General features: G+C 38.8%; 4 protein-coding genes and 1 non-coding gene across 7 annotated transcripts in view; 2 read left to right on the top strand and 3 right to left on the bottom strand.

Moving 5' to 3' along the window:
* Positions 1-7,077, bottom strand: part of COPB1 (COPI coat complex subunit beta 1) — a 19,338-nt gene extending 12,261 nt beyond the window's left edge. Inside the window, exons 1-8 of one of the 2 annotated variants that reach the window (XM_039552672.1) lie at positions 6,964-7,077; positions 4,716-4,852; positions 4,291-4,442; positions 3,388-3,617; positions 2,507-2,676; positions 2,193-2,307; positions 1,543-1,635; positions 216-353 (exon numbers count right to left, since the gene is read on the bottom strand). In XM_039552672.1, the coding sequence (XP_039408606.1) occupies positions 216-353; positions 1,543-1,635; positions 2,193-2,307; positions 2,507-2,676; positions 3,388-3,617; positions 4,291-4,381 (837 nt within the window). In that variant the 5' untranslated portion in view covers positions 4,382-4,442; positions 4,716-4,852; positions 6,964-7,077. The remainder of the gene's footprint in view (positions 1-215; positions 354-1,542; positions 1,636-2,192; positions 2,308-2,506; positions 2,677-3,387; positions 3,618-4,290; positions 4,443-4,715; positions 4,853-6,963) is intronic. The other variant, XM_039552671.1, reaches the window with a different exon arrangement.
* A 1,643-nt stretch (positions 7,078-8,720) lies between these two features.
* On the bottom strand, positions 8,721-17,395 carry PSMA1 (proteasome 20S subunit alpha 1). Its single transcript, XM_039553126.1, has 10 exons — positions 17,293-17,395; positions 16,271-16,315; positions 13,842-13,943; positions 13,279-13,382; positions 12,423-12,511; positions 12,109-12,179; positions 11,137-11,266; positions 10,394-10,473; positions 9,556-9,660; positions 8,721-9,065 (listed from the first exon to the last, which is right to left on the bottom strand). The coding sequence occupies exons 1-10, from the start codon at positions 17,293-17,295 to the stop codon at positions 9,009-9,011; spliced, it is 786 nt and encodes a 261-aa protein (XP_039409060.1). The 5' UTR covers positions 17,296-17,395; the 3' UTR covers positions 8,721-9,008.
* Positions 17,396-39,958: 22,563 nt separating this feature from the next.
* Positions 39,959-122,794, top strand: PDE3B (phosphodiesterase 3B). Its single transcript, XM_010397083.3, has 16 exons — positions 39,959-41,158; positions 104,239-104,289; positions 104,909-105,154; positions 107,599-107,744; positions 110,169-110,275; positions 110,443-110,653; positions 111,220-111,293; positions 111,811-111,914; positions 112,654-112,788; positions 114,920-115,031; positions 115,774-115,887; positions 117,536-117,735; positions 119,120-119,323; positions 119,559-119,720; positions 120,995-121,244; positions 121,585-122,794. The coding sequence occupies exons 1-16, from the start codon at positions 40,163-40,165 to the stop codon at positions 121,809-121,811; spliced, it is 3,339 nt and encodes a 1,112-aa protein (XP_010395385.2). The 5' UTR covers positions 39,959-40,162; the 3' UTR covers positions 121,812-122,794.
* LOC120410167 lies at positions 70,267-70,453 on the top strand. Its single transcript, XR_005602125.1, has one exon. It is a non-coding gene; the product is annotated as a U2 spliceosomal RNA (small nuclear RNA).
* A 10,016-nt stretch (positions 122,795-132,810) lies between the features above and the next one.
* Positions 132,811-139,417, bottom strand: LOC104683405 (vitamin D 25-hydroxylase). 2 transcript variants are annotated; one of them, XM_019284822.3, is made up of 5 exons: positions 139,326-139,417; positions 136,370-136,511; positions 135,449-136,081; positions 134,098-134,427; positions 132,811-133,490 (listed from the first exon to the last, which is right to left on the bottom strand). In XM_019284822.3, the coding sequence occupies exons 2-5, from the start codon at positions 136,374-136,376 to the stop codon at positions 133,315-133,317; spliced, it is 1,146 nt and encodes a 381-aa protein (XP_019140367.1). In that variant the 5' UTR covers positions 136,377-136,511; positions 139,326-139,417; the 3' UTR covers positions 132,811-133,314. The 2 variants fall into 2 exon arrangements, with proteins under 2 accessions (XP_019140367.1, XP_010388630.2); XM_010390328.4 differs by lacking the exon at positions 139,326-139,417 and having other exon boundaries at positions 136,370-137,274.
* Positions 139,418-144,179: the final 4,762 nt, after the last annotated feature.

The raw sequence follows: 144,179 nt of genomic DNA, 5'->3' as shown, positions 1-144,179 counted from the left end.
CCTACCAAAGCGACATGATGTCCACTAGCTCCAGGCCTGCACAGTCTTTTTCTGTGACCAGTTCTAAGAGATACTTTAAGATAGTGTTTCACATGAAAAGTGTTGCACAGCCTCTATTACTAAAGCCTTCACTCCTTCAAAGTACCAACATGCAGCACAGTGTTCATTTCAGTGCATTAGAAGCTACTGAAGAGCTGAAACCCACACTTGCATACCTTGATTGCTGTGGGTGCACTGGAGAGTGTGACCAGAGTACCTGCAGCCTCATACTTCACCGCAGGACTTGAGGACTGCAGCAGGTTGTAGATGCAGCGAATGAACCGAGCTCTCTCCGATGGATTTGCATGACAGACCTCGATAAAAGAATGATCCACAGTTGGCACATAAAGAAAAGAGCAATCCTACAGCTTACCTGCTCCACTATCTTACAGAGAGGAGAAATTAAGCAAAAGGTGACAACCTTTTCTGGTGTGTCTTGGGATGACTTTATGATGTGTATCCCATATTGCTGCCCTATGCCCAGGAACTAATTTTGTGCCTTTCCATGTCTTTCAACTGAGCCTGAGAGGGGGGAGGAAAACCTGAGCAAAACTTCTTCAAAGCAGGCTGCAGCTTGTTCAGGGTCACACAGAGATAGGGCCTTTTTTTCAGCTGCGGCAGGAGAGCGAGAGCGGAGGGAAGCACCTGGCTTGCTGCTTTCCAGACAGCTTTTGGCCAGCTTTTCAGCTTCTTTTTCTCCAGAGAGAGACTGAGAGTTGAACTTTTGTTTTTTCCTGGAATTCTGGATTTTTTCCCTTTTTCTGCTGGACTGCTTCAATATCAGAACACATCGGGAGGACTTTCCACCGGGCAGAGGGCCTGGCCCTGGGCCAAGCCCCAGCTCCGAGGAGACCAAAGGGAGGACTCCAACGCTTTCCCAGGTTTTTCTCCACAGCGAGGGATTTTATTATTTAGCATTATTGTCCTTTTCCCGTGTGTTTGTTAAATAAATAGTTGTTACCTCCTTCACTTTCCTTTGAGGAGAAAGTTTCTTTTTTCCCGAACCTGGTGGGGGAGGGGTGGTTTGTAACCTGCCCTCTCTCAGAGGATGTATTTCTAAATTTGGCCAAACCAGCACATGGTGACAGGAAGTATCATTCACAGCTGTAAAAATCTAATTACAACAGCTCTTCAAAAGCTGTTCTCAACAACTCTGCGCTATGCTGCAGCATCTTAAAATCTCCCATCAAAAGGAAAGGCAGAGCCTCTACCAGCTTCTGTAAGAGATACCCTGCTCATGCCCACAAAGTTCAGTCTAATAACGCAGTCCCCATCACAGCAAATCATGTGAGACATATTGCTCTATACTGTGCACACTTGAGCACTTTATCATTTCAAGAGACAAACCTTATTCAGCTGTATTAAGCAATGACATATTCCTGACATGGACTAAAAGGCAGCTATGATGCCTTTTCTGGCAACAGTCTATCCCTTTTAAGAAACAGTCTAATATAATCCAACATGTGCATTTATTTTAAATGTGCCACAATATTTCCCTTTTACCTTGTAAATTAGTTCAACAATAACCAACTGCAGGATGTCACCAAAGGTCTGCACTTGGTCAATACAGGTACTCAAATAATCCAAAGCTCGATCCTACACAAATAGAAGATAAATTATTTTATGTTATTCAGAGTCTGCTCACTCGGTTGAATTTTAAATCAAAACACATTCTAAAAATGAAAACGTGAAACAGCCTTTATGCAACACTTCAACAATTTAGGAAAACACTGTAGACCTGAAGAGCAAAATAATCCATCCCGTCTAGAGAGGACAAAAAGAGAGACAAACTAACGGTAATTAGGCACAAAAGACAATTGCCTGTAAAGCAAATAATCCAAAACACTAGACAGAAACTGCCATTTCTTTCTCATGCAACTATAAAAGCTTTAGAACAGTAGATAATGAGGCATTTCTCAATGTCGTTATGCTCACATTTTTCAGCACCTTCACCAAACATAGTTCTCCTTTAAAATAAAGGGAGCACTAAAAACCTACATTATGAGTACCAAATATCCCACAAAAGCACTAACACTATCATACATGGGTTTTTTATGAATACAAGCAGTTTATACTACCAACAAACTACTGGCTAGTTACCCAGCATATTTACAATTATTAAACCAAATGATTTTGAGGGCAGGTATCCTTACCTGATCTGCATGAATTAGCATCATAAATGCATTTCTTTTGCAGCTTGCATCTTTCTCATTCACCAAGAAATCATGGATCAGTTCAGGAGCATCAGGTATAAGATGTTCAAAGTTCCTTTACAAGAAAAAATCCTAATTAAAAGAGCTACTGGTAAGGAGTAGAACCCCAGGATGCCCACAGATAGAGGAGAAAAGGCAAACAAACATAAAAATTCTAAACACCACACCAAGGATTGATAAATATTTGAGTTCTCCAAAACTAAAGGTAGCCTTGGTCTTGTGCATGCAGGATTGTGAATTGTTTCTGCACTTGCCTGTAGATGGTGTAAATTGCCAGGACGGCATTCCTGCGCACGTAGCTGTGCCGGTGCTCCAGGCACGCGCGGATGGCCGGCATCAACGGCTCCAGCAGCTCTGCCTCCTTCAGCTTGCAGAGAAAACGGAGAGTGGAGCCTCGGATAAACTCATTTGGGTGCTGAAGATCCTAAAAGCAACAAGAAACATATTTGAAATTAGACTCTCCAGATGAATGCACTTGCAACCCTCTCCCATGCGCAGCTTTCCCATGGTACAAGTTCCCAACATCCATGAAGACACCTCATTGTCTTCTCAAGAAATGTTTTCCTAAAGAAAACATTTACACAATATTTAGAAACATGTTTCTGAGCAGTAAAACTTACAAAGCCTGTAGGATTTTTTTCTGGATTGTATTTGTTTTCTCCGATTACCACAGCTGTGAAAGCTCAGCCTGTGGGCATTCCTGCACACTGGATACTAACTTCTTGTATATATTAGCTCATCTGTTTCCAACCCATTCCCAAAGTTGAAGGTCTTTAATATCTTTATGAAAGAGTTTCCCAAATATACCACAATCGTGTCCTTTTATGATCCATGGCTTGTCCCAAGACACCCTGAAGATGATAATTAAGTTACCCCTCACCTTTAATGTTCACTGACATGGAAACAAGGAGCACTAAATTTTTGTTAAGTTGTAACAGTAAAAGAACACAAAACTCCTTGGTAGTAGGTCTGCTGCCTATCTGCAGTCATCCAGCTCTGAAGCACTGAAACACAACTGTTAGGAAGGAAATGCTGAGCATAAACCCTGTTTATATTTATTCAATAACACAAAATGATACCCCTTCTATAATGATTCAGCACAGGAACACAAGCAATGAAATAAACAAGAGGCTACCTTTCTGTATGCATCGCACACGAGGATCATTTCCTGCAGGAGCCTGCCATCTGGAGTGGTCTTTGGCACGATCTCCCAAAAGACAAGCAGCAGCTTTTTGATAGTATGGTCTTGGAGAGGCAGCACAAAACGTATGATGGTCATCAGGAGCCCAGGCAGTTTCTCACCATTCAGAATCATAATGATTACTTTCTTCAAGGCCTCCGTCTTCAACTTGACATCTCCTTTTTCTAGAGGAGGAGGAAATGAAGTGAGGAAGGCTGACATGTCACAGTTAGTTTAACAGGAATATTGATCTTCAGTGTCAGAAGACACAAACCCCTCTGAAGGAGCGAAATAGACCATATCAATAAAACTCATGACCTTATTCTATTAAAGAATAAAGAGGAAGAAAGAGATACTTAAAAATAAGCACGGAATTCCAACTTAGTCCGAGATCAATACATTGGAATTGAAAGAGCTCAAATTCCAAGGCTGTTTCAATGCTTAAATTTATACCAGGATACTACAATATGCTCTGATGTCACACATATACCAGATACTAACACTGCTGTTTTGGCCAGCACATTCCACAGTGCATTGAACAAATGACAATACAATTTGTTGCTTATTCCAAAAAATCTGCTCAAATCTGCCTCAGCCCAAACAGGTATTACTTAAAACTCTCAAAAAAAAAGATTTCAGATTTTGCACAGACTGAGGAGGGCACCAATGCACAGAAGATAATATCACAAAGTTTCTCAAAACACAGCGAAGAGAGGAACATAGAGCTTTCAGAAATCAACAGAAAATAAACATCAAACAGACTTGAGTTTATAGAACGTAAACAAAATTCTAGGAAAGGCACAATGAGAGAATAATTCAGGTAAGAAGGAGTATCCTTCAGTCACTGTCAATACTTGCCTAGATCATTTTTTAAGCTGATTTCAGAAGGTGGCTCTGAATCCATGGGAACGTTGATTAACGTGTAACACACGTTCTCTGCAGCAGTCATGGCTCTTGGTTACAGGAGTTCTCTCAAGGGAAGAATTATGTTCACACAAATGTCAGACAACCTAAAAACCAAGCAAACACAGCCATCCCAAAGTGAAAAGATTTTATTAATAAACACAAAAACATTATTATAACTGACTTAATGGCTTGAAGGCATTGCTGGGTTTCTTGAGAAGCCACATTCAAAAGCCTTCTCACTTTGCTGTTACCCTAAAATATTCCCGTTAGCACCACAACGATGAAGAGCATGACATTTTTCAGAGACAATCAAAAAAAGAATAAAATCTTTCAAACATTTTGGGCACAGTCAGGAATAACAGAAGTGTACAGGGCACCGGACTGAAAGTGAATGGATGCAGCAGCTTCTCCCTCACAGAATCATCCCCTGATCCTGGCTGTATAATCCTATTACCTTCCCAGCTCGTGTGCCTCACCAGGTGGACTGATCCAAATTGCAAAATCAGCTGAAAAACTTCACAGAAAAAAGAAAAAAAGAAAAGATAAAGTTCTTGACTTGATCAACAAGTTGAATCAGTCTGTGAAGGAAGCTTTGAAGATGAGCATGTGATCCAACAGAGCAGAGACCAAGGATGGGAGAAAAGACAATGTGATGGAGAGAGGAGCATTTAACCTGCCAGGGATCATCAGATCAGCTAAACTCTACTGTCTCCACTATGCACTAATGAGGAAACCAAGTCTTTTTATGGTGAAAAAGGACAAGAAGGCTACAGATCTATCAAAGCTGCTGTGTGCATGGTAGTCCAGGTAATAAAATTTGCTATTAAGTTCAATTCTCATCCTCATGTTTGTTTTTTCCTTATACAATAGGTATCTAGGATGAAATAAACCTTTTTGTTGCATCAATCCTCATTCTCATGTTTGTTTATTCTTTATATAATAGACATCTAGGATCAAATCAACCTTTTTACTCTATCTTTTAAGCAATGCAAAAAGCTCAAGCTTGAGCTTGCTTGGCTAATGCTATGATACTACACTGACCAGCACAGCAAAGAAAACTGCTACTGTTTATTACGTGAACAATTTTGTACTTTCTACAGAAATTGTGTCAAAATAAATTAGCTTTTATTGATATTAATTGTCTACAAGTCTTAGACTCCCTTTTCCCATCAAATGGGCACCCAGAGAACCTCACCCAGAACGGGGAGCAGGGAAGTTGTGTTAACCTGGGCTGCTGCCTCTTTCCACACAAGAAAACAACTCACCTCATTCAGCACCACAACTACCCCAAAAAATAACTGCAATACAAATTTTCAAGGAAACACTCCTCTTTCCATTATGAATTCTGTATTTTAAGGACTAGATCACTCAAGCTTGCTGTTTACAAATATCTACATAAACCACTCCTTCAAGAAATGACTGGATGTGGTACTTAGCGCCATGCCCTAGGTGACAAGGTGGTGATCAGTCAAAGGTTGGATTTGATCAACTCAGAGGTCTTTCCCAACTGTTTTCTTGCCTCAACAGCAGCTTTTTTGCTTATTTTTCCAATGTTGTTACCCAGAACTCCCACCTCAAAGCCCTGCAACCAGCACCTTCACCTACAAGAACAATTCACACAGACCATAAAGTATATCCTTGCAAAAGCAGGGCACATATCTTTACTCATACAAAGACCTCAGCTGCAGAAATTTCCAAAATCACAGTCAAACATGTCTCTGAAATGTGATAAATGAGTGCACTTTGGGCTCTGAAAAGCAGCAATGAAAAACAACCCTCCCAAAAGGCACAGCTGGGAGACTTGGCAGGGAGAACCATCACCAAGTTTTCCTCCTTGCAAGGCACCAAGACTTGAAATCAATTTGATCTTTCAGAATCCACACGGACACAGATGTAGGTGCTGTTTTAACTCTCCAGCAGTAGTATTTCTGTCACCTGCGGTGAGTCATAGAATGGTTTGGGTTGGAAGGGACCTTAAAGATGAATTAATTCCAACCTCGTGCCATGAGCAGGGACACCTTCCGCCAGACCAGGCTGCTCAGAGCCCCATCCAACACTTCCAGGGATCCAGAGGCATCCACAACTTCTCTTGGCAACCTGTGCCAGAGCCTCGGCACCCAAGGAAATCGAAAGTTACAGAGTTTGTAGAGCCAGGAAGACAAAAAGCCACGCCTGCTCGCCACCTACATCCCTGGGGAGCCTTAGGAACGGAGGCACCTTATGAACCAAAACCCTAAGAATACACCGTTTTACTGATGCACAACTATAATATAGAGTGTTAAAGACGTTTACTAAAAAATCCCGACAAATTTAGAGCCAGCTGAGGGGTATTTCTCCCTTAATGTCCGAGTTCCTACTCCTAGCCCAAACCCGGGCATTTAAAGCTACGAGGCAAAACTTGCCTCAATGAGCGCGTCCACTCCCCTGAGCAAACCCCGAGACCCCACAGCCCCTCAGCCCTCTCCGCGCCACAAACCCTCCCACAGCCGCCCCGCGACCCCGGGGCCCTGCCGGGGGCCACCGGGAAGATGCCAGCGGGGCCCTGAGGCCTCGGGCCTGTGGCACCCAGCGGAGGGGCGGCGCTCGCCCCTTCCCCCCGGCCCCGCGAGGTCGCCGCGGCCCGACCGTGCGGCTCCGTCCTGGGCGGTGGGGTCGGGCCGGTCCCGGTGCGGAGCTGAGCCCGCGGCGCTGCCGCTCCGGCGATGGCTGACGTGGAGCCGGGCCCGCCCCAGCCACATCGCGCGTACGGCGGCCGCAGCGGGACACGCCTCCCGCCAGCGCGAAAGGGGGAAGGGGCGGTGCCTCCCCGCGCGAGGAGGGGCCGCCCTGTGACGTCACGGGCCTGAGGGGGCAGCGGGGAGGGGGAGACCGGGGACCCTCGGGATGCAGGAAAACACCGGGAAAAGTGGCCGAAACTAAGCTTAAAAACCCCGCACAGACAGATAGATAGACAGATAGATAGACAGATAGATAATAAGTAACAACAACAACAAAAAAAAGGACAAAAAAGTGGAGTGGGAAATAACAAAGAGAAAAATAAATAAAAAATAAAGAACTGGGCGAAAAAAAAAAGTAATTGGGGAAAATTAGTATGGAACTGGAAATGAGATTACAGGAAATGAATAAAGAAGAGGGAACGTAAATACAGAAGGGAAAAATAAAGGGAGGGAAAATAAGGGGAGGGGAACAAGGGGAGGGAAAAAACCAATGGGAGATGGAAAAACAAGGAGCAGGAGAACAAGGGGAAGGAAAGGAGGGAAAAAAACAAGGGGAAAAATAAATAATTTAGGGGAAAACATAAATAATGGTGAAAAAGTAAGTAAGGGGGAAAATGAATAAAGGGAGGAAATAAATAGAAAAATAAAAGGGAAAAACTAGAATAAAATAAATTTAGGAAAAATAAAAGCAGCCCTGACATTACTGTTTTGCTATTTTCATGACTGAACTATTTGTATGGATTCAAGACAGTATTTAAAGCCTGTTCAAAACAGCACCATGATTTACTAGTTTTTATTAATTTATTAATATTTAGTAATTAAACAAGGTGCAAGTTTCAGGCCTATTTTTTTTTTTTTTTTAAGCATAGTGAGCAGGTTATCAGGTCCCTATGTGGGCCCACCCCATAAAGCTGTTTCTTATCATTTTCAGTACAATCTTAGGGAGAATTATTACATTAGAATGATCCAACATAAAAAATGGAAAAGACTGAACTCATTTTCCTTAAAATACAGCATTGCACCCAGGAAACCAATTCACTGGGCTTCCCGGGCAGAGGACCCTGAGGAAGTCACTGTTAGTCCCAAATTTTGTGGCATTTAGCTTAAATCCAAAGAGCACCAGGTGCAGAACAAGCTGAACGGACAAAGCCCTGGAGACCGTGTTCATTCAGCAGCAATGCAGAGACTCCACAGTTCATCTCAGGAGACCTGCAAGGGGGACGGACTTCAGGTGCTCTTTTGTTACTCTAATTCGGCCCTCAGTGAGCTAAATACCCAGTACTGCCCCAAGGCTAGCTGATGGCTCTGAAGAAACACTGACACAGTTCTAAAAGAGCTGGGGTTGACTAAATCCCCCCAAAAAACCAAACACAAGCTGGTTGTCAGCGTCACGCTTCTTCAGCCTCATGACCACAAACGCCTTTTCAGGTGGAGACAAGCTGACACAGGGAAATGCTGGACCCTGTTTGTTCCATGACTATTTTATGGTTTCATAAGCATTTTAAGGTCCTCCCAGTTCAACAGTTTCCAAGAGCACCACATTTCTCTACAGCAAGCAAACACTCACTCTGACAAACAGTCAAACAAACAATGGCACCTTGATATGACACAAGTAGTTGTGAATAGTTGTTTTTTCAGACTAAAAAAACCAAACTCACAGCAGAGTCCAAGAAAGTGATTTATTTCCACTTGTCCTGATGAGTTAAAGACAGTATCTTTTCTTTAAAAAACAGTATCATGTACTATTTAGAAAATGATTACACCTTTCTTGTCCAAGCAGTTACACCCAGTTATGACCTCCTGCCTTTTAAGGATAGGTGGATTGGTTTCTTTCTTTACGAGCAATCCTCACAATGTAGCGTCAGAAAACGAAAATAGGTGAGGATAAAGTTACCAGCAAATGGATAAATGTTCCTGGATAATTATACATTAACAGAGGAACTCATCCACCAACTAGTGCTCCATCGGCTCCTCTGCCTTTTCCACGGTTTCTTCAACAGGCGGAACCGCCTTAGAGAGAGGGAAAAGAAATATTTTAGGAGGGCAGAAGACAACATTTGACATATCAGCTTTATTGCCATTGGAGCACCACGAGTGGTAAATGCAGCTCATGTCAGCCAACAACTCACAAATTACTGTTATTGAAACTAAACATGAGCAGGACTCGGTAATTAGGAGACAACGGAGGCATCTTGCAAAGGGCATGAGAAACATATGCAGCCACTTCTGTTGCAAAACAGTGAAAACTTGTACTTGATCAGAGATGATGAAAGAAGACGACATTGAAACAGCCTGGCATAAATTCAGCATAAATTGATTTAATAAGCAGCTGAGTTACCAGTTAACATTATACAGAGTTCATATAGTAACTTCGTATTTTAAAACTTGCCTTTCTAAAACTCTACCACAGTAGTAGAGTTAAATTTATTTTAAACATAATAGATCATATCTAATTACTGTCTTTCAACTAAGCCTATTTATTCATATCTGAACCACTCACCTTTCTCTGTGGTCTCTCCTCAAGACCTTCTAGGAATGGTGCTACATCATCATCATCATAGATGGTAAACTCCATGTCTTTGCCCACGATTCCAATTGAAACATTCTGTCAAGCAAAGTGTTGAAAGCAATGAGAAGAATTTTCCTGCAATTAACTTTGGCTTCACAGCTTTCACTTAAAAAAGCTATCATGTTTCAAAATATTCTAAGTAAAGCCATTCGAGGGTTTCAATTTCTTTGTTTTCTTTTTAATAACACACACACAATTTCTCAAAATTGCCTATTTTAATCTCATTTTGATTTTCAATATTTTAAGACTTCTAAAAAACATGGTGAGCTAAGAATAAAAAAACATGGAAAATGGTTGATCAGCCACAGCCAGAACACCAACCAATGGATATCCTTAGAATTTTCTTCTTCAACAGTTCCTCAATTCCTTGTCAAAAGTTTGTGCAGCTTTGTGATGCTGGATACTCTCTAAACTGTTGGTGCATTACCTTCACTTACCGCCCAGGTGAATTACTGACTATGCTCACAATGCAAAGCTGTGATGCTACAGCTGCATGTAATGCATCTTAAGCACTCATCAAAGCTTAAAATAAGAGTAACACCACCGGGGAAACAATGTCTTATTTAGTGAAAGCATCACTTCTGTGAAGAGGCTTAAATCTGAGATGATCTGGGAACAGTAGATAAAGTAGTGACATGAAATAAAGATGGTATTATCCATCAGTATTCAGCTTGCAAGCTTCAGTGCCAGCCACACTTCACAAGAATTCTGTCACAGTACCTCCAAGAAACAATGGCAGTAAAGTTCCTTAGTGAAACCTCTTCCTTACCTTGGTGGTCAGATCCTGTTCAGCAGGAAGAGTCTCTCTCAGGGCTCGCAGTCCATGCTTAACTAGCTCATTTAGATTACCTTCAAATGGGATCAGAAAGACATTGACAAAACTAAATGGTATTACCTCCAGACACTCCTTCCCCTTCTTCCTATTCCTAGTTGACAACTATGAAATCAGCTTGGTGAGCTTGACTCCCAGAGCTCCTCTCCTTTCTGGTACTGAGCAGAGTTGGTTATAAAAGTTTTCCTTCAGATACCAGCCTCCCCCTGTATTTGAGGTCAACTGCATCTGGTTTTGACACCTGCCTTGCCTTCGGTGATATTCAAGTTTTTTTCCCCCAAGCAGGTATTCAATGGTTCCTCATCATTATTCCATACAAAAATAAATTCACCACTTTAAATGCAGCACTAAATACTCGCCCTGACATTCTACCCCTGCTCCGCTATGGAAACAATTACACTTCTCCTGGGTTAAAAAGGGCAGAGGCTTTTTAGGTTTTTCACAGCTTTTCTGAGCACAGCTTCTCTTTCCATTAGATGTAATAAACATCCACATGTTAAGACATGAAAATCTCAACCATATTCTCTACGATTTTGTCTTTGCGTTAGATTTACAGTTATGCCGAACCTGGCTCCCAAAATTTATCTTCATCTCCCTAAATGCAAAAGAATGGAGTGGCAGCAGGAAATAAATTGCAGAATTGATGAATACCAGTAGGTAAAGAGGGTTCCATTACTCACAGTCAGTGAACTCAGTCATGTGCCTCTCCAAGTAAGTTCGTGCTGACTGTGAACGAGCACCAATGGACATTGCTTTGCAGTCAAAATAGTTTGCAGAGGGACAAGTCTGGAAGATGTGAGGACCCATATCCTACAAAGAGGAAAAAAAAAACCCCACAGAATGTTAAACAAATGTATAAATTCATACCAAGTCTCCTGCTGGAACATGACATTTTCTAAAAGAATTTTGCTTTATGGTACATCCCACCTACATGTATGCACAGAAATACATTTTATATTGCTGATCCCATAACTCTTCTTATGCAATTCCTTCAAAACAAAAAACCCAGTAATAATAATTAAAAAAAAGGATAAACTCTTTCTTTACACTTTCTTCATTAAAATACAGTTTTTATGTGGACAGGATGGCTAGCACAAAAAAAAATGTTTCTCTGTTCTACTCCACTGTGCTTATGTATGCTCCCTATGTCATGGCTTGCAGCAGCTATTTTACACACATTCTGTCTTATCTACACAAAAGTAAAAACTTGCTGTAGACTAAACCATGCCATCCAAAATTTCAGGCAATACCATAATTTCCTCCTCATGTCAACAATCTTGAGGGCAGAGATTCTGTGTGTGTTGCATGAAGCAAATGTTGTTGCTAAACAAGTAAGAGAGAGGCCAGTGGCGATTTCCACATCCATTTTTTTATTGAAAGTATTTAAAACAATAGTTTGTAAGCATCCAAAATCAACAGCAAAATATTTACATAAACAAATCTCATTTTTGCGCCTTAAAATACTTAGTAAGTGTAGGTAGGATCAGCTATTAATTAGCACTTTAAGTAAGATAGAGAAAATTATTTCCTTATTCAGAGAATTTTGGTGACTCTGCCTCTTCTATCTTTCCCTCTCAACATCTATTTGTTGCATAAAGCTCCACTAAGCACATTTTCTTGCAGATCAGTAGCAGCCAGAGCAGCTTACTCACATCATAGCCTGCGATGAGCAGTCCTACTCCATAGGGCCTTCTGCCGTAGCGCTGAGTTGGAATCTGCGTTTCTTAAGAAAGCTAAGGAAACAATCTCAACATTACATGATAATTACCCAAGATATTTCCCAAACCAAGCAGAGATGCACCAAAATGCAATGTTCTCCAAAAGTATACACGAGCAGTGTGAACAAAAAGAATTGTGCAATACACTTTTTTAACTTAATATGACTTTTAAGCTGTGATAGATGAAATTCATTTTATGAAGGAGTAGAAAGCTATAGAAGTATAACAAGTGTATAAAAAAAGGATACTGCTTCCAATTAGTGACACTAGGCGAGAAACTGGAAGAGGTCTATCAAACACAAATCTAGAATCCAAACACTCTTGACGCATGAAATTGCTAGGAGCAAAAATACAAAAATTTTTTTAAAAAAATCAAATCAATGCATAGATCAAAGACATAATGAGGTTTTGTCTCAAGGCTTGTCTGTTAAGGTAGGCATTTTTGTTTCAGCTCTGCTCATTGAGAAAAAGGGTCAAAGGCTTTCCGTGATTTCATTTCAACATGACCTATCATTGTTATTGAGAAAGTTGACCACAGGTTTGATAAAGTATAAGGGTATTTCAGCCAAACAAATGCAAAGAAGGTAGAAGTTCATGCAGGCAACAGATGGATATTCTGGAAAAATGGTAATGGTTAAATGGTAACAGTGCTTTATAACACTGCAGCAATTAAAAGTAATTTCAGAAATCCTTCCTACCCCTTCTGATTAAACTTGCTAAAAGCAAGCCCCCCTGCAGCCCACACAAAGAGCACTGTATGTGTTTAATAACTTTCTCAAATGTGTGTACACAGAAGCAGCTGCCAGAGGGAAAGAAGTGATGGAGTGTCTCAGACTGCTTGGAAACCCTGTCACACCGAGGAAACCAGACAGGACTGTTTTACTTGTAACAAAACCAAAGAGCTATATTTTGGGCCAAACAATGAGATTCCTGCCAACTAGTTAAAAACCTGCCTGAAATTCATGCTGAGGTCTTTGGCATAATACAACAAAGCAGCAACTCAAGACTAATCCTTAGCCAAGCAGCAAATGTCATTTGCAATAGTCTGAATGAACTTTCCCTCGTTATTGCAGCACTGTGTATGTCAACAACCAGGATACTCACCACAAGAGTCTTGCATCGGCAGTAAGTCCAGCAATTGAGATACCAATATGGTTGTCAACGTACAGGATTTTTTTCTGATGAGCTGCCAGCTCAGACTGTGCTCTCTATGCGTAAAAGGAGAAAGCTATGTGGCAAACTGAACAGTCTGCCAAGCACTGTGGAGAAATCTGCTAACATTTATAGCAAGAACTGAATATGCTCGTGAAACAATAAAAAAAAAAAATTAAATTTATACACTTGCAACAGAAGACAAGAAAAACTTAATTCCCCTTCAGTTCTTTCAGAACAAAAGAAACAACAGACACTCACTCAAGTTTTGAGAAAAGAAAAAAAAGAGGAAGACATCTTCTAAAGGAAAAAAAAATCTTTCACTCATTTCCTTCACCATTTTGTGAAGATCTGCTTTGCATAGGTACTGGAAATATTTCAGCACTCAAGAAAAGGGAATCTGTAATTGCATTTACATTTCACATAGAACTACAGACCGTGCAAAACTAATTTGCCAAACCAAAACTTTTCTATGAACATTATTGTCCCCACTGAGAGCAGAGTTTAGAAGTCACCTTGAGAGCCACCAGGACAGCGTGTGTTTTCGACTTCAGCCCCACAGTAGCTGAGCCTTGTTTCACAGCTTCCATGGCATATTCTATTTGATGAATTCGGCCCTGTAAAACCAAGTCAAAGGTCATCAATCATTCTCTAGTTAATCCTCTGAATCAGTTTCCAATGGGTTTGCATTTTCAGACCTTTGATTCTCACCCCAACAGGGACACCTACTGCATAAGAGGTTAAACCAGTACATCTCCTCAGTTATCTTCTGTGATGCCTCAGCATTAACCCATAAAAATCTGGCCATCTCTGAACCACCCACTACTGCACACAAAGGAACAGGAAAACCAAAAAGGAAGGCTGAATCCTCTTGACACTACAAGAATCAGAAGACTTTTGTCACTGTCTTCAGAGGAATCAGTGTTTGACCCAATGTGATTCAAAGACAGAACTTCCAGCTGAAGTTGGACACTTAACTTTTAATCGAATTTGTTGAAGAAATGAGTCTTATGCAATTGTTGTGCCTCACCAGCCATTCCCCAATAACTTCTGAACGAGTTATTGGCCAACTGCAGTCAAGTCTGAAACAGGACTAGAGGTCTCAAAAAAAATGAAGTCCCTACAAGTTCTGCAGAGGTGGCCAGGAGCTTTAATGTCCATTCAACAGAACCACTTAAGGTTTTCCCACTTTCAGCACTCCAGCCCATGTCAGACACCTAACGTGGGCACTCCTATCCTGCAAGCATGGACACTATGGAGCTGCATCCCACCAGCTGGGATGGAGTGGAAGGCAGTAGCTGTTATGGTGAATGTGCAGGAGATGATCTACAGAAAATCACCTTCCCATAAGTTGTTGGGGTTTTTTGGGCATAGGGTTCTTTATTTAAGTCTACTAGAAGGACCCTAATGTCCTATTTCATCCATTGTTATACCTGGAATTTAATAACATAGGATATTTCCTGCCCAAGAGCAGCACTGAATCGCTGTGACCTGAATTTGTCAACTGTCAGGAATGACATGCAAGACTGTAAAAATGTGAAACCACTTTGAGTTTTTAAATCTCCTATTTCCTTTTCTTTACTATCATATTTGAAAACATCTCCTAATAAAGTATGATTTTCTCCTGTATTAGCAGTGCCAAGAATTATTATGGGATCACATCACTGCCTCACCTACAAGAATGGATGGAGTAGCAATTGCAGCACAGTAGCAATTTTAAATGTCTTTTTTTAGAAAAACTAACACTATTAATATTGTCAAGGCAATTTTAGAAAAACATAGAAACTTGTCCTGTTGATGATTTCGCAATATCTAGTAAAAGTCTCATGAGAATGTTATAGTTTTAAAAGTAATTTTCAAAGTAACAGGTAAGATAAAAAATTTAAAGTTTCTGATACAGAACCTGCCAGAGAAACACAATCATTAAGAAGGATGAAAACAGTTCAAAGGCACCCACATCTATCATGGTATTGACTGAAAAAACCCAGAAATATTCAAGGTTGTCTTCATAGAGAATGGGAAGGATAGAACACTCTCTGTTGCACTGTATGGAAATGTGTCTCACATACAATAGTACCAGATGATTAAGAACTTCAGTAGCAATACAAACCCACAAACTAATGATACATTAGCTTTACACCAATACAATTTGCTACTTGCATTTTAAATAAATCTCTAGTTTTGCTGAATATATAAATGAGTCTTTTTCCAAGGCTCTGGTTTTCTGTAAGTATTCTGTCCTAAGATATCCATAGTGAGAGAAGAGGCAATATTAAATACCTCAGCTGACACTGGCTTTTAAAATTCCAGCATATTTATTTTCAACACAACCTGTGTAAGTTTCACAACATACCACGTATGTTTTTAGCAACAATACACAGTGTGAAACGCATTCAGAGGTAATAAAATTTCCAATTCAAATGCAAATCTCACTTGAATCTCCCAATTATAAACTAAATAGCTCCTTTCCAATACTATCTAGTGGGCAGAAGAGAGAAAGACCTAGCAGTGGCCTAACATTGGGGAGACTGAAACTGTTTCATGCCTTTTGTACCTTACTTACCAACTTACTAGAGGTCTGTAAATGGACCACAGAATCATGGAATGGTTTGGGCTGGAAGGGACCTTTACAGACTGTCTAGTCCAACCTCCCAAAGATGACAGCATCTCTTTGTACCTCACAGGTACATTCAGCAAGCAACTCCCTTAAGCACTTGGAGGTGACAAGGCCCAGGTAAGCACCACTCATGTTCATGCACCAGCAGACAGGGATGTGCTGAGGGCTTTCTGGACACCTACAGCCTACAAAGGGAGAGGGGGGCAGCCTGCAGGGAGCTTCAGGCACCTGAGCACAACGTTTGTGACTGCAATACCACTGCTGTGAGGTGGAGAAAACCCAGAAAGCAAGTTGAAAACCCAGTGAGCAAGTGTATAAAGGTTTTACCTGAGGGCTCCAAACGGTGACATCATTGTCATACTGGTTGCGAAACTGGAATGAACAAAATAAAACTCATTAGTATCCCTAATAAGCTAACAGAAAGAGTGTTCCCAAAGGAACTCCTGGTTCTTTCCACAGAATCCCAGAATCAATAAGGCTGGAAAAGATCTCTGATACATCGAGTCCAGTCTATGACGGAACACCACCTTGTCAACCAGACCATGGCACTGAGTGCCACATCCAGTCATTCCCTAAACACCTTCAGGAATGGTTACTCCACCACCGCCCTGGGCAGCCCATTCCAATAATCATCCTTTCTGTGAATAAGTTCTTGCTTTGTTAAATTCCTTTTGTCAAGCTGTTAGTTGAAAGGGACCTCTGGAGATCATCCAGGCCAACCCCCCTTCCCCAAGGAAGGCGAGCTTGGACCAGGTGACACGGGAACAAATTCAGGTGGGTTTGAATGTCGCCAGACAAGGAAACTCCACGACCTCCCTGGGCAGCCTGTTCCAGTGCTCTGCCACCCTCAGTGCTAAGAAGTTTTTCCTCATGTGGAGGTGAAACTTCTTTTGTGTCAGTTTATGGACACTGTTCCTCAACCTGCCACTGGGCACCACTGAAAAGAGTCTGGCACCATCCTCTTAGCCCGCCTCTGAGATATTTGTATGTATTGACGAGATCCCCTCTGAGTCTTCTGCCCTCCAGCCTGAACAGGCCCAGCTCCCGCAGTCTCCTCGTAACAGAGATGCTCCAGACCCCTGGAGAGATATTTACACGGATCCTCACAGGACCTCGGAAGTATTTCTCCAGGACCCAAGCAGGGCCCGCTCCCCGCTCCCATTTATTTTCACGCCGGCAGCGAGGCCCAGTCCCGCCCGCGGCCCCGCGTGGCCCGGGAACTGCTTACTCACGGGCCCGCTGCCTCCCGCCCGCCCTCCCGGCTCCCCCGCGCCGGTTGCGTGGGCGGGACAGGGCGGCGGGGGCTGCCCGTCCCGGCCCGTGTCCCGGCCCACGCCGGGGCCCCTCACCATCCTCCTGCTTCCCCGGCGGCGGCGGCGGCGGCGGCTCCGGGCGGCGCGGGGCAGCGATCGCTCCGGGATGGGAGCGGGCAGGCAGCGCCAGGCGCGCCCCGAGTCATCGATGGGGCGCGCGTGCGCAGTGGCTCTGAGGGGGCGGCCGTCTCCTTAAGCACCGATTAAAATGACCTAATTTGGTTTGCTATTTTTAAACTTTCTGATGAACAAAAAAGTTTATTTGGTCGGAAACAACTTCCTTTCCTCACCATTTTTGTGTGGGGACAGGATATATAAACATTTTATTAAGCGAGCCGAACAGCTTTCCAAGTTTCGCAGGGCTTCGAGTAAATATTCCCGCAGCCTCTCCTGTTATGCCATTCCCAATAACTTCCTACGGCAATAAGGGACTCCCTAAAGCCCCGTTTACTCCGCCTACGGTAGCAGAACAACACACAGACATTTCCTCTCATTTTGGCAAAGCCGCTTTAGTTTTGATAGAGCGCTGAACCACGCCAAGGCTCCCCATTGTTCTGTATTTGTACAGCGAGTACCGTCAGCAGCCGCGACTTCAGCGACAAAAAGGCAGGGCTGTAAAACTTCATGGAGAAAGTTGGTAATAGCTGCATAAATGAAGAACTTTTGGAAGCTGTATGAACAGGCTTATGTGGGTTTATTAAATAATAACTGAAGTATGTCCCCGAGTAAATGTTTCCCCTTTATTAGACGGGTAGAACAAAATATAGTCAAACCCAAACTCACCAGATGTCCAGCTATTAAAAATTTATTCTAAAGCAAACGGATTCGGATCACATGGCAGCGGGAAGGGCGGCATGGGACGGAGTTCCAGCTGCTCCAGGGCTGTAGGCAGCGCAACTGTTCCTGTATTCCCAAGGCAGCCGTACGAGAGGATGCCGGAGGCAGGAATAATCTCGAGAACGGGGAAATGCTAACCGTGGAAGGAAGTCATTCACTTCCTTCTGGATGCTCCTTCTTGCCCTTTAGGCTCAGTACGAGACCTCTACAGGCAGGGCTAAAGCCAGAAGGTTGGAAATACATTTGTGATTTCATCTCAGTGTGCTGGTGTTAAAGAGCACTCAGCCTATTCCTCATCAAAGTATTTGAACTGAGGGTGTAATGGGTCAATTCAGAAGGTGACAAAAGCAAAATCAACAAGGCAAAATCAAATAGCTCTTTTTCAGATAACAAAGGTACCAAAATAGAAAGGAAGAATTTTGCATATATTACAAATTTAATTGTAGAGAAAAAAAGTTAATGACGAGCAGCAATCAACGTATTACATCAAGAAACTACAATATAAAAGAGTATAGGACTGGCAAGTTAAACTATCCTCACATTTAAATGAAGTACTTATTAAAAAATCTAAGTTAGGAGAAAGTAGTATTTGCTCACTTTTAGTTTCACAGTTGGCAACCTGATAACCGGGACCACTTCATACACCCTTGATAGCTCTATGAAAATAAGTTCAGTGCTCAGTAATGGCCAAATTAAGTGTAAGGAATGATTAGGAAGGAGAACAAACGATAAATCATTGCTATGCCACTGTATAAATCCATATTGCATCTGAAACCATCGAACACTGGCCATGATTCGTTTCCCACCTTGAAATGATGTGGCACTGGCAAAGTAGAAAGAAGGATTCAAATTACGGAATAGCTTCATACAGAGGATGCCAGTAAGGAGTAGAAGTCTTCAGTCTGAATAACAGATAAACGAGGAAAGGCTTTGAATGCTTGCCAAATCACAGCTGGCACAGAGATGCTGAATAGATCCAATGCTTCTCTCTATCCTGCAGCTCTGGCACAGGGGGTCATTAAAACCAGCAGGTTCGAGCCAAGGCAAGACAAGGAGGTACTTCTGAGTCATGTCATACCAGTGCTGTGGAAACCTCTGCTCCAGAACACATCATGGTCTTTTGGTCATATATTGAGAGAGCAACTGGACAAATTCACAGACTAAACAACTTTCCGAGCCACCAATGCTGCTGATACGATGTTTGAACTAAGTGCAGCAGTGAAAGCATAGCTAACCTAAAACATGCATATACAGTCTCAAGAGAAACTAATGAGGCTGTTTTATTCTATGCTCTGTTTCCAGCAGAGTTATAAACAGCATCTGACATCTGAGCGATGACAGGCATTGCTCTGCAGAGATTAATGTACAGCAACTGAAAGGCAAGGCCATTATGCCTCCGCTTCTGCTGATTCACGAGAGGAAACAACATTCCTGCAAGTCCCCTTTTGGGATACCACTCACCATCAGCCTACATTAACCCCTGCGTGCCATGCTCCTGTAGTTATATGGAGTTTTTTGGCAAAAGATTGGCTCCTCTGAGGTCAATGGTAACACTCTGGTAGCAGTCCCAGGGGCTGCACGTTGTGCTACTTAGGCACAGCAGACTGCCAAAGAAGGAGAAAGAAAACTTGTTGTGCCAGAATAAGAGATAGACTGAATGAAGGCAGCGCCTCCATCCCCTTGGAGAAGAGGAAGGATAGATCCCAGAGAGATCACAGAGCCACTCCTGTCAGATGGACAAGTGGTTGCCCACAAATAGCAGTGCTGTCATAATGCATTCAGGACTGAGCATTTTGACTAAGTTATTTTGAGAACTGTCTTACTGCCTTGACAATGTGAACAGTCCATATCTGGATTTAATACAGGTAAGAGATTGACTTCATTAATAGATCAAGACTACTTAATTATAAGCCTTGGTGTATGACATAGGTAAGATTTGATGACATTTTCATCAAGTATGTTAAGGCTAAAAATAAAAATTTGACAGCTGCTATAAATGTACATACTTGTCTTTAGAATCATTTAAAGAAAAACTCAGAAGTCCTTACAAAGAAAAAAGTCTATAATTTTGTATTAATACTGTAAATAGGAAAAATTAACCTCTCTATATAAATGATGCCAGATTTCTTTCCTATTCATTTGCTGGCACCTTAGTAGAGGTGCAGACATTTCAGTCTCTATGACAAATTTGCATTCATGTTGCCAAAAAGACTTTTTTACCATTTTTGAACTACTGACCGATTTAAATCACTGGAATATTTTGCCATGAAAGATGTTGACTACGTGCATTTTAAAGTCTACTCCTAACTTTTTTTAATCCATAGCTTTTGTGGACTGACGTCAGTCGACCTTTTCAGGACAGGCCTACAGGGCAACTAACCTTGCTTGATCATCAAAGCTGGCTAGGAAAGACCAGGCAATGCTGAAAGCAGGCTTAAATAATCCCTGTGGAAAGAGAACTGCAGGAAAGAGTCTGGCTCTCTCTGTCCAGTTCTGGAACAAACAAGGGCACAAGGTTCAACACAGCAAAACTGTTGTAGCATATCCTGGTCATGGAAATAGTTTTTATTTGTAGGTTCTTGTCTGAATAGAACAAAATTATATTTAGAGATAAATTTACATGGATATTATTGCTAGTTATTTCTTGGAACTGAAATTTATTTCTTCACTCTGAGTGAGGAGGGGTTTCTGTATTATATGCTTTTATTGTACAAGAAAAATTTATTTTGAGCCATAAATTGCTTGCTAGCCTAGAAGTTATGATTTAAGCAGCATACATAGAATTGTCTGAGTCATCAAAATACAACTGAAGAATTATTACCATAATTTTTGGAGAATTATGAAAGACATTATTGCAGTTATCAGGAAATCTGCTAAGCTTTTCATTTCAATGGAAAAGAATGGCAGTTATTAAGTTTCTGTGGATAAAAGATCCATTTCAGTGGGCATATAGCTGCGTAAGATCTTTCAAATATATTAACTCCTCTGTTGATTCATATTGTTGGAACTATTTTTGAGTATACCTGAATCAAAACCAAAGCATCATCAAACCTTCAGTAGTGGATATATAACATTTTGAGATAGATATCTATGAATGGGGAACAGATTCACCAATAAACACTATCTCAGTTATGTTCAAAATTTCTCCCTATGAAAGAAGTAAGTGTAATTGTCATCACAGATAGGAAATAACAGAGTGGCACAGAAATAAAGCCATGAGACCTCTAATGGATCCCATTTCCTTACCACTGATATTGTTGTCATATTAAATTAATGACTAGACAAAGTATTACCTTCTTACTTATGCATTTATATGCCATAAATATTTTACAATGAGTACTTATATGTAGATCACACAATAAAATGTTCACAATATTTTTGCCACATCTTCTTTTGCCAAAAATTTCTGCTTGAAAAATGGAAAGGCATTCACATACAGAAACAAATTTTCCAGAGGATATTAAACTAAAAAAAAAAAAAAAAAAGGAGGGGGGAGAAAAGGCCCTAGGAATGACGTACTACCCATGGCAAAACATTAAGGATTTATGGGACACTTCTCTTTGCAGGCATTTTCAAGTTCTGTGGGAGAGTTAAACATTGTAATAGTCAGTTACTGTTTAGGCAGTGGTTCTGGTATTTGTAGACCACATTTTTAAAAAAGTGACTCAGCCTATTCTTACTCTGGATTCAGTTTTTTTTTAGGAAAGACTACAATAGAGAGAATTAGTACGCAGGAAAAATAGACGTTTGAGTAGGCTTTAGTCTTAAAAATCCTGCTGTCATTTTTTTTAACTGTTTGCCAAGCTCCTAATTTTGCTACATGGATTTTAACAGCTTTGCTGTCATGCATATTCCAGTTTTCATAGAACAAATTTTGTTTGGCACTGTCATCCATATTGCATGTATTCCTAAACTAACAACAATGCAAGCAGAAATCTAAGGCTGTCCTGACAGATGTGAGAGAGCTTCTGGCACTGCTGTGTCCGTTGCCTGCGATAATTCTGATGGATCACGGAGCTCAGACACTGCATCATACAAGCTTAAATTATGAAAAAATTCCATTGATGTAAGGATAATTCTAAATCCAGAGTATTTGGCACAGTCTTTGGCTCCTATGCCTGGTCCATGGAAGGATTCAGTGATGGGCCAAAAGGGCTCTAAATAAATTCCAGACCACCTTGATATAACCCTGTCTTGAATGTAGTGAGTGAGTATCTAAAAACCTCTGCATTAGTTATTAACATATCACTATATAGAGTCACACTGTGGAGTCACACATCTGCACGTCTGGTTTTGGTTTTAAGAAGTATATATCAAATAAATTTGTGACTACAGATGTCTCATTCACAACAGATTCCATGGCACGAAAATATTTTTAAGCTGTGTTTATCACATCATTAAGTGAACAGGAATAATAATTATTCAGACAAAAGTTGTTGCCAAATGGAAGGTTTCATACTTAGAATAGGGAAACTAAAAAGAAAAAATAAGAAAAAATAATAGACTGTGAAATCAGAAGATTATTCCTGCATTTATATAGACCCTTTCAACTGTGTTATAATAATTAATAAGCACAAGAAGATGTTTTCCAGGTTGGAGATTGAATATGTGCCTTAGGATTTTGAAGGGACCAGTGACAGGGGCTCTCAATTTTTTATTAAGCAGTTTGAAATGCATTATGGCAATACAATTACCAGAAAGCCCTGGACACCTTCTTGCCTCACAGTGAGTAGCAAATATGAATGGATTTGTATTTCATTTTGTATTGCACAGAATCACATGGGTGAAACTTACAAAATAATCTCCTCTCAAACAGAATGCTCCTTTTATCAAATTCTGTATTCTCAATATTACCTTTACACAATTCTCAGTACATGTTATTTAGATCAGTTTCAGACAAAAATACTCTTCTTACCACTAAAGCAAAACATTAAGTTAATTTGTTTAGGATCTTATCCAGAAAATCACTTATACAATGGAATTTGAAGTATTCCCTGGTGCTGCTTCCCTATCAGTAATTACCAAGCTTCACCTGGGTATGCAGCTTGCCCTTTCATATTATAGCTTTCTCCTGAAGTGACATCAATATGTATTTCTAATGCAAATCAGACTCATTAAACATTTCTTCAGAACATATTCAACCTGAGTCTTAAAATGCAGTTTCTGAGTTTATGCTCTTTACAGCATTGCCAATGATTTTTTTGACCAACTTCAGTATAGCCACAGTTTAACTTGGGTCTCGAACATGTAGTTGGTACTGCCAAATTTAAATCAAATTAGGTTGATTTAAAAGTATATAAAAAATATTTTATTTCTGCTTTTATTGATAGGTGACAGTTTGAAGATTAAATCTCCAAATTCAGTGTCATATCCTCTGCCTAGTGAGTTTAAAGGATTAATGTAGATACTGAGTATCACCCTCCAGCAACATATTTGTCAATGGTCTTCTGGGTTTTGGCCTAAATCTGATTAGCCACAAAGAAGGAAAGAAATTTAAAAATATGTCAGGAATTGACACTATAACAACTTCATGATGCACATTTGTATTTTTAAAGTTTTTACTAATACAGCATTGTGCAAATGTAGTATACCAGTAAAATGACTGCAGTACTTCATTCTTAGGAGGGGTTTACCTCTCCTTTAGGAGACTTCTGAGCATTGGTTAAAAATTGACCAACTTTCTCTGGTTTCTAGGCAGGGATGGACTCATTATACACTCACTTCTGCAAAGTGAAGCGAATGTGAATTTCAGAGAATGTTTCTCAGCTCAGGAAATGCCATTTCTTAATCTGCACTGCTGCATAAGCATTATCACTGTTTTAAGGTCTTTCCTTGAAACAGTTGATAACTTTTTTAATGTATATCTGTCTTTGCATGTGTTCTTCCATAATTTTTCTGTTTTAATGCATACTCTTCCAAGATTAGGTTGGGTTATGAAGGATCTGTGATGAGCATTCACAAGTACTTCAAAGCTCAAGTGACATTTCTGACCACTCCAAAGTTGAGAGACAGAGGAAACAACTATGATATTCAGAACCTACTTGAAAACTAGCAGATAAAGGAGAAAAATATATTAACAAACCCTTCAAGATACAATTACTATTGTAGCAACAAAACCAAGGAAGGAACTAGCCTGGAAGTGCAGAGCTGTAGGAGCAGCCAAATAGAGTGAGCTGATAGAAGAATCCAGCACATCCAGGAAATAAAGCACAATTCCTGACAACGAGGACAAGGAAAAGAAAATAGTCTCTCCTGTGTGTCACATGGAAAATTAAGTCTACTTGGCCAAATACATTTGGATTTTACTTGTTCTTCTATTAATTACAGTATTTCTCTGAAAGGAGAAAAAAACCCTCTGGGCAGTAAAAAAAAAAAAAAAAGACACAAATGCATTTGTCTCCTTTAACAATTGATTACAAAAGAGTCTGGAAGCCACTCTGGAGTAAAAAGACTGGCATTTCCTATTCACATCCATGGGAAGAATAGGTCTTGGTTAATCACATTCCTGTAGAAAAGTCTCAAGAACATTGGCGTGGATTTCCTGCATGTCATATGGATGCTTGACTGATCTAATCTGTTTTCCAGCTCATTCAAGAACCCAGGCAGACTGCTAGCAAATGTGTCTGATACCTGATATATTTACTTCTGGAGAGAACAGCATACCTCCTTCCCATTGCAAGTGTCTCAGGCACAACTTCTAGCCAAGGAAGCAAGGGTCTTCTACAAAGACCAGGGAGAATGGGTAGTTAGAAGAGCATTCTAATAATAAAGGTCCTCAGACTCATCCATGGAAAAGTCTATACTTCAAAAAAAAAAAGACAAAACTTAACTAAACAACCAGTAGAAGAGTTAATTTCCTACCACTTCTGCTTATTTCTGGTATGATGTTCCAGAACATGAGCATCCTTTGGAAAGGATACTCAAGCATCTTTCTTTATAATGGTTTTATTCTCCCTTGAAACACAGAAGACAAGAAAATTGCCTAAGAAATAAGGGGGAGGTGAAAGCACAGACTGCTGTCCCTGCTGTGTCAAGTGAGGCTTGCAGGATTGTTCTAGATGATATATGACCCTCAATAATTGGAGTGTCAAACTTCTGGCAAAAATCTTTGGGCAGTAATCTGATAAAGGTCACCAGATGGTCAAAGATCACGTGGATATAGTTTGAGAAGCACACAAGGTAGTTCCAAATGTGGAACTAAAATGAAGCTGAAGAGTCCAGTCTTTTATGAAGCACAAATAACTCCTGAGTTTTTGGAGAAGTAGCCTTGGAAAGTACTTATGATGCACTGAGGGGAGCAGAAGATGTTGATCACAGGGAGGTCTTTTCCTTAAAAGTCCATGATAACATGGCAATAACCTGTGTTAGGGCTGTCTGGAAAACAGGTTGTGTGATGTTGCAGGTCTGACAAGCTTCTCCAATTACCACAATGGTCATGAAGCTGACATACTACTAAGGTCTCGTTCAGGAATCAGAGGGTCCCAGCTATGGGGTTTTGTCTTTGGAATACTGCTCTTTCCTGTTCTGATTGAAACAGAATGCTCAGAAGCAATTCTCTAGTTGTTTTAGTGGGATAATAAGGTATTTTGTTATTTGGTCCTGAAGAACCCAAAAACCTAATTAACAAATGCTCCTGACGCTAGTGCTAATGATCTCAGTGGGTATAAAGAGAAAACTGCCAAGGAATATTGGCTATCAGGGAATGATTATCTGAGATTAGGAAACAATTGCCAAGATCAATACACCTCTCAAGACCCCAGAGCAGAACCCAAACAAAGTAGACTTAAGTTTCCAGGTGGGGAGCCAACATTCCACAATGTATGAAATGAGGAATCATTTTGATTCAGTGGACATTTAAGAGCAATTTGTGGGAATAGGTTTGTGCTTATTGTCCCATTGTCATTATGCAGGGGGCTGCTGCTTGTGTCCTCTCCTGCTGCCATCACTACGATAATCTGGCCGGGAGCACTGGTACAGATAAGGCCCTCAGGGTGAACAGAAACAGATCAGCTGATAAAAAGTATATGGAATCTTTGCCTTATTCAAACAAAGTATCTTTAGCTTACTCTTAATCATCAAGAAAGCTTTTTAAGAAGTGAGCTCTTAGAGTCCTATAGCCTGTCTGTGTGGAAAAATGAGGTGAAAAGCAGGGGGAAAAAGGTGGGGAAGGAGGAAAAACAGATGGCAGATATCTTATCGGAAGCAAGAGCTTTTGACTCTTGGAACATATTGTTTGCATTCCATATCTAAAAATTTTACATTTGCATTTGTGTATTCCTGGTGATTAAGCAATCAACAATACATGGGAAGTACCCCATTCTACTGGTTAAGGTTCACATGAGTTAAACTTCTGCAGATCATTTTGTCACTTAATACAAACTTTTCAAGTAACTTGAAAAGCTTGGCCTGACTTCACAAACATCTTCTAAACCATCATGTCCATTTATAAAAATAGTTTATCCATGTTTCAGGTTAATATAAACCAAAACCAAATGCGCTTGTGGATACTGCTGTGGCAACTGGAACCTTGTTACCTTACACATAGCAATCTATTATATACTCATTTCACTTATGTCCCAAGTCAATATGTTCCTGTATCTACTATAAAAACGAAGGCTTTTAGCTAGACGTCTCAGAAGCATGTTTATAGATAATTATTGTCTGAAGCCTGAGTATAAAAAATACATAATTAAGCAGTAATCCTGCCTATCCTCTCTAAGGCCTTTTTACTTTGCTAGGCAGTAAGGAATCAGGCCTCTTTACTCAAAAGCCAAAAATTACCTAGTTATTTTAATTTAGATGCCAGACTAATATGTTTTACAGCAATTCAACGTTTTTCTGTTCAGAAATATGATAATTTCACCTTTAGATTTGGTACAGACCTATTTGTGTAGGAGACCTGACTGGGGAGGTAACTAAATAGGATACATCTCAGGATTTCAATTAACACCATAACTGTCTCGTGTACCTTTTAACAACTTGTAAACCATTGAGTCTGGAAAATTGTTACCTTTTTTCATTTAATATATCAGAAAGCATTGGAAATTTAACGAAACTTTTACTTGAAACCAGAATGCTGTTTTCCTTCTTCCCTCCACTCCTTTCAGAACTCACATAAAAAATGCATCAATCATGTAAAGGGGACATGGTAATAAATAAAAGCAAAACTAAATTTATGTGTAGCTGATGTATTCCTCACTTTCAGAATTAAAGAAAGCAAATATGCCAAGTATGTAATATTTTAATGATCAGAACTACTTAAACAACTTCACAGTAAGAATCCAAGACCAAAACTGAAGATCAATAAAATCTTGTTTAGACCCAAACTTTAACAGTACCACCTGACATGTGATGTTCACTTTTTAACATAACAGTGCCTCAGAATTAACAGCTGCAATTTGAATATATGATGTAAGCAACTTCAACTAAAGTGTGTCACTCAGCTTCTTTGGTATCTGGGTAATCTCCCGGTACATAGCTTTTTGGTAATTTTCAGACATCAAATAATGAAAGTGTTGTGTAGTATTTAAAATCCCAAAGATTGTATACATCTAGGACACCTCCATTTAGAAAGGTGCTACATTTCAATAAGCCCTACAATGATTAAGTACTAAATACCAAAGTGGCCAGGAATCACAAATTTTCAAACTGTTACCAAGCACATATTGGTACTAAGCAGTTATTACTACAAATTTTGGCATCTTTGTATTTAACAGCAGTGACAGAGAAACAGATTACAAACCAAGAGCTTTTACAAATCAGTAAGTAAATAATAATAAAGGGTAATACAGGTACGTGTTCACTTCATTTACTAATTGTATTGTTTGTTCACTCCGCTTTTCTCTCTAGCAATATATTGGCAAAATACAATATTAGTGTTTAATAAGCATTCTAATTGTAGTAAATATGACATTTTTAATGTAGTAGTAAAAATAATCGAATAAACATAGCTGCAGTTTGTTGGAGGTCAGTGCTAGTGAATACTGTGTCAGTGAAATTTACTATGAGGTATCTATTGCTCTGGAAAAAAGACTTGAATGTTGACTAAATAAAAACGTCTGTAACTCATTTCATGGCCAGTGTTACACTAGTAGTAGTTATAAGAAAATAAGACATATGTGTTTCATGTAACTTGCAATTGATATAGTATTTTTTCCAAATGTAAATAAAATTCCATCAAGTTTGAAGTAGACAGATTTTCAGGTTACAAAAAACCCTTGAGACAGTTTTTTCCACGCTTTCATAAAATCTTACGTAATCACAGAATCATTTAGATTGGAAAGGACCTCTGAGACCTTGAAGTCCAGCCTTTGACTGATCACCACTGTGTCAACTAGACTGTGGCACTAAGTGCCGCATCCAGTCATTTCTTGGACACCTCCAGGGATGGTGACTCCACCACCTCCCTGGACAGCCTGTTGCAATGTTTAACAGCCCTTTCAGTGAAGAAATTCTTCCTGATGTCCAACCTGACCCTCCTCTGGTACAGTTTAAGACTGTGTCCTCTCACCCTGTCACCGGTTGCCTGGGAGAAGAGGCTGACCCCCACCTGGCTACAACCTCCTTTCAGGGAGTTGCAGAGAGCGATTAGGTCACTCCTAATTTAACAACAGGAAACATTATGGAATGGCATAAATGATACTGCAAGCACATGACAAATAGGAACTCAGTTAATGATGTAAACTGAAACACAGTTCTTGGCTCATACAGTGTTTGAGTTTCTTATATTAAGCATCAGTCATTGCTAGCTCGTTACTACTAATTGAGCATAAGTGCAAAGATATCATAATGTCAACTTCTGGGTTTCCCTAATCAGCTCTGGTAAAAACCTATTGCTGTGTCTAGTTTGCTTCCTTTCAAGGTCCTTTCCTCAAAGGTTGTTGTAAATTCAAACACAAAAGCTCCAAAGCAACGGAAGAACCCTTCTAAATGTGTTGCTTTTGCTATTGCAGGTCAATTGTTTTTTAATTGCAAGAAAGATCCAACAGGTGCACATGGCTGATTGCTTCTACATCATTACGTTGTGCACCAGCATGCTGGGCTCATTTTAGCTATAAATAAGCACATAAAATTTAATCAACAGAATTACAATTACCTAGATTTGGAATTGTAAAATTTTCATAGCATACCCTCATTTTTACTTATGTAGTCAGTTCAGACATGTTGTTAACAATTTTCTAAAGGATCCTACTTATTAAAAATATCGACTGACAAAAATATACATCTTGGAAATATTTAAACACATTGGACTTGGATTTCCACATCCAAGTCTTCCTCCTCCTCTTACTGTAACATCATGCATTGGGGTGATAAGCACTAGTTTTGAGCACAAAAATAGCTGAGTTAAATGATCCACTCACTTACCTGTTACTTTGTCTTGTGACACTGCTTTACCTCCATTTGTTTGCCTTTGACAACTAAATACACTGGGATTATATACAAACATTGAGGGTTGTATCATTGTGCTGTACAGAGGTGACAAAAGCAGCAACCCCATCAGAATGACTAAAATATTTCACTTCACTTGGTGTGCAGCTTCTCATGTGGTAAATTCTGAGTTGTCTTAATGGGTACTGCTTTCAGTAAACTGTGGTTCACAGAATTGGAAGGGATCAATGTCCACAAGGATCAATGTCCAGCTCCTGGCCCTGCAGAGGACACCCCAAGAGTCACACCATGGGCCTGAGAGCACTGTCCAAATGCTTCTTGAACTCCACCAGGCTTGGTGCTGTGACCACTGCCCTGGGGGACCTGTTCCAGTGCCCAAGCACCCTCTGGGTGAAGAGCCTTTTCCAGATATCCAACCTAAACCTGCCCTGGCACAGCTTCATGCATGAATGGCCAACAGAGCTTTAGCTAAGATGCTCAGAGCAGGCTGACAAATTACTGCAATTGTACACAGTATTGATTACCAATGCTAAGAAATCCTATTGCATTTTATGAGGAACAAAAGTGACTTTTAGCTACAATAGTAGACTCAAATAGGAAAGATTATTGAGCCAAGTTGTTTGAAACTAGAGCACTTTCACTGCGTGTGATGGCTTCCTGAACAACACAGAAGGCTCAGGTTATGTGTGATGAACAACTTGGTCTCAGCAAGTAATAAAAATAAAATTAACCTAAGAAATGCAGGTGCCGTGCTTAGGTTTTAGAGAACAGACATAAACCACATAAATTTATCATTTTAAAACCAGACAATTTCTGTCTCCTACCACAATTTATTCCTGTCTGCTTTTTTACTCAGATGAATTCCTTCTGTGATTGGAATGACAAAATACTTCCACATTAATTAACTAATTAGCTTAATTGCATAATTTTGCTGTTTTTTTAATCTCATGTGGAATCTCTAGCAGATATAATTACTAAGTCACAATTACAGGATTCTGTTACATTTCTCCTTCTTTGGAACATGTTTTGTTCTGGAGATTTGCTTACATAGACTGTCTTGTTAGACCTTTGTTGCTTTGAATGCTGAAGAAAAAATTAATCTCCAAACAATAGAGAAGACCAGAAGGTTTAAGAGTCCAGATTTTATTATTCAAGAGGTAAGATACTGTACATATTTCCACTATTATTCAGACATCTGCAGCCTGATACTTCAAGTTGAAGGTTCCAGTTTTATTGAACTATGAACAAAACAATTAGTGACTACATTTATGCTATTTTCTTCAAGGTCCAAGCTTTTCCAGTACTTATCATAAGAAAGCATTAAAGTCTGATGAATTTCTAAATAAATTAAGGCCTGTAAGATTTTCATGCACAAAACTGAATGGAATAATACAGCCAAGCAAAACAGTTGAGACTATACTCAAGCATGTGCTGAAACAGGCCAGACCCTGAAGAGGTATAATTCAGCAAATTTCTTTACTGGGTTATTTTATGCCTGCTGACAGTATAATGTAATTTTAGCAATTTAACAGAATATAAACGGATGTTAATTAACAAGGACCTGTCTTAATGATTTAAAGTCAATAAAATGGGTATCTGAAAGACCTGGAAATGAGGGAAGCTCACTGAAAGACTCAGGTCATTTTTTTTCTCCCCTGTCCCTCCCAATAAATGACCTGATTCACACTGATTTTGATATTTTTCAGAATATATTTATGCATCTGATGCTCATGCGTTAAGTCAGGCTTATCTGAAAAATCAAACCAGCTCCCTAGTTAGATTTAATCTGTAGCTCTATGAATAAGCAGAGTCCATAAAATGCCTCTATTTCAATTCAAGACAGAAATTTCAATTAGCAAGTTAAGGACTGAATTGACATTGAAATATTAGTATGTGTTCTTAAGTTTAATGCTATCTCACTAAAGGTGCAGATTTTATAACAAAACATGATTCAGCATAAAATAAACTTTTTATAGAAATGCTACATATGAAGAAAGTCACTTACCTTCTGTTTTATTATTAACCTCCAATTTCACTTATAATATAGGATGACAAATTGTACTTGAATAATCAGGTGAAAATTAAAATCTGGTAATATTTGATGAATTCCTACATTTTATTGGTAAACTCCCCCTCAAACAATACCACTATGCTTTAAATAGGCTCATGTAGAAAAATTAGTATCATATCTAATTACACAATTCTCAAGTATCTTGAAGCCAGAACTTTGACAGATATCTGTTGAACGTGGTAGCCCATTATCTTTATTTTTTGCTAGGATATAAACATCCAAATTCATGATGCCTTGGAAAAAGAAACGGCCAAAGAGATCAGAATTTATTTAAATGTGGCCTTTTCAATACTTTTTTAAAATTTATACATTGTATATTGCATAAAAATGATGTTTTAAAAAGTTACACAATTCCATGAAAACTTTCCAGAAAGTCAATATGAAGTGTTAGACTATTAATTTTATATGAAGGAACATGCAGATTATATGCGGTTTAACTGCTAAAATCACATCAGCATCGATAGATTCTGTCTGTAAAACATTAAAAAATAATTGTTGACACTTTCACCTTCAAAGTGAGAGCCTGGGTATGATCAAAACACATTTCAGCTGTAGAGGTGCACATCATCATGTGCTTATCTGGAGTTGCACATATTGGTCCATTTCCAAAGAGTCACAGTTTGTTCAGATGAGGAAGATGATCCCTTAGATTTAAAAAATAAAATAGTGGAAGCATTTGGATATAGTACCAAAAATCAACATACTGCTGCTTCTTTTCATAAAAATAAAAATATGGGCACAGGAAAGATCTTTGCCCTTCTAATTTCTTAAGAGAGTTAGTGTTTAATTAACTTGATACAATATTTCTGCTATTCACTGATAGTTTGTCAAAGATCATGGCATGCATATTTTCCTTCACTAGAAATGGGAAATCTCATCTAACAATGGCCTTCCACAGCAACTCCATCTTTCCAGTGCTATTGCCCATGCTTTTTAAACTGATGAGAACTACATCCATTAAAGACACCTTTTCATGCAAGAAACAACTTACTTTTCGTTAGTCCTTTCCAGTTTTCTTTCCCATGGTCCTGGTTTTTGACAAATTCAACCAGAAGATGTAATTTGTAGGAACTTGGTCATTACTAGCACGATGAAGATCAAAACGTTGTATTACTTTGAAAGCAACTGCTCTGCTTAATGTGGAGTGCAGCTGAATCTCTCTTTGCCACTCTTAGACATGACAAACAGATTAACGCCACCTAATTGCAAGAGTACTGACACCATGCATAGTGAATACACTTGCACAAGAAGCCTCTTTCACCAGTCTATTTTTAATTCCCCCAGTAACGGCATTTTGCCGTCTACTTCAGGAGCTTGTTTCCATTATATCCGGTTGTCTACAAACCACCACAGCTCCCTCTCAGTCTTCAGCACTGCAGACACACAAACACCTTAGATTCTGTGACATCACAGCCCCTTGGGCTAGTGTGGTGGCTGCGAACTGTCCCCAGCCCGTTACCGTGCCCAGAGCATGAGCAGAAGTCGTCACGGAGAGACGGCTGGAGCGTGTGCTGAGCTGGCAGCTCGACCCACAGCAGCACCATGGCTGGCCACGGATCCTCATGGCTTCTGCAAGTCTATGTGCTCCTGATGCTGGCCCATCCCCTCAGCCCTTCCAGCCGTCCTGAGCGGGACATGGGCACCACAGGCGAGATTCCTGAGGACGTGGAGCACCAGGACATGGGCCCTGCGACACTCCCCTTGTGGGTCATGGTGGCGGTTTCGTTGGCTGGCTTACTCCTGGAGCTGCTGCTGACGGGAATTGTGCTCAGATGGTGCCTTGGCAGAAGGCTCTGGAAACGCTGTGGAGAGCTGAGGGAGGAGTGTCAGGCAGGTGGGATGGGGGCAGGGGTGTTGCGGTGAACCATGGCCAAAGCCAGGGTCAGCTGGATCAAGCGGACCCAAAGGTCCATGGGTTTGATGCTGCCCCAGCCCAAAAGCCCTGAGCATTCACAAGGCTGTGAAAAATACATAAATCTGTGCCTTACCATTGGCCGCAGCGCTCCCCTCCCTTATTTCTCATATTTGGTTGTATTTCCAGAAAGTTCTATGTTCTTCGGTAGTTAATTGGCCCTCGTTACTTCTTCCATTTGCTGTAATTCTTTCTCCCTGCCTCGGTAACACCCCCTAGCTGATGTTCCATTGGTCACTGTCTGTTTCCCACGCCCACATTGTGGAAGTACAAGACCCCCTACAAGCCGCGTGGCTTCGGCTTTCTCCGTGGATTTTTCTCCCTTTTAAGTCGTCCACCCCCACAAAGAAGTCCCTCCGCTTTTTTTCCTACCTCCTTCTTGCACATTTGCCACCGGTGGGCAAGGCAAACCCAACCCAAACCTTCGCCTGCCCTCCTGTGCCGCGATTTCGCTTCCGTCCGGCCCTTCGGAGCAGGCAGAGGGTGCCCGGGACAGCCTGCTAGCCGGGCGGCACCGCGGCCCGGGGGCTGGGAGGAAGCAAGGCCTTGGGGCTTGCCTATGTCAGGCAAGGCATGAGAGCCCTTGCAGGGGAGAAAAGCTGGGCAGATTCCAAAGGGTCCTGGGACTCTTTGCCAGCTCTTCGCCCAAGGCCCCAAGGCAGAGGTGGGATCAGAGCCTGGATGGGAATTGAGCCCTGGTCACACCAGACTGAGCTGGCTGGAAGCCCTCTTCCTGCAGCCTCTGCCTGGGGCAGCCCAACCAGGCCAGAGTCTCTCCCGGGTTGTCCAAAGGCATCCCAAGAGGGCTCAGCCCTATCCTCTCCCTGTGCTGTGTCTTGCAGAAGCACCAGGGTCCCTCGGTCTCTGCAGGGCCGTGCTGCAGCCGGGGACGTGGCTGCTGCGAGGAGCTGCTGCCGGGGAAGTGGCTGCTGCAAGGAGCTGCTGCCGGGGACGTGGCTGCTGCAAGGAGCTGCTGCAGCTGCTGAGGCACAACCGTGCCCTGATGCTGCTGTGCCTGTGCTACAGCTCCGTGCAGAGGCGCAGGCAGAAGACGCCAGCAAAATGGGGCATTTGGAAGAGGAGGAGATTGCACTTCTCCCCTCAGCTCTGAAGTGCCCAGCTCCAGCTCGCCGAGCAGCTGTCAGAGCAGTGCAAGCGGACGTGTGACCGCTGCTCAGCCTGGGCTCTGCGACATCCCCCACCATAGGTTTTAGTGAAGGTCCCATTTGATAGCCATAGCTTCCCATAGTTCAGCCATAGGTTCCCAGAAAACTTTTTCCCAAGAAGATAAAGTTTTTCATGCCATTCAAGTTCCAGAAAGTTTACAGTTCTTAGGCATAAGATTCTCCCCCTGTAGTCTTCTCACCCCCTAGTTTTGGATTTTTTGAGTAGTCCAGTTGAATAAAGTTCACATTTTCTACACATTGCTGTGCTATTTTTTTTATATTCCAAGGGGGGACACAGCGATTGATGGGTTCTCACAGGAGCTCCAGCCCAGGTGGAATGGAGAGCCTGAGTGTAACAGCAAGGTTTGAGAGAGTATTGAGGGCAGCTGGAAAGAAGATGGTGGTCAATATTCTCCTGCCTCCGTCTTCCAAGGAAGCTTTGCTTGGATCCCTCTCTGCACTGTGCCAAGGAGCCCCCAAAGGCACAGGGAGATGTATGGGTGGCCACAGAAGTTGCTTGCAGGACCCTTGGGCACCAGGAAAAGGGCAGGAGCATCCCTGGGATGCTGTGGGAATCACACATTGGGCCCATCCCTGGGGCCCAGGCAAGGACTGCAGTCAGGCAGCCAAATGCATCCAGGGGCTTCTCCACCTCTGCCAGGGAGCAGGGCAGCGAGGACCCGTTCTTTTTCATATATTTGTATTTTCTTTGTATTTATTTCTTTCTGTTTATCATGTTGACCTTCAGAATGGCATTAGAAATAATTTTCCTTCAAAAAAACCCCTGACTTACTGTGATTGTAGGAATTAACCATGTGTACTCGCTGATTAAATGACTTCCCTCTGATTCATTCTGCATCTTGCTCCTTTACACTACCATCAAGCACCTCTGTGAAAATAAAGGTCCTTCATTGGAAGCAGGAATATCTTGCTGTTTTCTGTGGAATGCTAAATTTGATGGCTTACCCATCCTTACAAATCAAATAGGAATAAAGACTACAGATCAGCTTTACAAATTCAAAGGCTACTCCCTCAACTCTTACACCTCAATTTCATTGTTGGTAAGGTTCTGAAGGGATACCAAACCAGCACAGAAAACAAATGGAAGAAGATAATCAGTAGTTGAGACCACCGGCTAAACTACGTTTTAAATCTAGTTTTAAGGTCTCTAGGAGCAAGTTTGAGTGTGTAAATGGGGACATTCACACAGAAGCACTACCAGTTGGTAGTTTTGGCATTGCCTCTGAGTTTCCTTTTTATTTTTCATCTTTCACCAAATTAAGAAAAAACCAAACAAAAGTGACTTATTAGGTGGAGAAAACACGTGGTTGGTTTTTAAGAAACATTTTATTCTGTGTGTGTAAGAGCCTATTGGGAAAAATGTGAGCTTTTAGCAAAATGTCACTGTGCTGTTGCAGTTGTCCTACCACTGTGATGAATAACAGGCAAGTCTGTAAGACTTCTGTAGTTCGTCCTATGTGAGGGTCATTGACCACTTATCACTGTAAGGATCACTGGGAATAACGATGGTGGAAAATGTGGAGGTAGCTGGATAAATAAATACTTGCCATTCCCTCAGTCAGAAAAAAACCCCCTGAAAACAAAGCTATAAAAATAGTTATCCTCTGAATTAGGAGAACTTAACTGTTTTATGACTGCATTTGGTTCATATTCTTACGTTAAATATAATTTCTATCTGAAATATTCATCATCATTATGTTTTTCAGAAGTGAATTACGAAGTCATATACACCCATCTTCTCAAAATCTGATTTCAAGTGTTTTCAAGTTTCATCACTTAGGAAGCAAAAGGAACCCCCATGTGTCTCAGGATCAATAGAAACTAACCAACAAAACTTGACAAAATATATTAAATTGTCAATAAAGTTAATAAATATTTTCCACTGTAGAGATAGATATCACCAGCTTATGAATTTTGCTAGTATAGATTTAGTGAAGAAAAAAATGTCTTTATTGCCAAATCAGTTACGAGTTGTTCTACTTTACTGTCAGTATGCTCTGGATATAAACACCATGTTCTTCATAGTCTCATCCACGAAGAATTCCACTTTAAAATTAGGTCTGGTTTTGAGTTTGACAAAACAAATGAAAATTCTCTATTAAAACACAGTGATTGGCAGCAGGGTCAGTCTTTGCAATGAAAAACTAAGAACTAACAGTAGATTCTTGATCAGATCTCCCAGGTTGAGTATACATTGTTATTGTGGTGGCCTGGCCCTTGCTGGCAGCCAAACTTCCACCCAGGCATTGGCTCATTCCCTCCTCTCAGAAGCACAGGGGAGAAAATAAAAAAAGCAGGAACAAGAAAGCTGCCTCAGCATAAAGACAGGGAGGTCACTGATGAAACAGACTTAACCTGGAAAATCTTAATTATCACTATTTAAAATGAATATTTAATTATATTAGTATTTATTATTGTTACGTAGTCAGACAGCCAATCTGATTCCAATCACTAAGCTACCCACCTTGTTTTGGTAGTGAAACTGGAGTATGAAAAAAAAAAATAAATTCACCTGAAATAAATTTATTCACTCCAATTTTAATGAAACAGTATGTTTTTCTGTATTTGTTTAAGAAATAGCCAGTGAAAAGTTATTTCTTTATTCTAAAAAGTATTCTGTTGCAAGGAGCAATTTAGTTAATGCTCTTGTAGTTTACAAGGGACACTAAAGTACTCAACCAAGTTTTCTTTATACTGAAATTCTTCATTATTAGATTGGAAACTCCTCAAGACAGGGTCCTGTAATGTAGTAGGAAGAGTGTTGTTAGGCAACAGAGACATTACTAAAGACCAACTATACTCCCGTTGCATTTTGGAATGTATACATTTCTTCAGCACACATATCACTGAAATTAAAGCTAATTAATTAATGATAAATAATCTGAAAAATGATAGGAAGGTGGTAAAGTACACTGTTAGTACAAAGTTATGAGGGTAGTAAAGATAGAACTGACTGAGGGAATGTGCTTACAGCTTCACATCCTGAGTTCATAGGCAGGTGAAATTTACTGTAGATAACTGAAATGTAAACACAGAAAAAAATCCTAATCTTACCTATAAAACTATCGACTGGATGTAGATGTTAACAATCAGAAGGTAGAGCCTGGGATCTATATACTTAACGCTGTGAAAACAGTGTTCAACAGAACAACTTTCAACAATGCTTAGTTTATCTGTCTTTGCTAGGGAAGTCTCACTTCCCTAGCAAAGCAAAACAAATGAGAGAAGGAAAGAAACCATTATTTGGACTGTGCTCGTGTCTTGAATACTGGGTGTAACTCCTGGTCTCCTCTGCTCCAAAAGCATATAGTGGTGCTCAAAAAAAGAAAAAAATCCCCAGTAACATGAAAAGAATCTGAAAAAAATATGCCCAAACTCTCCAGCTTAGAAAATAAATACAAGACTGAGGAAAGACATAAAATCATGGGTTGAAGAGAGGAGAAGAATATCCATTAAGACAGATGGGAAACTTTAAAAAAACAACCATATTTCACAAAGTGCATAGTCAAGTTGCATTGAGTAAGGACCTTTTCTTGTACTACTCTGCAGATGCTAAAAACCCTATGTGGACTTAAAAAAAAAAAAAGACTGAGCAAATTTGTGGATTAAAAACCTACTAAGAACTGTCAAGAATAAGACACCACTTCTGATTCAGAAAGTGCTGAAGCCACAGATGGTTGCATTCATGGTATTTAGGGATCATATGACGTCCTATCTCCGTAGTCTTCCTTAGGCACTTTGTAGTCTCCACTGCTACAGATGAATATACTCAAACGTGTTTTATTGACAACTACACCAGCTAATTATTTCTGGAATGCATTTATTTATAGCTGAATAATAAAGAATATGCATAATAGCAAGGTGTATCTCAGCCTTGAAAGCATTTACAAGTACGCTTGATTGTGGTCCAGTTGATATCACTAACATATGAATACAAATAAATGTAAGAATATGATCCCAAAGGAACTTAACATTTTCCCTTTCCAAAAAACTTTTTAGAACCAATGTGTTGGCACAGACTCTTTGTTAAGTGTACCAAGTCAGGACAGAATTTTTTTCCTTTTTTTGGGAAAAGAGTGTAGGGGTATTTCTAACAGAGGAAGCTATACCATGGTATTAAAATCCACCAGATTGATCTGCCTTTTAAAAAATAAATCATTACTTATTTCCCTCCTGTGTACAGGAGTTATTCTATTTGCATACTGCATTTTCTGTCAGGAATCATGCTTGATGGTTTCTGTTCATGGCCAGCTTTCAGGCCCGTGTCTTGAAGCAGCACTTCCTGCCACCCCACAGCTTCCCCAAACCAGCTGCTGCTCGGGGGCTGCTCAAAGGGAGGGAATCACAAGCCATGGCACCAACTAATTTCAAGAGTTCCTTGTTTCAATAAAAAAGCAAAAAGTGCAACCACGGACGTACCCGAACTTATTTCTGAACCAGTGTAAGTAAAGCAGTACAATATTATGTGGAAACGTGGCTCAAAGGACCTTTGTTCTAAGTAACAAGGTAAACATGCACAATTATAATAAATTTCAGAAGTGCTTAGCAGTTACTTTTCCAGAAGCAAACAAACAGAATGAATGAGCAAAGGCATTACTCAATATGCCATTAGCTGCCTATTTTCCCTTACAGCAGTCTAAACACTCCAACGGTCCGTTCCAAAATTATTATTTTGATCCATTCCAAAGGGATTAGTTGTGCAAATAAACCTGGTCGTGCAATGCGGTCTAGTCTGCAACTTAACGAGGGTTGGAAAAAAAAAAAAAAAAGGTAGAAAATTTCTCTAATCCATACTTACTTCTCGGGTGCTAAAAAAAAAAAGAAAACCAAAAACGGAAAAAGTGATGCTCCTCGGAGGGAAAACACTTCGATACTCTGCGTGTGCTTTACAGCCCGTACGAGCAACTTTTCCGCGGCATCTCGAAGCTAATTGACAAGATAAAGCACAAAGTCGCGCCAGCTCAGCGTTCCTGTCCCTCCATCGCTTCCCCACGCGTCCCTTGCCGCGCCTGCAGCGCCTGGCGGGGGCCGGCCCGCTCCCCGCACGCTGCCCCGGGGGGCGGCTGGGCAGATACAGACACACAGATTTATATTTTAAAAAAGATCGCGGGAAGTGCGGATCCCAGGGCCCGGGGGAGGCAGGGAAGGCGGGCGAGAAGGCGGGAGGCAGGGAGGGGAGAGCAGGGGGCGGGCGGCGGGGGCAGTTCCCCGCCTCACTCCCACCCCCGCCGGCTCCGCCGCGGCCGCTGCCGCCGCTGGGCGCTGGGAGGCGGCAGCGAGTGCCCGCCGGCGGAGCCGTTTGGGGAACGCGAGCGGGCGAGCCAGACTTTTACCTTTTCTCTCTTTTTCCCGTCCTCACCCACCATGCCGCGGACGCCGCTGCCCGCGGAGGACGAGCGGCGGCTCAGCCCGGCGCCCTTGTCCTGAGGGGATGCGGGAGGCGCGGCCGGGACACAGCTAGCGCGACCCGCGCCTCTCCGCCGTCCTCCCCCTCCCGCGTCCCCGACCACCATGAGGGAAGAGCGAGAAGCTACGGCGGCGGCCGCCTCCCCCCCCGGGGCCGGCAGAGCCCCGCAGCACTGCCCGCAGCCGGACGGCGGCGGGGCGGCCGCCCCCGCGGCGCTGCCCGGCAGCGCGGAGAGCCTGCGGAACGGATACGTGAAGAGCTGCGCGACCCCGCTGCGGCAGGATCCCCCGAAGAGCTTCCTCTCCTTGCTGCTCTTTCCTACCGCCTCCTCCTCCCCGGCTCGGCTGGCCCTGGGCGTCCTGGCCGCCGCTGTCCTCTCCCTCCTGGCCTTTCCCGGCCGGGGCAGCGCCCGGGGCCAGCAGGACGGGAGCAGCTGGCGGAGCCCGCGGCCACTGCACGCCTTGCTGTGCCTGTCCCGCTGCCTCAGCCCCCTCTTCAGCATCGCCTGTGCCTTCTTCTTCCTCACCTGCTACCTGGCCGGCGGCCGGCGTGGGGAGCACGGCGGCGGCACGACCCGCTGGTGGCTGCTGGCGCTGCCCCTGTGCTGCTACTCGGGGGACTTCGTGGCGCTGCAATGGCTGCTGCCCGCGGAGGGGCACGAAGAGGAGCCGCAGATGTTCCTAGGAAGGCTCCTGACGGTGATGGTCTCGGTGGCAGCGCTGACCCTGCTGCAGAGCTCCCTGAAGTTGCGCCGGAGCCTCCTCGTCTTGGTGTTCTGCAGCCTGGTGTGGCTGGTGTCACCCAGCAGCCTCCAGGCGCTGCCCCCAGCGCTCGGCCCGCTGCTGGCCGGCACGGTCGGGGTGGCAGGCTGCCTTCTGGCACTCTGTGGCGGGGAGCACGGCATCTTCTCGGCGCAGAGCCGAGGAGCGCACCACCAGCATCACCGCCACCCACGGCTCCCCAGTGTGGAGGAAAAAGTGCCTGTGATCAGACCCAGGAGGAGATCTAGCTGCGTGTCCTTAGGGGAAACGTCGGCCAGCTACTACGGCAGCTGCAAAATGTTTAGGAGACCCTCGTTGCCTTGCATTTCCAGAGAGCAGGTAGGTTTCTCCGAAACTTGAAGGAGAAACTTTTGGAGGAATGAGCGCCGCTCCATAGCTTTTCCTGACTGCTGTGTCTGTCTGTGCTGGATGTCTGCTCACTAACAAACTCCTGCTAGAGGAATGGAGGAGAATGTTAGTCCCTTAGCGGGTTTCTCAGCTCGGTTCTGCAGAATCGATATAACCCTTTATTTCTGATGGGTGCTAAATCATAATAATGTATTTGCCGTAGAACAGAAGGCTCGCTCGCTTTTTAAGCAGTCTCAATTATTAAACAGCAGTTCTTATTGATTCGAGCGAAACCTCAAACCAGACAGCTTCAGCTATCAGTTACCTTGTTATTTTGTTTCTTTCGCGAAGCCCCCCACCTCCTCCGCGTCTGGCAGCCTTTCCGAGAGAAAGAAACCACAGCTTTCTAAGCTGCTCGGCACTTCTGGTTCTTCCCGCTTTCTATCGACAAAACCATTGCCAAGTGCTTAAGAAATACCAGGTTTTGAGGGATATTATTTATCGAATGCTGGCGTTGTTTGAGTGGCAGCTGTCCTTCTGCCCTGCAGATGACTGTCGTTTGCTCCTCTCTCTCCCTCTCTCTCACCCCCTGCTCCTCGCTCCACCTAAGTTAACGTTAGTTTTGGGTTGATGGGTTTTAAGAAACTTCTTTTTACTGAAGAGAGAGCTGTTCAGTAGGGGCTGGAGGGATGCCCGAAACGCTCAGTTTTCTTGAATGGAACTCTGTTGGTTTCTACCTCCCGGAAAACTTTTCAATGAGTCTTGTTTTTTGTAGCGTAAACCCCCGTGCGTGTGGGGGAGTTTGTTTTTATTTGGGCACTTGCACGTCAACTGTAGGAACATCGAGTTGTGTTGGAACTGGCCCGAGACTGCTGCAAGTGGATTATCAGCCCGTGGTAGGGGGGAGAGTGAGGGGAGTGTATTTAATAAACCTGCAAGTGAGCAGTTTCTGCGAAGTGATTGTTGCTTCAGAATCCCCCGTCTGTTACTGTCGTGGCTGAAACTCATCGGTGCCAAATGAAATTTTCTATTTTTTCTTTGACATTTATTCTATAATGCAGGTCTTGTGATTGACTGTGAGTTAGGTCTGAGGAGGTACGAGGTGAATCTGAAGCGGTGGAGTAGTTTTTGAGCATTTTCCTCCCTCAGTTTGCACAAGAGAATTAATACAGTAATTGTTTACAGTGATTAATACAGTTATTGTTTCTGCATAAAATGTTAAAATGCAAGTGTGCTGTGACAGTCTTCAGAAATAACTCATTCAGTAAGTTGCTGATTATCTAATGCATACAATGAAAGAAACATTAAAATATTGTACTAGTAGTTAAGATATGTAGGGACTATCATATAATAATTTACTTTCTCTGTTCCCTTCTGGATAGTAAATATTCTCTTTTTCTGTCACATTTGTCTGTAGCACAGAAACCTCAGAAAATGCGATTTCATTAACCTTCCTAATGATAGAAGATATTTGTTCATATGCAAGTTACTAAAAGCTTTCTTTGACGTTCAGCTCACTTCTTAAAGGCACGTGCATATTTCAGGTTAGGGCATTCATTATTCTTCAAGTAACATCATAAATGTCAACTATAACTAAACACGTAGAATTTATTGGCAGTGCTTAAATCATACATGTTCATAATAAAATGTAACTTTTTGGTAGACTTCCAGAATTTGATATCTTTGTTATCACTAGATGTGAACAACAAAGAGATATGAAGTTCTTAATTTTCCTAATAATCTATTATGCTTTACAATAAGTATTTGTGCTTTGCTAAGCACAGTTTAAGAGAGATTCATAGATACATGTTCTCTGATGTCTTTTATATGCAGTTTTACAAGGATAACACAGGTTAAATCCTCTGATCTCCTGTCTGACTTGAAGAGAGATCAGACATTGCAGAGCTGATAAAACATCAATTGTTTGGGCAGGGCTAGGGAAAAGTAAGCCCATAATGTGTGACTTTATTTGAATAAACAGTACAAGGTTTTTATATTGCTTCCTTGAAACTGAAGGAATGTATGTGCTTTATGCTTTTCAGAGAGCATCTATTATGTGACTTTTCTTTAAGGGATGATTACACATTTTGCAAATCTTTATGAAGCAGTACAGTGGTTTTTTCCAATATTAATATTTCAAGGAGTTTAATGAACAGTGTTAGGAAGATCAGTACAAGGAAGGTGCTGCTAGTCCACCATGACAAAATACTTTGATGAATGAGAGATATTACTGTGATTCTATTAGATGTATGTTGTGTGACTATCACAGATCTCTTATATGTGGAAGAAATTTATGTCAAATATAGAATAGCAGGTCAGAAGGGTATCCCAAGGATCATCTGGTCCTACCTTTCTTGGCAAAACCACTGTCTAGACAAGCTGGCCCAGCACACTATCCATCTAAACCTTAAACTTGTTCAATGTTGGGGAATCCACCACTTCTCTGGGGAGATTATTCCAGTGGCTGATTGTTCTCATTGTAAAAAAACCTCCTTTTGTGTAGATTTTTGTTATTATTTGATGAAAATAGAAAATGTTAGTGTTGAACTTAAATTTTCAGTAACGTGTTGATTTGAAGTTATATGTGTTCTCTGTGTACTTAGGTAAGTACTTAAGGAAATAATTACATTTATTTGATTGTTTGGGTTTTTTTTTCAGCCAACAATTCTAAGGGGTCTGTGTGAATGGATAGAGGGGGAGCAGGATGGAATACTAACACACGGGGGAATGTGCAACCAGCAGCACATACACACAGAAATTGGATGGAACTATCATTGCTTTCTGGGGTACACGTGGAAAGAGGCCCTCTAAGCATGATTCTGTAGCAGCTTGCAAATTTGAGCAATCCTCATGACAAATATTTAGATATTGCTTTCTGTACTTCAACAGGTGCAGCAATTACGAGGCTGGAAGGTTGATAAAATTAGATTATTCTTACTTTTTATACGAATACCTATATTTACGTTAGCCATCAAAATATCTAAATTCATGCTGTGTGTGTCTCCTCTGCAGTACATGTTTAGCAACATAGTTTGAGGTAGGAGGAAAGAAATTTCAACAGATTATATCTTTATGTTTTTATCTAAGTATACTTAAATGCCAATATCAAAATATGTAAATACACATAGAGGAAAACAGTATGACTAAAATTACAGGTAAAAATTTTGCAAAGGTAATGCCTTTTCTGAACTCTACTATATTAACACTTCTGCCAACAGAAATGGATATGATTTTAGCAGTAAACAGGCTGTTTGTATTCTTACTTCAATATTCATCTTGCACCTAGAGAGGAGTTGCAGTAAGACTGCAGTATTGACTGGTTTGTCAAATTTTGTGTAGGTCATATTTTGACTGCATGTATTAATTAGTTGCTAATCTGTTAGCTCTACCTATTGCTACTAATATCAAAGGGTTTATCTTTATTGACTGTTGCACGTTTAGCACTTAATTTATAATTTCTTTTTTGTCTGAAAGCCGAATCAGGGAATCTAAAAGGTGTTTATCAGTATTGCAGATCTTGTAAACACTATGTCCTGAAACATACGGTTGTAAGACTTGTTTATTCTTTAACTTAATAGTGGACACGTATATGAGAGCAAACAGCTCTGTGTAGGAAATCATACATAGGAGCTTCTCAGAGCCCAGAAAGAATATTCATATTTTTCCTTGAGTAAAGAATAGGCCTTCCTAATTAAATACACATGATACATGTCCAAAAAAGTCTGCAAACAGACTTTTTTTGGTTATCTGACTAAGTTCAAACATGTAGGAAAGCTGGGTTATTTCATGGACAAAGACTGCTTTCATGTTGCACTCTGTTAATTACAGGAAGAATTGTCTTGTGGTTAGGGTTGGATTGACCACCACCTCTCCCCAGTTGCTGTTCCAAGATATCTCATACCTTTGATGTATTACCTTAGGAAGATCAGGACTTGATTTCAAGAGTCTAAAATATTTGTGTAACTTGAAATTAATGCAGTTCCTTATTTACTCATGAAATTGACATCTGTGTCTGTTACCTATTTGTGAAACAAATTACACTTTGTCCTTAAGTTTTCAGGGTATAAACTTCCTAGTGCAGAAGCTGTCTGTTAATGTGTATTTTAGAGTGTCTTAAAATTGGTATGCTCAGACACTGTTTGCAGCCCAGAAATATGTGAACATTTACCTCTTGAGTGCAGCCAGTAACAAAATATAATTCTCCTTGCTGTGTATTTGACAAACCAGCTCTTTGCTATTTGAAGTTTCCCCCTCACGATTCCAGTGACTGTTACCACAGCTGTACCTGCATGGCAAGATGTGTTTCTGTTGTTCACAGAGTCTTCCTGTCTCTGGGGTTTGTCCTATGGGGAAAAAAAATCAAGGTAGCAGTGTGTGTTGAGCTGTGAATGGAATCAATTCGAATGGGATGCAGCTGAATATGAGGAATGTGCAAAGGGAAGGATTACGTGGTGAAAGCAACAGACTTAGAAAACTGTTTCTGCAACCATATTTTGGATGGGTAGGATTCTCTTGTTTCTGGCTGGTTCTCTCTGACAAAATATTTTGAGCTAGTTGAAATTTGAAATGAGAAGGCTCTTGGTCTTTCTCTCTTTCACTCTCTCGCTCTTTCTCTCTTGTAGTGTTATGCCACAAGGAAAGGATGATTGAAGCATGGTTTGCCCATAGAGGGGTCAGAGTTTAAGATGGTGTCCTCTGGCAAAGTTACTCCTAGGACCATCATCGAGAATGACAAAGAAGGGTTTTAGGGAGACTGAGTGCTCTCAAGAGCTCTGTTAGCTAAGTTTACCTTAAGCTGGCTTTTAGATACCCAAGGCTTGGTGGCAGTTTATATTCTGCATAAGTAAAAGCAGGCAAGTCTCTGAGTTGTCTGTGTAGCAAAGGAGGTTGACTGTTGCTTCAGGTGTGTTTTCCTGGAAAGAAAATATAAATGGAGAAAGGAAGGAGATCAAAGACCTCTGCTGTGGAAATGTTGGAGAAATTTGTTGGAAGGTGAGGGCAGCATGTCACAGAGCACCAGTAGGAAAGAAAAGAAAGAAACTGTGAGAGATGGTTCCAACAAGTGCATAATTGACTGTATTGAAGAAAAATAGCAGAATAAATAGCATGAAGTACTAATATTCAGTTTGGACCAGGAAGATGTTTTAAATTTATGAAAGAAACTTGCAGCGATGAGAAACAAAAGGTGCCCAGGAGAGTCTCTAGAATGAAAAAGAGGGGGCAGCCTCCATGCTGGGGTTTGTGAACAGTGTATTCTGGGAGGTTAAATATGAAAGGAAAGAGAATTGCAAGAAATTTGGTATATTTTCCTGAGAAAAGGTCTCATCTTTTCACACAATGTATATCTGTGCAGGTATATGTCTGATAGTACTCTTCTAATAGTTGAACTTGAGCAATGGAACCGGTTGTAGTATATTGGCCTTAGAAGATGAAATCGCAGCAAATTTTACGAAAAGAACATGAATGGGAAGTGAAGAAAGCCTGTGGAATATGCCTTGACACAGGGCAAGTCTGCGGTGTGAGCTGAACTCTCAGAATCCCCATGACAGTGTCTCACGTCACAAGTGAATGCCAGAATGATGCATGCAGGTGGGGCGAGGAGTCTGTTACAGCCTGGGCCCTGTGTGACATTTGATTGGAAAGTTATATTTCTAAAAAAGCTTTTTTATTCCTGTTTTGCTTTTCTGATACTTTAAAATGAAAACTTCATGCAGCCTTACCACCGTCAGAATAAATCACTGAACAAAGCCAAATACAACTATTAGATGATACCAGTTGCTGAAGATGGGAAAGAGTAAGTACTGTACTTCTGTGAAAAGATTAGGGATTACAGGCAGAGAAATCAGGGGATGTAGTCCGTTCTGTTGTTGGTGTAAAAAATTCTGGAGGAAAAGAGATGAGAAACTTTTGTCTGCCAAGTGACAAGAGCGGGCAGACCACAGGAGGCTACAGACATAGAATATTTTGCTGGAATCTCACTGATTTTTCCAGGATAAAACTATGTGGAGAGCAAGCTGAAAGAATAGTTGAAAATGAGAATAAAAGAGAGTGAAAAGAAATGTTGAATTTCAACATTTCTTTTCCAGCGGCTTAAAACAATGCTTAACAAGATGCAACGACACAACAGAATAAACTGTAATGGTGAGAAGAAAGAAAAGGGGACTTTCCTGCAACTCAATAGCAGAAACGAAAATTTAAGGTTAAAGCTAGGGCTTGGATTGGTCAGGGCAGACTGTGCAATGTCTGAGTGATTGTTACTGAAGCATGAAAAGGATCAATAACTTTAAGGATCCAGTGGCAGTAAAATTGTACCAGAGCCTTCAAAACAGACAGGAGCCATGGATGTTAATAAATGAGAGTTCACAGGGTAACAAGTAAACTGGCAGATGATGATATGTGGGGAAGGGAAGTGTGAGAGAAATAGGTCAGGGAACTCTGTGCTTACGGAAGACCAGTTAAGTGAATGGCCTTATTGATGAGTGTGGCAAAACAAACTGTTCTAGGAACTAGAAGGGCCATAACAAGGCATGACTGCTGAAACAAAATGTCAGCTTCCAGAGCAGTTTTATGTTTGAAAATGGATCATACAGCTGGGAGGAAGGGCATCATTCATATAAATACAGGCAGCTGGTGACCAGGAGTAAGTTTTGATGGGCTTAGTTTTTCACACAGAGCTTTTGTATGTAGCATGTTCCTTTGAAACAAGTGCAAATTTATTGGGAGAGGGACAGACCAGGGCACAGATACCCAAGTAGCTTTTTTATATCCCTCTATTTGTTTGATAGTTCAATATTTATGAAAAGCAGTGCTGTTATGCAGAACATTTGTGACCACCAGTGTTCACTTCACTTTGTACAGGAGGCAGTGAAAAAACCTGGCATATTTTCAATTCAGTGACTGATGAAATGATAATGTTGACAAGTTTTGTTACCCAGTATTGAATTGCCAACCCTAGTGTCCCTTTATGAAAACCCAAATACCTTCACTAAGTTAAAGGTACGTTTGCCGTCTGTTCCCTGGGTGAAAGAAGGACCAAACCATGAACTGAAGAACACCAGGTGGCAAAGGGTTTGACATTGCAGCAAATGTTTAGTTTGTTGTTCATCTGATTGATAAAAGGTTTTTTTATGGGATATGAAAATGGTATTTTCCTTAAATAATTTACTATTTTTAAGTTATTCAAGATACCATAGAAAATGTACCATATGAGACTGTATTTGAGTGCTTTGGATTTGATTTTGAGAGATCTTCCCTCTTTTTATGAGGAACATCCCAGGTTTTTTGGTGTGAATTAGAGTTACAGGTATGTTGGTTTAGCTATATCCATGCTGATGATGGTAAGTGGGAAATATGAATGGGGTTTAATTTGGGGAGAGTTCATTCATTATGCCCAAAGCATATGCTGCTCCCCTACCCCAAAGGAACTGTACCTCTGAGGGGTGGTGATACAGAAAGCCTGTGTCACACCTGCCTGTTAATGGCTATTGTCAAGACAGTTATGTCAGCAAAGCACTTAATACAGAATGAACTTTTCTAAGAGTGTGTGAAAGTTGAAGTTACCAGAGGGAAATTTTATCAGTTTTATTGAAATAACAACTTAGTTATGACCCCCTGCATAGTCACTATGGTATAGGGGTGTCTCTTTAACCTTCATTACTGGTCACACTTCATTTGTTTTTGATTAATTAACCCCCTTTAACAAGATAGGATCTAAATCAAAGGGTAAAAAAGACATTCTTATACTAGATTTAATGTCTGCATGACTTTTTTTCTGCTGTGACCTAAAACTAAAGGCCAGTGTTTTCACTTAGGGTCTTTTTATTTTTCTTAGAGCCAGCTGATATTACATGTTCAATCACAACATATTTTTAGGGGGGTTGACTTTATTTATTTTTTCCTCCTAAGTATTGTTGTGTGATACCTGTTTGCCACTCCAGGAATATAATTTTGTTCTTTCTGCCTAGTAGAGTTTCTTAAAAGAATTCTGAATTTCTAAGTACTCTAAAGTTACTAATTTAAGAAGTACAGGATTCATAAAGGACAAGTATCAGTGAGGTTTTCTAGTACTTTCTGGCTGTCCCGAATAGTTTCCATCCTTTCACAGAAGTTGCTGATACACCTCCTGTTTTTCAACACTTGATGACTGCTAAACAGTGACCCTCAGACACCTCATTATCTACTGTGTGAGGGCTGTGTGGTGGCCAAGGAGCCTCACATCGTGTGTGCTCTACAGGCATGGGTGGCCTCCTAGCTGGGCTTGTACCTCCGAAAGTGAGCTGACTTTTTGTGAGCCTTCTCCGAGGCAGGGATAGGTCTCTGTATTCATAGGACATCGTTAGTAGTTAAGAAAAGCCAGTGTCATGTGTGGTTTAATGATGCTAACTTAAAAAAATAAAAAGGAATGTGTTTTGAGAGAACCCTAAGTGATTCTTGTGTTGATTAGTGTTTACAGTGGCCTTCATTTCATTTGATTTGCCACCTGGACAGTGTAATGTGTAAATACACTCATAGGCTCTTCCATACCTGCTCCTGCAATTCTGTAGTTTCCTGCACATTCTCCCTCCCTTGGAATTAGCCTCATTACATAGTATGAAATTAAATTTCAATTAATTTAAACTGCATTTCTGTAGATAAAAGCTGTTACGTTCAGATGTGTGAGTAGACAGGGAGGGAAATTTGTGTTGAAACCTGAAGGTGTGATTAGCAGGCTGAAAAAGTTTAGATCCTGCTGTGCCTGTGAAACACCATCTGCTCTGGCAGCGACTGCCCTGAAGGAATTGGCTCAGGTTGGAAGGAGTAAAGGCACGCTAGCACAGTTTTCCTCTTGGCCAGTTGGATCTGCAAGAAGCAGACTTTATTTTGCTCAGGGAAAGATCAATATTGGTCCAGGTTTTCCTGTTTCCATTGAGATTGTCCATACAAAAGGGCACTGAGACACAGATGTAAATCAATTGTTAACGATGATATGATTATTCCTAACATGTTAGTATAGGATAGAGCATTAGATCGCATATTTTAACTAAAATACACAGGCTTGTCTTGTCCACCTTGCATGCATCCTCCTTCTGTCCTTGTTTCAGCTAACTGCATTTTTGGCGCAGCAGAGTATCCTTCTGGGGATGACTGGAGCACACTTACAAAGCAAATTTCAAACAAACGTTGCAATGAGAGAATTTCCATAGATTATTCACACAGATGTTTAGGCATCTTCTAGTTTTTCTTTTTTTTTTTTTTTTTTTTTTTTTTGTTTAGATAGTAAAAAAGCTGTGACTTGTTACTTAGGATCTTTCCAATGATTAAAGAAATGTAGTAGGTCTGTCTGAAGTTAAAATTAGTTATTACTGTGATTTGAAGAACAGCTTTTTGCTGTTACAGCAAAGCACACTTGAAAGTATTTTGATTATAAGTATCTGTTAACTTATTTTTAGGCAGTTGTAGAAAGCATTAATTAGAATTTATATCAGCTTTTCTTGCTAGTTTTTATTCAGCAAAGCAGAATATTTCCATAGCCTGATACTATTGAAAGGCTAATTTTTCCTTCTATTTGGAGTCTCTGCTTGAACAAGTTTGATTAAGAAAGAAGAGTTTGGAACAGCTTTTGTGTTAATGACCAGTCTTTTTTTGTCACTGCTGTTAATTAATTTATTTTTCATTACTGGCAGCCTGTTCATTAGATGTCAAAGAATTTCCAAAAAGTTTGAAAATAATAAGTTTGCAATTGATTGTCTGTGATGTCAAGATGAAAATAAGAAAATGGGAGTAGATGAGAAGAGGCAGATGCAATGCTGGCTATAGCTTTAAGTGTGGTCTGTGTTTTCAAATCCTCTGAGACAATGACTGTCATGTCAGACACATCTGCAGAATGGTCTGATGAAAAAACCAGTACTTTATTCCATGTGTGATGGGTGAGAATTTTTTATGAAGAGTAAAAATCAAAACTAGATAAGAGACCCTAAGCTTCAAACTGTGTTGTTAAAACTGAGTAAAACTCAGTGCTTCCATGTAAGATTTTCACAACTCATTATTCAGCACAAAATTTCAGGACAAATTAATTTAGAATCTGATATTACACCTCTAAACATGAAATTGATGTCTTGTTTAGGTAAGTGTCTTACAACTTCAGAAAATATTTAAACTGTGTTTCGTGTAATAAAGAGATGCCATTTCATGTATCTGCACAAGTCAGTACAGTTTCAATAATGGACCTCTAAAGGTATATTTAGTCTCATGTAATTTGTCTTTTATGAGACTGTTAAAATCTCCTTGCTAAAGATTTGTAAGTCTTCCATGCTTGCCTTAACACTTGTTCTAGTAGGAAGCTCCCTAGAGTCAGCAGAGCACTTAAGCTTTCAAGTGGAAAAGAACATGTGTTTTGCAGTGTTTAAGGATTGAGATTATAGTCCTTACTTGTTTAAAAATTCACAGACCTTAATGTAATTTATAACTTTAGCAAGTGTTAACAGTCTTGAATGCATTCCTAGAGCTATGTTTCTTTCACCTGTCTGGTGATGGATATGTTTGGTGTGCCTTTAGAAGCCACATCTTTATTTTTAATTATTTGGGCCTTGAAAGTACAAGAAAAATAATTTTCCAGGAAATTAATGTTCAAAAGTAAATTGCTTATTTTATGGTCTTTTTTTTGAAATATAATTTTTCTTTCTTTTTCTTTGTCTTTACCTTTTCTTTATTTACAATAATTTTAGTACTTCTTTCTACCAGAGTGATCTTTCTCTTTCTTTGTTACAAGATCAGTACCATAATTTGGTCCAAAATTACAATTGTCTGCTTCAGCAGAGATATGAAAATGTTCTGACTCAAAATACTTTATCTTTTTAGAAACATAGCAATCAAATTATTGTTCAAAAAATTACAGAACATTTGCTAACGTACAACTTGTATCACAGAAGAGTTAAATTTTTTTTCCACTTACAGCATTAAAATGTTTCTAGAATATGTTACTTGTAACTGTCCATTGTTGAAAAGTTATACAGAATTCAGCTACATTCAAGATGGTGCATACACTTATTTTTTACAGTCACACAGACCTTCTTTTAACTTGATACTACATTATATGGTAAAGTTCTTTGTTCATTTTGCTTTTTTAGCTCTGCAGGTTAGATGCAAGGTGCTCACTGATCTGCTTCATTCTCCTTAAGCGCAGCTGCAAATTTGTTTGTGAGATCTGAGATCTTAAGATGTGGGCTTTGGTAGCTAGGAGCTTATTCTTTGCTGCCCAAAGAGAATCTGCATGTCTTCAGGAGTTTCAAAACTCAAAAAAATCCCCTGTTTGTTTATTTCCTGGATGGAGGGGACAGAGGTTTTCTAGATTGGTTTGGGGTTTGGTGTTTTTGTGTGTGTGTGTTTTTTTAAGAATACTAAACCTTTAGATATCTTGTTTGTTTTGCCTTGCTCTCTTCTATTGTAAGCAAGTGAGGAGGGAGAAATAGGAGTAGTATTGACTCAAGGACTGCAGTTGCAGCAAGAGGAGCTGGCTCACTAATGATAATATGGAATGAGCTGTGCCTCAGAAAATAAATACTGAACATCTTCCTCCCTTCACTTCAGCGTTAAAAATGGAGGGAAAGAATCAGAGGATTTGTATTTGTCATTGTACCTTCCTGCAATGTTTGAGAGCTACAGGAAAGCTTTGCCTGATCTTTATAATACTGATGTTGAATGTAATCGAGGTACTTCATTCTGAGTACAGCTTGGCTTGTAACAGGATCATTAGGAGCAGAGGAATATTTTGTCCTTATACCTTGAGCTTTATTTACCTCCATATGGCAAGCACATTTAACTGGACTTCTGCAGAACTTTTTTTTTCTTTTTAAGGAAATGTTGAATTTATTTCTATATCTGAGTTAATGCTTTGGTTCAGCATATCTGTTAGATTCCCTGCTGTGTCCCAGGTCTGTCCTGTTCTTCCCAGCTCTGATTCACTCTCTGAGATGTTCTGCAGTGGTACCCCTGCAGATTTCAGTAAGAAAGGTAAGCCAAGAAAAGCCAGAGTTAAAAAGAATGGTGAGTTCCCTGCCTCTCTCTTGTCATGAGCATCTTTTGGGATGTCACCTAGCTTGGTGGCCAGAGCTGTATTTTTCTTCTTGTGTCCCAGAGCGTAGCTGGAGACAGAGCTGGAGAAAACTATATTATGATGGTAGATTCCATAATCACTGGATTGTTACAAGGCAGACAACAATTCTGAGTATTGTAAAAGTACTAAGTCAGTAGTATGTGGATAGATTTCTAAGCCTTGTGGAGGCTTTTGTTCATATTTATATATAAATATCTTTTGGTGTCCTCTGACGGAACTTGTTTGTGGATGTTCTTCCACCTGCTTCTAATCCAGTCACCTAAAATCTCATTTTATCAAAGATGTCCTTGGCAACCATTTTATGTTTTAGTTTTGGAGAACTTGTCTGAACCTTGAATCCCATAAGCTAAAGCCATCATGTGGCTCGTGACTTTTCTCAGGGCTCCCTAATCCACTGCTGAATAGAGTTAGGGTGGGAATCTTTTGTATCTTGCTAGCCTGTGCTGGTTTGCTTCTCTTCCCTACAGGGGTATTGGGGTTCCTCGACATGCCTGTGCTATCCCAGGTTTTTTCCCTATTATGGTCTCCTCATCCCTGAAAATTCTTGATCTCATTCTGGAATTTCCATAATCACATACCAGACTTCCTTTATTTTTTTCCTGGGCTGGCTTTCCATTCAGCTGGGGAAAATTGTCTATGGGTGAAGAAAATATTTATTTCTGTTTTTCTTCTGCCTTCCTACAAACTATGTGGGTACCGTAACATAGGGGAATAACATAAGAGGAATGCAGGTGGATGGGAAGAAGCTAAGAAGTGATGCAGAGAAAAATCTATATTAATAGAGTAGAAAAGCCTGCTGATGGAAACATCTGTATTTTGAGAAAAATGCCACGGAGATGCTAGCAAATAGTTAATTGCTGACTAAGCCAGAGCATTGATCATGCTGTGTTAACTTTTTGGTTTCTTATTTTCTACAGAAGTACAGGTGACAGTGCATACCTGCATACTGTTCTCAGGAGTTTTATTTCAGGCTGCTCCTTTCTCTGTACCCCTGGGCTTTTTAGCCTGAGACTTGGTATTTTATATTTTGGAATGTCATTACATTATGATAGTAGATTTGAGCAGGAGGGCTTCTCAAGAAAGTGGAGAAACGCAGTGTATTAGAAAGAATGAGAGTGCCAGTTAGTGGAAAATCAGGATGTTTTCGATCTCCTTGCAGAGCAGCTCTGGCGTGATGTGGACTGGCCCCGGAGTGATTAAGCTTTGGGGAAGGGGATTCTGAAAAGTCCCTGCCATTGCCTCCTGCCTGCACCTTCACATTTTCGATACCCAGTTCTCTTTGGTGGTCAGGAAGCTGCTGTGACAGGTTGTTCTGGCTGGCCATTGTCTATTTCTGAGTGCTTGAGGGGGATTTCCCATTTGAAAGTGCACTGAGGGGATCAATCTGTAAAGGTGGGAGGCTTTTTCACCAGTAAACTTCTCGTGCATTTTCCCTTGGTGAAGAATTGCCCAGAATTTTTAACAACAACAACACGAAGTTAGTTTTATCTCACCTTTTTGCTTTCTTTGTGGCCCACAACTATTCCCATAGTACAGAAAAACAGTTGTGTGTTACACCGGATAAGCACTGATGTCAGCACAGAAAAGCTCTGTGCTGAAAATAGTTTGTTTCATGTTTATTCATGTCCTGAAATGACCAAATTCACATTTAAGAAGTAAACTGTAAAATAATCTATTTTTCATGTGTTCAGTATATCGTCAGAAAGATCAGCATTTGTTCTTCTTTGTAATTTTTTTTCTCTGGAATCTGCAATTTCCCTGCTCGCTGATGAGATCCATGCTCTCTACATTTTTTTAGATCAAAATGTGTTTTTTTTTATTTTTAATTTTTATTCCTTGGTGTCTTCACCATTTTCTGATAAATTTTTAAAATATGTTTGCAGCTTATAAATGAGTCTACAGCTACTTATAAATGAGTCTGCATCTGTTTGAATTGAATGAGAAACTGTTTGATAGATGATATTTGTATTTAATTTACTTTAAGAATAGTATAAAATCAGGAAAATTCTGTAGCTATAAAGTTAAGATCAGAAATACATTTAAATCATTGTTTTATGTAAAGTTTGCAGGCAACCAATCTTTTAAAATTTAATTTGTGGCCGAAATGGTATTTACAGTAGTGCAAATACAAATTAAAAGATACAGATATTTTTTAAATTTTTAATTTAAAAATAGTTTTCTTTCTCATCCTTTCCTTCTCAATTAAAAATAGAAAAGGCAGTGTAGACAGCTGCTGCCGAGGTGTGAGAAAATGCAAACGCCTGCACAAAGCCTGGCTGTAAAAAGTTAAGTTTGAGCTAAGCTGGGCTAACTGGAAAGATGTAACTCAAGGGTTAAGCCGAGCGTTTCGCTGGCTGCTGAGTGAAACAGGATGCAGTGACTACATTGTCAGACTGCTGGTGTGAGTGCAAACAGATGAGGAAATGCTGGATCAGGCACTTCAGCAACTTGGGCTGTTACCTAGGAAACCGCTTGCGTCATACTTGCCAGCAATTAGCTTACAGTTCTTTTATTTTTGATAGTGTTGCAAGCTGAACTCGCCAGCTACAAAGGGAAAGACTGGCTCCATCTCAAGCCCTTCGCTTGCGACTGCGGCCACGGCGCTCAAGAGAATTTGCGAAGCGCTGCTTGGGATAATTTTTCAATTTATTTAAACTTTCCACGCTGCTTCTGTGAAGAACATTGTAGCTGTGCTTGGTTCTCAAAAATGTACAATCACATTTTTGTGATCTGTATGAAAATGACGTTCCCTAGTTGCCAAAATTAACTGCTCTGCAAGTTTCACCAACAGTTTGGGTATCACCACCCTTTCCAGCAATTAATCTGAAGTATTTTCGTATGTTACATATTAAAACATAGTTTTCAAAATTAATGTTACCTGAGGCTTAACCTCTAAAGCAAGGGATTTTTTTCCTAAATCCTTTTTTTCTGTGTTCATTAAAATTCAGTTACTTCCAGTGGTTACCTAGCTGCTAATATAAACCAGTTAGTGTTGAAAGCAGTGTGTGTCTTATCTCAGAAAATCATCATATCTTCTGGATTTCGCTTAAAAACTGTAAGCGAATTTACACTAACTGGCTTAATATTGATGTGTGTTGTTAGTATGGGTATTGCCTCATGGCTAGCTATGGCTGGGTTTTCTTTAGGGAAAAATCACACTGTGACCAACAGGTTAAACCAGAAATGTTTGTGTTTTTATTTTTCCGTGGGTTTGTTACATAGGCAAACACATGAATAAACTTAGATTTTAACAAACTAGAATTATAGTACATAGCTGAAGGCCAGACTTGTTAAAATGTCAAGGTTAATACAGAATACATGTTCCTCAGTTTGTGTGAAGCTTAAAAAGTCAATATAATTTAAATGTTTGAATACTAGGATTTTTAAATTATTTTAGAAGAATTTAATTCATTTTAAAAGCATAAAGGAGAAAAGACAACCAAACAAATCGCCGAATCTTCCCAATTTTGAACGCTACTTTCCCCTCCTCTTCACCCCCAAACCCTTGAATACAAGGCTTAGAAAGATTGACTATCTTCATTTCTGCACACTTATGATAAATTGGCTTGGCTGTAAGAGTCTGGCAGCCCATATTCTTAGGGCATTTTTTGGACTGTAGGCCAGTGTCATTTATGGTTAGCTGGTCACCGGGGTTGCATTCCAAATGGTGATCACTGTCTGTGTGGCCTGGGATCTTTGTACAGTTTTCTCTTCCATTGTATTTTACTTAAATTAAAAAAAAAGAAAAAATTGTGTGGAGGCGGCCAAAACACCAGGGGTTTATTGGCCATTAAAAAGGAAGAGCAGCAGGTTTTTCTGATATTTCAGAGTAGTTTGGCTGCCTTGCCCAGCCTCACTAAGACGTTGCCTGTGGCCTCTGCTTGGTAAGGGCTGTATTTGGTGTGTGTTTGTATTGGCTCAGCTGCAAGATAGGAAGTTTTACTGTTGAAGTCAATGGCTATTGGGACTTAAATCTGTGGGATCAATAAACAGCTAGTGTAGATGTTAACAAAGCAAGATGTGGAAATCACACTTCTGAATTTAGTCCTTCATTTTCTTTGCCGCTTCAATTCTGGACAATAAAATGGAGGCTGTGGTGTCATCAGGTCACTGTTGCGCTCCATTATCTCCTGTAACTCTGCCAATTTTTTAGGGCAATTCCTGCAAGTTATGCAGGAGTTATACATCAGGCACATTGAATATTTTGTTTTATCCTTGTTTAGTATTTTAGCCCTGTAAGCCTTGTCAGTTTTCCTTCAATGAAGGAAATGGGAGTTACCTGATTGCATACTTATATTTCTGCATAACTTTTAGTATTATTTAATTGTCCAAATTTGATCTTCATTCTGGCACTTGTTAACTATTTTTAAAGTGCTTGTATGAGCTGACAATACTCAGTTGTTGTTTTCTGGATTCTCAGCCAGACTGTTTGGTATACATGCATGTTTCAAAAGATAAGTCGGTAATAACAGATGGAACTGGATGCTACTTGGCTATTTCATCTTTTAGGCGTTACAGTAAGGGACTGCATGTTTTTCAGCAAAATCAGTGATGTTTTGTCCAATTCGTGGGGAAACATTTGGTTTATATCTGTCAATGTCATGACAAGTCAACTTGTCTCATACTGTTTTTTCTGTAACAGAACCAGTCAAATAGGTAGGTGCTATGAAAGAAAAAGGATTAAGGTCTCTTCCATCTCCTTCTGATTGTGATTTTTACAAATTACCAAAATATTTTTGCAACTCTTATGGAATATTTTGTAGAAAATTCCACTGAAAACATAAAGAAAGTGTCTCACAATCTTTTTTTTTTTAAATGTGTGTAGCTAAAATGGCCAGCAGTCAGATCACCTTGCATGGAAAGTTTTGTGCATCAGGAATGTTTCCATGCTTTTCTGAGCAGCACAAAGGGGTGTTTTCTTTGTTTTGTGTCCTCATCACATTCCTAAATGATCATTAGAATCCCCAAAATAGGCAGCATTTTAAAAATTATTGCTATTATTCCTATTGTCTAATTTGAATAACTTTCTTCCAGGTCTTTTTATTTTCAAACTATCTTTGCCAGGAATGTTTTTTGATTTCCATGTAACCATTAAGATCAACAGAGGAAATTATGCAGGCTTACTTCTGTTCACCAGCCTCTTTCTTCTGATATTAAAATCTTCCTCTTTCTTATGAATAGGAAGTTTCTTTACATCTCCACCCTAGAACATCACAACTTCGGCCTGTGCTAAACCTGTCATTGGGCTTCTTTGTTTGTTTTGGATTTTCAGAGGATAAAAGCTAGGGGGAATAGCAGAGAGGCATGCCCTAGTCATCTCTAAATTTTCCTGGCATGTCACAAGTTTTCCTTTACTATTTTGTGATTTTCACAGTTTATTTATTTGCTGTGTCCAAGTAACTAACTGGTTCCCAGTTTCTTCAGTGTCAGGCTTCCTCTCAATGTGTTTGGTGTCCACACAGAATTTGAGTTCTTAACTAATCAATAGAATGTAACAGTTTGCTAAAATCCTGTGGAACAGAGAGCTCGTTTTTCCTTCTCATTGCTCTAGATTACAGTTGCAGATGATTTTTCTCAGTCTTCATATCCCACTACGGTTTCCTTCTGGGATAGTAATTTTATAAGCATTTTTGACTTAAAATGTATATTGTACCTATTTAGAGGAAATGTTTTTGTTAAAATGCATGCTGGAGGCCAGGACATCAATGACTTTTAAAATCAAGTAATTTAGTGCTATCAGTAACTTTTCTATCCCTCCTTCCTTTTTTTCCACCCTCTATCTATTTACTTCTTAAAAACCTCTTGTATTTGTCTTTGCTAGATTCTATCTCCTCCCCACCCCCCAGTCTTCCTCACTGTTCCTTCACATATTGGGATTTTTCTTTAGGGCTTTTTTTTTTTGCCTCTTTTTTTGCCCATAAAACCAGCAGCAGAACCAAGTAAAATGTGTGGTGCAACAGCAGGTTTTGCTGGCTGGGAGGTAAAATTGCAGTGCAAGTCTTGATTAAAATTATGAGTTCTGAGGTCAGAGCATAATTTTTTGATGCTAAGAACTATGTCCAATTTAGACTAGTTTTTATGTAGTCACAGAAAGTGAATTTTTTTTTATTTTGACCTTTGGACATATGGTTTCTAATCTGAACACCTCTACTCAAATATTCCAATTCCCTGAATGCTTTATGGCACTAACACTGAGAGGAGTGGTCCTTCCCAGCCCTGTCTGCTCATTCCTGCCCTGGCACCATCCCCCATTGTGCTGACACAAGTATTCATGAGACTACACAGTGAACTAAATTGGGGAACTAATCCATGTTAAAAGTAATCAGTTCTTTTTTGTAGCTCCTTGCCACGTGTCTGTGTAAAGGCTTTTGCTGCAAAAGGGAGGGAGTCACCCAGGGATGGGAAGGAGCAGCAGAGGGAGGGGAGGGTTGCAGCTTTATTGTGGCCATGCCAAGTTGTGCTGATTTAAGAGAACTAATGGCATTGCCATGTAGAGAATGGATGTGTTTAGAACTTCCTAATAAATCAGTCAAAAGAGCATCCCCTCATGCCCAAAAGCCTCTATATCTTTTTCCATGTCTTGACTGAACCATATATTCTGAATTGTCTGTTTGAAGTAAAGGAACAAAATGCTTCAGCATTGATGGCTGAAGTATGGCAAACAGGTAGTTAAAATGAAGCAGTTGCAGGCAGATGTGGTACCTTGCTTGCAACATTGAATGTTTTACATAAGGTTTTCACAAAGACTTTAAATGGAAAGGTGCAATTTAGATATTTAAGTGAGAGTTGTACATAAAGGGAACAGAGAGTTTGTTTGAAGAACAATTTAAGATCATGTGGTCACAAACAGAATCATACTGCATTCATACATCACAACAGAATGAACTAGTAAAGGGCACATGTGAATTAGGCTCTTCCACATACCAGAGTATTTGGCACTCTCTTTAAAAAGTGCTTTAATACTGTTCTGTTTATGCAAAAATTCTTCACAATTCTTGGATTGGAATAAAACAGAAACTTTATAAAACTGTAACAACACTTCTGTGTGAGTCACCTTCTAAGTCTTGGACTCTCCTCAATTCTTCATGCTTCCATCTACAGGACTAAATGTGTAACATGGTAGTGAAGAAATGTTATTACCTGGGAATGCAGAAGTGGAGATCCTCTCATACTGAGGCAGCTCTGTCCCTCTGATGCTTCTATGTGATGATTTTTCTGACTTTTGTGGGTACCTGAAGTTCCAGATAAGTAAATTGCTACAGTCAGGAAGCTTCTATCCAGCTCTTTGTAGTAATCCTCCTTGGCTCTTAATTTTCGTGCTGCCAAAAATTCACATATGTGACAGCAAGAAATAGGAAAATATGATGAAAATGTCAGTTTCTCATTAGTATTTCAAGCCCAGGCTGAACTTCATGGGACAAATAGGTCCTATAACTTTGTTCCTGCCAGTTCCTTTACTCCATCCAGTTTGCAATTTTCTGTAATGTGGAACTGGGCAATCCAATCATGTATCACTCACTGCTTTTACAATAACTCCTAGTCTGTGGTATGTTCATTTTGTAGAGTTATCTGCTTATCTATTCTCTCTGTCACCCCTTCAGTAGAATCAACAGTGTAAGAGGCATTAAGTCACCAAGATAATTTTTTGCAGAAGGGATTGAGAGTGGAGATAGAAGCAGGAGCACCATGTGTCTCATTTCAGCTTTTGAACAAGTTCACCTGCTGAGGAGTAGACACAAATGACTTTTGGTATCTGTTCCTTTTGTGAACTTTTTGTGTTTTCTTCTACTGTGTGCTCAAGGTTTGTGATCAAAGAGAAAATCGTGTGAAAACATCTGTGGCCCTGCTGTTTGGAGTTGTTAGCTCTATTCCTTTATGAAATCTGAGATATTAAATCTTGCATTGTGCAACTAATGATGCATTCCTAACACAAGGACTGTTACTTATCACCTAATTATTGTTATTATTATCTTTTAAAATAATGTTCAGGAAGATAAGGAGGAAATTTGCTCTTGATTAAATTCACATTTTTTAAACCAAAACATTAACAAAAATCTTGATTACATAGATGAAGACTAAGATCAAATTCAAACCTGGGAGAACTGAGAGGGAAGTGAAAAATAAACTGGAGAGAGAGATTTAATCACATAAAGAGGAAACTTTAGAAGCCTGAAGTTTGTAAGTAAAGCCTAATGCCAAGCTGAATTCACTTGATCATATTTGATCTTCCATATCAATTATTCCTAGCCAGAAGATGGAGTTAGAACACTTAAATTTTATAATGTCAAATGAGCAATTTTTAGGGCTTTATCTATTTGGTAGTGATTGTACACGATAATGTGTTCCAGACAGCGTGGTGTGAAGTAGGAAGGATGTGCAGGGTCCTTTGTCACTGGAATTCCCAGAATATCATAGAATCCTGGAATGGCTGGATTGGAAGATCAGCTTGTTCTATCCCTGCCCTGCCACCTCCCACTAGACCAGGGTGCTCAGAGCCCCATCCAACCTGGCCTTGAACACTGCCAGGGAGGTGTTCTTTAAGGTCTTTAGTAAGTATGGCTTGTTGGCAGAAATACACTGAGGAGCTGAAACAGAACAGATACTTTGCAACTGAAAACACGGTCAGAAATATTTTGTAAGAAATAGTTGAGGAGAATTATTCATTGACCGAGGCAGTTTGGTAAGCACTTTGAAGAGTGTGGCTCTTAGCAGTCATCCACTCTAATGACTGTAAAGAGGTATAAATGATCCTATAATATCTCAAGGAAAGGGCCACAGTGACTCCTCTTTGTGGTGGCCCTAAACCAGCCGTAGGTAATGTTGCCAATGGTACAGTGTACTGTGAAACCTACTCAGGAAATTGGGTGAGCATGGGTGGATATTTTGTGCTGAATTCTGTTCTGCCATTAATTTTTTTAAAAAATTAAATATTTGGAAAAGTAGCCCACAAGATTTTAAATATTTTGCCAAAACTCCTTGTTGTGTCTGACGAACTGTCAGAAGTTGAATGCTCTGTGAATTTAGCCAAAGTTTCCTGTAAATGGTCAGTGCCATCAGGGATATAACCCCAGGCCAGACCAGGCAATTCTAATCTGACTTCCCTGCTTTATTTTTTAAACCTCACTGTCTGGGGGTCTCCAGTGAAAAAGCTGTCTTTCTTATATATTACAGGCTTGGTTCCCAGTGCAAATGTTCTCTGTGCAGATTTTAATTAATTAATTAGCTTGTTACAGCCCTGTGTGAGTCGAGGAAAAGTAAAGGTCACCCTTTTATCTATTGGTCAGAAACAAGCATCAAACAGAAGTGATTTCAGAATCTCTTAAGTGTTTGCTTTGGTATTTGGTATTAATATAACTTTTGGTATTAATATATAGCTTGATTCACAATAAGGTTACAGATTTTTGTTGCTTTGTTAAAATGTTAAAAAACGCTATCACAGATTTGTGTTTTTTAGGTTTCATTATGTAAAAGAGAGTTTTAGTCTCTCTTTTCTTGGAATACTTGTAAAGGATTCTTATTTGGACAAAATGCTTGAAGACAGTACTTTTAGGAGACAATATTTTGTCAGAAAATTTCAACTAAGTATTCAAAATGTTTCAAATTTTCAATATGAAAATTAGGAATACTGAGATGATAATACCATTCATTCCACAGCTTCTTGGAAGTGCTTTGTGTAGCTTTATTGGTTTTATTTGACTGAAGAATTGCTGCATTCTGCTGTGCTAGTTACTGGATAATGATTGTTACGACATTTACTTCGAAGCTTAAATTAAAAAAAAATCCTTATGCCCCAAAATTCTAAAATTTTATAAAAAGAAAAAAAGAAAATTAGAACGTCCAACATTCACAGAAGATACCTGTTTTCCCCACCCTATTTTCAGATCTGTTTATTTAATGACTGAACCATTTTGATGTCTAAATATTGTAAAGTTCCCTGTATTTCACACTGAAGTCTCGTAACTTCAAGGCAGCTACACAACTTTTTATATTAGTAAAATTGCCAGTGTCAAAAATATAATCAAAAATAAATGAAGTTAAATAAGAGCTTTTGCATTTTGACATTTAAATCATATTGGTTAATATTCTGACTCGTTTGATAACTGATGTGAACTGTACAGAATGTCTTTGTTTAAGCAGTTGTAATAATTTTTAATAACCATTTATACACACTGAAAGACTGCATTTTCTAGTTGGAAAAGCAGTAGCTCACTTTCTGTGGCCTGAGGCAATTAATTAAAACTTTTTCAGTGCGAAAGTGGGAGTCAACATTGTTTAAACATGGTAATGTGACTCAGTCTTATGGTGTTAGTAAGTTTGAAGTTTCTACATCAGTGTTTTCAAGCACCAATATAGATTTTTTTTCACTGATGAGAAATTAATTGAACTGTTTGATTCAGCATTTCTTTTATAAGTAGCTTTTTCTAGTCTTAACCAACTAATTTTTGTGAACTCTCAAGTTGAGTTTCCTCTGAACGTCTTTCATGATTGAAGCTTTAGTCCTGAACTTGCACTGATTCTTGAAATCATAGACCTCTCAAGAAGCTAAAGCATAAATATATCCCTAAAGTTTATGATACAAGACAAAAAGTCTTGAATAAATAATTTCCTGTTTCCTATTTTATTTTCCTGTTAAATTCTAATAAAAGACATTGTCCTGTCAGGTCACAACAACCCTCTGCAGCACTACAGGCTGGGGAAAGAGTGGCTGGAAAAGTGTCTGTCAGAAAAGGACCTGGAAGTGCTGGTTGACAGGTGCTGAACATGAGCCAGCAGTGCCCAGGTGGCCAAGAAGTCCAATGGCATCCTGGCCTGGATCAGCAATAGTGTGGCCAGCAGGACCAGGGCAGGGATGGTGGCCCCGGTACTCAGCACTGGCGAGGCCACACCTCGAGTGCTGTGTCCAGTTCTGGGCCTCTCTGTTCAGGAAGGACACTGTGGGGCTGGAGTGTGTCCAGAGAACAGAGCTTGGGAAGGGTGTGGTGAACAAGTCCTGTGAGGAGCAGCTGAGGGAGCTGGAGGTGTTCAGCCTGGAGAAAAGGAGGCTCAGGAGAGACCTGACTGCTCTCTACAACAGCCTGTAAGGAGGTGGTAGCTGGGTCAGGGTCCACCTGTTCTTCCAGGCAGCCAGCAATAGGGTGAGAGGAGATGGTCTCAAGATACCCCTGGAGAGGTTTAGATTGGATATTAGGAAAAATATTTTCATGGAGAGGGTTGTAAAGCATCGGAACAGGCTGCCCAGGGAAGCAGTGTAGTCATCATCCCTGGAAGTGTTCAAAAAACATTTGGTTAGGGTACCTGAGGACATGGTTTAATGGTGGATGTGGTGGTAGTGCTAAACTTTGTTGGACTTGATGATCTTAAAATTCTTTCCCAGCCTTAAAAATTCTATGATTCTATAATTGTATCTGGACTTGGTGAAGAATTTTTGTTCCCTTACCACAGATGTCTGTTTTCCAGGTTGTCTCTGAAGTCTCTGGCCTTTTTGGATGTACTTCTCTAGGGTAATTTATTTGGGATATAACCTTCTATTGAATTATGACCTCAGTGTAAATGTAGACAAATTTATATATGTACAAGTAGTGTATGTGTGCACACATTGTAGTTTACTTCAAATTCCTTTCTGTCATGCAATCATTCATAAAGTCATAGAATGGTTTGGGTTGGAAGGAATCTTAATGTTCTAGTTCCACCCCCCCTGCCATGGGCAGGAACAACTTCCACTAGATCAGGTTGTTCAGGGCCTCATCCACTGTGGCCTTGAACGCTTCCAGCTTTTCTGGGCAACCTGTTCCAGTGCCTCACCACCCTACAGTAAAGAATTTCTTCCAAATATCTATTCTAAACCTGCTCTCTCTCAGTTTGAAGCCATTTTCCCCTGTCCTGTCACTACAGCTCCTGATGGAATCCCTCCCTGGCTTTTCTGTAGGCCCCTTTCAGATACTGGAAGGGTGCTGGGAGATCTCCATGCAACCTTCTCTTCTCCAGGCTGAACAGCCTCAACTTTGTCAGCCTGAAGTATTCATCCTTTGTATCTTTGAAATAGCTTGAAATAGCTTATTTCAGTGAAATTTGGCAGAGGATAAACATCCAACTCAAAGTTGCCAGGTAATCCAGTCATAAGACAAAACTTCCAAGGATTTCATCATTTGTGCTCCTCACAGAGGTACTTACCTCTTTTACTGAAAAGTGTGTTTATTGTCCTGATACTCCTTGTTGAGGTGTTTTTTTTCAAATTTTGGGAAGGTGATCTCTATGTGGTGAGACATGACATTGTATTTCCTGTGATGTCATAGGACTGAATTTGTTGCTCTTCAGTCTTTACCAGTTAAGGAAACGAGCTGTCTAGCAATGACAGCTCCAAGATAAATGAAATGCTGACTTATTTATTGGCTAATTTTTTTAAGCTCTGTGCCTTTCTTGCAGAGACTACAACTTCTTTTTCAGTGCAGTAGGCTACTGAATAGAAATGGCAATGGCCATTCTTTGTAGGACGAGCTTGAACAAATTCTGACCTGGCATGAGGCCTGATTTACTGCTGCTTCTGGGATGTGAAAGAAAGTTGTTTCACTGGTATTTTATTTTGTGTTGTATCTATTCAGAAATAAAAGGATAGGTCACAGTCTATTCTTGTGGAGCCCTGAGTAGTAAAATGGACAGCAGATAAAAGGATGAAACAAAGAAGCTTGCTTTTCAAGCAAAGGAGGAGTTTTCATAGAATTTCTTTTCACCAAATGACCAGAAAGCATGAAGATTTATTAACATTTATTACCACTCATTTTCCTCAGTCTTTTCTGATGCTTAGAATTCTTTTTCTCCACTCTAAGAAATGGAACTTACGTGTTTGTGGAGAATGTTTCTCATTGTATCTCCAAATTCACGTTTCGTTTGCAGGTCAGATGATTTTTATGTGGTAGTTTATTACACTGCTCACATGTGTGTGTCATCTGTTTAGGCAGCGAGGTGATGTTTTTGTTTGTTTTAAAATTAACTAGCATTTACAAAGGAGAGGGTGAAGAAGGGAAAAGACACTTACTTAAAACTTGGCCATTTCCAAGACCAGTTATTAGAACAACAAAATTAATCTCCCAGTAAGTCTTACCACTTTGTGGGTCACAAAGCTGGCATTGTAGGAGCATAATTCTAACTAGAATTCTGTGTAGTGTGTGCTTAGTGCATAGGCTGCATTTTTTGGTAACAACTGGACATTTGTTTCTGGCTCTTTCCTTCCTATCTCAGGTCATATTTAAAAGATTATCCAGGTGGCTTCTAAAAGTCTCTGTTTGGGAGGTTTACCGGCAGTGGGACTTGGGAGAACAGAGTCTCCTGCTGCTGCTGTCCATGGAAGCATGGTTGAATTGTGTTCTAGCCCCTCAAAAATTCTCAAAGTACAGCCATTTGAACAGCAAGCTGTTCCCCTCAGCACCTTGATTTGTTCCAGATAAAGCAGCGGAAAAGCGATGCTTTTTTCCCCAAGGGTAGTAGAAGACTGGCAACTCAGTTTTGAGCTGTCATGATGAGAGGTATGATGGGAAGTAAATTCAGAATTCTGGAAAAGCTGACTTAGAGCCCAGGTACAGGCATATAAATCAGAAAGCAAGCTGAGGCAATTTCTTAACTCTATCTGAATCAATGAATAAGGCATTGCTGAGTTTAGCAGAGCCATTTTTTTTCTACAGATCTCTCTGCTTCACTTCCTGATAAACTACTTAGACCTTTGGATGGTGTTGAAATGTTTCAGTTTGGGATCATATAGCTATTCTTGGCCCAAATTACCTCTGGGCTTTATCCAGAGACAATATTCTTTAGGGGTGCATTGGAATCACAGAGCTTTCTCCCACTCCTGATAGAAGACCAAAAAATACTGAGATGAATGAAATAAATAAAATAAAGATAAAATTAGTCATTATCTGCTTCAGATCAAGTTGGTTTTACTTGCTCCTTTTCTTTGTTTTGGTTTTAGAGAATTGGTAAAACTGTTTACATGTCAGGAAGCAAGTATTTAAAAAGAGAAGTTTACCCCTGTTTACTGCCTTTTCTATAGTTTTTCCACTTTGCATTTGGATGGTGGGGTTTTTTTTTGGTGGAGTGAAGGGGGAATATTCCTGACTTTGATCTCTTCCATTTCATATAACATATATTCCAGTTAGCCTTCCAAAATTTATGGTAATGCTTATATTAGGCAAATTGTTCTCTTTCCATGCAGTTAGTTTGGTTTTTTTTTTTTTTTTAATTGGAGATGTGTGCAGCAAAAAACTGTGATAAATGCACACACAACCTCTCAGGTCTGAGTAAATAATTACAGTCCAGGGGTTGAGAGGCACTGTTGAATGTGGGGCTTCATATTGGATATCTGTCAAAAGAATGTGAAAATAAGCATTCTGGGTTTTGTAATATTGACTCAAATTATTCCATGTTCTTCTCTGGTGTGTCCTTTTTTTGGCCACTCGAGTTTAAGCTTCTTCCTTCATGTTTTCTCAGAGCCAGCAGGAGGAATGTGAGCACACAGGATACAGACTCCCTCTGTTATGATGTCTAACATTACAGTGCATTCCTATTAGGCCCAGCTCTGATGAGAAAACTGTTTCATTTCCATAGACTGAAGCTGGAGAGTGCTTAATAGAGGTGTAATACATGTATCAAGCACATTAAATGCCATTTTTTAAACTGGTATAGACTCTGCAAATTTTTTTTGGTGGTTAGAAACTTTATAGAATGTTGTTATAGAATGCAAGGTATCAGGCTGCTCAGAATTTGGGCTTTACTTGTAAATTACACTGGACTAATAAATAAGCCTGTTCATACAGGTTTCACACACATATTTTTAAATTAAAATTCTGTAATTGTAAATATAGGTGATTTGGGAATTTGTCTCAAACAGCTTTGCATCTGTGTAGTTTTATGTTGTTTATCCTTCAGGGTCTTCTAAATAATTTTTCTAATGAGTTATTTAAAATACAGCACTTCTAAGTTCCTTAAATACTAGACTTCCTAAACAGTTGACTACTTGGAAAATAGTGATGGCATGATTATTTCTATTGGTGCAGGTTGTTTTGTGAGATCCATTGTTTTCTTGCTGTGGGAACAACAGGGCTTTGTCCCTGTAAACAGTTACCCAATAAAGTTGTCGCTGGATTTGAATTTTCATTTACAGATTATACAGAAGTGAAAAAAGCTCAAAGCTTACATTCGAAACTGACGAAACTGACAGCTACTTTTTTATTTTTTTCTGGCCGGAGTGAAAATTGTACCATTGAAAATATAAAAAATAACTGTATTGCTCTTGGTATTCATCAACAGATCTTTGAGCAGATAAACATTCTTTGAAAGCCCCGTGAATTTTTCAAGAAGCTCTTTTGTAGCTTACATTTATAAATTTGTATCTCTGTTCCTGAAGCTCTGGTGAGCCCTGCATACTTCATTCTTTTTCAATTGTAAACATAGTTTCGGTACTACCACTTTTGCACCAAACGCGGTTCCTAAGCGACTGCTGACGTCAGTTGGTGCAGCACAAGAAGGTTTGTGTGTTTATCTGCTGTGGGCAGACTCTTAGAAAAGACGAAAGTATGTAACTAGATTAGACCAAAGAGATTACTGCTTTAAATAAGTATATGTACTGTTTGCAATGCCTTCTTTTTTTTTTTTTTTTGTTTGTTTTTAATGTATTTTATTTTGGTTAGCGGTTGTATCTTCTGTTGCATATGCCACAGTATTTCGTTTGCAGGAGATGATAAGGAGGGGTATATATTCTCTTTGCTACTGCTTTAAAGGGGCAGCTGCTTTACTTCTTTCCTGCAGCACAGTTAGAATGAGAATTTCAAAGGAGTGTGTGTCATAGCGTGAAGCTTTCACATACCTGATCTCAAGGTTAGAAATAGAACTGTTAGAAGTGAAAGCAGGCTTACAATTTCCAGTTTAAGTGAAACATATTTACTTAGAGATTTTTGGCCAGAGTCTATATGTTTGGAAAAACTGTAATGATACTCTTGGAATATTTTACTGCATGCCTTTGTGTCAAATACAGTTGGAGTGGAGCTGGCTAAAATACCTTTGCAAATTTTTTTTTTTGTACTTGAATATACTTGCAGCACACCCACAATTAATAGAAATTACCTCCAGCAAAATCTCTTTATATGAAAATCTTTTTATAAAAGTAGTGGGACTGTAGTCATGGTAGGCCAAAAAGTGAAGCTTTTGTAGTAGTAGTACTGAATGGCATAATAAGACAGGAAGAAAAACAACAAGCATAGAATCTCCTCTTCAGGTTGAAGAATAGAAGCAGCAACTTTCAGAACTAAATAAAAGCTAAGAGCAAGTGCTCCAAATAAACTTAAATCAGAATAAAATTTAAAAAAGTACCTGTGGCAGATAGGAGGATATTAGCAAGCATAAAGGTGAAAAGGTCAGGCTAAATAAGGTCCAGTTTGAATGTGGCTGTGGTGATGGTCTTCCCGATCTTGAAGGCCCCATCCATCTTTTTTGGGTATCCTGTACTATTATATCGTGCTATCCGCTCTTGCCTTGAGGACCTCCATGGCTGGAGACTGCACAGCTTCTCTGGGCATTCTGCTTCACCTTGTCTCCCTGCTTGTGTGTCCTCATGGAGAGACATTTTTTCCTTGCCTCTAGTCTGAACTCCTTGGTTCTACATTGCCTCTCATCTTCGCACTCTGCACCGCAGAGTACAGCCTGGCTTTGTTGTTGTGATGGCCTCTTGTCAGACACTGGTAGACTGCTGTTAAGTCCCCAAAGGCAAAAATCCATTGCTTCTCCAGCCTGGATGAGCCCAGCTCCCTCAGCTTCTCCTCACAGGGTGGGTTCTCTACTACCTTTAATCATATATTCGTACTCTAAGATATTTTTTTCAGCTTTGAATAGGAAAGGTAGAGTTAGGAAATGACATTTAATTCAGTAAACTGTTCTTAAACAAATGGTGAAGTTACTTGTGAGTTTCGTTAGTATTAAAACAAAAATAGCTCAGATTAAGAGTTGATTTAACTTAATATTCTGTCTCTAATCTCTGATCTTTGTCTAAGGTCAAGTTTAACATCTGTTCATAACAATTAAATATCTTTTACATCCTTGGCTTGAAGATGTCATATTAAGCAGACTTTTGGGCCAAAGGATGGGTTAAAACTTTTTCTGTCTGTCCAATGCACCTGCCTGTTACTGCAGTGTCTCTAAAAGCAGCACACCAAGGGAAAAATCAATAAAAACTATAATCACAAGTTGCTGCTTATCATCTTCCCATCCATTGCAAGGGCTAAAGTGCAATTAAATGCATTAAAGGTCATGGGGGAAAAGAAAGTAGCTGTAATCAGAAGCCAATGGAAGGATAAAAATATGATCACATATGATACTCTTCTTTCTTTTCTCCCATACCACCTTCCTACACTCTCCCTACTTCCACCTGTTTTCAGCTCGGGGGACTTTCTGATGTGGTTTAGCTATTTAGTTGCAAGAGCTGTTCAGTCTCCTTTTCAATGTATGGACATTTCCTCCTTTGTCCAGTTTTCCCTTGAACTTACTTGAATTCCTTGCATCCTTTGATAAAGCAGGTTCCTTCCTACCTGTTGGGAAAGAACTGTCTGTTTCTGGCTTGGACTGGCTTGTTCCTAGCCCATGCTAGTGCCTTTTGGTTCTTGTGCTGTAAAAAAGTACCCTAATGTGTTTAACTTTCTGCTGATCAGTTCCTTGGGCAGAATTTACAACAATCGTGAGTTCGCTGTAGCAATGTGCATGACATCTAGCAATGACAATAACTGATTGGTTTAAAAATTATTTTAAGGTGCTTTAGAAACTCTGTTGACACCTCAAACTTCATGAGATTTTATATTCTGAATCTATTGCAGTAATACACAGGCTTTCTGTTTCCTGAAGGTTAATAACTATTTGCCATTAGGATTTTTTTGTCACAGGCTTATGCAGCTCAAAGTTCTGCCCAACGATAGCAGGTGCTCTTGTGGAAAACCCCTGGAGATAAAAGAAGAGCGGAAAAATCCACTCACTGAGCTATGATACCATGCTATTACATTGGTTTCCCTTTGCAGGGGAATGTTGTTGATTTGGTGTTGTGAGATCAGTTGGAATTACCTCAAATGTCTTTACATAATTCCAGAGAAATGGGTGCACCTTGGACACAAAGTTTGGGCTTTTGCAAGTATTTGGTCTGCTCTTGTTCACAGAGAGCAAATTTTTAAAGATTTTGTAAAGAAATGGATTATTCAAAAAGTTATTCTTTCATTGTCACTGAGTTCAAAAAGCAGTCACAGCAGATCCCAAATACAGGTCTATAGACAGGAAAGGTCACTGTTTCCTTGCTCATTTTTTATGAATTATGATCTTATAACAGTCCTATTTCAAAATGTTGCTCTGGGATACCACAGAAAATAAATTTAAATTCTATAATTTTTTTTAAATCTGTTTTTTTTTTAAATGAAGCTCTTTAATTTGTTAAGCGGTTTAGGGAGTTACTGTAACCTCTTCTTGAATTAAGGGTATAAAATACTAAAATTAAATTTTCAAGAACACCTATGACTTAACCATAATTATTTTGAGACAAAGCAACAGGCTTTTATTATATTTCTTAATTACAGTACAGCCTATAACAACCATTCTTGTCTCAGGTCTCTTAGTTACCATCCTGTATGTTCTGTTAGTTTGTGAAACTATAACTGGGCTCCGCTCCAAAACCTGCTCTCTGTAGATTTATAATAGACAAACTGAGAAGTATTTGTTTCTAGATTTGCAAGAATACCCATGCTGACTCTTTATAACTTTTTGGTGACTTATTTGCTGGATTTTTTAAATAAGGGAATAGAATAATTTGGGAAGATGTGTACATTAGTATGAGATGCTGGTATGAGATGCTGGAAATGAAATAATCTCCCACTGATAATTGGCTAACAGTGAGATTTTATTTTTGTTTATACAAAGATTAGAAAAATATACATTTGATCTTTGATCCTGTAAATGTTGTCCTCCTAGATTTCATACGACTTTTGCTTTTATTCCAGATATAAAGCTGAGCAATTATAAAGCTTTTGTCTTCAGAAACACCTTGAAAGGCTAGGAGACTTCAACAGATAAACCTTGGGTTTGCTTAGCACGTGTTGCAATTAATAGGAAAGTTGGCTAATAGGGAGCATTTATAAAGTTACAAATCAAATATGTTTGCACATAAGTGCTGAAGACGATTTTTGTTTCTGTAGCCCAGAATAAATTCTGTGAGGGATAGTTCACATATGGCTGCCAAAAAAAGGGAAAGGTTTGTACCTAAGCTAGGTATGGCTGGAAGAATTCGTTTCAACTCAGTATGTTTATGCCTAGTGTAGTCCTTGGAGGCAATCTGGACATGTAGGCTTTATTCTGTGATTTCCTTTTGCCTTGTGCTTTTTTGGATACAAGTGCTTTAGTGTGGTGTTTCTAGAGTGGAATTACAGCATATTTTGGGGAATATTAGTTATTCTCTCTCTGCTCCTGGTAGCTTTGCCTCCTTACCTTATTCCAGAAACTGACTGTTCTTCTTGGTGGAATTATCGGGTCTCTTATGTGTGGTACATCAGTTGCTCCCAAACTACTTGGCACGACCAACGGCTGTCATCCTACTTTGGGTAACAGCAGTTGCAAAGGGAATTCCATCCCTGGTGTAAAAGCTTAACTGCTCATTAACATTTGGAGTTCTAACCCGAGGAGAAATGAGGCTTGAAATGGAACTTATCACAAGGGAAATGAAATTGGCAACTACTCCAAGGTGAGACGGGGATACGGGGCAACGTTTATTCTTTCATAGAAACATCTGCTATTGACACACTATGACTCTGTGACCCCTTGAGGTTCCTTTCAAGCAGAATTATCCTGGAAGACTGTACCTGTTGGTGTGAAGTTTTGTGTAGACACAGCTAACTAGTGCAGGTACTGCTGAGGGCATGTTTGCAGTAGCACATAATTCTGCTCAGGCTGTGAATCCTGGGAAAGGAGCTGAGCAAATATTTAAGTATTGAGTCAGTGTTGAACTCCAGCCACTCAGTGGCTACCGAGCTCATACTGCCTGAGCTTTTTAGCTTATAGTTCTCTAGTTTCCTAGCATGCTCCTTGCTAGTTTTATGAATGAACTAGAAACATCTCAGTACCTTTGATGACTGCTCATATCTCTTCTATCTTTGCAGAAATAGGCCATATTTCATTACATATCCCATCTTTCTGTTCAGGGGATTAAACTTGCAAAAAACCAGATTCCTGCTGCTTTAACCAGGACCTGCAACAGTCTGTGAGCTCACTGTGTTAGTGTAAACTTATCAGCACATATTAAATCTATGTTTCAGAAGGTGGTGGGAGCAGACTAAATGTTTTGTGTTCTGCAAGAGGCATTTTAGATGCCTTTTTCTCATTCTGTAGCACAGCAATCATGGCAACTGTGTTTTCAAGTCACATTGTGGCCTTTAAATATAATTGAGACCTGAATACTTCTGGTAACACAGCACAAACTTCTGGTTGCTCTGATGTTTAACTCAGCTTTTTGATTAAATCTTGTGAATTTTGGAGGAAAATGTTCATATGCTTTAACTCTGTGTTGTAAAGCCCTCTGACTGCAGTGTTAGTTGCCTTTAATGTCAATGCCTGAATTCTTCAAAAACTAAACCTCTTGTGGATATTTTTAATTTAGTTCTCTTTTCCCTATCCTGGTGTGAAACTTTTGTTGATTTTGGATGCTGCTGTTTAAGGTTGCTGAAGGAAGTCATGATAGAATGAACTTTGAAGTATATTTTGCTTAACAGCATAAATCTGCGCCTTCCTTTAAATGTTCTGTATAGAACTATCAGGAATTTGCACCTCTTAAACTGGGGAAAGAAGTGAGACCATATGATTCTTGTCCTTCACTACATACAAAGTATGTAATATAGAATGAATAAACTGCACGCATGCAGCTTTTCACAGAAACCACCCCTGTGGCCCCCTACTACCAAAACCTTGCCACGCAAACAAAGGTCCTGCTAGATGTCATTCTCTTCCATTAGAAGGGGCTACTGACATCTCTTTTGAGACTTGGATTTTTTGATACTTGTTAATATCTTCATTATTATAAGGGTTGAAGCAGCTGTTTGATGGACTGGACCACTAAGAGATCATAACTAAACACTCTGTAACAGGAAAATATGCTTCTAAGGTCTGTAATAACTCCTCATTGCATCAGTAGTACACTAGATTGGGTTAGGATTATGTTATAGGATTAAAAAAGTTGCATGGTCCCTTACACTAGGCTTTATTCAGAAAGTTAGAAATTAAGAGTGATGTTATGGGTAGAAATAACACACTAGCATAGTTTGAGTCTAAACAAAATAAAGAACACAATTGTCATTTTTTACAAGTTGGCTTTCAGGTTTCATTAAGAATAGTGAAAATCTCACAAATCTAAAGAATCCAGATAATTATAAATTGTTGGAGGTTGAGTGAGTTGGAGGTAATATCAATATTAATTTTAACTGGAGACTTTTTCTCCCTCAGAGGTCTTGCTTTTTGTGGTACCTTAAAAAAAAATCTAAAACTACATGAATTAAATATATCTTTATGTAGAATGTGCAGATTTTGCATGAGGGTGGGGTGTTCAGATGAAATGTTTAGATAACATCAATGATTGTTTATTGGAGCAGCCAACCAAAAAAGGAAACACAACTGTTGACTTCTTCCTGAGGAATATATTTAGGATCTCCTTCAAAACAGCAATCAGAGAATATTTCTATAATAATGATTGCAGTGTTAATGATCATTCAGAGTTCATGCTGGACCACTGGAAGGTAAAATATCTGTTACACCTGGGCTCAAAAAAACTTTTAAAATAAAAGGGGAAAGTAAATGAAGTAGAATCCCTGCAGGCAGCATCGGGACTGTTCCAAGACATCATACTGGAAACTTGAGGCAAATGCATGCCATCTATCAGAACAAGATGTAAAGATAAAAAGGCAAATGCCATGATTAAAGAGGATGCTAAAAAGGGCTCATGGGAAAAAGTAAGTATTCTTACAACAATTGTATTTAGAATAGGCAAAATAAAAGTAATAGTTCAAGGCAGCTCAAAAATAATCTTAAGACCAGCTTGTTGAAAGTAGATGAAAAGAGTAATAGTATTTGTATGAGTGCATTAGAAGCTTGAAGCCTCCTAGAATGCCTATAGGACCAGTGGGCTCTCAGAAACAGAAGGAGCCATCCGCAGCAGGAAAAGAAAATATTCTTTTTGATAAAGTTCATTGTGGGAGAATCTGGAGAAAATGCCTATGCTGGAAATTTGCAGGCAATGTTTCAGAGCCTGTAAGTCAAATTTAAGTGTTGCAAAATACATTTGCTAACAGAAGAGCAGCAAACTCTCAGGACCAGATAATGCACACCCAAGGTTCTCAAGACACTTGAGAAAAAACCACCCAAACTGATGAATGTAATGTGCAGCTTTTTACTTAAATTTGATTATGTCCCTGTTGACTGCAAGCTGGCCAATGCAAGTCATTTAAGGAAAGTTTCCAAGAAAGCTCTAAAGAACTGTTGGCCAATAATTATGACTTTCATAGCAGGCAAATTGGTAGAAATCATAACAAATGTTAAATGACTCACTTCAGAGAAAGATGTTTTGGGGAAGAGTCAACACTGCCTTTGTGAGTCTTGCATCAAACCAGCTTGTGAGAATTTTTTGAAGGAGCTTCAAGTTTGTAGATAATAAAGATCCATCTGCTACAGTCTGCTTGGATTTCTAGAAGATTGTGCACCCTCCACTTTGTCACCTGAATTACCAGTTATCAGGAATTTGAGGAGCTGGAAGAATGTGGCTTGATTGGAATGCCAAAGAGAGGGGCAGCTGGTGTGTGACAGCAAGTATTACAGGAAATACAGTAGGTACAGGAGTTGCTTTTACTTTATGTATTTTGTTAGTATGAATTCATGGAGTCCCTCTTGAGTAACTCAAAATACAACTATGTAAAGCTCAGTTTTACATAATGCTATGGATCATGAAAATGTAAGGTCTGGCCTGAACATAGATGTATTTGCGTAGATATTTGTATGATTTGTTTTTTAGCTCTGCACATAGGAGATCACATTTGTTAGGTTAGATACAGGATTCTGACGTGAAGTCAAGCTTCTGTTAAGCCTGTCTAGCCAAAATTGATTAGTAAATTGATTTCTAAATTACAATCTAATTTGTCTTTGCCTCCCTTTTCCAAACTGAAAGCTACTAAATTGACACATAGACTAAACTTACCTTTTTATTTATTTTTCCATCATTGGTTTGAATATTGTCTCAAAGTCCTCTGCTGTAGGACAAGACTGAAAGATGAAGAGAATTGGCCTTTATGGCAAGGATGTGTGGGGTGTTGTCTTTCTGAAATTCTGCTCTCAGATTAGCTGTATTTTTAAAAATGGTGTTTTGCATATGCTCCGTTTTCTTTTATCTTCATAGCACAGTACCTGGAGATTTCATCACAATGTGTATGATCTGATCTGAAGTGGACTTGGCCTAGAGTTTCTTCTCTGAGCTTGGCCTGGGCCCCAGAACTGAACAAGAGAATGGTTTCCTCTGTGCTTTGTCTCTCCCTTGCCTTGTCTTGCCTGATTTGATTGCAGTAGGGATAAGAACGGGATGTGGGTGTGGAGAAGAAAATAAGTCCAATGTTTTGGCAAGCAGAGGGGAAGAAGTTGGGACGGAAGGAGAGGAGGCTCAAATGGCGGTTTGAGCTTGAATGAGGGTGGGATAATTTTATGTCTGGAGTAATGAGATTGACATGCTAGACAAGGAGGTTTTGGTGAGAAAAGTTGGGAAGTAAACATACCTGGAGATACCTGAAGAATGAAACTGGAATGGTTGGGTCTGGATTAATGCTGAATGGATGGGGCTGTAAACCTTGTGTTTGAGAGAACATGCTGAAATTTGAGCCTGTTGAGGGACATCAGGAACCTGGATGACACCAGGTTCTCTGCTCCAAGAGCTCCTGAGAGAGGCTCTTGGTACTCTCTAATACCCACCTGAGTAAGAAATGCTAACCTGACTTCTGTCCTTCCCTGCTCCAATGGGACAGATCTGTTGGCTTGGTGCTACATCAGTGTGATGGCAAATGGTGGAATTTGAGAGTTTTGGTGTGCCTTGAGATCAATTAGGAAGCAGCAATAAAAAACTTAAAATGGGCTGTGTTTCTGAAAGAATTAAAAAAATTAAACGAGTAAAAATGCCTGATTTTGCCACTTAAAAATACGATTCCATACCCCTTTTCTGGCCTCCTCTTCCCTCCAAATCCTGAAATTTGTGGTACATCACAGTGAGCAGTGAGAGATTTGTTTTGTTTTGTTTTCTCATGGTAGTTCCCAGTTCTCTGTGACCCCAAGTAAGTGCAAAAACTTGAATTGGAGATCAGAAAAAATTGAGAAACGGGTGTAAGCATGAGACAGTTGAACATTACATTGGAGAACTGAATTTTATTTATTCTGACTTTGTCACTGTAATTTCTTTGTGTGTGTGAGATCCTTGAAGTGTCACTAAAATCTTATTATTCCCAAGTGGTTCCTAATTGCATGTGTCTGTTTCAGTTTTTTTATGTGTTAGGTTTGTGTTTTGTGACTGTGGATCTGTTTTGCAGTAACAGGAACCATTTCTTGCTGTAACTGAAGGCCATCAATCCTACTTTGACTGACTGAAATCTAAGCTGGGGTGAAAGAAACTGAACAATCAGTTAGACATCCAAATTTAGCAAGATTATTTTGATTTCTTTTTTTAATCTGAGGTACTGATCAGTACAGTACTGCAATATTTTGCAAGCATTTTGTTACTAACTTTGTAAGAATGTGTGTGAATATTCAGGTGTTATCATGGGATAACTAACCAAAAGCAGAGGAAGTGAAAAGAAAAATGGTTGTGCAGTTTTGAGCTGTGGTCAGCAATTTTGGGGCTGTACAATGAACAATAAAGCAGCAGAGTACTCTGCTCTTTCTGTGGGCCTGATCTGTTGTTTTTCACATGTGACAACTCACACTTGCTGTAATCCTTGCTGGCAGACAAAATTTCTACCTCATTTGCTCATGTGCAAGTCCCTTAAAACGGAGTCTTGGTGTTTTGACACTGAGAGTGTTTGTTTCTTTTTCTATTTAGGTGCACATGTTAGCATGTTTCCCAAACATAATCATTGCATCAGACTCGAGGCTACCTTGTGTGACTGAGAGCTTCAGAGATACATTTTCTCCATGGAATTTTGACAAACGCTTTCCATTTGCTGGAATAAGTGATGACGAACTACTTGCATGCATCACCAAAAAGGAATGTGACAGCTCATTAATTGTTCTGCTGCAACAGAACAAGTTCTGTCAGTCATGAATTGAAATCTTTGTTAATAACACATCAGCACGTGGCAGTGGTACTGTGATTCTAAAGCATTAACCATAATATTTTTAGTGTCTAGAACACTGTGAGTGCTGCTTTTATACCATACAACTTTATTGCAAAAAATATATGTATATATGTATTTTATACAATCTATATTATAGGGGATTTTTATAGAGTTCAATTCAAATATTGGAGTTTAAAGTGCAGTAAAGCATGTGATGCATTTAAGAAACCTGCATTTATGCTTTGCAGTTTTGCCTGAAATGTTACCATACTAATAGCCCTCAATTCTCTTCCATTGCACAGGATTATCATAAAACCTTTCCTTTTCTAGCAATCATTTTTCTCTTTTCCAGGTACAACCTGGATGTGTTCAGAGAAAATAATCAGCGTAGGCAATTAAAGATATGCAATAGGTTCTATAGTTGATGAGACTTTTTAGGGGCTGTGCCTTGTTTTGTTTCAGAGTTGAAGGTGAGAGAGGATAATTTTGTGGTTGCAGATACTGAATGACAAAGAATCTTTGCCTGATACAGCATTGTTATGATGATAACCAGTCTATTTCAATTGTCTTTCTGTCTTAGTCTTTAAAATATTTATCATAATGCTTTCATCTGTCTTGGAGAAGATGTTTTTTAAATATCATCATAAAAAACACATTAGAAAATTAATCTGCATCACAGTTTGGAAGGTTTACGGTAAGGAAACATATGAGGTCACACTAAACGTGTGGAACAGAAAGAAGTACTAAATCGTTTCCTTACTCTAAAATGGTCTAAGTTAACCTTTTATCCCCTGATCATGTAGCTGTGTGGGTGGGTGTGTTGCTATGGCTTGGCTGGTTTATGGTACATCAGCTGTTCTGCAGTAATTGCCCATGGATTTGCTTTTATTTCCAGTGCAGTAAGACATTCCCTGTGTAATATCTCTGGGGGGTGATAACTTGAGATGTTTTGGTTTTTAAAAAGAGTAAGATGCTTCTGTTGGAGCATTTGAAAAGTAGCAGCTTGAGCCACACTAATTGTCTAATGGTTGTGTCTGAGGGGCCCTAATACTTAGGAAAATGTCCCAGAGAGCAGGGGTAGAGTCACCTCCATGTGAAACTGCAGCAATCCTCAGGTCTTGAGTCAGGCACTATCACCCTGCTTCTACCATTTGAGAAACCTGGTAATTCACGTTTCCTGGAATTAGGAGGTGTATCTATTCAGAGTTTTGGATTCATCATGTTGCTTCAAAAGTTTGTTTTAATTTAATGCTTCTATTACTTTATTCTTAACTTCCAGGTGTTTACTTTGCACTTTCTTTACAATACTCCAAAAAAATTTGGGCTACTGCTTACACAGCACATATAATAATGTTAAATGTATTGATTTAATTTATTACAACATTAATATTTGGTATCTCAGCATTTCTCTTTGGTTTGATTAAAGGTTCAGTTAACAATTTCTATCCTGCTGATTTGATCCAATAGTTCCAGTGTCACAGGTGACTGACAGTTTTACGCAGATGATAAGTCTCTTGAGATTTATATATATATTTTTAAGGTTTCATCATTTGACATATATTCTGAAGATTTAGGTGAAAATTGATGAAGTCCCATGAATACCTAGTTGAAAAGCTGTCTCTACTTCTGTGGCAGGCAATTTCTGTCATTTACTCCACTGCCCTCTTAATCTCACAGCTTTTCCTGCCTACATCGGTGCAAACTCCGCTCTTCAGAATGACAGCTTGTGTCTGCTCACTATGTAAGATGCTTATTTCTCAGCTATTTGACTTCTTTTCCTTTCCTACCAGCCTGGGTTCAACATTTGCATGTTAATAATATCAGAAAAGTCAAATTTGCATCTTTTACCCCCAGTAATCATTTTGTATACAGTCCGAGGATGCAATAATGAACCAGTTCTGAGAGGGCAACTCATGAATGTAAATAGTCCCATTTTACAAGTATTTTGCCAAGGTCAGTGGGAGAGAGGAGGGGGGTCAGAAGTAGCTCCTTAGTCACAATCACATCTGGAGCTGAAACAGACTCTTTCTTTGTCTGTAGAAATTTGGCAATGTCTTAGGGTTGCCAGAGTTTGGATGCTAAAATCTGGGACGATGTCAGAGAACTAAACCGTGCATGCATAGATTAACTGTGCATGGAAAGTACAATTTATCTGCATAATAACCACTTTTTCTGGATGCCTTGATTCCTGTGTTTTAGGAAAAACAACAGTTACTACAGAAATGCAGAAAAAGCCATATTATAAAGGCTTTTCATAAGGCTTTAGATTTGGCTACTAGAACATAACTCCTTAATTATACAAGACATCTGGCAATCCTATGAGGTTCAGTCTGCATTTTTCCTTCATCACAGAGGAAATATTAATGCAGCAGCAGAAGCATTCCTTGGATATAGTGATTATTGTTCAAGATAGCAATACTGGCACTAGGTTTTGACCTCTAAACTTGTTTCTGCTTGGCAGTGGCTTTTGGTATTGTCGAAGTGCAGACTGGTGTCTTCTCAAAGGAAAAATATTTTTGTTTTCTCTTATCTGTCAATCTGTCCACTTAAGTAGCCTTGGCTATCATAATATTATAAAATGCAACTCAGAAGTTGTCTCTGAGTGGGGAAAAAAAAAAGCCTGTCTGCAAGTCCCAAAAAGGATTCTGCTTATGTTGTTCCTTTTGCACTTTCTCAGTTTAATCCTAGATTTTAAGTAAGATGTTTTGGGAATTTAGGCTCTTCGGGGGAAGAAGGTACAGGTTGTTTTCAAAAGCAACTCAAGATGACCAAAAGTTTATATTTTTGCCACAAAACCCACCACAGTCAAGGGGCAGAGCGGGTGGCACTTCATAGAAAGTATCTTCCAGACAAATTAGTCGCCTTTTAAAAAGTTTTTCTTCCGTATACAATGTGTCAGACTGATGAAGTGCATAAGCTTTTTCTGTAATTAATGGCCAATCTTGTAGTTTCACTGAGCAAATATTTTGTGTTTGACAGTCATTGTACATAATCAGTCTGGAATGATGCCATAAAGAGGAATCACTGAACGTACGCTTGAGGAACGAGATCATTGGCCCTTAGTTATCAGCTGCTGAATAATCCAAGCTTTGTGTCCTCCTATCCCCTGAAACATTTGCACAGGTTGGAAGTACTGTTTGTATATGGGGCTTACTGCTTTCCAAATTCAGGGCCTTTTATGTTACAGCTCAGCACGAAACCATGGCGCCGTGTAGATTTGAGAAACTTGAAGTACTTTGAAATTCCCCAATGGCCATGATGATGTATGTCTGGAATGACAGAGCTGTGGTAAAAGGTTTTAAATGAGTTTAGTTCTTTCTGCTGCAGCAGTGCTGTTACCTGAGCTAATTGAAGACAGGAGCAGTGTTAGCATCCTCTGCCCAGTGCCCCAGCATACTGCTGGGGAGCCCAGAGAGAGCATTAAGCCTCTTGAGTTATTTGATTTATGGTGTCTCAGGTAGTTTGTCAGAGTGGTAGCTTGAAAATAGGCTGTATCCTTAGACCTTTTGTAGTTTCAAATAACATTGTTTGAATTCAGTGCTCAGTAGTTGTGTATAAAATTATGACCAGCATTGTCTTATCTGTAGTATTATCAGAAGCTCTGACTGTTTTGAAGCAAGAAAGCTTTTCAGGAGTTTTTTTTTGGGAGAGTCATTTATTAGCCTGCTTCCAGAAAGGTTCATTCAAGGATGAGAAAACCACAGTGTGAACCATGTAGATCTAATAACTATAAGACATCAAGTAATTTTTAAAATTCCTCCTATTTTAGATCAATGACACAAAAAAAGGAAGAGGAATGGTGGAGGAGCTATTGGAATTTTAAACTAAAATTAGGAAATTGATGATGCAGTATACAGTAGGATTTTTCTGTATACTTTCATACCCCTGGAAATATCTACTGATTGTATCTGGTTTGTGTTTTGATAGTGAGTATTTATATACTCTCATTTTTTGTTTCAAAGTGGAATACCAAGTATAGAAAAGTAAAAAGGCAAAAAGCTCCTATTTGAGCATAATTAAGAAATCAACTTCTGTCCCAATTCTGAAGTTATTCAACATGTCCAGGTGTGGACATACAAGCAAGTTGTTATTTTTTTTCCACAAAGTGATTTGATGAAGGGGAAAAAATATTAGAATTTGCTTGAAATTTAAAAAATCTGATCGATCTCATTTGGAACTCTAGACTTGCTGTGTGCCAATCACAGTGGTCGAGGTTGAAGAGGACTCTGGAGTTTTTAAAAACTATTACAGGTATTACACTGAAAATAAACTGGTAAAATACATTCAACTGGTTTGTTGAAATGTGATAGTGAGGCTTAAAACATGTCATTGTAGAGTAAAGTTCAGTTCTGACGTCACACTTTTGACCTTCCTCAGTTTGTAGCACTTTGATTTTCCTGCAAATGTCTTTGTCATTGTTTTAACTTCTTTAAACACACAAGTGCTCATGGCAGAGGAGGGGCATAAAGAGAAAAGAAAAAAATCTATGTAAGAAAAAACTGTCTGGTATTATTATGGATAAAATATTTGAGAAAATAATTCTTTAGTGATTTTATACATTTTGGTCTTATTGTTATTTGGGAATCATGCAACTTTCTTTTCACTTTTCAAGTTAAACTTGATCCTTGCTTGAATGGTCTTCATTACAAAAACTGAAATCTTACTCTTTTTACAGATTACACAAATCACATTTATATTGCATAAAGATGCATTTTCTTTTCTTTACTTATTATGCAAAATGATTATTTATGGGTTTAAACTTCCCATAAAACCAGGAGTATTGTGAAGTGGAATGGAAAATTTCACAACTGTGCCCTGGTATGGCTGACTAGAGATGCTCAGAAGGCCCCTGAAGCACTTGCAGGATGTTGGTGTGTGACAGATGGCTCCTGGTTTTTAGAGGTGGTCACTCCTTGGCTTGTACCTCATGCCATGACTTTATTAAGTAAATGGCAGGCCTCAAGTAGGCATTTCTGTCCTGTCAGCTTTATCCTCTCTGTATAAATAGTGAGGTGATAGGAAGCCTGTAGGAGGGTTTTTTTTAAAGCCAGTTATGAGCTGGGTAAATGCTGTGTCATAAAAGTTTGTGGAGTTATTATCTATCTAAATATTTTTGTAAAGGTTTTGATTGTTTTGTTTCACTCCTTAAAGGTGACAAATGCATTTGTTAGTACTGACAGTGCACTTTGTATTGAGGCTTACAAAGCTAAATTTAGGGTGGTGCAAGTAACAAAACTGTGCCAGGGCTGAGGTCAGAGATAAATATTGAACTTATCTGAGTCTGAGGGGCAACTGCATGGCCTCAGCATTTCTGTGTGATATGGGAATGGAGAGATTGTGCCGTGGCAGGAGACAGACACAGCTCCTTTGCATCCCTTCAGCGTTCTGGGGAGGTTGCCTGGCACTTTTTCATGCCCTTCACAATTTTGTCATTCTAGATTTGTGTAAAGGATAGATTTGAACTGTTATATTTCGTTTCCTGGAAGTTAGTAGAGCAGAAGGAACAATTCCTGCAGAGAAAGAAGTATGTTTATTCAGTAAATAGTATTGGGGGTATAATATGTATTTTAGCTCTGTTTCAAAGGAAGTGAAGCTCATATGATTCTGCCTTGCAGGCAGAAAGGTACAGGACAGTGTCTGTGCTACCTGTATTTACCTGTGCATTTGTCCCCTCTTGCTAGCTAGCTTTTGAACACGTTGCATCATTTAAAAAAAACTGATAGAAGAGGGGATATTTTACTGATGATCCAGTTCCTTTAAGTTTTGGGATTGTAGGTATTAATGATTTCATGGCAAGCTCCTGTCTGTGCTCTACCAGGTAGAGATTGCTGTGGGAGAAAGACCTCACAAATGTTGTGAATGCATGGCAATCCTAATTTCAATCCAATATTTTGCTGTATTGTTTTTGACTGTTCCCTTTTGCTCTTTTACTGTGCAATATTTCATTACATGAATTTCGAGACATTAGTCTTGAACTTTTGTTTCTTAATTTCCTTACTTGAAGTGAGACCTTTGCGAAAGTTTGCTAAAATTACAAGGAACAGAGATCCTTTCAGTAAATCTTTAACTACATTGCAGGTACCAGGTAATTAGGCAGGAGTTTCCCTGTTGCCTTGTTATCCCGAGGTTTCTAAAGATGTGAAGTTCTTTATGGTTCTGTCTTCCTCCAGCTGCTCCCTGTCTACTCTAAAAGTGTGTTGAGTATATGACTCTTATGTACCTCTTAGAAGATGTTTACCCTCTTGGAGTTAAAAGTTGCCAAATTGATTTTGATTTATGATTTCTAATGTTCTGCTGTATTGAACATAATGAATATTTTTGATTTTTGCGCAAGTGTGAACAAATTGCTATGTTTTATGAATAACTTTATATATTTTGGTGGGGGGAGAGAGAAAGTAAGAGAGATGATGGATTTAGGCATCTTCTTAATTTGTCTACAGTTGAAACTAATATGCTTTATACACTTATTTGGGGAAGTAATGTTGGGATAGGGCTTGTAACAGAGGTATGGTTGTATTCTTCATTTTAGACTATCTCCTTCTGTAGTGATGGTTGCCAAGCAGTGATACTGTAATAATATTTTGACAGAAACTATTCCTGCTATGTCAGGAAACAAAACAGAAAACTGCTAACAAACAAGGCATATTTACATGTTTAATCACGTTTCTGGTTTGATTTTTCTATTATGCATATGGATCAGTGTGTGTTCTTTTTAATAAACCTGGGGAGAGTCTCGTAATACACAGCTCCTCCAGTTAATCTGACAAAACACAAAGGGTAGACTAATCTTTTTAACTCTAACATAGCCTGACTTTTTCCTGATGAAGGCCCCCAGAGATTGAAACATGTGTAGACTTTAATTTTCCTCTATTTTGACAATTAGTGAAACTTGCTGTGAACAAAAGAGCATTGAAAAATTAATTTGATATGACACAACTGTCAAAACTTACTCAGATATGCTCAGCTTGAATCTTGCTTTATACCTGCCAAAAAAATATCCCTGACTGCATTTCAGTTGATGTCTGGAGAGGATCTTTTTATTAAATTTTAAATTACTAATTCTTTTTAAAAACAAAAATATATGAAACTCAGATGGTGATATTTGAAAGAAGACAATAGAAATAATGTTTGTTCTAATTCACTCGCATAAGTAAGGTAAAATAATGTCATTATTGACTCGTTTTTCATGAATAAGTACCTTGTGCTTTTTGAATGAAAAGTTGCATTATGTGAGTCTTGGGGCTTAAGCAATTATTTAAGATATTTCCTGCAATTTAAATACTGGCATCTGGGTTCATATTTTTGAAGAAGCTTACTAGGAAGGAAAGATCAGGTGATGCTGGAGCATCCGTAGAGCAGAGTTGAATGCTGAGAGTTCCTTCAGGCTGTCTCATGCTCTCTCAACCCTGTTCTGAGCCCCAAGATTCAAAAATGCTTGCATAATTGGGTACTGTTTTGTGACTTATTAATTGCTCTATTGGGTATATAGTTGCATGTGAGCCAGATTGGCCACTTTCCCAGCTTGCATCACTGGCAGCTGTTTTGCTTGAGGCAGATGGCTTGTGAGAGAAGCACCCATAAATTAGGGCATTGCTACTTTTTTCAAACCATTCTGTGAGAGCAAACCTGAGGAGATGATGTTTCAAAGTGGGTTTTGTCCACCCTGCTAATTTTCTTTTAAGTGTCTAAATAGCACATTTTACAGTCTATTTTTTAAAAGGAATTGTAGGACAGTGCAGACACTACAGTGTAATCAGCATGAAAATGTTAAATTATATTAAAAACCATTGGTGATGCTTTCTATATGAAAGAAGGTGGTGAAAAAAAGTTATATCAGAGAGAGGAAATAGCCTTTATATAATGAGAGTAAGAGCATTTTTAAGGGCTATAGCAAGACAGGAAATGGAATAGCATACAATAGGAAAACTTCAATGGTCTACTCAAGTGTTTTAGACATTGTGTGACATTTTTCTTCTGGACTTCATGCTCACAGGTAGAAGTTTAATAGCTAGAATTCTATAAAGCTACTTCTAAAGAGTAGTATGAGACTTGTGCAACTTCCTTCTAGTTAAGAATTCTGTTATCGTGCTTCTTCATCCATAGTTAAATTCCATAGGTGTACACATACTACTGCGTTGGAGACTGGAAAAATTCTTCCCCAGTCAGGACCCAGGGACAAACACACACACCCACCCCTTGCCTTTTTGTGTGTCTTCTCACTGGCATAAACCAGTCTAATCCCAAAAGTTTCATCCTAGAATCGTCATTTCTTAAAGCTCCACAGCAATTTTAAGCCAGAGCAGCTTACTACTTTTGCTGATTTATCTTTTGTTCCCATACTGTAACATTTGTTAAAACAAATTGCTTTTGGTCTTTTCTAGTTTGTGCCTCAAAGATTCTCATTTACACTTAACCATGCCTGCAGTCCTCCAATGGGTTTTTAGAGCCACCATTACTATGGAGACTGCTTCCGAGTTTGAGGTCTCTGTGTGCACCTTTGCCATCAGGTTTGTGTTTGAGAAATGTGATATTTGATCTGGACTCATGCTCCAGGAATTAAAGAACTTTTAGAGGAAACATCAGTAATTTCCTCCTAAACTTTCATGCGCTGGTGGCAAATTGGGAAGGTTTCTAAATCTACTTCAGGCTCAGGTAGGACCTGCTATAAATGAGGGGGAAATAGGTTCTGAAAAAGAATTGATCTCTAACCAAATTTATCTTGGAGAAAATAGTTTTTGCTTCTTCCTTAAGGAAACAACTCTCTTAAGTTGAGCTGTGGCAGAGCTTTTGATCTGTAATGCTGGTCCAATCTGCCTTTGTGTATGGACTGCTGTCAAATCTGTGCTTCACTGCCTTACTGTGAAGAATTTGGGAGCAGTTCTGCTTACAAAGTGGCCACAGAACCAAAGTCTGTCTGTCTTTATCATGATGTTATTTATAAATTGCCTGTTAGTTGTTAAAGCATTTAAATAGTTTTGCTCTTGTGGTTATGACAGATGTTGATCCCCCAACCCCCCAATATTTATGATTGTCTTGAAATGCAAGATTTGTTTATTTTACTACTGAGAGAAAATGCTGAAGTGTAACAGTGATCTTCCTGCTCTGCTGAACTTGTCACAGGACTCCTCTTTGTACGTGCAAAAGACACTGTAGGAAGTTGGAATCTGAAGAGAGATTTGAATTCTCCCTTGCTGTAATGGTTCAACACAGAATTAGTTTTTAAAATAACATTAATTTTTGGAGGATGAGTTTTCTGTGTTCCTGTGCAGTCTGGAGAGATGACGTGATTTAGTGCAATCCTAGTTATGCTGCGTATGACCTAACCTAGAGCAAATATTTAAAACCTTCACTCACACATGCTCTCTTTCAACTAAAATTAACTTCTGCGATAAGACCCAGACATTGTCATTAAAAATAGGTTCTAGAGTAAGCCAGTTGGTAGTTATGGGGTGGGTGCAGAAATTATTACTATCTGCTCTGTCCTATGTAATAAAGATTAAAATTAGTCCCTTTGGGCCTAATATTTCATAAGTGTTTGTGTATCCTGTTTTGTCATCTGCTGTTAAAGCTGCTGTGGCTGCTCTTCCTTCATGTTAAAAGATACTTTCAGCAATCAGTGCCATAACTGAAGCACAAGGAAACAGAGGCAGGTGCCAGCACAGAGCTCCACAGGAGGAAGGGTGTCCTCCCTGTTTGATTTAACCTGGAATTGGTAATGGGTCTTTATTGAACATTTCTGACTGATAACTGCCTAACAGAGAGGAGGAGACAGGGCAGACCTCGTTGAAATCTGCAGCTTCCTCATGAGGGGAAGCACAGGGGCAGGCAATGATCTCTTCTCTCTGGTGACCAGTGACAAGACCCGAGGGAATGGCCTGAAGCTGAGTCAGGGGACGTTTAGGTTGGATATCAGGAAAAGGTTTGGATTTCACCCAGAGGGTGGTTGGGCTCTGGAACAGGCTCCCCAGGGCAGTGGTCACAGCACCACCCTGACAGAGCTCAAGAAGTGTTTGGACAACACTCTCAGGCACATGGTGTGACTCTTGGGGTGTCCTGTGCAGGGCCAGGAGCTGGACTTTGATGATCCTTGTGGGTCCCTTCCAATTTAGGGTATTCTGTGATTCTATGATAATGGTCTTCACTGACCAAGAAAGAGCCACTGCACAGGTAGGCCTGGAAAGATTGAAACCTTAATGGTCTAATGTAGAGAGGGGGTTGAAATAAGGGCAAACTCTAAAGGGTTCTTATTGTAAAATTATAAAAGCAGGAAAAAAGAAGCAGCAAATACAGTGGGTAATTTTCAGGTGAACTGGGTTTGGGGTTTTTTTTGTTTGTTTGGTTGGTTTTGGTTTTTGTTTTTTTATGAAGTCTTCCTCAAAATTTGAGGGACTTTTCATTGTTTAGTTTTTGTTTCTTTTTTATGAAGTCTTCCTCAAAATTTGAGGGATTTTTCGTTGTTTGTTTTGGTTATTTTCCCCATCAACCTTCTCTTGACTGATCTTTGGGTCAAAATCCCTGGCAAGATGCATGGCAATTATGTGCTATCTTGCTGATGTAATTGCCCTTATTGGCCATCTGACTGTCCTTGGCAGAAACAAATGCAAAAAAGTTAGACAGTATAAACAGGCAGGTTAAAAAGAAAGGATTAAAAAAAAAAAAAAAAAAAAGAAGGAAAGGCAAAAAAAATTACCATAGAAGAAATCATTCTGTGTTTCCATGTATTTCAGACAAGGTTCTCTCCATCTGTTTTTATATTTCTGAGTTTATGACAGCCTAATTTTAACCCTTTGTCTGCAAAGTATCTTTATTTACAATGGTATCCATGGTGTATAGAACTATATGTCAGTGATTTTTTTGTGATTTTTCTTTCCAATTCTATTAGCATAAATAGAAATTCTTCTATGTACAATTTGATTATTTCTCTCTTATTTCTTATGGATCATGTGCTCATCAGCCATCACCATCAAACTGAAAAGTAAGCACTTGTGTAGATAAAGCAGATCATGGACCTTTGTACGACAATATGGGAAGTCTGTGAAATGCTTTTAAAATAATAAATAATTCTTTTGAAAGAAAATAACAAGTTAAGAAATAGTAATTTAGGTTCTCACAATAATATTTTCTTTCCTTATTTCTCCTTTGCCCTGCCTCAGGCTGCTGCTCATCTAATTTCTTTCCAAGCAGTAATAGTAAAATTATTAGAGGATAAAGAACGGGGAAAGAACTAAACTTGTTTTCATTTAGAAATGTAATTAGTAATGAACACATTCAAATTTCAAATGCAGCTTCTGAAGGTCTCTAGCTAGTTTTAAAGCAAGTGCTAATCTCCTCAAGAATTCTTACACATTTTTTCTGAATTTAAGTTATTTTAAGCTGTTCGGTGATGATGTTCAGAGACAGGTACCCTGTGCCTTTTACAGCAGTTATAGTTACAGTTGTGACAGTGCCTGTCATCTTAGGATTAGACTTGTAATTTCCTCTGATCTTCAAAAAGTAGGTTCTAATTGGATGTGTGATAACAGATTGATCAATGTGTTTGATTAGTTCAGTATAATTGTAAGCCATTCTCAGCTCTATTGGCCTGCTGTCTGCACCTGATTCAGTTTTGTGTTTAATATTTGGTGTTGCATTTTGTTACTTGAGATCTCTGCTGCTTGATGTCTCTATTGAACCTTCTTGATCATTTTTAGTTGCCTGCCAGATGTTCACATTTTGAAAGTGTAATGAAAAATAAGAGGTGAGATGCATGCAAAAGCAAAAGTTCTGTAGCTTACTTTTTCCATGCATTTTCTGTGTGTTACGCAAGATGATGTTTTAATGTTTCTTCATTGATTGTGTTACTTTTTTTGCTGATGCTCTAGTGTAACAGAGGTGATAATACTGTTAGTGCAATAATGTGTTTCAAAGAGCTTTTTTAATGTGATTAGATAGTTTATATACTCTTTTTTGTAGAGTTTGTGTGTATATACGTGTGTACATATACAGCTGTATATGCATATACGTGTATATAAAAATATACACAGCCTGAAAAGGAATGTTATTAGGGTTTCCCAAGCTCTTTGATGTGTTTTGTATTTAAGTTTTGAAGAAGCCACATACTTAGTTACTGCTGGAGGAGGGTTAGATCATTAATGTCAATTATTCTGCAAAAGGGAACAAATAGATTAAAGAGTATCTGAGCCATAATATAAGCAAATCGTGTGGGTAATATTTATATATTTTAAAGTATATTTCCTTTAAAGTGAATGACTGAGTCATGTGGAACACTCTGGGTGGAGCATATTGGGTAGAGAATATTCCAGAATATTCCAGACTACAAGAGTGGAGGAAGAATGCTGAGCCTATTTAGTCGAGAGAAGAGAACACTGAGAGGGGATCTCATCAGTGCATATAAATATCTCCAAGGCAGGTGCTAAGAGGATGGTGTCAGACTGGTTTTGGTGCTGCTCATTGACAGGACAAGGAGCAATGGCCATAAATTGAAACACAAGCAGTTCCACCTCAAAATGAAGGACTTTACCCTGAGGGTGGCAGAGCACTGGAACAGCTGCCCAGGGAGACCATGGAATCTCCTTCTCTGAGGACATTCAAACCCCACTGATGTGTTCCTGTGTGGTTGGACTGGATGATCTCCAGAGGTCCCTTCCAACCTGAACTATTCTGTGAGATTTACAGAAAGAGTTTGGAGATCTATAATGCAGACAGAGGTGGATGAGAGGAGCAATTCTGTAATCAGGCCTCAGTAGGAAACTACCCAAGGATATAAAGGACAGTACAGTTTCATGCAACTAGGAGGACTGCTAAGATGGGCCCATTTTTATAATTACTTTTTTACATTGATTGGAGATAATACCAAACTGGCCTCCTCATCTCAGGCTTTTATCTTGAGCAATTATCAGCAGTGGCATTTCTTTCAGAAGTGGGTTCTTTCCCATGTGGGGTTCTCTGCCATGTTTTGTCAGATCACAGTTTGGGCCATCCTTAGCTGGAGGACACATCTGGGCTGTGGTGAGTAGCCATGGATTGATGAGTCTATGTGAAGTTTTTGAACATCTTTGGTTACATTTTTTTCTGTAAAAACCAGCAGGAATTACTGCAATAATTTATTTATGTCGTGTGTGAGAAAGACCTCCTTAGGCTTGTTTTAAGCCTGCTGCCAGATGGTCTAATTACATGGCCCCCATTCCTGTGCTTGTGAACAGCACGGACCAACCATTCCATGACACTGGTAACTACAGAGCATTGCAGTAATCCCTCTGTTTTCCTCACGCTTGAGGGATCCCAGTCTCGCAGTCTGTGCAGCTCCTCATAGTAGAAACTGCTCCATCCCTTTGATTTCTCTCATTAGCCTGCCCTTTTCTATTTCTTCAATACTTCTGTCTCTCTGCAGCTTGGACTGTGGGTGTTGCTTGGATCTATGCAGTGACGCTGTTTTGTCTGTATTGTCTGACATTCCTTTTCTAATATTTCATTTAACATCTTTGAGAATGGGGCTGGTGCAAATGACTCCAAGATCTCTTTCCTGGTTGCTATTGGTGTAATATAAGCCTGGCGTTCCACACAAATAGTTTAAAATTTATTTTTGTTCTCAGCGTTTACTCATTAGTGCAGGATTCCAGCAATGTGTTATTCCTATTTAATCACTAGATTAGGGCCTATTGATTCCTTTCCACAATCAACTCTATTTTTGACTATACTCGGGAATTTTGTGTCATCGGTGCATGTTGACACTTCAGACATCTACTGCTGTTTCAATTCACTTTGAGAGGGGTGATTAGGATAGATCCCAGCTTGAATCTTTGAGGAAGTCTCTATTGGCAATTTTTTTTCTTTTCTGTGAACATTCTACTCTCATTCTTTACTTTTTATGTTTTAACAAATTGCTAATCCTGAGAAGAGCCATTCCTTTCTTCCCATGTAAATGTGATTTCTTTGGGACCATTAATGGGAGACCATGTCAAAGTTGTTCATTGTGTTTTGTTTGTGTCTGTTTTCTTTAAATCAAAGCACACTCACTGACTGGTCCGCTTTTATTGATAAGTGCAGTCTGTTTCAAAAGTCTGTTTCAAGTAGACTTGTTTGGCATGGTATTGGTGTAGAAAACCCTACTGATTTTTGTCAATATTACATTTACATAGTGCAGCTGTAAATTAATTTTGTAGGGTCCTGCCCCTATTTCATCCCCCCCAATTTCTGTCCATTTTGTCTGACATTTTCCTCACATTTTTCTGGATCCTTTTAGAAGCTGATGGTGTAGCTGCCATTTTCTGGTTCTATGATACAAGACATAGTTTGTGATTGGTTTTAACACAATGTACAGGGTTACTAGAATAAAATCTTATTTTACATGAATGACTAAATACCTGATTGTTTGTTTTGTCCAGACATTCTCCTACTTTAATTTGTGTGTGCTTTGCAAAAGGATTTGATTAATATACACATTTTGGACATCATAAGTTAACTGATATGTTAAAAATACTCAAATAGACAAAAAAATTCTAATTACTTCATATCAGTTTAAATTTAATAATGAAATGCTGCAGAAGATATTTTTATATGTATTAATTTTAGAGTGAAATTATAATTCCTGAAATGGAAAAAATGTTTGTTTTTAAAGCATGAGGTACATAACGTTCAGTTTAAAACCCCCAAGCTATATAAATATTTTCCTTTTTAATAAAGATTATGAGGTTTTGGGGATTTAAAAATTTTTTTTAATGGAATAGCCAATTATAGTGGTCTGATAGGTTTTGTCAAAACTTGCCTGATTTTCTCTCTGGGACAGTATTTTTCTAGTCAGATATTGCTGAGAGTCTTGGCATCCCATTGTTTTTCTATGGTTCAAATTCTTGGTATTTTCCCCTTTTCTGCTTTAGAGAAAATAAATCAAAACATATGCAAGCTCTATGAGATGCTAGTTGAGAGCTGAATTTGTTGATAAGAACATAGAATTAGTCACAGATGAGTGTAGGGGGTTTTTTTTAGGTTCATCTTATTAGTAGCTGAAAAAAACATTTGAAAACACAGTCTGAAAGAGATTTCATAGCAAACACATAAAACGTTGATAGAAAAAGGCTGAGAAATGAAAAAATTAGTGTTGTTCCCCAAGGAAAAGTTCCTTTGCATGCATTTATAAAATCTGATGGATTTATTGGGCGTGCTACACTGTAACTTTATTGTAAGTAATACTTGTCCCAAATGGCAAATTATATTCTCACTGCCAGTGTTGTTCTCTGTAGATGTTTATGTAACTTTCACTGTTGTGATGATTTTGCTAAAAATGTCTTGTAGTTTAAAAGAAGATTCCAATGCCTTTCTGCTTGCATAGAAAAAACTGGCAAGCTATCATTATTATCTTACAGTCACTGGAAGACACTTGACCCATCTTGACCTCCTTCTTTAATATTAGTTCTCCATCTGAGTCATGCTACCAAAATAAAAGAAAAAAAAATAAAAGATTTTGTTGAGTCTGGGTATTTAGAAGATATTTATTTTTTTGGAGGGGGGTGGGGAGGTTTGGGTAATGATTTTAGTCATCAAAATCATAAGTAAAATCTGTCATAGAAACAAAGGTTTGATTTTTTAAAGGAAAGTTTCTTTTAATGGAAGGGAGGTTGGGTTAGGATTTCACTCATCAAAATTGTAGGAAAACTTATGGAAACAAAACTAGGGAACACGTTGGCATCAGTATTTTTCACTATTTTTTTTTGTGCTAGGCTTTGGTATTTAGAAACCTTTGCAATAAGAATGCTGTAGGTAACTGTAGTTGTGCCCTACAAATATGGTAGCAAAGTAGCTTACAGAGTAAACCAAAACAGTGGAATGGAAATAGGCTTTTGGATGCAATTTTCCACTACCTTTGTGGGTAATAGGTTGTACAGTTATGTCTTCAAGTGTGTGAGAGTCCTGTGATAGAACAGCAGAATGGAACATAATATATAAAAAGCCAGTGAAGAAAAGAACCTCTGGTTTAGGAGACATTGAATGTGAGACAGAGATGAGTTTTCTTTCCTGGAAGTTCACCTTTAGTTACCACATTAGCAGGATGTGAAATTCAGTTTACACCTACGTAAAGGGGATCACACTGAGAAGGATGTGCTACTAAACCTTATTAAACCCACAGTATTTCACAATGTCTTCTGGAGTTTGAGGCTGGTTGGGATTCTTTTTCCCTCTTTTAGCTGAAATCTGAACCCGTTCATCCCTCAGTCTTTTCACAGAGAAAGCTTTCACCAGATTAGTAAATGGTAACCACTACCAGAGGGGTCTGACTGCATATTTTCTTCCTAGAAAGATGAATTGATCACAAAGCAAGGTGCAATGATGTTTGTGATCCTCCCACACTGCTGGTGGTAATTCTTTTGTTCACTTTGCACATGCAAGATAAAAATATATCTATGCAAGACTTGCATTTTGGGCACAAAGCAGAACTTCCCAAGTAATTTGAAGTTAGTCATCACCTAATGCAACGAGTGGGAAGGCATCATTGTTGTTTATTTTTTGTTTAGAGCTGCATCACAATGTCACTATGTGGGGAAAAAAAAAATTGCTTTCTTTCAAATCTTCTGTCATTTGATTCTTTTCTCAGCTGCTTACAAAGCTGCCAACTAAAGTAGTACTTACCATGAATACATTAGAGCAAAGTAAATTGGCACTTTCTGTAGAATGCAGCAATTTGCATTCCCCTCTCTTTCTGAGAGCAATCTGTATTACATTCTTCAGAGTTTCAATATTTTTCTCCCCCTAAGAGATTTCATCTTGTATTTCCTGGCACTTCAACCAGAAACTTGTCCATTAAGATAATTTTTCTTAATACTGATTTAACTTTCACTAACATATTTGCTCTTGTAATCAGCCTCATAATTATATTCTCATCTGTTTTTAAATTATTGCTTTTAAGTCTTTAGCTTGAGCAACTGAGGATGGAGTCAGTTCAGTCCCAGTGTATAACTTCCAACCAAAGCACTGCAGCAATATTTGCTTTCCTTTATGACATAATATCTTCTTTGGTGTCTTGACCAGCTTCTTTCAGCTTACTTCTCTAACTCTGTAATATTTCTTTTTGGGTCACCATCAGGTAATTGAAAGAAAAAACACCCATTTGCGTAAAGCTTGTACCCTGTGGCAATTTTTGTAAATAAAACCCCTAAGATGACAACTAACACAATCAAATGACAAGTGTTGGTGTTCAGTGATTTAGAGGGTTTGTTATGCTGAAGGTGCTGTGTCTCTGAAGTAGCCTGAGGGATATGAAAATGCAGCCTCATAGTCTGAAAAAATTTGTTTTGTGCCTGAAATCAGCTGGAGAACAACTTGAAGCTTTTGCAAAAACCAATTGTTCAGTGGGTGAACTGCATGAAAGTTCTGGTGGTTGTTTTCTTCCTCACTGTACAACTTCGACGGTGACAGACCCAGAATGAAAGGGAACTTTGCAAAATCTGCGTTTAACTTGAGAAATGCCTTTGTGTGTGATGTTGGATCTGTCAGAATATAATGTTAGGTCTGAGAAAGACTATCAGAGAAATGCAAAGGTGAAAGATCCACAGACTTTTGTACTACACATGTAATATATGCTTACCATGTAGCTTCTTGGGCTGTGTTGCTGTTTACTTGAGAATATCCTTATCTTGAAGTGGCTGCTGTTGCTAATGGCAAGATACTGGACTAGATGATCATTTGGTCTAATTAATTTGATGCTAACCATTCTCAGATTCATGGTAATTTTTGACTAAGAGAGTTGTGCGGTTTAATTTTACGCTTCTTGTTTTAGAGAGGGAGTGGGGAGAGAGGAAAATATAAGCATTTTTATACATATATATGCTATTTTAAAGAAAAATTTGGGACAAAACTCTGTGTGAAAAATTCAGTATCCCCCTTTTTTGAGCTCAATTCTGTAGGAACACTTGTGTACATATGGCATATTTTCTCTTTGCTGAAAAGAAAAAAATCCTAGATTCATACCTATATTTCCAGGGTAATAGGTGGAAAAACACCAATTGATTGAAAAATGTAAGTCATAAGAGGAAGAAATTGGTTCATCTCTAAGTGTTTTTAGTTACTGCATTAAGAATACACCAGCATACAGTAAAATATTTCGGCATAAGATTTTGGCACATCCTTCTATTGAAGGAAGATAAAATATAAGGTTGTTCCCTCTGTCTGTTCCAACATGATGCATTAACAGTGTGTCAACACAGCAGTAAAGGCTTTTACTGTGTATAATTGTAAAATAATGCCAATAGGTAAATGAGAAAAGGATGTTTGGGGAGCAATTTCTCGATCTTGCTTTTTGTAAAATAAACACCGCTTTAAAAAGAACGGCTTTGGGTTTTTGGATGACAGTAAAAGTGGTGCAGAATGCCAGAACACCGAAGCAACTGCACCGGAGCAGAGCACTAATCCACCTAGCACTATTGCTTTCCTTTGATGGTGATTAGAACCACATGCTCCAAAGGAAAATGCTTATAATGGGCAATTAAAGGATCTGCACATAGCAGGCTTTTTTTTTTCCTGTCTGCCCTCCCTCCCCCAGTTGCCATAAATTACTGGTTGGCCTTTACTCTGACGTGCAAGTCTGACAAAACCTAGAAGGAACAGGAAATGACCTAAGTGTGGTTTTAGACAGTTTTTTTTTCATTACCTACATAATAAGAAAAAACCCCTCTACTTTCTACCTTTTAGAACCTTTTTGAAACATTAAAAGATCTTAAAAAATATATATAAAAAGAAGATCAGATCAAATAAAACAGACAAGAATGGAGAACTTTCTACAGCAGACAAAGTAGAAGCTGTCCTGCTGGTACTCCTGGGTACAAAAGCAGAAGTAGCATGTCTTTTTAAAAACAACCAAATAAAACAAACATGTAAAAAAAGAAACAAAACCCCAGCCAAACAAAAAAGTATTTTTCTGCTTGCAGGGAGTAGCATTAGCTGTGGGAATAAGCTTGCTGCAGGCTTCTTTGAAGCTTTAGCGTACAGTGGGGCATTTTTGCTCTGTTTTTGTATCCGTGCTGAGGGCAAAGTTACTGAAAATAGTAATGAAGCTTGTGAAAACTCTAAAGGGACTTATTAAAGTTTACCTAGGTGCAGCTCTTGTCAAAGATTTGTATTTGTGGGGAGGATCAGGATACTGTGGAGTCTGGTGGAAACGTTATAGTAGGGAGACACCTGCATGTTCCAGTGTTGTTCTTACGTGTCCAGCCAAATAGATTGCAGGTGCTATTTAGTGTATAGAAGAGTGTTAATTAAAGCAATTAAGAAGAAGCAAATATCTTTTCACTGAAGGAAGATTTTAGGGCTCTTAAAAGAGCAAAAGTAATGTCTTTCATGAAAGAGTGCAGCAGAGTCAACAACTGAGTCGTTGGATAGGGGATATGACTGTTTCCGTCAGGATGTGTGTCCAAACCTCAGAACCATGAAAGCACACACAGCTTCTGTTCAAAGATTGTGGCTATCTGCAGACTTCACAACCCATTGGCCATTTTACAACCTTGGATAAATAAATTGTGTATAGAGTCAGGAAGTGATAAGTATTAGGGTTCCAAAAATACCCTCGTTTTTTCCCCTCTTCCATTTATTTTCATGGGAAGGTTTAGGGAGTGGAGAAAAACCATCATGATTCTTAATGCCCAGAGTATCCTGCTGGGGGCTGTATTTTGTCTTGATCACAACAATCTACTCAAGTGGCTGCTGTTTTGGCCTGCAAGATTTCACAACAGAACGTTGTCTGTGTTATCTAAATAATGCTGCCTCTACTTTGAGAGTCATTATTTGGTTGCATCACCTTTAGTTCATGCTGAATACAACTTAACTACTTCATAACATACTGTTTTTCAACATCTACCTGTTCTACAGAGAGGGAAAAGACCTCTAATAATAAATAAGACCTCCAGGACTTCTAGGTTGTATACTGCTGTGGGGGGTTTTTTTGTGTTATTAAATTACATAGATAAAACATGGTAATTGATTGTAAGCTGCTACAAAAGACTAATCTAGAAATAAATGCAATGGATCAATCCTGTTTGAAAGGCAGTCATGAAAAGAAATGGGTATGGACCGCAACCTTTCTCATATTTTACAATAAATTTGTTTCTCATCTAGTTGTAGAATTTGGCTTTTGAGTGAGGTGATTTTTCGAGGAGTTGATTTCTGAATCAAGTTGCTATGGTGTTGGTTTCATTGTTTAGTTAATTCTATGCTTCGTTGCTATGGAAATACTTATTTACGGAGCTAATGCCTAATGGTGTCAAACAGATGCTACTGGCAACTAGGAATCCTTTATATTTGATCAATGAAAGCCTCAGTCAGAAGTAGAAACTCAATTTTGTGCTCATTTTTCTCCATTAAAATTTTGGAGCATGGAATGGAATGGATGTCCTCAAATAGGACAAGTTTTCTTTTCTTTACAAGCATTAAAGCACACATTGAATCTCCTAAAAAGTATCATCAGTGAAACGAAATCCTATTTTATGTTCAGGGAATCATACGGCAATGTTACAAATGTTAACATTGTGTGTGGCCTTAGACAGTGTGCACATCTCAGCTTGGGGCATGGAGAATAGTGTTGGTTATATTTGACTTTTAAAATTGATTTTTAGATTTCTAAGCTCTGCAATATTTTTTTTTTTGTAGCTGTGTATTTTAAATCTCTGCATAAGCATTAGTGTTGTTCTTAGTACAACTTTTCACAAACAAATAATTCTGGAGTAACTAAGCTAATATGATTTTGTATTTTATAAGTTAAATTATTAGGAAAACATCACTGCAGTTACCTAGTAAAATATACTTTGAGTTCAACATTAGCATTTAAAAAAAAATGTTTAGAAATGCTTAGTGTACTTTTATAGTAATTTCAGTGGTTTATATCTTGACAAAAGTAAAATCCATAATCTTTTGTCATGCTTAAGCCTTTGGAAGTTGAAAATAACTCCTCAAACATAACTTTAGACAAATGGAGTTGTGGTATTTGTATAAAGAAGTTCTAAAAAACCTCCACCCTCCATGGCATCAACTCTTCTGAAAGACACCTCTATTCCAGGCCCTGGAACCGCTGGGTGCGCTGAGATAGGAAAGATAACCTTTTCAATGGAAAAGTAATTAAAAACAAAACCAACCCCCCTGAAGCCCTGCTGATTTGCCTTGACTGTCTTCTCCCATTCCTCATCTGTTTTTAGTTTATTTAGACCATGCACTTCTCAGAGGAGCACTTACTGCCTTTTACTTTGTGAAAAGTAACGTTGCCACGTTCCTGCTGCTGTTGGAGCTATAAGCTGTACTAGGAAAGGCCTCGGTTACTGTTACCTCATGTATTTTTTTACGTGCTTCTGATGTTGCTAACAATGTGTGTTTTGCCAAAAGTGCCGTCCTTAAGCTTTGGTGATGGTTAGGTTTTTATTCTGGTGTTCAAATAGCAGGGCAACTCCTCTGAATTATATGGAAATATTGCTTTTATTCTTTGAGAAAACATAAGCCTGATGCCTGCTGTCAATTTTTCTCCATATATCCACTAAGTGAGAAGTATTTAAGATCTCCTGAGATTTGACTGAACACCCATAGTACTGAATACAGTGTTAATTCTTCAGAACAGCAACTTTGGGCAGAATTTGTTGAGCTTTAACAACTTTTTTAGCCTTTAAAAAAACCCTTATTTTCAGTGACGCAAATTCCTTCTCTTGACACTCTTAGGCTGTTTTGAGTGACAAGTTTCAGTTTGACCTATGCTGGCTGATGATGGCCAAATTGGGAAAGGTCACTTGTACTTAAAGGGGTTTTGTAAGCTGGCTTGTCTTTTAACCGACTGAAATTTATTTCAGAGGCTAAATAGATTCAGTTATTACAGTTAAAAGTAATACAGTCCCCGACTGTTAAAGAACAAGGCATGGTGCATGTGTGGGTTTTTTCTTGGTTAGTTTTTTTCTATTTGAAGCTATTTTCTACTGAAGCTGTCCTTCAAACCCCTGATCAGCTTGTATCAGTGATACAAAACCGGGAGAGTGTGTTCATGGCTCTCTGGATAAGCTGGGAAAACTCTGCGGTTGGACTCAGGCTGATATGAGAACTTCTCCTCCAAGCTGACTGGCAATTTCCTATGCATATTTCTGGTGGGAATGGCTATAGACTTCTTACCTTTCAGAAGTTCATCTGCAACATTAGAGCCCACTGCAGTTTGATTTTCAGAGGAGCTCCCAAACGTGCGATTGCTGTGATGTTGCCACTGACAATGGATGCTCAAAGCCCAAGTGTGTGAATTACTAAGCAGAGGTCTAAGCTGCAGCTTGGAACTTTTATGACTCAAGTCCATCCTAGATAAGGTGTTTCTTGATGGAGGAGGTGAGGGAAGAACGTTATGTGCAATGGATTACAAAATCTTAGTATTACAGATTACAGATCTTTCTGCAACAAGTCTCATGGTTGCAAAATCAGAAATTGCTGAGCCTCTGCAAAAGACCTATTTTAAGGTCTCTTGGTCTGTTCACAGTAGGTCAAAATAAATGGTGTCTTTTCACTCCTGTTGTAATATCAATGCGATATTTGTAACTTTTGTTGAAGTACAGTAATGAAAAAAAGCTTCGACTGCTAAGCTCTCAACAAAAAATAATGCCAGAAATGCTGCTTGTTTAGTATTCCAGATTTAGCTTCCAAGGCATGGAGTTAGGCTACTTAAACTAAGTCTGGTAGGTAGTGAGACAAAGTACAATTTCCTTAGTGCTAAGGAGAAAATTATTCTTTAAACAGAGAAATAGAATTTATCAGCTGTTAACCTTTAAAATAGTCACCCTCCTTGTCTTTCAAACCCTGTCAATTCTGCAGAAGGTATATTAAGGAATATTCTGCTGCTTTCTGCTCCTTTCTCCCGAAATTGTTTTTTGTGGGGGAGGCTTTCTGGATTTTGAGTGCCACCTTGTGGTGCGTTCTCAGCACCTAAGGAAAGGTAACCCTCCTTTCACTACTGACCTGCAAGGATTTGCTTAGTGTAGAGATGTACCAAGTCGGATTTACCGTGGAAAAATATTCATTGTTTAGAGATTTTCACTTTTTTCCAGTTGTGCTTAGCAGAAGAGATTGCTACTTTATACCTATAATTCTCATCAGTTCATTTTAATTACTTTGATGTGTGGCACACGGAGTGACCCCTGAAAATGTGACAGACCGTGGTAGCCTGCTAGCTGTGTTGATATACTGCTCTGTCTTCTCTCAGGAGATATGGCTTCTAATTAATGGTGATATATCATGAATTAAAGAAAAATCTGATAGCAAAGTACATGTAAACTGAAGTTCTGTTTATTTCAAAACTGTTTTAGTGTCTTTGCTGTAAAATTGGTATCAGTGGAGAAGCTTAAATCTTCTGGTTTAAATGACAACAGAAAATTTTCAGTGATGAATCCAAGCTGTGAAATTTTTCATTTAAGTAAAACTGCATAAAATTATGCCCTGCCATTTAAAATATCAAACCATTATTTGCATTGAAAGTAGATTGGAAGATTTTTCTGCCTTTTGTATACTGGGTGAGCATGGGTCACAAGAGCCTATCTATTTACCATAGTGGGACTAAAACCAAAAGGAAGGTTTTCAACCTCTTTAGTCACAAAGGTGGACCCCCGAAATTGTAGCTTATGTGAGCATATGTACATGTACATGTGGCTTAAAGGATGAATAAAGGAGTTGCAGTAAAATGTTTGGTACAGAAATTTTCTGGAGTTAGCAAGAAGTTTATTGGTTTGGTTTTTTGTTCGTTTGTTATGTTTTTTAAATTATTATTATGAGCTCATTTGCAACAAATAAATAAAATTAGCTAACATTCCACTTATTTAAAAGAAAAATAAAATAGTCCAAGAGGGAAACCTCTTTTCTGTCCTCTAATGGAGGCTGCAAGATTGCGAGCGAGCTGACGCAACTCAGTGGCCCATTAGTATCAAAGGTTACTAACACAACTAACAAAACCCATGTGGACAGCTGATCTTTGGTGCTGATTGAGTCAAAAGTTAATGAAGCAGATTAATGCAGTCTCTGTGTGCGAGGACAGAATGAAACCAAAAGATCTACTGATGTTCAATGCAGTACAGAAATGTCAATTTAGAAAGAGAAACCTCACAATGAAGAAAATTTAAAAAAAAAACCCACTTAAACAAACAAATGAAAAACCACCCCAGTCTGACAATATGTTGCTAAAACCAAATGCATCGTGGCAAAATGGGTATGGCCAGAGAATGTTGGTCATTATCTTACTGTTTGTCAGTGACAGACAGTAAAAAAAAAAACAAAACAAAAAGACATGGTAGCTAGATTAGTCACTTAGAAAAAACCCCAAACTCTCAAATACTTAAATTCTTAATTCTTGATTTTGATCTGCTTGCTTTACTCAGTATCACCCAGTATGATTTTTTGACAGAGCACAACTTACTCCCAGTCCAAGCACATGCTTCGAGGTAAATCTCTTCAGTTTTCCTAGAAGTGGATGTCATAACTACTAACTTTAAGCATAGTTTAGTGGTATCTCTGTGAAGATAACTGAAGAGAAAAAAAGCCTTTAAGTGCCTCCCTTGCCTGGGCACTGCTGACACGTCCCCACCTGTGTTTCTTTTTCGACACTTTCTGCACCTTCTTCTGGACAAGCTCCAGACTGGAACATTGTGTTTTCTCCGTGGAAGAGCTGTTAGTCCCAGAGGAACAAAAACATACCTAGATCTCACCTGTAAAAATAAGCAGAAGAGCTTCCAGGATTGCAAGATATGAACTACCAAGCGGGGTATTGGCATGTTATTTGTGCTCTGTAGCTACGCAAAAGAGTGAAAAGCTATGTTTAATTTGTGAGTACGCATTTTGCAAATGAATTAATTTATCAGAGAATAGTTAGAATCTGTCTAGAAGTCATGAAGACTGAAAGCTTTTGAAACAGAACAGACATCTGAATTTCATTTCTTGTATGTTGTTTTCATTTTTTGTCAGTATAGAAGACAAATTAAGTGAGTGCTGTTGACGTACTTGAAGCTGATAGCATCTTCAAATTGTGTTGCTGACGTTCTCTTGTGGGTTTGGTGGGTTTAGTGAGGTTATTCAGAACATGGAGCTTTGTAGCCATGTTCAAGCAAAGCCTAAAAAAACCTCCTGCAAGAAAATGTTTTTTAAAATACCAGTTTTTAACCTAAGATATTGGAGAGATTTTTACCCCCTTTAAAAGTACATTATTTAATGTAATGCTTTCTGCACTGTATTTACAAAAAATTGCTACTGTTTGAATGATTCTGGAAAGAAAAAAATATTTTTGAGGTTTTAGGCTAGATTTGCTTTTGTAAGTTGAGGTGAATAGGAGCAGGAAAGCACTGTCACCACCAAATGGAGTGTGTATGTTAAACGATTTATAAGCAATCCAAAAATATTGAAATAAGGCCGTATTATTCTGTCATCACAATATCTCTGTTGCATGCAATTTCTTCAAACTCTTCTTTAGGGCTTTTGCTGGGTAGCATTAACCAAGAATATGGCCCAAATTACATATGAAAAGATGAAGGGAGAAACATTTCTCATTGCACCACACAATCAAGATTTATGCCATTGCTGTTTTTCAGCATTAGCATATCATCTATTAATCTTTTTTTAATTATTATTATTTTTTTTAATCTTTACAGATGATACTTTGGGATTGGGATTTGAAGCAATGGTACAAGCCCTATTACCAGGTCAGTATATTATTAATTTAATTGGGGGTTTGTAAAATGTGATTGAGTACAGAGTTCACTGTAAACTGTCAAATTTCAGTTTTCTGTTGATGTTATATTTGCCTAATTTTACCCTCTGTCTCTTACATTGTAGTAAGCTCTCGTTGTTCCTGTTCAGAGAATTATGCAAACTTAAAACAAATCACTTTTTTTTGGACAATTTTTTAATAATTTCTTTCAGTAGAATCAGGGTTAATAAAAATGATGAGGCTGTGGAAATTGTACCTCTGTAAGGGGCTCCAGCAGTTTGACTGCCAAAATTTGTTGATATTGTTGGAATAAATAGAATACTAAGTTTAATGCTGAGATAAATAGAGATTAAAAAATTCAGAACAGATTTTAAATAGAAAAAAATAAACTGAAAGCTAATGTTGAGTTGTGAATTACTTTTTATTTGTGTGATAAAAACCTGCAGAAACTGCTGTCTGAATGTCTAGATGTATATATTTCCTTTGAAAGAAAAATGTTGCATTAATTTTTTAAAATTTATTTTTAAAAATTCGCAATACTTATTTAAAATAAAGTATACCATGAAGTCTTTTGACATGTTAATAGTTTGCAACACTTCCATCTATTCCAGGGTGCTGGCAGTGGAAATGGAGTTGATCTCTCAGTGCTGAACGAGGCTCGGAACATGCTCACAGAGCTCCTGAGTGACCCATCTCTTCCACCACATGTGATCTGTTCCCTTCGAAGCATTAACAGTCTCATTGGTGCTTTCTCAGGAGCATGCAGGCCAAAGGCCAGCCCATTCACACCATTTCCTGGCTTCTTCCCCTGTCCTGAAATAGAGGATCCTGCTGAAAAAGACCGGAAGCTGCTCAAGGTCAAATGGCTTTCATTTTCATTCACGTGTATGTTGCAATTAAACAAAAATAAATAGATAAAGAAAAATTCATCTGGAAAGAATGCTCCTGTATGTGTAGTAGGTTCTCTACTGAGTACCCGTGGACAATGTTTAAGGTTGAAAGAGAGCAGCTGTGAAAACACATTGAATGAAATCGAGATAGGTACCAAAATGCAAATTTAAGTGGTTGATGGATAGACAGGTACAAGCACTGGTCTGCACCCTGACAACATCATTCCTCAAAATAACAGCAAATATAAACTGAAGATGTTACAGTCTCATGATATGGGACAAACAGGGCTGCTTTTGATTCTTCCACATTCTTTATCTAACTATTACTGTCAGATTGGCTTTTTCATTGACCTTTCTTCCCCAAGAAATTTGCTCTTGTGGACAGCAAACCAGCCATCAGCCAGAAGCAAATCAGCTATGTCAAAGGAAAAGTTCCCTTTTCTCTTCAACAAATTACTTTTTGTAAAATCCGCAGTCACTTCTCCATTACCCTGCGTTAGCAAGTGAAAGCAAAAATGTAGTTACTACATGATACACTAAGGAATGTGGTGGAAAAACATCACAATATAGAAACTCAGCTGCAGAGCACCAGAGCCAGTAATTCCAGCCCAGTACTGACAGCTTGAGGCTGTTCATTGTGGAGGCTGCTCTGGAACATGCCCTTGAGGTGTTTACCTTTCCAGGAAGTGGGAGGCTTGGCCCAAACTGATCATCTTACTGGCTTAGTATTTTGGAGCCAGATTCAGATCGTGAAATGTCTGTTGGGAGCCATATTTTTGGGGAAAAAACTCAGTGTCTGCAGGTTACTCTGGTGGAAGATCCTGCAGAATCACTGCAGTATGAAATTCTTCAGAATGTCACATGGATACCTGCAGAAATCAGTTGGACAGGGATCACAGTCATTCAGGATGTTTTTCTTTGTGGATTTCTTTAAAAGCCACTAAGGATTTGTATACCTTTTGTTTTTTAAAATTTCTTTATAGCTAGTCAAAATAGTGTGAAATGAAAAGTATTCATTGCTGGGGATGAGTTATGAAGACTATGTGAGATTGAAAGGATATGTTTTTTCACAGCTATTCTCTTTTTCTCCTTCCGAAAAGTAACTTTTCCCTCAAATTTTGGGGGGTTTCTGTATAGAAATTTTCCTAGGGCTTGCCACTATCATTCAATGATTTTTTGGCTTTGGTGTATGTTTAAGAGTAAAGCCCAAGTATTTCCCCCTATGTGTTACTGCAAGAGAAAAATTTCTTTTTCTTCCAAAAAGCAGGTAAGTGAGCACAAACTCCAAAGAAAATAATATGAAAGTATTTCTTCAAAATGGGCTCTCTTGAAAGGTTCCCATTCTCTCTTTCCCTGACTCAGAATATAAAAGGTCTCCTCCATGAGTTTTTTCTGCTGATTATGTACATCTTTATTTCTCTTCCCTGACTGGCTTCCAAAGTTGGTTCAGTTATAATTTTCAAGTTGATTGAGGGGGTCATCAAGTTGATCAGAGGGACGGAGCACCTCTCCTACAAGGAAAGGTTGAGAGAATTGGATTTGTTCAGCCTGGAGAAGGCTTTGGGGTGACCTAATTGTGGTCTTCCAGTACCTGAAAGGAGCCTGCAGGAAAGGTGGAGAGGGATTATTTACATGAGCATGTAGTGACAGGACAAGGGGGAATGGCTTCAAACTGAAAGAGGGCCGGGTTAGATTGGATATTAGGCCAGGTTGGATTGCACTCTGAGCAACCTGGTCTAGGGAAAGGTGCTCCTGCCCACAGCAGGGTGGGTGGAACTAGAGGATCTTTAAGGTCCCTTCCAACACAAGCTGTTCTATGATTCAGTGGTGAGCTGCCTGTTCTCCTTGATAGGAAAGGAATTAAAAACAAGGAAAGAATGCAACTGAAACTGGGCTTCAGACCTTGGGCTGGTCATAACTGGTTATCTAACACTAGCCTTTTCCCTTGGGTTTCTAGGAAGCATGAACTGCCCAGTACTCAGAAAAATTAAAAAAAAAGAAAGAAAATTAATTCTGTCACAAAAAATGTTGCAAGGCTGCTCTGTGAGAGAAACACTTTCCACTGTCATCATGACTGTCCCTAGAGTGTCCCCAGCTCTCCTAGTGTATGGCAGCAGAATGCTTGCCGGATGGGTGGATTGCTGCTGTTATTATCAGTCATGATTTGAACAGTTTTCACAATTTAGGCAAATAAAAGTTGTCTAGGCAAACCCCTGAGTATTCATATCTCTTGTCTCTTGTTGCCCTTGGAAGACCCCCACCTGGAGTAAGATACCACACCTGTGGCAAGATACCACGTCAGCTGTTTCACTATAAAAATAAGCAATAAATAGCCCTTACAAACCATAAATAAGATTTTAACGTCTGTTTTAACTTCCATGGGTTTTAACCATGGCCAAATTACTCCACAGGGATTAACTAGCAGGAGCAGCCTGCCAACCCCACAGCTGAGACGATCTTCAGGAGTTTCTGGCTTGTCACCTATAGAATCAACATCATCTAGATGGGAACGGAGTAACATTAGCAAGAGATCCCATCAGGAGTATAACACACCAAGGTAAGCACTGAACAGCATTTTAAGGGCAATAATAGTGCTGGAACTTGGCAGAAGTATTTGAGGTAAAGTCTTGTGAATTAAGTCTCCAAATTCTGCCAGCATAAACTGGAAAAGTTAATTATGTACTATGCTTTGTAACTCGGGTTGATCTTAAGTAGAAATCAGGTCATTTTGAGGTTAAATAGTCTGCTCTGTCATAATAAGTAGGCCTTTGAGTAGGAAATGAAAAAAAGGTCCAACATACATGATTGCAAAACAAACTAGTTTAGTGTCTAAACTTGTACTGACTTCCTCCTTCTTTTTATTTAAAATATGTATCACTTGCCAACTTCCATATACCCATATATAACTAAAATGTGAGACAATTTTCTTGTGGTTGGGAGCCACTGTTTTGTGTATTACAATGTTTATTGTTCCTCCAGTCATCAAGCAAGATGTGAAACAGATTAAGGCAGTCATCTCTTCTCTTCTTGTTAATCAATATGGTACAAAGAGAGCTTTTATTTCCAGAGTTGAGATAACATTCTGAATTAGGATTAAAATAAATGTTTTTTTTTCTTTTTGTGTAAAGTTGTATATTAGTGAAAATTCGCACATTTAATTTTATTAAATGTATGAATGTGTATATCTTTGCTCTGGAAATCTGTAAAAATGGATGGAGTTCTGCTTTCATTGGTTTTCTTGGTTTTTTAATTTTTTTGTGTTTTTTGTTTGTTTTTGTTTTGTTTGGGGGTTTTTGTTGTTTTTTTTCTTTAAATGGTTCTACATAGGTCATAAGGAAAGTATAACAGATGCATTTTTAAAAAAGAAAATGTGAGTTAAGCTGATAACCGCTAATTATTAGTAGAGGATGGAAATTCATATACACACATGCAAGAATTTACTTGTCAGTATTATATTTAATTTTAAAGTGAACCATTTAAATAATCTGGCCCAGTGTTTTTCTTCTCCTTGAGTAAAATATGAGCTTTAAGTTTTTACGTTGTAAAACTTAATTGTGGGTTGTGTATAAAGCACAATTGAATGTTCTAATATGAGCACTGGTAATCATGTAAAGATTATATTTTGATGCTGATTTGGTTGCCAGTGTCCAGACAAACCTCCTCAGTTGTATCCTCGGGAAATAACCAGGGACCAGAGAAATTGCTTCAACCTTAGCAACCATGGGATTTCAATCTGAGGCCCAGCCCTCCTGCTGCAGTCTCAATGTATATTTACAGAGGGTTTCCTTACTTTCCTTACTGTTCAAAAGCAGCTCTTGGGAGCATCTGTTTTATTTGTATGCAGATTTTTTGATGTGGTTTCTCATTCAAACACTAGCTCAAAATGTAAAGAAGTTCTTCCTCATGTTGAGGTGAAACTTCTCATGTTCTGGTTTATGGCCATCGCTCCTCATCCTCTTTCTGGGTGCCACTGAAGAGAATCTGGCACCATCCTCTTAGCCCACCTTTGAGATATTTATATGCACTGATGAGATCCCCTTTCAGCCTTCTCTGGACTAAACAGGCCCAGCTTCTGCAGTTTCTCCTCATAAGGGAGATGCTCCAGACCCTTCATCCCCTTTGTGGCTTCTGCTGGACCCTCTCCAGTGGGTGTAGATACACAGAAACAAATCCATGTTTATTCTTTAACTCATTTTTCATATTCATATATTTAAACTAGTGATGGGAGATCAAGTATTATTTCTGTATTGGACTTTTTTTGCAATCGGCTTAAGAAAGATTAAATCTGTTTTGGTAAATACTGCTTTCCCCTCCTGAAGAGAAATAGTTTTAAATTAACTATTTTCACGTTGAAGTGCGCATATGCAATTATTTTTAGTTGCATATTACATTTCTGCTCACTAAAGCAAATAGAATTTTAAATTATGGCATGAAATTTCGTCTCTGCAACAGCAGATGGCAGAATTGAGCAATTGAGTTGAACGATTTGGCCACTGAAGCAAAATATGATTCGATGTCAAAAATAGCTTTGGTTTTAAGTTTATACTAAATAAAATAATTAATTGAATATGCAGAATTTATTTGAAAACCGCTGTGGCTGTGTGAGGTTCTCAGTGTGTTTCCAAAGTAATCAATCCTCAGATCTGTTCGGAAACAGCCTGCTTCAAATGTTCAAGGAAAGTAGCGTGTTAGAAAGTAAAACCTATCACACATAGTCTGAGTATATTTATTGTGTCATTTTAGGACTGTGTAAAGTTTTTTGTTGCTTTCAGTCAGTACACAGCAGTTTTTATTTCATGTGATTGACATATTTTCTAGCTGGTCTTGAATTTGCCTGCTTTGTAGTATTCTCTCTTTCTTGAATGGTGGTGGACATGTCACAGGGCAGTATACCTATTTTAAAAGGATTTTATTTAATAAAAATGGAAGAAAAACTAGGAAAGACATAAAAAAAAATTCTTACTGTTTTTTTTCTTTTCAGCCAAGGATCTCACTCAAATGGGTCTTTTGGTGCAAACTTGCTGACAATACCAAAGCAAAGATCATCCTCTGTGACACTGACCCATCACATGGGTCCCAGACGAGCAGGTAAGACCACGCAATTTGTACAGTAACAAGATGGTACATCAAGGGGTTTTTCATCAAAACACAGCACTAAAATAACATTAGTATGTCCCTTGTTGTTTAAATCCAGTCTTGGTAAACAGCAACAACTTCACTGTCATCTGAACCCCATGCAATGTTTGTTTTGGAAGGTGCTTCTCCCGGCCTGAGTCCCGTGGGGTCACCGAGTCACGGATCTGTCTCCAGTGGGGCTTTCAGCAACTGGTCACCTGTCGAGTTCCCTGACACTGCTGATTTCCTCACAAAACCAAGCATTAATATACACAAGGCTCCAGGACACACATCTAGCTCTCCAGATTTTCAGCAGCCAGTTAAAACACCTGTAGGTTATATGTGCAGCAGGTACTGTAAACTCTGTTATAGTTTCAGTCACTTCATATCTGTTGAAAGGAATGCAATTAAAATGAAAACCAAAAACAAAAAAAAGCAAAAAAATAAAGCAAGACCTGTGCACCTACTAGGATTGAAAAAGGCACAAGATCTCAAAATAATCTGTAACTGTTATCCAGGGGAGAATAAAGAATGCTGAATGTATGTCACTGCTTTGCCATGGCCCATCCTTCTCAGCAGCTGTTTTGTAGAGGAACAATATTCTATGGAATTTTAGAAAAGGAGGGTTTCTTACTTGGGAATTGAAGTCTGTGTTTCTGAATACCCTCTTAGTTATGAGCTCTACTTTATTAATTCAGAGGTCTAAGTCTGGGGGAGGTGATGGTTGATTGTTATCCAAGGACAGACTAAATCTATGTGTGCCAAATTTAAGAGAAAACACTAAGGTCAGTTGTTGAAGAAATCTTCACAAGCCTTTTTTTTAAAAAGTAATCTGCAGATATTTTTCAGTAGAAGACAGCAGTAGCAAAAGAAGAAAGTTACTGAATGTTGTAAATATTTTTCATGTATTCTGTAAGCTGTGGACGTCAGATACTCAAGCCTGTTCCAATACCAGAACCAGAATTTGCAGAATACAGAGACAGAAAATCAGGTGGGATTTCGAAATAGACGAATACTTGATATCAACTTGCTGCTTTTTTTTTGAAAGCCAGTTAAATTAAAATTTTATTATTTCTACATAATTTTTTTCCTATATTTTAACCTATGTGTGTATTTGACTTTGTTTTGTGTTTTAGAATAATCAAAATAATACAAAATATTGCCTGCTCCATAGTAAGGATTTTAAAACAGGCTTCCACTAATACCTTTATAGATCTGTACTCCATATATCAAACAAGTGCTCTACCAACTAAGCTAAACTGATCACTGAACCAATTTTTGCAAATAAAAGCAATGCTTTTAGCTTTTCTTAATGTTCAAATAGGTTTTGTCTAATAAATTTTGTCCTTTACAACTCTTTTTGCATATTTCTTAAATTAAATGGTTTAGAAACAAGCTATTACTTTTATTTCTGTGACAAATCTGTATGATCAGTCCAAAAATTATTAGACAGTAGTAATTTACAAATAAATTATTGATATAGTATTTCTGTATGTGCTTTCTTTAAGGTGAAATTGCAAGTGCTAATGCTTCAAAAGAATCTTTCCACCATATGGAGGAGAGGAAAGATGGAAGGAAGGAAATGATTGATCAAACACAAAATAAACTGCTTGTAAGCATGTAATTGCAAAAAACCACTTGCAGTAACTTTTCTCAATTCAGTATTTCTTTGTAATTCCTAACTTGCTGTGAAGGGGCCCTTGCATTGCTAAAATAGTAATTTCCAAAGGGTGGTGGTACATGGGAGTTCAAATTTTCCTTTAACAACTGTTTATTTCTATCTTGCATAAATGTCCCTAGCAAATGATAGGAAAGGTTGTGATTGTATTGATTTTGTTGATCACTATTGATTTGTGTAGATTTAATGTTGAGGGGGTATGCTCAAACACTGGTTGGCTGGTATTTTCCTTTGGAAGTTTATGAAAGATGCAGCAGTTCCAGTGAGACTTACAAAGGAATGCTCAATACAGTGCTATTAACATTTTGGGTTTATAAATCAGGTGTTTTTAAAGCTCGTCCAATTAACAAAATCTTAAAGCTCAGTAAATCTTGGGTTAGCCTATGCATATTTTGGCTTGGTTTTAACTCATCTTGCTTAAAAACAAATAAGAAGGAAAATCTACTGCCATCTCAGAAAGCCCTGGAATTTGCTGCCCAAAACAGGAGAAGTCAAGCCTTTAACTGTGCTATTTGTGATATTGATTTATGATTTTTTCATAGCCGTAGTTGCAGCACCATTCAATAAATTCACAAATGATTTATCATTTTCAAGGCTTTTTTTTGCCAACACAACTGATAAATTAGTTTTCGTTGTTATTTTAGAGATGATAAAGTATCTTAATCTCATACAGGTGGAACAGAGCTCTTCATTAGAAACAATGTTATTAGACCATGATTCACTAATGGAGAAAATGAACAATTGGAATTTCCAAATTTTTGACCTTGTAAAAGAAATGGGAGATCAGTCTGGAAGGATCCTTAGCCAGGTTTGTTGTCTTTTATTATACGAGGGAGGGTATGTAAAGGTGTCATGCTTCTGTATTTTATTTAAACCATGAAGAAGTTTTGCAGTGCACATATGTGTGAATGCTATCTTAAAAAGCAGAAATATGACTTCTCATGTACTCCATGTCATTGTAAACCATAAAAAATGGTTTATCTATAGAGAACATGCTCCAGTTTTTCTGAATTTTATTCTCAATGTACATAGGTTAGACTCACACTGACTGGGTTTTATCACAATATGCCATTGCCTGTGCAAAATTACCTCCTGCTTTCAGAATTACTACTCTGTTTATCAACCATTTCTCTTTTCTTTATTTCAGTAAAATATTTCTGCCAGCGCTACCCCCGTGAGGGAAGAGAAGTGATCTCTTAGGCAGTCTTTTGCCTCTTGATCCTACAAACAGTGGGATGTTTTTTCCATGCTGCTTTCTGCACGTAGTATCCCTTTTATCTCTTTCTGACTACTACTAAGCTCTTCCATGCAGTTTCATTTTGCTGAAGCCAAACCTGCTGGCAGGTGCAAGAATAGGATTCTGTTTGCTCTTCCCCAGCTTCTCCCATTCATCAAGGTCATCTGGAAGCTTCTGTCTCCTTCCTTAGGGTGGATTTAGCAATCGTGGAGCTTCTGATCTGACCATTAAATAGTTTTATTTCCAGTATCTTAGTTTTCCACTCTGGAACAGAACACGTCACTTTTGTTCAAGGTCAGTGTTAGGAACAATCAGCTGGAGGGAAGGAAACAAGTTGGAAGCAATCTGATGCAGTTGGAATCACAGGCCTGCCCCTGGACTGAAGTCAGGAAACACCAATGGGAATAATTTAATTCTTGTTATTAGACACCATCTTTTCTTTCATAATACACAGTACTTTGGTGGTTTTGGTTTGGTTTTTTTTTTAATATTCAATTAGTCTTTGTTGATCAAATGTTTTCAGGTCTTTTGTCACCCAAGTTAGTGACAAGTGTTAATGTACAGACTAGAATGCCCCAAACCACTTTTGAGTGGTTTTTCTAGTGCAGGATACTCAGTGATCCACACGGGCTTGCATTCCATTTGTGTGCAGAGGAACTCTAGGGCAGAGTTCACACCTCTATGTACTTTGGTGTACAGGCCTTAACTCTACCAGAATTTCTGTACTAGTTCTTCCTGAGATTGTGTGTGTGTTGTTACTTCTCCTCCTCCCACCCCAGAGCTTCTGCCTGTTGCGCTCTAAGCACCTGATTAATTTCTTATTTAGCAGCCAATTAAAAAGTGCATTTTACCCTCATCAGTTATAAGGTTCTCAGACTGGGTATGTGAAAGGGGAAAGGTTGGGCCAGGTGGAAGGAGTGATGTCTCCTTCTTTTGCTGCTCCTGTTCCTGTGAGCACCTCTCACATTTCAGAACTTCTTGTTCCTCTGCTATGTCTAGGAAAAAAAGTTATAAAAATGAGTAGCAGTGACTTGTTTTAAAAAATATTTTTAGCCTTGGGGGGGCGGGATTAGGCTTTGAAGTACACTAAGTTCTCCATGTAAACCGTAACATATGCTTCATATACATAATTGGATATTCTGAGTACCTTTTTGAAATACTTATTCATTTACCAGCTAGTTTTGTTAAAAACACTCAAGTCATAATAAACACAAGAACTAGGATCTCTTTGTCAAAGTCTCAAAAATAACCACAGTGTTGAGGGGCTGGTGCTGTTTGTTTCTCTTTGTTTTATTGTTAATGACTCTGCTGCTATAATTAAGTAATTCAAAGTTTTGAATAATAAATCAGAATGTAAATTTCTTCTTTTTAGGTCGCTAACGGAATAAAGCAGGACTTACTTAGCCTTACGAAAAAATTTTGGCAATATTATTAAAAATAATCAGTTGTGCATAGAATTTATCAGTAAGGAAATAAAAGCTTTTATTATTGAGAGGATCATAAAAATACACATTTTTGCGCTAAAAATTTATTAAATATATCTCTATGACAATAGCATTCTGATAATCTTTAGTGGAATTTCAGTAATTTCAAAGTCTGTTGGCACGTAAAATTTTAAAAACAAGAATATTCTCAAAGTTGAAAAAGCTGAACATGCATTGGTATACCTTTCAGAATTCAATTAATATTAATCTTTGTTTAGGTAACTTATAGCTTGTTTCGAGACACTGGCTTGTTTGAAATTTTCAAAATCCCCACTCAAGAGTTCATGAATTACTTCTGCGCGCTAGAAAACGGCTACCGGGATATTCCCTGTAAGTACTCCCTGGCTGCACGTGGAATTTTATATCAGTGTGTCTCCTCCAGTGTGTGCATTTGTATTGGTAGGCAGTGTCTGAGCTTAGTGTGTTTTTAATGAATACACTTGACAGAACTTGGAACTGCTCTAATGAATTGTAGGACAAAGTGGGTAGACTCTAAAACCGAATTTGTTAATTTGCAGTTTGAAGATAATCTTAAAGAATTTGAATTAGTGGTTGAATCAAACATACTGAAGTCACTTGGAGAATATTTGCTGACTTAACAGAAATTTGGCTTAGGTCCTTAATAAAATGAGAAGCAAATAGAGAATTTTGATGGTAGTTGTTCATCTTGCTGTGTAGAGCAGCCAAATTTATTGGAAAACAAAGCAAGAAACACACTTCCCCACTCCACAGATGTTTCCCCAGCCCAGGTGCTCGTAGGTGTTAGATTGCAAGCTGTGCTTGCTTCTCACCATGGTTGATTTAAAAGGACATTTAATCCCTTCCTGAGGCCCAGGTAGGATGAAGTGTGCATAGACTTGAATGCTTGATGTCTATCTAATTTCCCTCTTAAAAGTGTTCAGTGATACATATATCCTCTACTAACAGCTTAAATACAATTTTTCCTTTTATATTTAATCAATTTAATCACATAATACATTTTGTACTTGTTTTGTTTTCTTTTGTTGTTGTTGTTGTTCTTTTTGATGACATTTCAGATAACATTTCTTCATTGTATCTTGCTGATTTTCAGACCACAATCGTATCCATGCCACGGATGTTCTCCATGCAGTGTGGTATCTGACAACACGGCCCATTCCTGGATTTCAGCAAATCCGTAGTGAGCATATAATGGAGACTGATATAGGTATGCATTCACATCAGTTAATTTTGTTTTGCTGAAGAATGTTTTAATGAAACTACAGCAGGTAAACCAAATTATTCTGGAAGAAAAGATCTAATTATTCTTGTGACTCACTTTTTTTTTTTTTTTTTTTTTTTTTTGTGCTTTAATATAAGGCAGTAGAAAAAAATTACAAAGCACACACCGTTCAGAAATATCATGCAATTGACTTTTAGAAAAATTATTAGATGAGTAATGGTTAGTTTGTTAGCCAAGAAAACTGGTTCACTTAATAAATTTTCTATGCTGAATGAAGTCTCTGTTTCCTGCCATAGTCAGGGGTATTTTTAGCATTTGAAATACGTTAGACTAATATTTCTTAATTTTTTGGAAAGTTAAACAGACCAAAGAAAAAATACCAAAGTATTTAACGTAATTGAAGTTCTCCTTAATGGCTTTAGTATAAAAATTAATACTTCAGAATTTTCTATTAGGTGTCACATGCAGACTTTCAGGCAGGGAAGTGACCACCCTACCAATAACTGTGTAAGAGCATCCCTGAAAGAGTAATACAGACTCCAAATTCAAATTTTGTGTGTCATTACTTCCAATGACGCTTGCTTTTGTGTTGTCTATGACTTCATAGTACTAACTTTTTAATTAAGAATTTGTAATTTTTACCAAAATCTTTCCTGTAAGTGAAGGATTAAAAAAAAAAAAAAAAAAAAAAAAAAAAAAAGAAGATTGTAAACATAGACTTTGATGCTAAATGGTTTGTATTTTGGAAAAATGAAGAGAGGAAATCAAACTCTCTTCAAGAACTGTGCTTTATATGTGTAGTAGAAAAAGACAAGACATGAGTTGTGTGGCTTTTAAAAGGCTGGAATTTTCTCATTTTTTCCAAGTTTGTCCATATCTACAGATTGCACCTTTTCTTTCTCCAAGTGTTAAATGGATTGGGACTGGAGACTTAACTGGAGAAAAGTGATAAAAATAATTTTGTTCCCTTCTACAAAAAAAAAGCAAAATTAAAATAAGAAATTATAGTCTTATTGCTTGGAACCTCTTCCAGTGTAAGTAGTTTCAGGATTTCAATCCTTGCTTATTTTATGAGGGAAAAGGAGTTCCTCTTATATTATGCACTGATGAAATAAGTGCTATTCCTTTTTATTTTTCTTTAAGTAGTGACTTTGTCACTAGAAAAAGAAAAAAGAAAGAGAAGAATAAAACTGTGAATCTTATCATGCAAATACTTCTAACTTCATGCAGTTAGTTCCTTTTGTGGTAGTTTCCACTGCCCTCGCCAAGGTTTTCCTGTAGGTTTGCAAGTTCAAGAAATGGGAAAATTATAGAAATACTAAGGAAGGTGCTGATTGATCTTTTCTTGGACTAATTGAGGTTGGAGACAAACAGTAGAACGTTCTGTTAGTGCTACAAATTTGCAACTCGATGGCATTTCAGCTTTTCTTCAAATTTGTTAATTTATCTATAAATTTGACTTTTTCTTTTTCAAAATATAAGTCTCTGCCAATTATTCAGCTTCATGACAGCAAGGATAAAAATACCATGTTTACAACAGTGTCTGGCTGCATCATTCATAATGTATTACAGATATGAATGAAATACCATTCTAAAAAATCTTCTATTTTTTGTACTTTGATTTTTTTTTTAGATGAAGCCAGTGGTATTGCCCCTGTTCAAGTCAGCTACACTTCTTCAAAAAGCTGTCCTATTGTTGATGACAGTTATGGCTGTCTGGCATCAAACATTCCTGCTTTGGAATTGATGGCTTTGTATGTAGCAGCTGCCATGCACGACTATGACCATCCTGGACGTACAAATGCTTTTCTAGTGGCCACAAATGCACCTCAGGTAAGAACCTCTTTAAGCAGAAACTTATTTGTTTCTGTTTGAAATCAGTACAAAGAAATTTCTTCTATTCTATATCCCTAAAGAAGTTATTTAGGATTTAAGTGTTTAAGGCCCAATTTAAGGAATGGGGAAATTAATGTGTACTGTACATGTGTAATATTGTTATTTTTCTACCCTGTTAAATTGTGGTGTGTTTTGTATGTATTGGTTGTATATGCATGTAGAAACAACTTTCAACTTGCAAAAATGAAAATAACAACCTAAACCAGTGCAGGACAGAGTAAAGGATTATTTCATAGAGAGCTGGCCCTAGGTCTGTCTAAGCAACTCTGATGGCTCTTTGGATCTCTCTTAGTAAGGTATGGACAGGAAACTTAAATAATAATTACAACACCAATAACAACAATAGATCAGAAACTGGAACTGCTTGTTAGGAGATAAAAACTTAGAAAGGGAACTTTCCAATCAGTTTTCAACAACTCCTTTTTACAAAGAGAGTTTAGGATGTAGGCAGAGATGTATTTCTGCTGAAAATAGCATGCAAGGAAGCAGAAAAGCAAACAACACAGACACCCATCACCAAGTTTCAAAAATATAAGCATTCTTTGAAAAACTGCAAAAAGCATCGACAAAATGAAGGTTTCTTTCAGGTTCTGTTTCATCTATACAGGATTAATTATTTATAGAGTGTTTTATATAAACATGGAAGCTGTGAGTAAAATCCGCTGCTGCTTTTATATTTTAGTTAGCTTTATGCATCAGCATTAAACATAGCACTTTGAAAACTAGTGATACTTTGCACCATTTCCCAGTAATGACAGCTCTTATATGTTTTGTATGTTTTGGAGTTCTTTTTGTGGTGGGTTTTTTTGTTTGTTATGTTTTTATTTGTTTCTTTGTTTTTGTTAGATGGGGGATTTTCTGTTTGTTTTTAAATGGTTTGGTTTGTGGGGTTTTTTTTGTTTGTTTGCTTTTGTTTTTCCAACACAATTAAGAGGAATTAAAAGCATATACTTAGATTTCTTTTTCTTGGTTTTTTTTTCATCACTATTTGACATAAAACACACACTGCTCCACACATACACTGTGCAAAGTCTTAAGTGGTTTGTGTATGTGTGCCTACAGTCTGAATGTAGATGTCACTAGGACATTGTTAAGGACTTTTAAAGAATCAAAGAACTTTGTTAAGTTTGGGGGTTTTTTTTCCCCCTCATCTGTCATTTTCGTGTCGCTTTAACCCAAAAACTAGAAGGCAAAATATAATTTCTATTTTTTTTTTTTGCCTAATGTAGTTCCTGACTAGCCCTGAAACTTCAGAATATTTAATTATAACTTTAAAATTTTCCTGTGTAATTTACGATATTCTGGGTTTTTTTATCTGTAGGCTGTTCTCTACAATGACAGATCAGTCTTAGAAAATCACCATGCTGCATCTGCCTGGAATCTTTTCTTATCACAACCAGAATACAACTTTTTATCGAACCTCGATCACGTGGAATTCAAGCGTTTTCGTTTCTTAGTGATTGAAGCAATCCTTGCCACAGACCTCAAGAAGCATTTTGATTTCCTTGCAGAATTTAATGCCAAGGTTTGTTCCACTTTAGTGTCTGCACTGCTCTGGTCTTGATATACCGATGTTATCACTGCTTCTCAGTAGTTGTTAGTTATATTTACTTGCATTTAAAGTTTTATATTATTTAAATTTAAGTTATTAAAAACGCAAATAAAGTATTTTCTTTGTACAAACCAGCTGTAGATGGTTTGTAGATTGCCTAATAAACCCACGATGAACAGTTTTAACTTGATGTTTGTGCCTATGCCAGGTGAATGACATGAACAGTAATGGCATAGAATGGAGCAATGAAAACGATCGCCTGCTGGCCTGTCAAATATGCATCAAACTGGCTGATATTAATGGCCCTGCCAAAGTCAGAGAGCTACATCTGAAATGGACTGAAGGCATTGTCAATGAATTTTATGAACAGGTGGGTATGGAGAGAGCAATTTTCTCTTCTGTTTTAATGATGGGCAGATGATTGATTCTTTGTTTTAACAGTGGTTTAACTAAATTAAGCTTTATTCCTTGTTTTAAATCTTCAGGTAAGATATTTCCATCTTCTCATTCTGAATACTGAAATATATTTTCATTGATAGCTTACTAGCATGATCTTTTAGTTTGTACTAATTGTGTCCAGAAAACAAGCTCCTAGCCAATATTTTCCATTTTTCAGATATTAGGGGATTTTTGAGGGGGAGGGCTTCTTTCCTTAGGATGATGCTGATAAACCAAAATAACTTCTTTTACTTTCGGAAGGTAAGTTCACAGATATGTTTCCAGGTCAAAGAATATGTGCAAAATCCCCAAGCTGGAAATGTATGTTCAGCTGTAAAACTATCAAGTCCATGGAAATGCTGAGATAAGTAATTAGAGATCAGATTTTTCTGTGAGCAACTGTTCAGTGTTTTTCTTGTCCAGTTTATAAAATGGGAAAAAAACCCAAACCAAGCCACTTTACTCTGGATGTTATAGTTCATGTCATTCGTCTGTGGCCTTGCAGGGGATGCCATTACCAGAGTGCCTTGCTGTGGCTGATCACTCTGCCATTTTCTCTGTCCACCAGCTCAGCAATTGAAGTGGAGTCTCTGCCTCCTCTGAAGCCATCCTGTGAAGGCAGAGGAATAGCAGCTCCAGTAGAGCTAGTTCTCCATCCAGGCATAAGCTGAAGGGAGGATTGTGGACTGTGCAAGTCCGAGCCATAATGTGTCTTTATTTTAAACTGGCCTAATTACATTTACATTCACTTAGTCCATATTATTGTCGCCAGTAAAAAGATACAATCCTTGTGATGGTTCGTGGAATCACAGAGGGACCAAAAGAATCATCAATGTCTAACTCCTGGCCCTGCCCAGGACACCCCAAAAATCACACCATGAGCCTGAGAGCACTGTCCAAATGCTTCTTGAGCTCTGTCAGGCTGGTGCGGTGGCCGGTGCCCTGGGGAGCCTGTTCAGTGCCCAGCCACCCTCTGGGTGAAGAACCTTTTCCTAATATCCAATCTAAACTTCTCCTAACCCAACTTCAGGCTGTTCCCTTGTGTCCTGTCACTTCTCATTGGAGAGAAGAGATCAGTGCCTGACTCTACGCTTCCCCTCGTGAGGAAGTTGTAGGTTACTTGGTTCATTAATAGCAATTTTTAAAATAAAAATTTAAAGTTAATTTTGTGAGAAATTCCGATAAGCTTTTTCATTTCTCTTTCAGGGTGATGAAGAAGCAAGTCTTGGATTACCAATAAGCCCCTTCATGGATCGTTCTTCTCCCCAGCTGGCGAAACTGCAGGAATCTTTCATCACTCACATAGTTGGCCCCCTTTGTAATTCCTACAATGCAGCTGGATTGCTTCCAGGGCAGTGGGTTGATGAAGAGGAGGAGGATGCAGAAAGCACTGAGGATGACGATGGTGCACAGTTAGAGAGTGATGATGAAGAAATGGAAGATGATCTTATTTTAAGTAAGTTTCTGCATTTCAGTTGGTGTGTAGTTCTCATTCAGTAGCTTCAGACATAGAGATGACAGTTAAAATTGTGCTGTACAAATCTTGTAGATTTTGCTGTTATGCTGCTTCATAAATTTTCCTCTTTCAATAAGAATTTTGGTGCTACCAGGAGACTTGCAGTTTGAAACAGAAACTTGGTGATATCCTTTGCCATGCCACTGTTTAAATATTCAGAATAATCATCCATATGCCTTGCTCAAATTTATGTCTGTCTTGCAATCTGTCATTAGTTTTGTATGTGCGAAATACAATTACTTGGAATGTCAAACAATCCAATATGCTTATGATTTTACAGAAGCTCAAAGAAAAAAAGGTAGACGAATATTTTGCCAGCTAATACACCACCTCAGTGAAAATCACAAAATATGGAAGAAAGTGATCGAAGAGGAAGAAAAAAATAAAACAGAAGGAGCCAAACTGCTGACTGAAATCTCATCTTTACCTCAAGCAGATGACATTCAGGTTATTGAGGAAGCTGATGAAGATGATGAACGACAACTAGGAGAAGACAAGACATGCTAAGGGAGCTCCAGTGGTGTTCAGTGTGATGACAGCCTATTTTTTTTCCACTGTGCTGACTTCAGCCTGACACAGCTCACACAAAATTGAAAGGCCTTAATACTGTGAGAGGATTCTTTCTACTCTGGTGGAATCCCACTCCTATGCACTTTCGCCACACGGAATATGAAACTTTATTCAGAGATTGAGTATTGTACACCCTGATGCAAAGTTCTTTATGCCTTAGTTGGTATAAAATATCCTGATATAATGCTGCCTTGCTGAATATGGAACTCTTCCTCGAGGTACCTGCAGTTTTTAAAAACATTCAGTGACTTCGATTACCAAAGTGGCAAGAACTTTTCGCTAACAAGGAACCGCGGGATGAATCCTAATATTGTCTTGAGTTGCTTATTTCATGTTGTTTTTGAACATGAATGAGAAAAAAGTCTGTGCCTACATGAAAACTATGTTACTGCTGCAGTGCAAGCCTGTTGTGGGGTGTCTACTTAGTGCAGTAGTGTGCTTAATGTAGTCATCTCAGAGCAACTGTTCAAGGACTGTGACATAAATGCTGAATTCTGATATTTGTGGTTTAAAAAAAAAAAAAGGAAGAAAATCCAGGTGCATCTATTTCTGATGCTTTTTATTATTGTGCATAATCTGATGTTTTATTTTTGCAGAAAATATTCAGGTTTGCAGTGGATGTTCATGATAATTCATTGAATACAAGGCCATTAGCATCTGTTGCCTTGCTGTTTTGTGGTAGAACATTAAAAACTTGTTCAGCTACTTAAATTATGAAGGAATTTTATTCTTTTAGTCATAAGTCATGTTTATTTCCTGCCCTTACTCAGGTTCACATTTAAAACAAGTCAGCCACATCATAGATTTTTATCTTGCACCCATTTCCCATATTAAATTTTAAGGAAATAAGATCGTATCTCATTTATTCTTTGTATGTAAAGCTGTAGGAGAATTAAAGTTTTTTTTTTTAAAGACATAAACTACTGTTTCAAAATGGCTATTTTAATTTGCCCCACGCTTTTTCTTTCATCACAGACACAGCTTTTATTGCCTTCACGTTTGATGTGCATACCAAAATACACACATGGAAACCAGAACATGGAAACTTCGTGTAAGGTGATGGAAATCACTGCACTGTACTACATTTTCGATTGCTGAGTTTTAAAATAACAAACTTAGACATTCCACACCAATGTATTTTTAGGAACACTACCATTGAAGGTCTAATTTGTAAACAAACAAACAAAAAATTCATAAATTAGGCTACAAGTAAACAAGCAAGCCACAAATAAGCCTAGTTTTAAAAGTGTTCCTTTTATTACTAAACCTTTATATGCTGTGTAGTTGAACTTAATAAAACCCAAATGCACGTGTGCTATTTCTAAATGTATCTCAGCATATTTGTGTTTACATCAATTGACTTGGAGAAAAAGATAACTTTGTGTAAATTGTATTACACTATTTTACACAGATTTTCATTCTGCTATTTCATTGGCCAGTTTAAATAACTGAAAGTTTTGGGGTTTTTTTGCATTTTTCACTAATAAGCTTTTTGTTGATGCACTTAAAAGACCACTGAAGTGTGCTTTTGCTAAATCTTCAGTGCCAAATCCCCCTTTGCTGCCATTATTACTACCACTGAAGTTTTTACATAACATGAGCAGTGTTAAAACCAGATATTTCTGTCATTAATAAAATGTTGCACTATTGAAGCTGGCACTTACTGATCATACACCTGTATTTTACATTTCCTCAGTCATATATTCTTCTAACAGTTAATATGAAGACTACAAAAAATCTGCTTCTTTCAGTATGCTGTGTTCTCAGCATTTTGTATTTAGACAGTGTTTGTGTACATAAAATATCATTTTAATATTGTTTAATATCATTTTGCTTTGTTGGAGAAAAATGATACTAATTAGTTTATCTAAAGTTACTGCTCTATTATTTTACATGCCAGGTTTCCATTTTTAGTTTCCCTTTGAAATTATTTTAAAAATAGCAGAAGTATAACAAGGTAAAAATTAAGATTTTGTCTTTTACTAGGGCATTGGCAGGACTTATATGTGGTGACATCTTTGCCAGCAACTTTCTTATCTCAGGTTTCCCTTAAACTCTTTAGGAATACTGAAGCAATTTTAAAATCCAGTAACAAGCAGCAAACCTCAGTGTTTCATAAACTATAATGCTAATATGTATTTCCAATTAGATATTTCCAAGTTACAACAGCTTGCTTCAAAGATATTTAATTATGAATGTATTCAAAATCCACTTTAAAGTGTCTGTTATTTATGTGTGCACAGTATGGGACTAATTGTTACTCTAAGAGCAAAGGGAAAAGAATAGAAAAAAGTTAACAAAGGTTGGTTCAGGGCACGTTTGCAGAAGTGGATGTGGCTGTAACCAAACGTGTCTTAAATCTTTCAAAAATGGTAGTGGAGGGTCCTCTGAATGTTGGTCGGGCTGTTGTCCAAAATAACATATCCCCGTACAAGGCATATCACTCTTAAACCTGTGATCACACTTCAGTAATTCACAGCTACCAGGGGATGCTGAGGAGTGCTGGAAACCACACAAAGGAGCACACTTAAAATACTTTCTAATGCAAAGCTACCTCTTTTTAAATTTTCTTTTCCACAAGTGGACCAAATTAGCCTACACTGATGTTTATGCCATGCAGGAATACAACTTTTATGTATAATATTGTCAGGTTTGAGTCTCCCATCTTCTCATTGCCTTCTTTTACAATGTATGTTGGATTACTTGCACCCATACTTACAGAATTAGACCTACCAAACTTTCTGTAAGGACAAAATTCTCTCCGTGCTTCTGGAGTCCTCTGGATGTGAAGGAGCTGCTAAACCAGTCAAAATGAATTGCTTGGAACCTCTTCCTGTGAGTTCTTCCTCTATGACAAAGTAAAATGGTGAGTGTAAGGTTTAAAATGAAAGGAATGGTATAGCATTGCTTCAGGTAAGTCCAGACTAACAAAGTTTCTGTAAGACCTGATTTGCTCTGTGCATAGAACCATTTCTTTGTATTTGCATCCAGCTTTGACCACAACCTATGGCAGGTGAATCAGCAAAAGGAGTTAGCAGAGTTCAAGAGCTCAAAGTTTTAGCTTTGGTGCCTGCTCCTGGGCAGACTTAGTTGAATCTGGGCTTCTGGATCCTCTGAAAGCATAGACAGAATTTGAGGTAATCCAGAGTGTGCTATTGCCCATAGAGGGTGTGGGCTCTCCCTCGCTGCAGATATTCCAGGACAGTCTGGACACAATCCTGTGCCATGAGCACTGGGATGACCCTGCTGGAGCAAGGAGGTTGGACCAGATGACCACTGTGGTCCCTCCCAGCCTGACCCATCCTGTGATTTTCTGTGGCACCAACATTCACACGGCAGCACTTCCTCTTTTGTCCGAAAAAACTTGAGATGTGCAGAACTGGAAGTGTCTCATACTCTGGTGAGTGCGAGAGCAGGAATCCCAGCCTGAGAGACATGTTTTGGACTGAAAGGATGGAATTAGCTTGGATGATGAGAACCAGAAAGAAGAGGTAAGGATGACACGAATATACTACAGATATTCAGAAGAGAGACACTGTTGATTGTCTCAGGAGAGTTTGTATTCGAAATAATATGGAAACAGTATGTCTTTATCAAGTCAGAATACCTGGATTTTTAGAAATGAAATGAAAATGGTAATGGAAATAATGATGCAATTATGACAACTTAAGCTGTCATACAAGTTTTAGGAAATTGATCCTTCTGTGGCCAATAAAGATTAGATGAGAGAAAATAAATATACAAAGTTGATTAAATGAGGTACAAAAAGTATGATCAACACAGTATTTATTTTGCTTTTTTTCCTCCAGCTCTCTTCAGAATTGTGTCTCTGGACAATGTGCTGCTTCATTCATGTCTCTGTTAAGGCAAATGAGGTAATGAATTGCTTTCACTTTTCCAATGAGGAATTTTCCTTTTGATATCTTCTGAAGTAAGACTTAAACTTGCTGTAAAAATTACACTGTGGATTCTCAGAGATGAAGCTGACAAAAGAACACAATTTTTAACTGCTCTCTACCTGATCTTAGTTTAATAGGGATGTAAGCAGTCCATGTATTTGTCCTCTGCTTAATGAGAGAAGGAGCAACACATTTTTAGAGGAAAGAAAGCTAATGGACTAAGCTGCTACAGGATAAACATTGCATGGCACTTGGCTTTCTAGTTGGCAGAGGCCCTTCTGGCATAGTGTACAGCCCCCACAACTTTATGAATCCAGCTAATAGATACATGAACCTCCCTCAATGATTTTGTTGTCCATTTGTTACTCTTATTTCTCTAAGACATTTCTGGCTTAAGCTTGAAATAGTACTTCTGATTAGTCTCGTTCCTGGTATCTGCAATACTGTAAAATCCTCCAAAAAGAGGTAGAGTAACTACCAATTGCTTGTTTTGTTAATAACAGCATTAAGCTAGAGAGTGGTTCCAGTAAAGAAGAAACTGTTTTCCTTTGGTTCTGAGGGTGAAACATCTGTCCAGAAATGGTCTGACTTTAAATGAAATCTAAGGATACCATCAGAATACCGAATAATGAATGCTTGAGGTATGTAAGTGATTGACACTTGGTTCTATGTGACACTACAGACACCCTTTAAAAGGGCACAACACAACCAGAAATGTTTGACAGGAGGGTTTCTTTTCAAATCTGCACACCCCAAGTCATTTTTTTATTTCTGGACTTCAAGAGATCACAGGTGGTAGCAACTGGTGTCTGTGGTAGGTTGTGGCTGTGCCACCTGTCAGAATGTTGCCATCCGTGGAACCTCATAGAGTAAAAATCTTCTAGTGAGGTGAAATCTTCTGTATGCTGGTTTATCTGTGAGGTTTCAGAAGAAAAAAAAAGTAATCTTAAACAAACCCAGCCTTTAAATAATGATGAGAGACCACGGTGTTTCAAATGATCCCTACCATTCACCTTGTGATTTGTCCATGTTCTAAACATCCTGCCAAAAAACAGGTGATGAGTCACTTCTGACTCATCTCTCTAGGTCAGCAGAGCCCTTTGCACCTTGAATGAGATCAAAATATCTTCATTTTAATTGCATATAAAACAAGAGGTAATGCTTAGGTTAAAATGCAGGTACCATACCAAAAATCCAGAGGATAGGGTTGACATTAATTATTGCACATGAGGAGCAGAGTGCAGATTTTGTCCCCTGTGCCTGTCAGATGTGAAGACTTGCTCCTATATATAGTCATTCAAATGGGTTTAGCATGCCCCTTTCTTTATCATGACATTCATCCCAGTAGAGTTTATTAATCTGCAGTATTGCCAGTTTATCTGACTCATATTAACTAAGCTTTCTTTCAGTCAAAGAAGTGAATAAGTAAGCTCCTCTATTTGTCTTTGAGAATGGGTTTGTAATAATTTTTTTCTATTCATCATAGCTAAGTCATTACCAAAATACCGTTTCTAATTTCAGATGCCACACCCCAGGAAAAACACCTGTCCATTAGACAGATTGCAGAGTTCCAGTACAGACCAGTGGAGACTGATGACGTGGCCTGAAGAGAAGGAGAAAGATAAAATTAATTAAAGAGATTTTTTCCTAGTCTGGAGAAAATGGGACTCAAGTGAGACATTCTAAGGTTACCTTACAAGCCTGTTTCAAAGAGTAATCAGAGTAATGCCTTCAGTGTTTGTAGTGTTTAGGACAAGAAGTAACACCTTTAGGTTGCAAGGCTCAACATGACTGATTGTCTAAGGATTGAGAGGGCTGTGAGTCACTGAAATAGATTGTCTTGGGCTATTAAGAAAGTCTCTGACAATAAAAAAGAAGTCTGAAAACCAGCTTTTAGTAAAATTGTTGGGGGACCTGATGAGTGAACTGCATAACTTACTGAGATCCTCTATGAACCTATTTTTTTAAACACTAGAATTAGAGGTCTGATATGGAAGCCTTAATACCAAGAAGAAAATGTGCGCAATTATAGAAATAATAAAATTCAAACAACAGGAACTGGAGGTGTCAACTTCTTTATTTCAGTAAATATTGAAACCTTTTTATTTTAAATGTGTTTAACCCACAAGGCCTCTCCCACCAGAGAGAGTCTTTTTATCTAGAGCTAGAATCCTATTGAAAGAATAGATGAGATTTGCAGCTCAGGCAGAGATAAGAATCTGTCTACTTGTCAGATTGTGAATAAATGGAGATCAGAAGCCAAATATTTTTTTAAAATATGATTATCTAACGTTAGTTTGCTAAAGCTAATTAGATTTTAAATATTTGTCAAGCTATGTGGGCCTTTCTAGATGTTAAGAAAGTGCATACTTAAGACATTGGGAGGTGCTGGATGCTTTAGATGATGTAATTCATATACTTAGCAAAAGAATTAGTTTAAGTGAGTTGGATTTTTTAGACAAATTTTAGCTCTTAGCACTAAATTTTATTCCAATCAACAATGAATTATTCTTACAGTCTCTATATAATAATGACATTCATTATGGCACAAAGAGCTTGAATATTTTATAGATTATACCTACGATTTGTGGTGAAGTAAATGCAATATTTAAGGTATGTTGCACTTCTCTCTATAGTGTGTATAGTTTAGGCTGTACATTCTTTGAGAGAGAAATGGTGTGTCTTTACAGAATGTAAAATAAAATGGAACAAGATCTGAAAATGTCCTGAAGTAGCTTTATAAAGCAATTTTTATGCTTCCAAAAAAAGGCAATTAAATTAACTTCCTAAGCTATATCAGCTAAAGAGGGGCTGTGAGTACCAATGTTTTTCCTGGAAGAATTAGGCTTATAAAATTCCACTGTGGTGCATGTTCAGCATTATTATTATTATTTTAAATTGAGCTTATTGTGGGAATTGAAGAGAACCAAAAGGGCATTTTGACCCCTTAAACGGGGACGCCTGTGGAGAAAGGAAACTTAATTACCTGAGAAAAGCCGGAATTCTTTCAGATGTTTTATCCATAGTGATTCTATTCCCTAACTTTCATTCCTTAATGGTATGAAACTGTACCTGTATTACCTATATTAGTGAGGGACCTGAACAATGAGGCATCCATTACCCCCTTGTTTTGGTGTGGGTATGTGTGTCCAGGAGACATGGATGGGTGGATCCTGTTGTCTAGATGCTGATGGGCCTAATGTGGATGAGCATCCAAGCAAATTAACTGTACTGTAAAAAGCTTTTTGATACATAATAATTTCTTCATGCTTCTGATAAATCATAGTTTACACAAATTAAAAATATTTCCTTTAAGTTTTTTTGGCATGAGTGTAGAAAAGGAAGTCAGGACTTGAAAACAGCAGCAGAATAAATAGTAAGTTTATTCTATTTTTTGGAATATTGCTATAGGCTGGTCTACATCACATGTAAAATTTTGGGCAAGCAGCCATCCGCTGCAGTAATAGCAAGATATTGGATTAGATTGCACATTCCTGATATGCTCCCATTATTTTAATGGGTTTAATCTATTTGGAATGTTACTTATTCGGAAGAATGTAACAAATGTAATGTCTCCTGAAGCCTGGCAGCCTTCCGAAGGAATGACCACTCGAGTGTGGGTTCTGCTTAATTCTAATGACATGGAGAGAGTTGACAGCCTTCAAAAATGCCTGAAGGGATAATCTAGAACTGGGAGAATCTGCTGATGCTCAATTTATATTGTTATGAAAGGACAGAATAAGGCAGGAGATTTCCAGAGCCATAGTTTAATTTGATCTTGATTAGACAGAGGGTTTGAATTATCAGGCCCTGTGCCAAAAAACACCTGGGAAAACTTGCTGGTTTGGAAACTCATGTCTGCACCTCCACAGAGCAATTTGTACAGAGAGTTCCTCTTTCAACCTCCTACTGAATAGTCCTCTGAACTTGGCCATGTTACCTTTTTTCATCAGTCTATCTCTCTCAACCAAAGACAAATTTTGATCTGGTATCTTCACCATTATGATTTTTTCCCCCCTTGTTTATCCCAAATCCTTGTTTTCAATCCAATGCATTGCTACAAAATTTACACAATCTAATTTTCACTCATTTTTCAAAGGGATTTCGCTATTTTTTACTGTATTTTTCTCTGAGCTTGCTACTTTTCTCATGAACTCACTATCTTCATGACAACATAATCTGCCTCATCTACTCTCTAGTGCTTGCACAAACCCTTAAGCTCAATTCAGGCTAAAAAAGTGCAGATTAGTCATTATTTTCACTAATCAGACAGCCTGACTTTTAATTAGATTAATAATCTGTGTAGCAGAACAACACATTAAATCAAGAAAAGACCTGTTTGCTATGTGAGCTCAGGCTGCTTTAGCACTGGAACAGTTAACAGAAGTTCTCTAAATAGTTACTAGCTCCCAGTTAAAACACTTTTCTGTGTACATAACATCAAACATGTTATATTATAATCACTGGCTATAATGTTCTCCTTTTCACTTCTTTCTGTGTCATCATCCCTTTCTGAAGAGAAATTGAGATCTGGCACATGAGAGATTTTTCAAGGAAAAAAATGTAGCTACATCCTTTTATATAGTCTGAGTTAGGTGAATTACTTCAAGTAAGCACTGACAAACTAAAAAAACAAAGCATTAGTAAAATTCTCTAGGTTATTCTCTCACAACACATTCTGGATACACATAAAAGTATATCACAGTAAGACTAAACCATTTGCTTTCAGAGAAGCAGTAATGTTTCTTGAAGTTTTATGAAATCTCCCTTTGTATAGTTAATTTCTGAATTCATTAATTAATGAACGTTCCTGCACTCATTAGGTTCACACTTAGGATGTGTTCACCAGTATCACTGGAACTGCTGGGAGCTCAGGAAATTAAGTGGTAAGGAGTGAGCTTTTTCTTCAGCATTTATTCGGTGTCATATATGACATGCTTATAGTGCTCCCTTTTCAGTCTTTGGGGACGCTGACATGGCTAAAAACAACCCAAAAACTTAAAGGTAAGGATAGAGATTTGGAAAGGAGGATTTAAGACACTCTGGTGGTACTATTGCAGCTCCTGCAGCAGTGTTAAGAAGATACACTGGTTAATATATCAGCCTTTAATCCCCAAACAACGTTAAATAGCAGCCAGCTGCTATCTATCCTAGATATTTCAGCTGGAAATATCTGAACATCCCACCAGGAAATTCTGAACATCTGGCTGGCTACTGATGTTCGTTACTGATCAATGTTGATACAGTGGAGAAATTCCAGAGGACTAGAAAAAACTACTATTATGTCAATATTTCAAATTATTAAATTGGATCATTAGGATAATTCTAAGTCAGAGGGAAAAAAATGAAAAAGTTGATGGAGAATGAAACATGTAAATATGACTAATACTGATACAGATTTATAGAAAAGACAGTTTGTCAAATGTATTTGATTGCTTAAACGAGACCATAAGTTGGCAGATAATGGTAAAAGTTTGGATTGATATTCTGAGGCTTTTATAAGGCATTTTGATTTAGAAACCAGAACGACATATAATCAATATGGTTCTCATTAAATGGATTAAAGACTAGCCAGGAGTTAGATCTCAAAATACCTCAGCAAAAGGGAATTATAGCTGGTCAGCTGCATTTTGAGCATGGGTGCCTGCAAGAACTGCTTCTTGATGTTTGTTAATCTCCCCCCCACTTCAATTGGCACTGTTAGAATCACATTTTAACCAAAGGATGGCCTAGAGTTCTTGCAACCCAGAAAGCAAGACTGGGTATTAACATAACTCTGGCTGTCTGATCTAAGAGCACAGGGTTGGGAACAGAATTGCCATGAGTCCAAAACTGCAGCACTGAACTCTTCAGGGCTGCTTCATACTGAAGGCACCCAAGTTCAGTAGATTCCACAATTTTTCCTTGTGCACATTTCACAAGCACACAACACCTACTTGGTATCCAGAAAAACCGTGACCACGACTCCTAATCCCACTGTCTGCCAACATCTTAGGAGTGGCTTATTCACAGCTTTCATGGTGTACCCAATGCACAGCAATGAGGTTTGCCTCCTTCCTCTCTTTTCTGAGTCTTAAAATCTTCTCTGCAAAAGGCACTTAGTCGTTCAGGAGGTGGAGTAGCCTGCCCAGCCCCTTCAGAGCAACATGGACATGTGTTAGAGCTGCTCTCTCTGAGACACGGGTAAATTAACCTGGACCTGCTGCATCTAACAGGCTGTTAGTGAGTGGACTGGTATTAGCTCTCTTTGCTTTTTCTCTTTTGCTGTTTCAAAAGAAAGGAAGTATTTCTCCTCAGTATAGGCTGAAAACATCAGGTCAGCAGAGAAACACCAATTCCTGCCTTTCAACTTTCCTGCAGCTCCAAGTTTTGCAGCACTATCTGTCCAAAAATCCAGGGCAAACACTCAGCCCTGTCCTTAAATAGCTGCTTGCTCAGTGCATGCTTTGTTCTGAACCCTGTCCTGAGGCCCTCTCTCCTCACACAGTGGGCACTAAACATACTGTGTTCGAAGTTCCAGCTTCTCCTGCAGGGTCTGCAGACACAAGTCTTTATCTACCAATAACCACAAAGCAGGAGCTGGCAAGAATAATAAATGAAGCTGCCAGAAGTCAAGTGTAGACCTTACACCTAAAATTTGTGCTTAAAATTAATTTAAAATGTTTCTCCCCATCCTATTGAGCTTGTCCTGCCCAGAAATCTCTCCTCTGGCCAGAAGGGCGGGCAGATTATTTTCTTTACCCATAGTATAGTTGCATGTGACTCTGGTAACACAAATACTGGATTTTTCAGACTATTTAAGCAGAGATTAATCATTACATAGTACTTTGTATTGGGAGCCAGCAGAGCACAGGTGTTTGGAAATGCAATATACTGGAGAAAAAAAGCCCAGTGATTGTCAGGAGTATGGCAATACTTGAACACTTTATGTATGGTGCTAAGTGAGAAGCAAGCCATAAAAGATCTTAAAAGTGAATTCACAGTTATCTGGTTCACTAGAAAATTATGACCAGCTGGGAAGATAGGGCAAGGAGAAAGAAGGATTAAAATGCTTTAATAGACAAACTGTTTTTCAAGGCTGGAAAATACAGTTTATTCTCGGTTACAGATATTTAAATAGATACCTTTTAAACCCCTGTTAGCTATGAAAATTTAATGGAGAATTACAAAGAATGGCTTAGCTGGAATAATGTAAATGGTATTTCCACGGATGAATTCAAGCATAAACATTTTAAACCATATTCTCCATGCTTATGAAAATATCCTTTCAAAGTAAAATGGCTTGCTAAGTAATTAAATATTTAGAAACTGTATCAGAAGGTAGATTCAAAATAGTCTTCTGGAGTGAAAACATCAGTTTCACACAGGATGTGTTCCACAACTTTGGTTCAGGTTTGGTTTCTTAGTGTGAAAACCACGTAAAAAGAAACTATTAGTCCTTTAAATTTTTGTTATTCTGACTTGAATAGAAGGAAGGCAAAGTGGATCCTGAGCTGTAGCTTGGAGCACTGTGCTCTACCTGCCCATCTCAACCCTTCCCTTCATCGCCTTTCGGCGCAGATGAGGTACGGCTGTGGTTGTAAGGTCATCCCTAATCTTGGCTTGAGCTCTGGGATCACTCCATGAGGAAAATGCAGGTGAAATCGTTGTAGCAACGAGGTGAAAAACAGAAACATTTCCATTCGAGCCAGCTGTTCTCCAAGACAATGTCTTCTTCCTGGATTGAAAAAAAGGGTTTTAAAAAGATTTAAGGTATCTTCAGTTGCATTTTTGCTCTTATGATGAATAGGAATGGTCATTTCTGTGTTCTAAGAGTGCTGTGTGAACCTGGTCGTAGTATTTTGTAAGAAGGATAGGTGATAACTTACAGTAAGAAACTGATTTTAGAGAATTTGTTGCTCACAAATGCCACTGGAACTTATTCTGTCAAATTGATTTAGATACACTTGTTACCTACTGTAACTTGTCTTGAAGTGCCAATCTAGACAGAAAATGCTTTAAAAAATGATGCTGTGAATTTCAGCCTTTTTCCCTACTATATTCTTAATTACATCTACTGCCAGTCATTATAAACTGGCAATTATAACAACTCTATAAGGTGGATTTTTACTAGTTTATATAGAATACTGAGCTCATCTATATAAAAGATGTCATGCTAAAATTTGTTTTCTCTGGAGCGCATGATATTGAATATCTTTAAATTGAATTATATTGAATATCTTTAAATCAGAATGAGGACATCATTCTGTCCATTTATTGCCATCCTTTACACGTTACACATCTCTGGATTTGTGAAAAGCAACAGTGGAAGGAATTGCTCTTACCGAGGGAAAATGGAATAAATGCATCTTTCTTGACAAACTGCCCATTACTGTCCAAAAATCTCTCAGGAGAAAACACTTCTGGATTGTTCCAGTATTTTTCATCAAAGTGAACAGAGTAGAGGTTTGTAATGACTGTGGTGCCTTCAGGAATCGTGTAACCACGCACAACAGTGTCTTTGGAAGTTGCATGGAAAATCCCTAGGGGGACTATGTTACAGAACCTCAGAACCTCGTGTAGAACAGCCTCAGTGTAGGGCATCTTGCACTTCTCTTCTAAGGTGGGCATTTTGTTTGGGCCAACGACAAGATCGATTTCTTTTTGGACTTGCCCTGTTAGGAATAAAAGGAAAAAAAGGAAAAAAAGCTGAGGTTTATTTTGTAATAGCCTTTACATCTCAATTTAAGCTAAAGAATTCGTGTATACATACTTTTAATAGAATACTGAAACATGAAATACCTTATATGAAAACCAGCAGCCCACAAGCTTTTAAATTTAGACTCTTTATTTCTAGCCACAGGTAGTGTTATTATCCCCATTCTGAAACAATGGTGAAATTGATATTAGAGCAATATTTTTCGGGTCAAAGCACCAGTAGTAACTTTCCAAGTTATCTGGGCTGCTCTTCCTCCAAATCCTGGAAGTCTCAACTGAACCAAGCACTGCTAAGGTTTTGGCAGGAAAAGTGAAGTGGAGGCAGTGAAAGCAGAAACATGACTAGAATCACTTCTACAATCCAAACTTCTACACAAAATGTCTGGGCTGACACTCAGACATCTATTGCTGTCTTACTTCAGAATGACTGTAACACATCCTTTTATTTTTAAATGCCATTAATGCTCTTCCAAAAGTGTAAGTATTCCTGCCTATAATATGTAAATCTGTTGTGAACTGGGGCACTTAAGATAAAAAGAAATTGTACTTAAATTGTTAACCACAACCTGATTTACATTTTTGCTGACACTTGTACGTTTTTAATTTAGTTTATTACTTTCATATTTAATTACATTTTCTTATTATTTATTAACTACATAGATTAGTATATCTGCCAACAACAGATCATGCATCACAATGCTAAACTTAAATATATTAGAAATACTTAAAAATATTAAAACTTTATAAAAATGTATTCAGAAAATAGTATGTTAACATTTTCTCATGACACTTGATTTTTGATATCCTCTTTGTCTGCATTTAAAACAAGCTTTCCACCTCTGTCCATAGTATATTTGATAAATGATACAATAGAATAATATATAGAAACTTTTTTTTGGTGATGACTATGGGTCAATGCACCATTTTAAATTTGCAATAGGAAAGTGTATCAGTTCCTCAAAATGTCAAATTTCTTACCTTGAATGTTTGGATAAAGAGCCATAAATAACACTGCCCATCTTAAAACGTTTGTTGTGGTTTCTGTCCCAGCTATGATGAGTTCTCCAACAGAGAAAATTAAATTTTCTCTTGAATACGTAGATTCTGGGTCACTTCCATTGCAATCCATCTCATCTAAATATGCATCTACGAAATGTCGAGGTGACTGAGGCTTCCTATTTTCAGAGACACGTTCAATAAGCTCATGAAGAAACTCATAGACTTCAGCTGCATTTTTAAACAGCTGCCGGTGTTTCCCAAATGGCAAGATACCAATCCAAGGAAAAGCATTATATAAAAATACAGAAGCACTAGCAGCTAATTCAATGTTTTCACTAAAAATCTCAATCATGTGTTGAAATTCAGTATCTTCGTATGTGAAACGTTCTCCAAAAATAATCAAATTAGTAATGTTTGAAACAGCATTTGTTATCAAGTGCTTAAGATCAAATGGTCTGCCTTTGTATGTATCAATGGCATCAAGAAAAAAGAGAGATTCTTCTGAAATTTTGTGTTCAAAGGACCTTTGACCATATCCAAAAATTCGAAAGGTATTTACAGCTAATTTGCGGTGTTCTGTCCATCCTCTGCCATATTTACTGTTCAGTAAGCCTGAAAAAATATTTTGACATGGTATTTTATGCAATGCTTTGTTTTCCTTCCCCCGTAAGACAATAAAATCATTTAACAAGATAAAAAATGGGATAAAATATTTCAGACATCTTGCTATGGAACACAGTCCACAAGTGACAATCCTTTCCAAATAATATCTTTAAAGAAGCATCAAGTATTTTATGAAAGGACATCAAGTAGCGAAAACGGCTAAAGCAGATATTTCATGTGATTTGTTCATCTATGGGACAAAAATTACATTTTCATACGAAAGACACTAGCACTCACCTCCCATGTTTGTCAGCTTCTTGAACAAGGGAAGAGAGGGCCTGTCTGCAAAAATTTCACTTTGATGGACAAGGCACTCCTTGACTGCGTCATAGCCATTCAGCACAACAGCAGATATACCCCCGAGATCAAGGCTGAAGATCTTTGGGGGAAAGGAAAGGAATAAAAAGTGTCAAATGCTATTACACCCCAATCTGGAGAACAAGGAATGAAAAAGTGAAACAACACTAAACACCAATGCAAAATGCAGAGTTGAATAACCTTCAGCAGGGCATACAGGTGACCAGAGGTGGGACAGCTGTGGCATTACACAGGAGAGTCTGTTGTGGGCTAATTTGTTCTGTCAAAAGATAAAGTAAATTAGCCCACACTACATTCTGTGCTTTGCTGTGCACCTAAAGCAACCAGCTCTCCAATCTAAGGACTGGGGACACTTTCATATAGTCCTTGGAGAGCAGTGAGAGCTGTGGTGACAGCCAACAACTGAGAGCAGAGCCCAGCTAGGCCCAGCTCCTCCTTCCTCAAGTGGTTAGCCCTGGATGCTTTGCAGAAAAGTACAATACAGCCTGCAGAAGGCAGATACAGGATAAAAGAAAAAAAAAATTAAAATCTGAATCTGCATTTTAAAAATTAAAACTGAGGCTAAACTCAGGACTGAAATCTTAGATCCCTTTCCATACATTCCCTCAGGATTATAAATCTGTATTTTTACCGATACAAATCTCTAGATTTTTCTTCACGTCAAAGCTGTTGACCTCCACAACATGAAATTGTGTTAGCCTAATGATACATTCTGTGACAACTGGGGTTGTCACCCAAAGAATTGTCAGGTGCTGGAACAGGCTGCCCAGGGAAGTGGTAGAGTCACCATCCCTGGAGGTATTTAAAAGCGGTGTAGATGTGGCACTTGGGGACATGGTTTAATGCTGGGTTAACACTTGCACTTGATGATCTTAAGGGTCTTCTCCAACCTAAATGATTCTATGAGTCTATGACTATTTTATTTTAGCAAACTTGGTATTTTCACTGTTATAATGGTTCTTCTTTTTTATGTGACAAGAAGACACTCCAAATATAATTCTGCCCACATCTGTGAGTTTTGTATACTTTGATCTAGTTTATTTATCTTTATTACTATGATATACATTATTAAAACAAAAATAAAACCCCTTTGATTGTATTTTTCCACAGTCCCCCAAATCCTCATATGCTGTTTCCAAGTTCCATCAAATTCTCCGGGATCCTTTCTGAGACCAGCTGACTAATCTCCATACAGCATTCCAGGCAAGTAGAAAGATTGGTTTATTTGACAACACATTTTCCTTTCTATTTCTGATCTGTTTGTCCTAGTATTTTGCTTGAATAACATTTACCGGGTTTTTTTCTTTTTTTTTCTATTACCAAAATACACATTAGATCTAGTTTGGAGTCAAGTTTTATGAAGCTTGTAAGAGGAGATCGGCAGCTTAAAACTGGCTGATGAAAAGAAATACACGATATAGAAGAAAGTAAAAAAACCCCAAAACAACAACAAAAAACCACCAAAAACCAAAACCAAAACCAAAGAAAAAATATCCATTTTTACATAGTTACACTAACACACTGTATCTCAAATATTCCGCTGAAAGTACTTTCACTGAGTGTAACAGATAACACCTATTACACTCACTGAAAGTACTGACGGTACTGAAGGTGTTTTCAGCGAAAACTTATTATCTATCCCAGTGCCCGCTCACTGACTGTTGTAATTTATCACTTTTAAGCCCAGGACTTGTGGATATGGAACAAGGGAGTTCCATTTGCGGCAAGACACCGGTTTCAGCATTGCACCGACGTAAAAGAACTAAGCGCAGGAGCCTGAGAGAGCGGCAGAGAGGTGGGAACCCTTCTGTCCCGGTGCTCGGTCCGGGCTGGCCGCAGCAGCGGTTCCGCCAGAGCCCCGCGCTCCCGCTCCCGTTACGGGCGGGGCGCTCCGCCCTCCGCCTGCGCCCGGGGCTGCCGCGGCCACCGGGAGCCGCTCGGGCCGGGCCGGGCCGGGGCAGGGCAGGGCGGGCACATCCCGCCGGCCGGCTGCTCGCCCCCGGGCTGCGCTGCCCGGCCCTCCCCGCTCCTGCCGCGCCGCGGGGCCCCGGGGCGGCGGTACCTGCCCGTGGATCTGGCTCTGCCGCCGCATGTAGACGTGCGGCTGCTCCGCGCCCAGCGCGGGGATGTTGCCGAGCAGCGGCAGCCCCGCGGGGCCGGGCGGGAAGCCGGGCGGCCGCCGCTGCTTCAGCAGCTGCCGCACCAGGGCCGTGAGGAGCAGCGCCAGCGCCGCCGCCAGCAGCAGGAGCCAGGTGCCGCTGCCCGCTGTCGCTGTCGCCGCGTCCGGGCGCGGCCCCGGCTCCGCCGCCGCCCGCATCGGCCCCGCCGCCGCCGCTTCCTCCTCCCGTCCCCGTCCCGCCGCCCGCCTGGCGCCGCGGATTGGCCCGCGGAGGCTCCGCCCGCCGCGTCAGGAGCGCTTCTGCTTCTCTGCTGGTTTGCTGGGTTTTCCAGGAATAATAGTCAGAGTCGGGCCCGCGGGGTTTGTCGAGTGTGTAAACCCGCCGCCGGCTTCACGCTCCGACCTCGGCAGCTGAGGGAAGGAACCAGCGATTCTTTGCTCCTTGTTAGGTCTCTGGGGAATCTCAAATCCACAGTTTCGAGATGTCTTTCCCAGAGACGCTTCAGGCTGGGGGAGCCTTGGGCCAATGAACCCCGCTGTGATTCCCGCTGGCAGATGTGTGCCTTAGAGGTTCCTGGTGCTAGGTGGGCGGGGGGCAGCTCCCCGTGGCCAGAGCCAGCCACGGCCAGGCCGGGAGCAGCAGCAGCGAAGGGCCCGGCGTCCCCGCGCTCCCAGGCAGCGCGGCGGGGAACGTCCCCGGCCGTGGGACCAAGGAGCTCGGAGATCGCATCCATGGCATGCAAAGGTTGTTGTTACCTAGCGGGATGATGGCTCAGGAAGGAGGGCTTGCGCTGCAGGAGAGACCGAGATCGGTGAGGCAGAGGGCAGAGAGCAGCGTTGCTGCGCCACGTGGCGTTCTTGGCAAAACGCTCCATAAGCAAACCCAGATTTGTTTCCACTCACACTGGTTTCGCTATTACATTACTACTATTTTACAGGCAATTCGAGGCGTAACAGGAGCATTCCTGGCCCATTACAATTTCTATGCCATGTGTTTCTAACTGGAAATGTCTTTCTTGTTGAATTAATATCTGTACTTAGATTTTTAAGAACATTGATAAGATCTAAACAGATAAGGAATTTATGCTGGTGGAGTTCGTTAATAACCTGTGTCAATGCCAGCATCCTGTATCAAAAATCTTACGAAGTTTGTCAGAATACAAAGAAGTGGCTTGAGCCCTGCTGGAGGTTTGTTTTTTTCATTCTTCCAAGTTATTTCCTCATCCTTTCTTCCAGTATGATACTGCTTGGTGTCTTAACAAAATTACTTGGGCCTGAACTGCAAAAAATGTCGGTATTTTCAATGTCAGGGCCTAAAGAATTTTCACCATAGGACAGGAGATTCAGAACCTCAGCTTGGCTCCAGCCAGAGGAAGAATGAGGAGAAATTGCCAAGGAGTAAAGTAAGACATGCACACGCTCAAGTGTCTGAGGAAACACATTGCTTTGGTTTATTTTTACTTCTTATATTCTATGTTCTATTATTCAAGTGTGTAATACCCAAAGTTGTAGATGGTCATGATTTCCACTGCATCTATGTAAGAAAAGAAAGGCGATTAACAGTTTTGGCAGCAAGCATTTTGAAGGGGAAAAACAACGCAAAAATAGCATAGGAAAGACCCAAAAAGAGGGAGAAAAAAAGATACAGAAAAAAAGACACAGCAGAAAAGTCCAAATATTTGACTAAAAAGGAAAGAATAGACTTGGGGGGTGGGGGGAAGCCAATAATATTTGACACTTATCTTCAAGCAGAGGAGAGAACAGTCAAAACTGACCTTACCATAGTGTTTGAGCCGTGGGATGGAGAAGAGATGGTAACAGAGGAAGAGAAACTGAAGAGCATGATTGCAGGAAAATGAAATCCATTTTGGTCAAGCCAAATGCTAAAAGGTGGTGAATCAACCAAGATTAATGATCTGAGATCCTCTAAAAGATGCGTGATTAAATGGAGGTAAAAAGCAGCAGCATGGACAAAGATGACTGAAACTTGTCAAAAGTAAGAGATAAATAAACCCTTGAGGACAGATGAAATCACCTAAGAATGCAGGTTTAGGGATGCATGACTCCAGTTTCTGTCCAAGGGCAGGATTCCTTGCCAGTTTCTGATTGATCTTTTTATTTTTAAATTTTTTTTCATTCATTCATTCCTTCAGAAGTGTGTGGGCAGCTTGTGCTGAATTGCTTCTTTGGGGATGTTTTACTCATCTTAATCATGGATGATCAAATGAGCAAACTCATAGGATGAATAAAGAGGTTTTTTTTATTTCAATTATAAAAATGATGGCTGAGTAAAGAAACCCATTAAAGCATATATCTTTATTAAATTCTAAAACATTCTAGTAATCAAGTTTTACAATTACTTTGCACTGGAAATTCTGTAAGCAGAAGTTGGAGTAACAGGAAATGATTGTGTTCCTGTCCACTCAAGAAAATCAGAAAGCAATTATTTGGCTTTGTATTCTTTTGCTACACATACTTATATATAGCTTTGACTTTTGAAGAAATATACTGACAGGTGTGGCTGGTCTTTTAGTAGCAATGTTATGATCTTGATGATAACTCTGGGGAGAAAAATTAAGTTGTTTCCAAGTTCCATTAAATATCTCACAAACTTGGATTTAGCTGTAAGTTTGAAACAGGCTCTGGTTTTCTTAATTCTTCAGAGCTGACATTGTAGCTGCACTTCTGGAAAACAAGGTAAACCTTTATCAGGTTAAAGTGTTTTCCATTCCTATAGTAATGTCTCTTGTCCAGTGAAATCATGACATTATTTATAAAATGCAGGGAAACAACTTCTTTATAGACAGATTTGTAACGATTTTGCTCCTTGCCTTTGATGGTGGGTCAGGGAAAAGAGGGAGATCTGTACAGATGTATGTAAAACAGGCATGCTTGTCATGAAAGAAATTAATTTCATAAGCCCACTGACAAGTTGAGAGTCATGTGCAGATGTTACCTATTACACTCACAAAGCTCTTTTTAACCTATGTCATCATAGTGAATGATCAACTTCCATGTTACAATTATCTCCTGGGCTAATCCTGTAATGATGTTGGTGCTTTACGGATTATCTAAAACACAAAAACACATCTGATGTTTTCCCTTGTGAATTTGGTGATTGACTGCTGAGAAAAAACCCACCTTTTCCTTCAGTCACATCCTTTTCCTTCATCGCAGTCCTACTCTGCCTAAACATTTCATGTCTGTCAAGCAGACTCAGAAAGCTAAGAGACTGGCTTAACTTCAAAAATAGTTTTGGCATGTTGTATTTTCTGGTTCTTTCAGAGTGTACTTAGGTCAATTCTATGCATAAATTTAGAAATTTATCTTTTTAATTGATGGTCTCGTATGACTATCGGTTCCCAGAAACTCTGCTGAAAGTAGATTAGCAAATATGTTGTAATAGCCTTTGCCTTCACATACTGTTTACCAGCACTGAAAGGAGAGAGATCTTTTTTAGCCCCAAATTTCACTGATGGCAGAGGCTAAATCAGTGCTTTAGGACCTAACAATGTCAGGACAAGTGCATGGCTGTGGGAGGGACTGAGGAAAATACTGAGTTACCCTGTGGCTTCATCACACCTCAGTACTGGCAAGACAAAGAATGAAATGATGACATGAGGACTTCCACTCTTCTTACATCCTGTAAATAACAAGCAAGGATTAACATGAGGACTTGAGAAACAGTTTCTCACCCTATTTTTGCTGACATGCTCTGACAATACATAAGATAGTATCACAGCACTTGTGCAAGCAACGAAATCAAAGTTTTATAACCGTGCTATTGCTTAACAGGATTATTTTTCTGTTCTGCGGTTGTTTTTTCAACTCTCATTTTACCTGCAGAATGCAAAAAACTGAAGTCCAAATGGGTGTTGATTTTGAAACATTTTCAGAGTGAGATTTTCCTCTGTAGTGCATCCCCTCAGTGTTACCCTGGTAAAGCTGCAAGTCTGACCCTGCCTCTGTTTGTTCAGTGTGGGGGGTTTTCCTTGTCAGCCTGCTGGAGGTGTAGCTTGGGACAGAGCTGGAATTTTGCCAGTTGTAGAGGGTGGGAATGTGTTTCCAGGTGGCAGGAGATGGCTGGAGCCTCTGTAGACCTGCTTGGAGGCTGAGCTGTGCTAACGCAGCACAGAAGATGACAAAGCTATAGCAAACTTCCTTGTGGTCTGCCCCTTCTGCCTGGCCAAGCAAACCTCAGTGCAGGACAGTGTGGCCCAGTCTGGTTTAAAGGATTATTCCAAACTGGATTTTGAATATATCTGGGGAAATTGCCACAAAACCTACAGAGGCTTTTGGGTTTTTTGTGCAATAAGAAGGTTTCAAGGAGATTAAACCAATGCAACACTGATCTGCTGTTTAAAATGTCTTTCATAAATCAGTCTTGGAGCTTTTCTAAGGCATTTTGGAGGAAAATTTGCTTCTAGAGTGATTCATAGATATTTCATTAATTAGTTCAACAGCAGTTCCACTTACTCAAAAGTAGGCACTGAAGCAGCCTAAATCCAGATTTAATGTCCATTGAAAAGGAAATGCTTTAGTGTTGGGATTTATATCAGTATTCTGGTTCTCAGGAAAGTACTGCATTTTTATAAAAAAGCTTTCCTTTTTGGGCCAAATTCAAATGAAGCTGTGAGATAGATAGGTACAATGTTATTTGTGTGGATAAGCTTGGTGTGAGCTCATGCTAAATCTGAATGTGGTTTTTCAGAGACTATGGGAGCAGGATTGAGGATTAGGGATGTAAGTTTTGCAAAACCAAATGCCTACAAAAGTTATAGTGTAGGTTTCGGAGTTTAAGCCACTCTCCAGCTGTTCAAATTATGGTCACAGAAACTGGAGGTGAAAGATATGAAGGGAACAAATGAAATGGATTATGTTCCTTCCCCAGAGCATCTCACCTATATTTGTCCCTCCTGACAGATGTTAGAGTAACATGCCATAAAATCCTCCACTGAAAGAGGTGCCATAACTATTCTTGCATGTCATTAATCTCAGTTGCAGAAAGCTCTTCTCATGTGTGGTGTGTCCTTTGTTGCCCTTCAAGACTATATATATATATAATATAGCACCAGATTGCAGATTGTTATTGTTTCATGGCAAGTAGTTATATTTTTGTTATCACCTTTCTCCATAGTCTTTCTTTCTGTTATGTTTCCTTGATCTTTGTTTCCCTAAATAGTTTTATAGGATCTCTGATAACTCTTACTGGCATTTTTTGGACTTTCTCAAACTTGCCCAAGTCTTTTTGATCTAGATCTTATCAGCAGCAAGTAGAGTGTAAGGATTACCTCCCAGGCCTCAAACAAGATACTCCTGCTGACATACAGCTTGCTTTTACAGCAGCACACCACCATTAACTCTGGCTTAGTGTATTTCATTTTCTGCAGAAGAAGTTACAATGAAATGTTAGAATGTTAGCTCTGCTCACCTTGCCCTACATGGCTTGTAGAGTCTTCTTAGGGAGCAGTGTTTGCTGGCTCTTCATGAAACAGGATCCTGGATCAGAAAGACCAGGCATCCACCAAAAACCCAGAGAAGTGACTCCCCCAGAAGAAAGAGCATGTGATTTTTACAGCTGGCTTTATCATGAATAGTCTTTACCTGAAA

Source organism: Corvus cornix, chromosome 5 (assembly GCF_000738735.6).
Source record: "Corvus cornix cornix isolate S_Up_H32 chromosome 5, ASM73873v5, whole genome shotgun sequence".
Classification (NCBI taxonomy): domain Eukaryota; kingdom Metazoa; phylum Chordata; class Aves; order Passeriformes; family Corvidae; genus Corvus; species Corvus cornix.
The sequence above is the reverse complement of the archived record's forward strand: the minus strand, read 5'-3'. Positions and strand labels throughout refer to the sequence as shown.

Bases quoted from the DNA above. Each gene is read 5' to 3' on its own strand.
- PSMA1 (XM_039553126.1), bottom strand. The intron at 11,267-12,108 runs GTGAGTAAGCTG...TCCTCTTTGTAG, and splicing joins TGCTCATCGCAGGCTATGAT to GATATGGGTCCTCACATCTT. The intron at 9,066-9,555 runs GTGAGTGGTTCA...CCTCTCTCTAAG, and splicing joins AGGAGAGACCACAGAGAAAG to GCGGTTCCGCCTGTTGAAGA.
- PDE3B (XM_010397083.3), top strand. From the start codon at position 40,163: ATGAGGGAAGAGCGAGAAGCTACGGCGGCGGCCGCCTCCCCCCCCGGG. The intron at 110,276-110,442 runs GTAAGACCACGC...TTGTTTTGGAAG, and splicing joins CATGGGTCCCAGACGAGCAG to GTGCTTCTCCCGGCCTGAGT. The intron at 119,324-119,558 runs GTTTGTTCCACT...TGCCTATGCCAG, and splicing joins TTGCAGAATTTAATGCCAAG to GTGAATGACATGAACAGTAA.
- LOC104683405 (XM_019284822.3), bottom strand. The intron at 134,428-135,448 runs GTAAGAAATTTG...TATTCCTAACAG, and splicing joins TCTTTATCCAAACATTCAAG to GGCAAGTCCAAAAAGAAATC. The intron at 133,491-134,097 runs GTAAGAGCAATT...TTTTCAATCCAG, and splicing joins ATTTATTCCATTTTCCCTCG to GAAGAAGACATTGTCTTGGA.